The sequence below is a fragment of the Panthera leo genome, chromosome D1 (genome assembly GCF_018350215.1).
Source record: "Panthera leo isolate Ple1 chromosome D1, P.leo_Ple1_pat1.1, whole genome shotgun sequence".
NCBI classification, from domain to species: domain Eukaryota; kingdom Metazoa; phylum Chordata; class Mammalia; order Carnivora; family Felidae; genus Panthera; species Panthera leo.
Genome location: NC_056688.1, coordinates 79,217,475 through 79,361,653, shown reverse-complemented (window position 1 = coordinate 79,361,653; position 144,179 = coordinate 79,217,475).

Genomic DNA, 144,179 nt, shown 5'->3' with positions numbered 1-144,179 from the left:
CCAATACTTGATATTCAGTTTTTAATTTAAACAAAAATGTCCTCTTGTTTGCTTTCTGTATATAGGAATATAGTTAATTTTTTAAAATGTTTACTTATTTATTTTGAGAGAGTGAGCGGGTTGGAGGAGCAGAAAGAAAAAGGGAAAGAGAATCCTAAGCAGGCTCTGTGCTGTCAGTGCAGGGCCTGATGTGGGGCCCAAACTCACAAACTGTGAGATCATGACCTGAGCTGCAATCAAGTCAGAAGCTTAAACAACTGAGCCACCAGGTGCCCCAGGAATACAGTTAAATTTTGTGTGTTAACCCTAAATCTTGTGACCTTACTGAAGGGATTTTTTTGTTGTTGTTGTTTGAGGAGATTGTTTTGTTTTTTATTGCAGATTTTGTGGTTGTTCTATGTAGTCAGTTATGCTGTCTACAAATAAAAGCAGTTTTATTTGTTCCTTTTCAATCTGTATGGCATTCATTTTCTTTTCTTGCCTTGCTACAGTGGCTAGACCATCTGATAATATTATGAATAAGAGTGGTAAAAGACAACATTCTTGCCTTGAATCTGATATTGGAGGGAAAGACTTTTAGTCTTTGACTATTAAGTATGAAGCTAGATATAGGATTTTGTAGTTGATCTTTATGAAGTTAAGGAAGTTTTCCACTATTTCTACTGACAGTTTTTATCCTGAATGGGTGTTGAGCTTTATCGAATGCTTTCTTTCTGTATTAATAAATCATATGATTTTTTTTTAACCATTTGATAAGGTTGACTACATTGATTGATTTTGAATATTGAACTAACCTTGCATCACTGGTGAATTTTTTAGTCATGGTGAATTTTTTAAAAATACAATGCTGAAATGTTTGCTAATATATCGTGAAAGGTTTTTGCATCTAAGTTTGTTAGATATATTGGTCTGTAATTTTGACTTGTTGATTTTTCTACTGTCTGTCTAGTTTTGGTATCAACTTAATACTGGATTCATTGGAAATGTCCCCTTTTCTTCTATTTCCTGTGAGAGATTCTGTAAAATTGTTATTAAACCTTTTTCATATGTTTGATGAAATTTTCCAGTGACTATCTAGACCTCCAGATTTATTTTTCAGAAGCTATTTAACTACAAAATTAATTTATTTATTAGATATAGGATTATTGAGGCTATTTTTTTCATCTTGGATGAGTTTTGGCAGTTTATGAGTTTTGAGGAATTGATCCATTTTTCTTTTTGGATTTATCTGTGTAAAATTATTTATGGTATACCCTTGTTATCCCTGTAATGGCTACAAGAGCTGTTGTGATATCCCTATTTTCTTACTGATATTGATGTTTTATGTTGTATATATTTTATATTAGTCACACATGCTAGAGGTTTATCAATCATTAATTTTTAAAATGAAAGTACTAAAATTTTTTTCATTACTTTTCTCTATTGTATTTCTATTTAATTTCATTTATTGCTGTTATTATATTTATCATTTCCTTCCACACATTTGTTTTGAGTTTGTTTTTCTCTTCCTATTTCTAGCTTCTTAAGATAAAAACATAGGTTATTGATCTGAGACAGTATGTCTTTCTGATGTGAGAATTTTTATTTATCAGTTTCCCTCTCAGCACTGCTTTATCTAATTCAACAAATTTTGATATGTTAGCTTCCATTTTCATTTAGTTTTATATATTAAAAACATTCTTGTAAATTTCATCTTCAACCCATGCATTACTTAGCTGTGAATTGTTTAATTTCCTAGTGTTTGGTGATTTTATTGTTGTTCTTCTGTTACTGATTTCAAGTTTAACACTGTATTGAGGGTTGTTCCCATGACTACTTCTCAATTTGGTGATTCACTAGAGGAGCTCATAGGACTCAGAAGTCCTTATACTCATGGTTACAATTTATCTGCAGAGGAATACAAAGACAAATCAGCAAAGAGAAAATAGCTATGGAGCAAAATCTGGAGGAATTGAGGCACATGTTTCCTGGAGTTTTCTCCCAGGCCACACTAAACCTGCTTACCTCATCCAGCAATAAATGTGGTAACATTTGACAGGTGTTTTCTACTAGGGAAGTTCATCTGAGCCTAGGAGTCTAGGATTTTATTGGATTTCAGTCATGTAGGTGCATAATACTGAAATAGTTACTGAACCTTAAGAAGTTACTGAACTCCCAGAAGAAGAAAAGTCATTCACCACAAATCAAAATGTACAAACTGTTTAGTGTGATACAGTATGGTTCAAGGCCCTGGGCATGCAAAACACTACCATGAGAATACTTCAATTGTTCCATTCCCAAGAGCTAGATAAAGGCCAGTCATAAAAAGCCAGTGCTCTGTGAAAATGTGCAAGATTTGAGCAACTCAGTACTACCGTGTTAACTGTTTCCTATACAGATACTATTATCAGAAAACATGCCCTTTGTTATTTTAATTCTTTTCAATTTATTAAGGCTTTTTGGAATTAGTTTTGATGAATTTCTCATATGTGCTTCAAATGAATGTGTGTTCTGCAGCAGTTAGTTGGAGTCTTCTATAAATATCGGTTGGATCCTGTTGTTTGATGGTGCTATATAGTTTTTTTTTTTAATATTTTCATTCTTCCATCTGGTTGTCCTACCAGTTACTGAAAGAGGATCCAAATGAATCCAATAAATGTGGATTTGTCTACTTCTTTCATATCTATAAATATCTGCTTCATTATTTTGGAACTGTTTTTGGTGTATATTCATTTATAGTTGCTATATATTCTTATGTACTGTTTCTTTTATCATTATGTAGTGTCCCTTTTTATCCCTACCAATTTTCCTTTATTTTTTTTTTAAAGTTTATTTATTTATTTTGAAAGAGAGAGAGAGAGAGAGCTGAAGGGGCAGAGAGAGAGAGAGGGAGAGAGAGAATCCCAAGGATGCTCCACACCATCAACTCAGAGCCTGATGTGGGGCTTGAACTCACAAACCACGAGATCATGACCTGAGTTGAAAGCAAGTGTTGGAAGCTTAACCAACTGAGCCACCCAGGGGCCCCGTCCCTACCAATTTTCCATGTCTGAAGTCTATAAACTGTAATATTAATTTAGCTACCCTTTTTTGATTGTTTGAATGATGTATCTTTTTTTCAATCTTTCTACTTTAAACAAGCCTATGTGTTTAAATTCAAAGTTAGTTCCTATAGATGGCAGAGAGCTGGGTCATGTTTCTTATCCTTGCTATTAGTCTCTGCCTTGTACTACTCTTTTTATACCATTTATATATAGTTATTGATATGTTGAAGATTAAATCTGACATTTTATTACGTTTTATGTTTGGCCCTTTGTTTTTCATTGCATTGTTTGTTTGTTTGTTTGTTTGTTTTTCCTGGCCTCTCTGTAGATTCCTTGAACATTTTTTAGAATTCTATTTTGATTAATGAATATATTGCTTTGTATTGATTTTTTTAGCAGGTGACCTAGATATGTACATTAACAGAATCTACAAATGTCACCATTTACCACTTTGAGTAAAGTATAGCAACCCTACTTTCCTTTTAGGTCCCTTTACATTCCCTAAATTTACAATATGATTGTGTAAAGTATAATTGCCTATTTTCTCATTTTCCTTTTGTGTCAGTGAAACAAACAAACAAACAAAACTAAAGAAATAGCCCAAAATATTTAGTATGTTTCTGTGATTGGATTATATTTATGCAATTGAGAAGAACTTTATACAATGTAGGTTTACCATTTAGAGAGGATTTCAAAATGCATACAATGGTATATCACTTAAAAACTTGGGTGTTAGATGCTCTTATCTTTGATTATACGGAAAACAGACTGACACTTTTTAGTTGTTTTTTTTTTTTTTTTCCTTGCAGCATTATTTGTTCCCAGAATACCATATATAGCTGAGGGTATATTTTATCTATATTGATCTATCTAAGCATGCATATGGTATAATGGCTGAGTATGAAGAAATAAACTTGGAGGTTTTCTAAAGAAATTATATAACTTTTGAGAATAATGTAAACAATGCTCCTATATGTAAGGTTTTGAACATTATCCTTAGTAGCTATGGAATATATATTACTGTATTGCATTTGGATTGTATATTCCCAGCTCAACCCCCATTTTGTGTTTTTGCTTTGTGGTTTATCTCTTGCATTATTAAAAACATTATAGAAGAACATGGTTACATAAAACCATGTAGTGTTTAATCTACATCAATATCAATTGAAATAAGTATAGCAAGAAATTATTAGGCATTGGGCTCAGTTCACAGACTCTAACAGCAAACCTTCCATTGAGTCCTTTCTATCTTTTTTCGTGACTGTGTATTGGTATTTTAATACTGTGTCCTAACAATTACTGATATATATGAATTGTGTTTAATACATAAAGTAGCAATATTCATCAAGCTGGGAATGCAGAACAAGAACTATTCTGAGATGTTATACAGAAATCTTAGGAAAAGGTTACCATCTTTAATAAGTAGCAGTAGGAATAGGCCTTTATAGGGGAAGAGATGTATTGTGAGTGGGTAGGGAGAAGTGGGAGAAGAATCACCTGGGATAGGGAGAACTGGGAGAGTAGGAGAACTGGGACATTAGCCAAGGACTCACCAGAAAGATGATGTTTGATCTATCTTTTGAAATAATCTGCTTATCAGACAAAGTAGGGTGGAGTTTGGAGCACAGAGTCAATGAAGAAAATCACACACAAAAGAAAATGTCCAAGTACCAAGATATAAAACAGAAAGGTATGAATAGTACATAATGTTTCCAAATCCCATTGCAATGGAGGTAGCAGGGTTTAAAAAAGATGGGGCTAGAGAGAAAGTCAAAGTTTAGATCAGTTAGTAGACCTACGTTCAAATCATATCCAGGTAAAGAATACATATGGATGCCCGTATACCATGTGTCTAAATTTCAGAAGTTATAAATTAAGCTGTTAAGTACATGTCATATATACCTTTGTAATGGTCTCACAAGACAGGCTGTAATTCAGAAATCTCAAAATTACTGAACTTCTTCACCAAATGGTCCAGTAAAAGGTGAGCTGTCCCTTGGTAGGCCTGCCTTCCCCCCCCCCCCCCCTTTTTGCTACACCTGGCCCCACTCTATACTATAAAAGGCCTGTCACTCATGCTTGTGAACACTTTGGCCAGTAAATTCTACCACATATCCCACAAAGAGACACCCCACACAATTCATCAGGCACATTCCCTTGACCACACAGACTCTTTATCCTTTGGTTGATGATGTGGTTAAAAGAAAGCTAAAAGGATATTTTCCAAACCATGGGTCCTGGGGCCTTATATGCTAATTGTATTAACTTGGATATTTTCTTGTAAAGTGAGATACTAAAGGCTTTTGAGAAGTGATTGGTTTATATGCATTGTCACTTTTTCACATAGCTATAAATTAGGTTTGACATAAATAGAAATAGTTTCCCTTGCAAGGAAAAGCGTCACTTGATATTGTCAATCTTTTTCAAAAGGTTTCATTTCTTCATGTATGTCAGGATAGATATAATTAAAATCAACAAATTACTAAATGAAGTGCACACAACCATTTGTCATGTGAAATGTTCCATATACTTCAAGTACTCCAAATAACTCTGCTAAATTGGAACTTTAATCCTGCTAATGAGACACTCTGAACAATGGGAGTAATAGACTTGCCTCAAAAGAGATTTGCATATCTTTAGGCTAAGCTGCTCTCCACCACTACTCCTGAAATCCTAGTCCACTTTAACATTTAAAACAAACAAGCAAACAACAACAACAACAACAACAACAAAAAGCAAGAGGAAGGAAATGAGAGGAGAGCTGAAAGGACATGGACCTAGAAGTTGAATCTAGGCAGACTAGTTTTCATACAGAGTTGCCCAGTTGCTTCTCAATGAAACACCTGCATCTTGTCTTTTCTTTCTTTCTTTCTTTCTTTCTTTCTTTCTTTCTTTCTCTCTTTTGAGGGATTTATTCACCTAATACTCTAACTCATACACCACTTAAACATGAGAATGATGGTGAATGGTGGGATAATTGGTATCTGAAAAAGAAAAACTCAAAAATATTAACTTTGTTGTGTTTTAAAATTGCTGCTTCTATGACTAAAGATGGGGTGGGGAGCAGAAAAATTCATTTAACAAGATAAAAGAGCAGCTATCAAAACTCCTGTTTTTCATCAACATTAAACATCTAGTAGATTTGGCCATGAAAAAAATGTTTATTGAAAGGTGAGGAGGATCACTGTCCTCAGTGCTAACTCTGTAGTTTTCCTGTTATTACATCATTCCTTCCAATGTAGTTGCCAAGCTAATTAGATCTTCAGGATAGAAAGAGTTAGGGAGGTAGTCATAACCAATCTCTAGAATCCTAATTTATACAACCTGATCTTGGGGAACACAATACAGGGACTCTGGGAACACAGTAGAGTTTGAATCTAATATCCCATGTGAACTGCAGGTGTTAATGAATTCTTCAGGTGCTGTGTAGGCAGAGGACTCTTCTTACTTACGCTAAGAGTCCTAATTGGCTAAGTCCAAAAGTGAACTTATTTTTGGACAGTGGGGATTAATTTTGGATTGTCACTGATCCTTTGAAAATTCATTGAAAACCATGAAACTTCAGCTTAAACAACAAACATATGTATCTACTCAAAAATTTATATGAAATTCCAAGAAGGTCCTGCCACTCTTGAAGCATTTTGATAGGGTCTCTTACATGACCCTGGGCCTCTATCCTCCAGCAATCAAAAGATCAAGATCCCTAATACAGGATAATCTTCATATAGTTAGCATTTTGTAAGAATTAATTGGATAAATACTAGTTTTCCTTAGAGAAGCAGATAGAGCGTCTTGTTAACTGTTTTTTTAAGCTCATAAAAATCATTTTCCTATAAAGAACTGAGTCTCCTGTATAAATGTCTAACATACTTAAATATTTGATTTAATTAACACTTGCTGTGCTTTTAGCAAACATGCTCTTATATACTATTATAGAGGCAATAAATTAGTGTTCAAGAACATAGACTCTGGTGTCAGATGGATTGGGTTTGAACTGATAAAACTCTGTGCTTCAGTTTAATAAATTGCAGAATATGGGGTGCCTGGGTAGTTCAGTTGATTGAGCATCTGATTCTTGATTTAGGCTCAGGTCATGAACCCAGGGTCATGGAATTGAGCCTTGTATTGGGTTCTGCCCTGAGCATGGTACCTGCTTAAGATTCTCTCTCTCTCCCTCTGCTTCTCTCCCCACTTGTGCTCTCTTTTGCTATATAAATAAATAAATAAATAAATAAATAAATAAATAAATAGCAGAATACAATAATATACAATACACAATAATATATGGCTTATGTTGTTATGCCAATTAAATAACTTAAGACATATAAAACAATAGCAAAATCTGGCATATAGTATGTGCAACTAATACTTAGCTATAATTTTTATAAGAAGAAAGCTTAATTTATGAAAAATACTCTTTTAAGATGTATATTTAATAAAGGATATAATGACTTATATCAAGAAAGTTAACGTAATACTAGGTACTGAAATTTATATTTTTGGTTGAAAAGTAAATACTTTAAATGGGTTATTTTATGAAAATGTAGAATGTTCTCTTTTCTAGTTCTCCTTTCTCTAAGACTGGGCAGTCAGAGTAAGACAAGTGGAGGAGAGGGTTAAACCATAGTTTGATTCACACAGATTAATTTGAGCCAGGGAGTAGTTCTATATTTAAAATTTAGCCCCGAGGGAGATGATGTTGGATTCTTAATAGGAGCCATGCAGGTTCTCTTCCTTTGAGATAGATCACATTTCCTATTTAAGCATTCATAGACTTAAAATGAATGGGGAAGAAAATAAGGCTTGCCAGGAAAGCTGTGGATGATGTAATGGAATTTGAGTGTTTGTAGAATAAAGCGTATGTTGGCACTTACTCTGCTATTTCTTGTCCAAAAAAGCTGTTCTTAATTTTTTTTGTTTTGTTATGTTTTCTAGTGGAAAATTGTGTTTTAGGAGAGCATAGTCACTACATATTCAGATAGCTAGCTGTATTCCTATTTCAATACAATTGCACTGAGTGCAAATCTATATCATTCAGCCCCTATTTGTGAACAGCTTGAAAATGCAGATAACAGAGCTAATGCAGCTCTGGGTTTTTATTTGCAATCTAGCTAGGCATCCACGAGGCAAAACTTACTATTTTTTTCTACTTCATTATCATTGCAAGTCCCTCAAGGGAGGTGCTGAATTGTCTCTATTTTGCAGGATGTCCTAGAGGATTGAGGCTATAAATCCCATGTACTACAAAAATAAATAAATTAATTAATTTAAAAAAAAGTGATAACTTTCACAGCCAACATAGTCCAGGTGGATTTATTACAAGGAAGCTTTGCTTTGTATTTATTTCTTCTGCTTCTGTAAATATAGTGTCTGTGGAATAGATCATCAGGGAAAGAGAATCATTCTCTTTGTATTTCTACTTGGCCTGCAGATAAAAGTTTAATAGACTCTATTTCATGTATAACTGTAGTTTAGAAGACTGTTTCCTCATAAATAGTGGCTACATCCAATAGCTAATTTTTATGGTTCCCCGGAGTAATGGTATTTGGTACCCTAGATTCCAGCCTTCATATCTTTACTCACATCTTTTTCATACTTGAAATGCTTTTCTGCTTTCCACATTTACTAAATTCTATTTGTGATTTAAGAGATTTTTAAAGCCCAATTTCCATGGAGTCTTCCCTGAGCACCTAATATGAAATGATATCTTGTCTTTTTCTATAGCATTTGTTGTCTACGGAATTCTTTCAAAATACATGACTTCTGTCCTCTGTAAATTTGCATTTGGCTATTGCATGTGTAACTGATTCAGTTGGATTCTGTTAATAAGCTTGTCAACTCTTTTAAAAAGAATCATATCATACATGAGAAGTAGTCCTCTGTATTTTTAGCTCCAAAACATATTGGAGGACTTTTTTTTTTTTTTTTTTTTTTTGGCTGTGGCCCCTGCCAAGTCTTCAAATTCTAATGATAGGCTAAAGCAGGGGGTCAGCAAATTGTGGCCCATAGGCCAAATCCCATCAACTGCTTATTTTTGAAAATTAAGTTGTATTGGACCACAGCCACGTCCATTCATTTATGTATTGTCTATGGCTGCTTGCTTGCTGGCAGAGTTGAGTAGTTGCAACAGGGACCATAGGTACACGAAGCCAAATATATTTACTGTCTGGCCCTTTACAGAAAAAAAGTTAGCCAACTCCTATGTTAGGGACATAGAATATTATCTCAGCTTGGAGTCCTCCTCACTTTCTCTCCATATTCTGTTGCTTTGGTGACGTTAGTGGGCTGCCAGTATTATCATCATTACAACCCTTTCTACCCAGGCTCCTTCTTCCTTAAATAAAGACCTGTCTTGCTGGATCTCATGAATTTTCTAGACCCTGTATTTGTACTATAATATGACAAAAATGCGCTCACACTAGGCATTGCTCTACTACTCCCCGTTTGGAAGCTACTAAGGCCAGGACTTTATAGTATTTTTTTTCGTCCTCTCACCTCAGCTCCACCCTTCCAGTGCTCTAGAAGCTCCTGAAGGATGAGGAAAGCAGCAGAGCCTTGGCTTAGCTGAATGGGGATCATGCCAAGTGAGATGAAAAGACTAGAATTTCTAAAAGGCTTTCCCCTGGGCCACAAAAAAAACCTGAGTAAGAACTACAGAGAAAATTAGAGAGGAAAGCTTTCAATAAAGGGTTGTGAAGCAACTTTTCTAAACCATTATAAAAAAATTACCTTTCAGGGCACCTGGGTGGCTCAGTTGGTTAAGTGTCTGACTCTTGATTTCAGCTCTGGTCATGATCTCACAATTGGAGAAAGAGATCAAACTCTGTATCTTTCTCTGTGCTGACAGGGTGGAACCTGCTTGGGATTCTCTCTCTCCCTCTCTCTCTGTCTCTTATGTGCTTGCATGCTCTCAATAAATAAATAAGTAAATAAATAAGCAAACTTAAATTTACATTTCAATGGACTACCTTGGATGAAAGCCTGAATTGTCTCCCTTTTCTTTCTATAGAAAACCTTACTACAGGATTGTTGCCATGGATGAGGTAGCCTTAGAGTATATAACAAAATGTAAGCAAAACAATATTATAGAAGTAAGATATTCACCTAATTATATACTCCAATTACCTTATTTTGGGGCATTTTATAATTTGATTTTTGCCAGATCTTTATAAATAGTAATATGTTTTTATTTGTTTTGTAATTCTAAATGAATATTCATTTTTGTGCCAAATTTTTAATCATAACTTATGTGTTTTTTTCCCTTTAAAAGTTCTTCTAGAAAGAAAGGTACACTCATGGAGGAAACTGATGATGTGTGTTGTTGAGCATTTTTTCATGTGTCAGTTGGCCATCTGGATGTCTTCTTCGGAGAAGTGTCTATTCATGTCTTTTGCCCATTTCTTCACTGAATTATTTGTTTTTGGGGTGTTGAGTTTGATAAGTTCTTTAGAGATTTTGGATACTAACCCTTTACCTCATATGTCATTTGCAAATATCTTCTCCCATTCTGTCACTTGCCTTTTAGTTTTGCTGATTGTTTCCTTCCCTGTGCAGAAGCTTTTTATTTTGATGAAGTCCCAGTAGTTCATTTTTGCTTTTGTTTCCCTTGCCTCTGCCGACGTGCTGAGTAAGAAGTTGCTGTGGCCAAGATCAAAGATGTTTTTGCCTGCTTTCTCCTCAAGGATTTTGATGGCTTCTTGTCTTACACTGAGATCTTTCATCCATTTTGAGTTTATTTTCGTGTATGGTGTAAGAAAGTGGTCCAGGTTCATTCTTCTGCATGTCACTGTCCAGTTTTCCCAGCACCACTTGCTGAAGACACTGTCTTTATTCCATTGGATATTCTTTCCTGCTTTGTCAAAGATTAGTTGACCATACATTTGTGGGTCCATTTCTGGGTTCTCTATACTGTTCCATTGATCTGAGTGTCTGTTCTTGTGCCAGTGCCATACTGTCTTGATGATTACAGCTTTGTAGTATAGCTTGAAGTCCGGGATTGTGATGCCTCCTGCTTTGGTTTTCTTTTTCAAGATTGCTTTGGCAATTCAGGGTTTTTGTGGTTCCATAAAAATTTTAGGATTATTTGTTCTAGCTCTGTGAAGAATGCTGGTGTTACTTTGATAGGGATTGCATTGAATATGTAGTTGCTTTGGGTGGTATCGACATTTTAACAATATTTGTTCTTTCTGTCCAGGAGCATGGAATCTTCTCCCATTTTTTGGTGTCTTCTTCAATTTCTTTCATAAGCTTTCTATAATTTTCAGCGTATAGATTTTTCACCTCTTTGGTTAGATTTATTCCTAGGTATTTTATGGTTTTTGGTGCATGAAATTACATTGTTTTGCCCTAGAGGTCAAACTACGAAGCATTAAAAAAATTTTTTTTTAACGTTTATTTATTTTCAAGGAGAGAAAGAATGCGTGAGCAGGGTAACAGCAGAGAGAGGGAGACAGAGAATCCAAAGTGGGCTCCAGACTCTGAGCTGTCAGCACAGAACCCAATGCGGGGTTATGGTCCATAAACTAAGCATGCGGAGAGACTTATTTTTTTTTTTAATATATTTAAAAATTTTTTTTTACATTTATTTGTTTTTGAGAGACAGAGAGAGACAGAGCACAAGTGGGGGAGGGGCAGAGAGAGAATGAGACACAGAATCCTAAGCAGGCTCTAGGCTCTGAACTGTCAGCACAGAGCCCAAAGCAGGGATTGAACTCACAAACTGCGAGATCATCTGATACCGAAGTTGGATGCTTAACTGACTGAGCCACCCAGTGCCCCAGTGAGACTTAGGATGTCCTGAAGAGCAAGGTTGGCCCAGTTGGGCTGGGCTTAGTTTAATGGATTTGTTCTCCACTAGATGGCGGTGCTTAGCTTACTGGGGTGGATTGTTGTGGTGCTTGTTGTGTGTATGCACTTTCACGGTGGGGGGGGGGGGTCGTGAAAATGGTATCTCCCAGCTACCCAGTCTCTAGTATTAGAACTTTGTTCTCCATGATCATCAATCGTGCATCTGTCCTTTGTCTCCAGTTTCCATCCATTTCCCACTTTTACACTGTCTTTGACCAAGCTGTCAGGTTTCCAGGTGGCACCTCCCTGCTGAGTTTTATCTCAGATTCAGCTGTGTTTCCCAACCCCTCACTTCTGAGGCACTACACCTTTGACCCATTTTGACTGTCTGTGGGAGGGTCTCACCGAGCAATGATCGGGTGCTGGCCACACCAGGAACATTCCAGGGACCGTGCTGCTGCTGATGCCCAGAGACTGCAGCTGGGTGCCAGCCCGCCCCAGAAAAAATTCATGTGATCATGTAGCAGCATCGTTTCAGGGAGTATGGTAAGTCACAACACACATCTGGCACCAGGCTTCCCTTTTAATGATCTTGCTCCAGCACCAGCTAATGTGGTTGTTCTCTGTGGTCTGTTGGGACCTTTGCCTGTGGGGTAGCCACAAAGCCTCTACCAAATATCTTCCCAGCAGTGGAACTGCCTCTCACTGTGTGGACTGAGGACCCCCCAGACTTCACTCTGCTCCTGTGGATTCTCCCTTCTCACCAGAGCACCACCCGGTATCGAGGTGTGGAGTTTCAGTCTCTGAATTCCCCTTGTTTATAGAGTCTTAGTGGAATTTAAACCCTCTCCTTTCTCCTGTCTCCCTTCTTAGTTCAGTCCCTGTGGCTGTTTCCACTTTCCACTTTCTTTCCAGCTACTTTTGGGGGGGGTGCTTTTCCTGTACTCTCCCCCCATCTCTGTCCTCTCTCTGTAAGCAAAAACAGCTCCCTGCCCTCCACAGCTTCTTTCTCCCAGTTCACCTCTCTGTGCTGCGTACCTGCTGAGTTCTGTGGTTCAGTTTGTGCAGATTGTTGTGTTTAATCCTCATATCAGTTTTCTAGGTGTGCAGGATGGTTTCCCCTCTATGTTAAGGGAGAATGTGGGTCTTTTGCTCACAGGGCTCAAAGGGGCATCCTTTGGAGCAGTCCTGTAGCCAAAGTCCACAAAAGATTTTTCTGACTCCTGACCACGCCTGCTTGCTCTTCTATTGTGCTGGTCAGTGTTTTTGTGTTTGCTATTTCTGAATGGCAAGACCATTTCTCCACTGACTCTAAACACTAAAGCAGAATCTCTTTCTCTGGGAAACTTTCTCTAACCCTCCCTTTCCTGAGCTGGGCTAGTTTGTTGTTTTGACCTCTCACAACTGCTTGTGCCTTCCTGTAACAAATAATTCATTACTGTGCACTTTTATTTTGTATTTGTCCCCTTTCCCAGCAGACTCAAGTCCTTCAGGATAGGGACTAATAGATCATTATAGAGGCATTGTTTAGTGTAAAGACTGAATATACATAATGTTAAATGCATTTATAAAATGGGGTCTTTAGTCCATAGTTAGTCAACAAATAAATATTGGATCATAGATTAGGCATGAGACACTGTCCTAGAGAGGGGCAATGGATCAGATACAGTACCTGCTTCAATTTCAGAAGAAATCAATTTCTAGTCTCTTCTTCATAGTAATTAACTTGTCCTGAGCACTTACTCTGCTCTAAACACTTTTATCTAAATATTTCACATGTATTAACTTATTCAGTCCTCATAGCACAGGTAAATATTGTTAACTTTTAACACCGTTTATAGATGAGGAAACCAGTGCATTCAATACAAAAGAAACCTTTCCAGAGTTATCTAGCTGTAAGTGGCAAAATGGACTTTAAAACCAGGCAATTTGTCCCCCAAATCCCCACTCTTCACCAAATTATCGATTAGACTGTTTGTCAGTGACTTCTGTGTGCCAGTAATTCGGCTACCAGGAATACATAAATTCAATAGACAGTAGAGCCAGACAAAATGACACTCAAAGAACTAAAAATGGAGCTAGACTCCTATCCAAAATAAACATCATTTTATATATAATTTATGTTAAGAATTTCATCATGTTACTGTGAACTTAAATTATAAATTATAAAAGCAACAGGGTTATGCAAGTTAAAATAATAAAAAGTAAGTGCAAAATCTCATTATATAAATAATATTTTTATTTTCCCACCTATTGTCTTTTAAACCAATATTGTCCAATAGAATTTTTTTTTGCCATAGATTTAAATTTAAACGGCCATATATGACTGGTGACTACCATATTGGATAGTATACCTTATAGGCAAATATAAAATTTTTCCTTCAGTTTTTGTATTGCCTAAATTTTACTCAAGGAATACAATATATTTAGCTAGACTCTCAATTATTGGCATTTAGATTATTCCTAATATTCTGTTCTTGGAAAAAATCCTGCAATTAATTTTCATCGTATATATTTTTCTGCTTTTGTATACAAAAATGTATATTTTTTCAATCCCAAGAAATTAGTGTTTGCATAACCATTTACCTGATATCAGTACCAATCCTTCTAGGAACTGAAGGCTTTGTATGAATGAGTTCTAGTAGTATAAAATTGAGTCATGACTTTTATCTTAAAATTCACAGATGCCATAACATAATGAATTATAACTTGGAGTCTACCCTTCCAAAGACATCATGCAAAGTATTTTTTTCTGTCCTTTCAGTCCTTGCTTGAACATATTGATCACTGTGTTCCCTCTTTGCTGTTACTTTTTTAAAAAGATTTTATTTACAAGTAATCTCTACAAGCAATGTGGGGCTTGAATTTACAACCCCAAGATCAAGAGTTGCATACTCCACTGACTGAGCTAGCCAGGTGCCCCTTTGCTGTTATTTTTGTAAAATTTTATTTATAGCTGTCAGATTGCACCATGTTACCTAACTTTTTTTTTTTTTTTTTATTTCTTATTAAAACTACCTATACTATACCATCAGCCTATTAATGAACACTTTCCCATTTAAAAGATGCTTAAACTCAAGAAAGGATGACTGGGTTATAAATAGATCTTCAGATGTGTCCCACAATCAGATCAGGATTTATAAACCTTTTACTTGACTATTTTTGATTCCATAATGAATGCATCTTGGCAGTGAACTTCAAGGTTACTTTTCAAACATCTTGATGAAATAATCATACTTCCTAATTTTTTTTTTTAATTAAAAAAATTTTTTTAACGTTTATTTTTGAAGGAGAGAGAGACAGAGCATGAGTGGGGGAAGGGCAGAGAGATTGGGAGACAGAATCCAAAGCAGGTTCCAGGTTCTGAGTCATCAGCACAGAGCCTGATGTGGGGCTTGAACTCACGAACTGGGCCGAAGTCAGACGCTTAACTGACTGAGGCATCCAGGCGCCCCAATACTTTCTACTTTTTAAAAAATGTTTTATTTATTTTTGAGAGAGTATAAGCAGAGGAAGGACAGAGAGAGGGAGACAGAGGATCCAAAGTGGGCTTTGAGCTGACAGCAGTGAGCCCAATGTGAGGCTCAAACCCATGAACTGCAAGATTATAACCTGAGTTTAACTCGGATGCTCAACCAACTGAGCCACCCAGGTGCCCCCATACTTTCTACTTTTTACTTTTGCATTTCCATTTAATTTGCTGGAGGGTTGTTCTCAACTAATGAAGTAAGAAACAACAAATCTTAGTTTTCTGTTACTACAGTTACCTATATATGTTATCACAGCATGGTCAGAAACTGGCTTCTTTTTGCAATACTTTTCCTAACCTCGGCTGACAGCACTATACATTTTTTTTCTAATACCTTGGAGTGTGCCTCTACCCTTCTCCTTTCACGGGTTATTCATATATATGTAGTTAATACATACATGTATATATGTATTTAAAAATTTTTTTAAATGTTTATTTATTTTTTACAGAGAGAGAGAGACAGAGCATGAACGGGGGAGGGGCAGAGAGAGAGGGAGACACAGAATCCGAAGCAGGCTCCAGGCTCTGAGTTGTCAGCACAGAGCCCAATGTGGGGCTCAAAGTCACAGACTGTGAGATCATAACCTGAGCCAAAGTCGGACGCTCAACTGACTGAGCCACCCAGGCACACCCCCTTTTTTTAAATGTTTTATTCTTTTTAAAAAATTTTTAATGTTTGTTTTTATTTACTTTTGAGAGAGAGAGAGAGAGAGAGAAAACGAGCAGCACAGGGCCAGAGAGAGAGGGATCCAAAGCAGGCTCCAGGCTCTGAGCTGTCAGCACAGAGCTGGACTCAGGGCTCAAACTCATGAACTGTGAGATCACGACCTGAGGTGAAGTTGGACGCTTAACTATGCATATATGTATTTTAATTTTGCTTAGGCAAAATATGTTCCCCCAAAATATACTTTACACTGCAGTTTAATGCATGGCAGACGTTATCCCTTTCTTTTCTTTTTTCTCATTCTACCCTGGCCTACATCCTTCTAGATCACTACATTATTTCTTTACTACTTTAATGACATTTGGTTTGTTCTTTCTTTAATTAACTGATGAACATTGTTGCCAAACTAAAATTTATAATATTTCTATCATATTATTCCATGCCTAAATGTCTTACAAAGTCTCCCTTTGCCTTTAGGTTGAAATTAAAATACCCTATGTTGCATGAGATGGTAGAAAGAGTCATAGAGATCTGGGTTGAAATTTCAGCTTTGCCACTTACTGATATTGTGATTTTGGATGAATTTGAAGAACTTCTTTGAAGAACGGTTTCAATGTCTGCATGATTATCCCTCCTTATAAAAGTGTCAGAAAAGGTAAATGAGGTAATGCCTGAGATACAATAAACTCAAAGTTAACATTCATTCCCCAACATTCCCATGGTCTTATTTTTAGTCCTCTCAATATTCTTAAATTTTACTAAACCTTTCCCAGATACATGTCATTCATTACGTATTGTCTCAACTTCTATGGTGAGTATGAAGAAAAAAAATGACAATTTTTCTGAACTTAAAAATAGCCTGTTGTGATTATAATCACTACAAAGACAAGGATGTTGAAGCTTAGGGAAGAAAAGGAAGATTTGCAAAGGATAAAGCAGATCAGGAGGCAGGGGCTATAAGGCAAAAGTCATTTCTTGAGGGAAATTTTTCCTAATATAAATAAATGGCTAGCAAGGATTTTTATCATAACTGGATAGATTGGGCTGTTTAAGAAACATGACTTTCACAGGAAGTGTTATAGACCTGATGAGGGAATTCTTAATAAAGTTACTGTACATGGTAGGGAAATGGATAACAGCAGTTGAAATACAGACAGTTGAATGGATCAGAGAGTAATCTGGCAGGTAAAGTTGATTGAATGATTGGTTAGATGGGAATGTAGGATGATAAAAATGACTGTTTACAGGTTTAGGGATTGAGCCACTTATTGGATGAATCTTGCTTTACTTTTCCATTGTATTTTCTTATCTCTTTGTGGATATTCTATTCTTAATCATATAGAATATGACATGGCCTGATTTACATTTCTCCATATTCTCCTTTTATAACAAGATTGCTAGTAAATGTTTGATTAACAAGTAAATGCCTAAAAAGAAGAAAGCTGTTTAGAAGCAAGTGAGATCTTACAGGTATCATGTACTCTCTATGATATTATATAATCATCCAAATCACTGAATAATACCAAAACTTAACACACCTGTGATTAATAGAGTTTCTCATTGTACTTCCAAGTATTTTCATGTCTCTATTTTCATCTATTTGATTTCTTTACTCAGAAGGTTAAACTCAACTGGACACTACAGTCATTGGGAGGGGTATTTCAGTCAACCCACACACAGAAACTTGAGCTTACTTGGTGAAAGAACAGAAATGTGACTATCATTTGGTGTCTCAAGTCTTTGTGTTACTGCCCTCAAACTAGTAAAGAACAACTATTCAGCAAAAAGTTATTGGGCCAGGCACTATGTAAGTAATTGGTGATATAAAGATGAACACAATATATAATTGCTGATCAGCAAAAAAGCTTATATTGGCAGAGCAATAAGATGGAAGAAGATAATTATAATACAGTGGGGTAGTGCAAGGTTGGTTGGCATGAATACATTCCAAGTGGTCCCCATTCCCATTCATTGATACAAAACATGCATATACCAAATCCAAGGTTATATTTTCTGTTGAAAATGGGTCACTTTATGTAGCTGCTACCAATTATTTTACATTGACATGTGAGTTGAAGCCTATTTACTATCAGTGTGGGATTCTTACTGCAGAAGTGAAAAAAAATGTTGGCAAAAACAAAGACCCTCTCTTCAATATTATTGACTCAACCAAGTTCAGATAAGTAATTTTGATGTTTGTATTTTGTAAGTTGTTAGTAGTGTAAATAACAACTGGAATCTTGGTATAGCTACATTATCATAAATGCAAGCCCCATTAGGTGAGTTCTTAGTAAAATTTATATATATAAATATATATGGTGCATATATATATATATGATGCAGGTTGTATAAGAAATATGTTGGGACAGAGATAGTTAGATGAAAAGTTATTTCCCATATTTTACAAAGGAGCATCTTATATTCATGTCCTATTACCCACATCCTCAGATTTCCCCCCTACCTCTGGAAGCTGTACCAAGCCATCAGCAGTGCTGTCTACTCCATTTGGCAACTCTGGGTTTGGCAGGCTCATAAATATCCTTAACTGCAAAGAATCTGGAAATGATTTTCACAGATTCATTAAAGTGGGGTAGATATAATACTGAATCAAAGCTGAGAACAACTACGACTGTCTTTGTGTGGTGGTCTGCTGCTCAGTGATTAAGTCGTAGGTCACATGTCCTTAGAGTCAGGGCACTTGCTTGTGTATAGGTTGTACTCCTCCCCACGTATGTTACATCATTGAAAATAGAATTTTGAGGGCAGATGGATTATTTGAAGTATCAACCCTTTTATAGGCTTAGTGCCAAGGAAAGATATACATGCAGGAGATCTGAGGAGTAGGGTTCAGAATTTAAAAAATAATGACCCTAGAATGTCAAGGGTTTAAGAGAATAATGCCTGGTCTCTAGAAGGTACTTAATAAACATCTACTGAATGTAGGAATAAAAATCTAATTTCAAGAGTAAACATATAGAGCTTGTTTTCCCTTAGGTCTGTAAGTCAACTCACTTGCCAGGTAAATAAATTGGAATGGAGAAACTAAATTTTGTGTTAATCTTATCAATTCAGCATTCTGTAACTAAGTGATAGATGCATCTCAAATATGATTCATTCTCTATAGCTTATTTACCTGAATAAATGTTTTTGTTATGTACGTGTCTTTAAGGAACTTCAGTTTTGTGGTTCTCCAATATTGATTGATATACCAGGTAGATCAAAATCACTAATGGAGTATGTTAACAGTACATATGCCTGGAACCTGTTCCCTATACATTAAGGCTTATTAGATCTGAGTTGAGGCTTTATATTTATTTTTAAACGCTCACTGGATAACTCCAGTGCACTGCCAGGATTGGGATTTATCTCAGCAACTCAAATTGCCATTCCATTTATCTCTGTGCCTCAGAGAGATCATTTGCTACTATTTGCGTGAATTTTTGTGATGGAGACTCACTGTTTTCCAAACACATATTTTCACAAAACACTTTATTGGTTCTGGAAAGTTGTTTGGAATGCCAACTTGCATAGAGTTAGAGTATCTGTGTGCTAAGCAATGCCTTACATGCTATAAAATACAAAACAAATTTAAAAAGTTTTTTGGGGGAGATTCTTAAATGTAAATAAGAATAATCATTCAGAAAAGAGCCACGGATTTGTCAGATAATCTGTACTTGCTTAAAGAAAAAAAGTTAAAGAATTTAAAATTATGATTATTTAAAATTTTAAATTAAAAATAAAGGATATTTTAAAAGATATATTAATAAAGTCAAGTTCCTGCTCTTTTTTAAAATTTGTTTTTAAGGTTTATTCAGTTTTCAGAGACAGAGACAAAGCATGAGTGGGGGAGGGGCACAGAGAGAGAGAGAGAGACAGATTCTGAAGCAGGCTCTAGGCTCTGAGCACAGAATCAGCACAGAATCTGATGTGGGGCCTGAACCTATGACTTGACCTGAAGTTGGATGCTTGACTGACTGAGCCACCCAGGTGCCCCAAGTTCTTGCTCTTTATTTTGTTGATATATGTTATTGTTTGGGGAGATCAGACCTAATCAACTTCATATTAAATGTGGAATTGTGCATAGACAGGTTTTCCTTTGGGAAATTTTCACATACATTAGAGAAAAATACCCTATTGGCAAAATAATAATAATAATCTACAAAACATATTACATCATTCCCGAAATTACTGCGTATTATTAGCATGTCCTTTATTTATTTTTGTTTTTCTAGAATATCGTATGAGTTCTTCTATGTCTTTAACAAAATTCCATTTCTCAATATTCCTTAAATTATAGTTTCCAAAATAATCTCACAACATATATTTCTTAGAATTATCAACATCCCTGTTCTGATAACTGAAAACCACAATTTTTATGGGCATGAAGAAATGAAGGGAAAAGAAAGATATTTTGGTTCAATTTATACCCTCTTGATGGGTTGTGATCTTAAAAATGTGGCTCTGTCCTCAGTATAAACTTATTATTTAGTATTGTTTGTCATTTTACAACCCTATTAAAAAGGTATTTTAAGAAATGATGGGGTCAATGAATAAAGTCTCAAATCAGACATATCTGCTGATTTCCTTACACTTAGAGTGTTATTCATTATTATTATTTTTTTTAATTTTGGACTAATATAACTTAATGAGCCCAAGATGCCTAGGTACTTGAATATATAATGGGGGGTTCTAGTAGATTATGCTCTTGTCCCATCACCATATGTCCTATGCTGGGAATTGAACATGATTTTTCAAACTTTAAGGAAATGATATTTTTTAAATTGCTTTTTCTAATATGAAAATAGAGCAATTTTAGATGTTCACCTCCATGACACCAATATTTCTAACTTCCTACATCCCTGAAGTAATTCATTTCCCTCATCATTTCACTGGTAAATTAGTTCCATTAACTGTCAGAGCTTATTTGGTTCCCGAGTACAATTTTCATCAGTTCCTTTAGTAGCAAAGTGACTTATTCTTTTGAGGTATATACAAGTTCTTAGATGTCCACCTTTATTTTTTCTAGTTCTAGACTTGTTTTTTTCTCCCACTCAAAGTGAGGAAAAAAGAGAACAAATCTCTCCAATATTTAATCAGAATTAAATTCATTAACTTAAAGAAAGTGAGCTATTGAATTGGATGATAACATTTGCATATTATTTTATAAAAAAGATCTTTAAAGCTTGAAAATGATGACAGTAACCCTTGTAAATAATCATTTAATAACACTGACCCCCCTGGAATAATGATTCTAGTAGTAACTATAATAACAACTAAATAAATGATAAAATCTTTAAGTTTTGATATCTGAGAATTATTTATTAGGGCAATCAAAGATTTGGTTCCATTTAAGAAATAAATAGCAAAAAATTATTCACCTCAATCAACTTAATACGTCACATTTTATTATTGGAAAAGGACCTGCTTGGAAATTTGAAAAAAAAAAAAATGGTTCACTTCTTCACTTTATGAATCTTAGTACAAATGTGTCCCATTGACACTTTGAGAAATCATCTGATAAAGACTTAGATAATTGTGCTCTTAATTACATGTTTTATCATATTAGCTGGTCAAACATTGATAATTAATTGAAAATAGGGAATCAAGGTTTGAGAAGAAAATGGCAGTAGATAGAGGTATTAAAAGGTATGTGTGTGGTTTTTTGTTTTGCTTTCTTTTGTTTTTGTTTCCAATACAGCATTTAGAAAGGTAACATAGTTGAAAGCAAAGTACATTTCACACCTTGAAGGCAAGATCATTTAGGAATTGAGGGAGATTCTTAGAGTGTACCATTTATACTTTGTGTTGTTGATACAATGACATTGTGGGTGGTTTAAAGTTTATAATTCTACCTAGCAAGTAGAGAGAGTCACATCTACTTCAGGATGCAGAAAGGGAATATTTCTCAGTTGGTAATGCCCATTAATAAATAAAAATGGTCTTAGGTGTATCTTAGCTCTAGACTTGAAGTTTCTTCCTATATTTGGAAGCACGGTGATATCTCTAAGTGGAAACTAATCAGGAAAAATTGGTACTTTGCCACTTTTCTTGTCTCCTCTATCAGCCAGAGTTCAGTCATGAAAACAGAAGCCACCCTAGAATGTTTAGGCAATGAATGTTTGCACACAGGAAACAAGCTGCTTACAAGACAACTGGCAGGGCTGGGGAAGCGATCAAGGCATCTTACCACTAGCTCACAGACTTGGTAATAGAATCTATAAGTTGTTTCTACTATATGTCAGGAAACTGCTCAAAAAAGGTTCACAGTGACCCGAAACACTGAAGAAGGTGAGATCCATTGGTAGAATCCATGAGCAGGTGTAAATTCACATGTCTGAGAAAGCCCACGGCTACCTGGCATTGCTACAGGAAACATAGCACTTCTGCTTTCTAAGCTTTCTCATGAATCTGCCTGTAATTGGTGCACGATAACTTGGAAGGGTGCCTGAAAGATTCTAGGGAATATAGTTAACTAGGCTTTTAGACCCTGCAGTGGAGGGAGAGAATTCTCAGGTGATAATACTGAAGGGGATAGATTTGACTTGGATTGCAGAAAATGAAACAAAGTTTCTTTTCCTTTCTTGGCAAGAATTCCCACCCCCCCCCTTTTTTTTTTTTTAAAGAATCTCTTAAACACCTTTGCAACAATTGTCTCTTCTCTACAATATGTACTTGTTGGGTGCCTATGGGGCTCAGTTGGTTGAGTCCAGCTCTTGACTTTGGCTCAGGTCCTGATCTCACAGTTTGCGAGTTCGAACCCCATGGACCCTGCTTGGGATTCTCTCTCTCTCTCTCTCTCTCTCTGCCCTATCCCCTGCTCATGAACTCTGTTTCTCTCTCTCTCTCTCTGTTTCTTCTCTCTCTCTCTTATATTTAAAAATATAAAAATATGCATTTGTTGTAGACAAACATGCTGTACAATATGTGGTAGAATTAGATATGATTAAATCCGAGCCACTGCCTTCTTTTTGAGTATGCAAATTATCGGCACCAGTATGAAGAAAATTTTAATAGTGCAGCATTTGATTAGCAAATAGTTATAAGTGATCATTTTCAACTGTGGCACAATCCTATGTCAGAATTCATGACTTTCGAAGTACAAATTTTAATTACAGCTACTTTAGTTACTATGTTGTGTAAAATCCACCATATTTTTGAGCTACAGTTTTCTTCCACATGTAAAAATGAGAATTTACCACCCAGACTAAAGATTGCAATAAATATCAAATAAAAATATAAATCAGGACATATTTTCACAGCACCTGTCATACAGTAGGATAGACTAATTAGTGTTTTTTTCTTTTTCTTCATGGCAAATGGCAATATTATTGTGTAAATAGGAAACAAAATCTGTAAGTTCAAAATATGTACTTAAAATTTGAGGAACATTATGATGCTTTCGGTGATGAAAGCTTAAAGTATCTTCTTTCAGGAGTACTCAGTGTTAAATACAAATGACCTTTGGAAAAAGTACAAAAATGTTATTCAAGAAAAAACAAACAAAATTGTGGTCTCTCTTAGGTATTCGACCACTGTCAGGCACCTTGCTCAAAAATTTCCAGATGTCTTATATTTTATGTAATTCACACAGAATCCCAAGAGGTAGATCTTCCTACCCTTACTTGTACATAAGAAACCTGTCGTTCAAAATGGTGAAAAGATATGTTCAATGTCCTATATCTTATGAATTACAGAACTCTGCTTTAATTCTTCCTGGCCCCAAGTCTTGTCCTGTTCACACTTTCACTCAGAGCTGGCTCAGAGTGTACATGGCAATGAGAGGCATTGCAAGAAGTATCAGGAAGACTTACAGTGTCCATGCTGCTTAGAAAGTCTTGAAGTTATTTTCTATCTAAGCAACAGTAGGGCAGACATCAGGTAAAGAGGGAAGATAATTACAATTACAATAAGAGACAATAAATGTTTTCCCCAACTTTCCCTCTAGTTCTGTATGCTATTAGGGATTAAGGGATGAATGAGGATGTGGACAAATAACTAAAAAGATCCAGTAATTATTAAGTCAGTCACACAACCCTGAAGGATGGAACACAGAACATCTAGTTGTGGTCTTCACTGTGGCTGGAATATTTATAATAAAGAGGGACTATTGCAAAGATTATGAAGCAAATATTGAAAGACTCCCCTCGTTCTTAAATTTTATGAGGTAACTTTTATAACTTAGTGTGAAATACTATTATTTTTCCATAAGGAGAAGCGTTATTTTTCTAGCTGCTGCTACCAACCACTGAATTAAGGTACCCAAATATGGTTTTACATTAATTGAAACACTTAATTTAACTCTATGCCAAGAGTACTCCAAAATATTATGAATGAGTGAAAAATATTATATGGATCATTGTTATTGATATTCATGAGTTGAGAAGTAAATTTAAATTACCCAAGAATAATCTTTGAAGACTGGCTTCCCAGAAAAAAAGTTGTCTTCTTAGAAAGGTCCTTGAAATCAGGGTGCCTGGGTGGCTCAGTCCATTAAGCATCTGACTTTGGCTCAGGTCATCGTCTCACGTATTGTGAGTTCCAGCCCCACATCGGGCTCTGTGCTGACAGCTCAGAGCCTGGAGCCTGTGTCAGATTGATTATGTGTCTCCTTCTCTCTCTCTGCCCTTCCCCTGCTCACGCTCTGTCTCTCTTTCTCTCTCAAAAATGAATACACATTTTTAAAAAATTAAAACAAAAAAAGAAAAGTCCATGAAGACAGGCTAAGGCAACCATTCTTGGTCAAATACAGGCTTGGTTTGCTGTCTCCTGATTATTTTAAGAGGTGCTGACTCTATTTTTAATTGTGAATGCCAAGCTGATAGAATGGGGGTGGAGTCAGTTTTGCCATGATAAGTTGGCTCCTGTTCTATCTTGGGTATAATCACACAATGGCAGGGGATAGTGCTTCCATAATCATGTCCCACAAAACAAGGGTTGATTTCTCTATGGATACTATCTGCACTAGATTACTATGCACTCCTCTCAAATGAAGAGAAAAAGGTGGAACATAACTTAAGTTATCCCCTAAATAAAAGGACTCCAATAGACCAGTGTGTGCCTCCTGATTATTTGAGTTTTCTGCATAACATAGGTATTTGAATAATCATAAAATTTCATATCAATCCTCACTGGCAGGCATTAGTCAAAATTATGGAGATGTTTATGCTCCTGAATAATGGGCAGAAATTCAGAATTTCAAGTTTCAGATACTATATTAAATTTCTCAATACCTAGATGAAAACCTTTAACAAACTTTTTTCTCAAGTTTTCAGTCAGGAATACTATTTTAACAAGTTAATTATTGAATCTACCATGATTTTGACTCACAAATACCAAACTAAACATACTTATTTATTAAATTTAATTGATATCTTCAAAATAATTATGTTTTATTTTAGTATTAGATAATAACTAAGCCAAGAATAATAATAAAAAAGAAAGAGTTGGAAAGAGATTGAAAGGTGGATAATTATTGATGATTTATATTCTGGATAGATCTAGTATGTTTTATACATATTTGCATAATATTCTGAACCATCTGTTTAATGGTTCATATTAAATTATATTAATTTAATTTATTAAATTAATAAAAACCAGGGAGAAGTATATTAATAAAAACCAGGGGTGGTGAGGTGGCTCAGTCAGTTCAACTCAGGTCATGAAGTGAGTTCGAGCCTTGCATCGGACTCTCTTGTCAGCGTGGAGCCTGCTTCAGATCCTTTGTCCCTCTCTCTCTGCTCCTTCCCTGCTTGTGCTCTCTTTCTCTCTCTCTCTCTCTCTCTCTCTCTGTCAAAAGTAAATAAACATTTTTTTAACCTTTAAGTTGCAATGTCAAACTCACTTGTTTGTAGTTGCAATTCAGAAGTCTTGATTATATTTATATGTGTGTATATATTTGTATGTACGTGTGTGTACATATGCGTATGTATTTGTATGTATGTGCATGTGTATATATACACATATACACACACACATATATATGTGTGTATATATATATATATATATATATAAAACCATGGCTTCTCAGTTCTAAGAATCTTTCCTACCAACAATTATCACCAAATAGATTTATTTTAAAGATTTTTTTCCTGTAAATCTCAACCTTGATTTTTCTGTCTCATTTTCTCTCTCTCTCTCTTTCTCATACATATTCAGATATTATTATGTATCATGTACATAATCAGTTATTATTATTACATAATTAGAAAATGATTCTCCTTACATACTATATTCCCTAGGCTGACAAGTTTTATGTTTTAGGAAAATCTGTTGCTGGTCATAGTGTTTTGTCAAGCACAGGTTTCTAGCAAATAATTAACCCATGTGCCTTCTCAGAATATTAGTCTTCTCCATGTTGTCATGATAGAGCCTGTATCTTCCTCTTCCTTTGTGCCTTTCATTTTGGAATATTAAATGTCTAGACTGTAGGCCACAGTATGGCTTCTTTTTGAGAGTGCATGTGTGGAGGATCTCTGAGTGTTTCTTTTTATATTGATGACCTACAGATACTGTGGTCTCTGAGGCAAACGTTAATGTAAATATTTACATTCCAGTATGAAAGATTTATAGGTATCCCTGCCTCCAACTCTAAACCAATAATTACAAGTCCACAAACATATTGTTTAACAATGAGCAGGCATTAAATAAATATTCACAGTTCACTGTTATTTCCGGTTCAACCTTTGGAATGTACAGGTCATATGTCTCTGGATCATTTCCTCCTACTGATGTTAATGGGCTGTCCGAGGCATGCAATAATTGCATGCATGTTTCTAGGTGAAGTAACATGTCTTTATGAAGAGACAAGCATTTGTATCATGCAAACTTTTTTGTCAATATCTTTACACATTTGTGTCTTGGTGGATGTGATCTGCCTTATCCTCATCCGTTTCCTGCCGTGTCCTTTTTCCTTTTGAATATGTGGATTTTAAATGTATACTTTAAAAGTTCATGGTTACATTTTTATGCAGATCTTTTCTCCATGGATTACTTTGGGCAAGTTTGTTTTCACTTTTGTATGTACAGAATTTTTCAAAATTTATAGTTGCTTTAATTTAATGAATTGTTAAAATTCTTTCCTCCCATGACAAAAAATACAAGGTGTGTTATAAACTTGGGCTTTTAATCAGTAGTTATTATGCATACAATTTTGTCTTTTCATTTTACCTTTCATATCAGAATCTTAAGGGATTTCGAAGATTTTGTTGTAGAAACACGGCATTTGTGCAGAGAGACCCAGGCATTATTGTAAGGCAGGTTCTACCACACCTAGGAATTAACATAATGTTTTGCTTTGTAAATTAGTTAATTCCAAGTTACAACTAAACAAAATTACTTTAACAGCATCAATATGGGTGGACTAACAATTACATTTGAAATGTTGGAATAAATCATACAAAAGCAACATAATAAAGCAAAGAATTTTTGTATGGTTTATTTATTTATTTATCTTATTTTATTTTATTTTTTTATTTCTTAGGAAGTCTTCATGGCCAGCACAGGGTCCAGCACGGGGTCTTGAACTCATTACCCCTGGGATCAAGACCTGAACTGAAATCAAAAGTTGGATGCTTAATTGACTGAGTTACCCAGGCAACCCCTATATGGTTTATTTTTAAAATATTTAATGATTGAGCTCCACACACAAGCATACACTGAAGGGACTTTTAAAACTTCATGAGCAACTAAGCTTTCAATCTCTACGCTTGATGATAAAAATGTAGAAAACCCCATGACCTCATTTAAAGAGCATATCTGGTTGGGAAGATGCAGGGCAAAAATTTATTAAAATGTAAATACTAAGGTACAAAGCAAAGCAATAACATAGGAGATAGCATATTTAACAGTTAACTGAATTGCATAAGCAATAGGAAACATGGCTTTAGAGAAGACAAAAGTCCGATGCGGACAGAGAAATTGCTTCCTATGGCAACAGACCTTGCTGCCCCTCAGGACCATTATGACATTATCTAGGGTCTCCCATATAGATGCCCATTTGTCCCACGATATGGCCAACCCAGAGAAACCTCTCAGTCTTTGATAATAAATCTTTTCTTCTTTTAAACTCTCCCAAACTGCTTGCTCTCCCCCTTGAAGCCAACCATCAGCTTCCACTATACCTGAAGACCAAGTAAAAGTCTCTTCACTTCCAATAATCCCACCTTCATAGAACTGCTTGTCAATCAGACTCACCCTTTCTGTTTTTACTCCAAATTACCAACACTGAAACCCTGCTAAAACAAAAGTGATGACAATAAAGTCCCTTGTCACAGTCTATGAATAAACATTGTTTGTTAATTTTGTCTTGGACTTAGCTTTTCCTCAACAGAAATATTGACCAACTTAATTACTTACGTTGACTTCTTATTGCTGTCAATGATTCATCAGAGTTGCATTATGTTAATTTCAGAATAAAATTTCTTCTGAATGGTTATCTGACCTGAGAGTAAAAATCAGATCATTTTTGAAAATCATTCTTTAATGATATAATTTTTTAAATTATCAAGCCTAACTTAAGAACCTAAAATTTTGTTTCCTGAAATGTTTAGACAACAAAAGAATAAAAAATTTGAAAACTCTTTTATTAATAATGCTAACTTATGGGGTGCCTAGGTGGCTCAGTCAGTTAAGCATCCAACTTTGGCTCAGGTCATGACCTCGTGGTTCAAGGGTTCGAGCCCTGCATCAGGCTCTGTGCTGACATCTCAGAGCCTGGAACCTGCTTCGGATTCTGTGTCTCCCTTTCTCTCTGTTCCTTCCCTGTTCATTCTCTCTCTCTCTCTCTCTCTCTCTCTCTCTCTCTCTCTCTCTCTCAAAAATAAATAAACATTAAAAAAAATCATGCTAACTTAAAAAAATCATATCATTAAAAACAATTTTTGAGGGGCGCCTGGGTGGCTTGGTCGGTTAAGCGTCCGACTTCGGCTCAGGTCATGATCTCACGGTCCGTGAGTTCGAGCCCCGTGTCGGGCTCTGTGCTGACAGCTCAGAGCCTGGAGCCTGTTTCAGATTCTGTGTCTCCCTCTCTCTCTGCCCCTCCCCTGTTCATGCTCTGTCTCTCTCTGTCTCAAAAATAAATAAACGTTAAAAAAAAAAATTAAAAAAAACCAAAAAACAAAAAAACAATTTTTGAAAAGAAGACTTATACAGATATATAATAAACCTGTATTAAAGTTTTTATTTAACTCATTAATTCAGTGCAACAACTAGTAAAATGTAAGGAATGATTCTTAGTAAAATCTAAATAACAGGTATATTTGTAGATCAAGAATATTGACGGGCACCTTGGAGTTCAGTTGATTGAGTGTCTGACCCTTGGTTTCTGCTCAGGTCATGATCTCATGGTTTGTGAGTTTTTAGCCCCGCATCAGGCTCCACACTGACAGTGTGGACAGAGCCTGTCTTGGGATTCTCTCTCTACCTCTCTCTCTGCCCCACCCGTGCTCACTCTCTCTGTCTCTCTCTCTCAAAATAAATAAATAAAACTTAAAAACAAAGAAAAAAAAGTATTGAAATGAATTTGCAAATGACACAAAACTGGCTTTTCTTTGGCTAAGGAGTATCTATTAAATCTCCATCAAATTTATATATATGATTCTAAAAAAGAGTAGTTTGCTTGTTTTCAGTTGTATATGTGTTATAATTTTTACAGATTTAGAAGATAGCTTAGTAAACGATAATTCATATGCATGTTCCTATTTAGATAATACCAGGAAGCTCCAGCATTTCAATGAAAGAATATTCAGTAATATTTTTGCTTATTCCAAAGCTTCACTATTATTTTTTTTAAGGGTTAGCTTGGTGCTATGACCAGATATCTCAAATTAGTCTCTCTCCTTCTGTTTTTAAATTTTAATTCTATGATTAGCATAACATACAGTGTTATATTAGTTTCAGGTGTACTATATAGTGATTCAGCAATTCTATGCATTACTTAGCGATCATCATGACAAATGTATTCTTAATCCCATTCATTTATTTCACCGATTCCCCCCCGCCCCCCCACCCTCTGGTAACCATCAGTTTTTTTTTTTTCTTTATAGTTAACAGTCTTGTTTGGTTTGTCTCTTTTTTTGTTCTTTGTTTTGTTTCTTAAATTCCACACATCGGTGAAATCATATGGTATTTGTCTTTCTCTGACTGACTTATTTCACTTGACATTATACCTTCTGTATCCATCCATCCATCCATACTGTTGCAATTGGAATTATTTCATTCCTTTTTATGGTTGGGTAATATTCCATTATAAATATATACCGCCACTTCTTTATCCATTCTTCTACTCATAGACACTTGGGTTGCTTCCGTAATTTGACTATAAATGGTGTAATACACATATGGTACATATGCCTTTTCAATTTAGTGTTTTTGTATTCTCTGGATAAATATCCAGTAGTGTGATTGTGATTAGTGGATCATAGCGTACTTCTATTTTCATCTTTTTGAGGTAACTCCATACTCCACAGTGGCTGCACTGGTTTGCATTCCCACCAACAGTGCAAGAGAGTTCCTTTTTCTCCACATTCTTGCCAAAACTTGCTGTTTCATGAGTTTTTTATTTTAGTCATGCTGACAGATATGAGATGATATCTTACTGTGGTGTTAATTTGCATTTCCCTGATGATGAGTGATATTGAGCATCTTTTCATGTGTCTGTTGGCCATTTCTATGTCTTCTTTGGAGCAATGTCTCTTCATGTCGTCTGCCCATTTTTTAATTGTATTATTTGTTTTTTGGCATTGAGTTGTGTAAGTTCTTCATATATATGGAGTAGTAATGCTTTGCTGGATATGTTATTTGCAAATATCTTCTCCTATTCTGTACGTTGTTTTTCATTTTTATATTTTAAGACTTTTTTTATTTTTTTGGGGAGGCAGAGAGAGAGAAGGGGGAGAGGGAGAGGGAGAGGGAGAGGGAGAGGGAGAGAGAGAGAGAGAGAGAGAGAGAGAGAGAGAGAGGAGAGAGATATTCTTAAGCAGGTTTCACACTTAGTGCAGAGACCAGTGCAGGGCTCAATCCCAGGACCCTGGGATCATGACCTGAGCTGAAATCAAGAGTCTTATGCTCAACTACTGAGCCACCCAGGTGCCCCCTCCCCTCCGCCCCCCCCCCCCAGGTTGTCTTTTAGTTTGTTGATTGTTTCCTTTGTTGTGTAGAAGCTTTTTGTTTCTATATTGTCCCAATAGTTTATTTTTCCTTTTGTTTCCCTTGTCTCAGGAGACATCTGGAAAGATGTTGCTATGGTTGATGTCAGAGGAATTATTGCCTGTGCTCTCTTCAAGGATTTTTATGGTTTCAAGTTTTACATTTAGGTCTTTAATGCACGTTGAATATATTTTGTGTATAGTGTAAGAAAGTGGTCTAGTTTTATTCTTTTGCATGTAGCTGAGAAGTTTTCCCAATACCACTTGTTCAAGAGAGTCTTTTTCCCATTGCATATTCTTCCTTTGTCAAAGATTACTTAATTATATAATTTTGAGTTAATTTGTAGGCTCTCTATTCTGTTCGATTAATATATGTGTCTCTTTTTGTGCCAATACCATACTGTTTTGATTACTACAGTTTGGTATCTTTGAAATCTGGAATTGTGATACCTCTAGTTTTGTTCTTCTTTTCAAGACTCCTTTGGCTATTTGAGATATCTTTTGTGGTTCCATACAAATTTTAGTATTATTTCTTCCAGTTCTGAGAAAAAATGCTGTTGGTGTTATGATAGGGATTGCATTAAATCTTAAAAATATATATAATATTGAAAAAGAGTGAAAATAACCAAGAAGAAATGATATACTTGAAAAACGCCCTTAGATTATACTTAATTAATCTCTGTGCATAATGTCTGTGCTTATTTGTTAATGCTGATGAAATAAAAATGATGAGTGGGCAAGACTACAAGAAGATACCAAAGAAATTATAGGAGAAATATTTGAATCAGAAATTTAGTAAAAAGTAAAAACAATTTAAAACTATCCTGTGGGTATGACTTAGTATTAACATAATTTGAGTTCTAGTTCTTCTTTCTTATTATTAAAAAAAATAATGTTTATTTATTTTTGAAAGAGAGAGACAGAGCACAAGTAGGGGAGGGGGAGAGAGAGAGGGAGACACAGAATATGAAGCAGGCTCCAGGTTCTGAGCTGTCAGCACAGAGCCTGACACAGGGCCTGAACCCACAAACCGTGAGATCATGACCTGAGCTGAAGTCAGACGCTTAACCAACTGAGCCACCCAGGCACCCCTTGAGTTCTAGTTCTTGACACTTCCAAACATCATAATTAAGCCAAAGTCAATAGTAAAGGACCTGCTAAAGATCACAAAGTAAACAGATAGTATCATGAAAAGGCATATAGTAGATGATACTTACATATCACTTGCATTAATATGAGACCTTTCTAAAGTACTCGCATATATTTATTCATTTCATCTCAACAGTCCTATGAGACACCTCCATTACAGATGAGAAAACATGTGTGAAATGAAATTTATAAAATTTAAGTTACTTGCCATTTGGAAATTTTAAAATTCTGAGGTAGTCAGAATCAGTTCTGTCTTTCTATATTGGAAAGAACTCTTACAATTCATGTAAATGTGTGTCCAAGGATACTCTTTTTTTTTTTTATATATATATTATCTCTCCATCTCTTACTATATATATATATAGAGAGAGTATATATATATATATATATATATATAGAGAGAGAGAGAGAGAGAGAGAGAGAGAGAGTATATATATATACATATATATATATACTCTCTCTCTCTCTCTCTCTCTATAAATATATATATATTCTCCCATCTCTTAATGTATATATATATATGTGTGTGTGTGTGTGTGTGTGTGTGTGTGTGTGTATCTCTTTATATAATCCCTCTATATTTAAAACACAGAGAAACAGGAAGGAGAGAGAGAGAATATAAGAATATGTATAAAATATTCTCTACATATAATACATATATGTAGATACTTAAGTAAAGAGATAGAGATAGAGAGATAAGGATAGTTATAGAGAGATAAAGATATATTGATTTATGGCACCTCAAACAAACCACAAGTAAATGACACACATCATAGTTACTTGGAAATCATTTGGCACTTTATTGACAAATAAACTATGAAAACACCCTTACTGTCTTTGAGGACTGTCAGCATTGAATTCTCTATATACTAGCAGCAAGACTTATTAATAAGACAATGCTGAGTATATTATTCACAGCAATAACTAGGAACACTACTTCACAAAACTTTGTGATATTTCCCATGGGGAGAGGGAAGAAAGCCTGAGGTCAGAAGTTATTAGAACTGGAAGTTTGACTTAAAGTAGGTCTTCCAAAGTGAAGACTTTATTGGGATCGAGAATGGATTGTGAGTCAATAGTCCAGAACTGATGAAAACAGCAAAGTGAAAATTTTGAGGAAATTCAAAGAATTGCAGGAACCAAGCTGTGTATTGATGCTTACCATTGAAGAGGCGGTGGGTCTTCTGGGAAGTTCCCACAATGAATGTTCAAACTGTTTGCATCCAGGAAGAATAAAGAAATAATAATGAAGATAGTGGAAGAGAAATATCATGTTAATATAGACAAGTAAACATTATTCTGATTCTCAGTGTCTAGGGAGAGTGTGAGGGTAGAAAGGTTTAGGTTTCACAGTTTAGAATTATATAGAAGAGACAGAGGAATAAATAATTTTAATTCATCTATGTGTATAGTGTAGTGTAGTTCTGGATAAAACTTCCCTAAAGACTAGGAAGATAGATTATAAATCAGCCTGGTAAAGTCTCTTAAAGAATGCAATATTTTTAATTTCTAATTGAAGATCCAACTGTTTGTATTGTCACCTCATTGAAGTATTTGAGAATGTTTTTATAGCTGAGGGTCTGACCAGTATATATGATTATGAGTTGTCTCCTTCTTGAGTATTTTTGGCAATTTATTTTCCTGCCCTGACTTTACATCTAACTTTTAAAATTTACCAGTAGGGGATTCTGTGTCATGTCACCTTAACGTATATTGGAGAAATGTAACAATCCTGCCTACAAAAAGATTCCTTAGTATCAATGCAGAAGAGAGGCGAGAACAAAAACTATTGTAAGTAAACATTAACAGTTATGTGTATGTAAGGAAGCATGAAAGTGATTATGAAGTTAGAACAAAATCCCACATGTTGTATATAACAAAACAACAGAAAGAACAGTAATTTCTTTTATCTTCCTAATAGACAAATGACTGTACCTTTTGACTGTCTCCCATTTATCTCATAAGTGACTCCTAAGCTAATTCCAGAGGTTATGTCCTTATGTATGTAGAGGTGATTTGGCCTGAATTTGGAGGTATCTCTACATAGTAAAAACTGGTGATGGGGTTAATCCCTAGAGAGATTAATCTCTATTCCAAGATTAGATTATGAGCTTGGATTCAGTATGCCTCCAAGGCAACTTTAAAGAAAAGAAAGAAGGAGAAATGGTATGCTTATCTTTGCCTTTTAAAGATGGAGAGTCATTTTCATTGATCCTTATACATATATTTATTTCTATGTTACTCTCAGATGTCATCTGAATGTGTACATAAAACAATCAAAATAAATTTAACTCACTCTGTGGCCCTTCCCTGTGTCCTTGCTTGCTTTGTTAAGGATTTCCTGTATATGTATTCTAAGATATTATTATTGATAGGGGAAAATAAAAAGAAAGTAATGATAGAATCAGCATGGGGCTATTCAGTGCAAATCTATGCAAGGAAGAAATGTGATAATTTGATGACTTAATAATTTTGACCAATTCTTTGCAAGGCAAATTTAATTTGCAGTTTTTCACCAAGATATGGTTGTACGGTACTTTGATTATGCTGTGCTCCTTTAACTCCAAGCTGTAATTTCTCAGCAGTTGATAAGTCATTTCAGGTATTTAAAAATGCTTTTGATCCTCCCATGCTTAGATGAAGCCATGCAACATTGAAATGATCAATTTATGTTATTTTTCCAGGCAATGACCAATAGTGTTCTTTTTTCCTTTTTGCTTCATTTTCGCTCATTGTGGTGGGTGGCAAGTTGCTAGGCATTCCAGATGCATCTATTTATCAGCATCTGCAGTGAACACCTGTGAAATCTAAAGATGCTCCTTACTGAGTATGTGATTTCCTAACCCAGAATATAATAATGAAGCTTTAGTGTAGTGTCTTTATGATGTTAAAAATTCAATGTCTGTATTCTATTAATAGTAATGCTTTAATAGACTGGTTATCATTAAATTTTAAGAAATGATAACTAGAAATATGAGTTGTATATTTCAAAACTCAAAATTTAACATGTCAAAAGCAAGTGGGCTACATATAAAATGCAATTTCTTCAAAAATCAAATAGGCCAAATATAATCAGCTCTTCAACTTGGGAATTCAGGGTGGGATGTATAACAGCCTTGGGCTGTAGAGACCTGGGAAAACTTGCAGCCTTTTTAATGCATAATTACACAAAAGCATATTTGCAAAAAATAATCATTTGAGGATTGGTAGAAGGTTAATGTATCTAGTGAAAATAATTGGTGCTGAATATGTAGGACTTTAGAAATGAGACTACCTTAAAGTTTTTGAGCCAAATATCAGCTCCTTATGAGTATATAAGCATGGATTTCAAATATTAATCATAATTTTCTGTCTTCTGGAAAAGATTGAAGTGCTTTATAATACATGTGTTGCTTAATCAGTGGATTAGACTATACTCAACAAAGTTGCTATTATAAGAAAGGGATGTTGGTGTGTAAACTTTAATCCTAACACATGTTTTGAGTATTGAATTTTAGTTTCTTAGATAATTGTAATTGTCTATGCTTTGTGGCCAAGTTTTGTCAGAAGGATATCAGAATCAGCCCGGCATTCTTACCCTGAAAACAGCAGTAGGAGGTAATTTTGGTGGGAGGATTTAAAAAAAAAAATGTTTATTTATTTTTGAGAGAGAGAGAGACAGGACGTGAACAGGGGAGGGACAGAGAGAGAAGGAAACACAGAATCTGAAGCAGGGTCCAGGCTTTGAGGCTGTCAGCACAGAGCCTGAGTAAGAGCTCAAACTCACAAACAGCGAGATCATGACCTAAGCTGAGGTCAGATGCTTAAGTGACTGAGCCACCCAGGCACCCAGGTAGGAAGATTTTTACCTGCAACAGTACATGAAATAGTAAAACATATTTAAATGCTATATGCATATATACATATGTGCACGTATATACAAACACATGTAACGTATATTTTAAACAAAATAATTTAAATACTAAATTATCTTTTTCTACCTTTTTACATGCAAACTTCAGTAGGAGGCCCTGAAGCTAGACATTTTAAATGATTTTTTTCTTTTTAATTTTCTTTTGTGGCCAACTTGATAACTCTAATATAATTATGTTCCTATTTTTTGATTTGCCAAAATCAGTATCTATACATTCGTTTTGATGAAAGATAAATAGTAAGGTCACTTATCGTAGCCACTCTTTTGTCAATTTTTAGTTGACATTATTTTTTTTCTTATTGGTTATGCTTATAACTTTAGGAGAGTCATTCAAAATTGTTTCTCTAATCAAACTTAAATAACATCTCACTTCATACCCACTACGTGTGTGTACACACATATATATAATATTTTTATGTAGATCATTTTTTTTTTATTTTAGAGAGAGTGAGGGAGGGACAGAGAGAGAGAGAGAGAGAGAGAGAGAGAGAGAATCCCAAACAGGCTCCATACTCAGAGTGGAGTCCCATGCAAGGCTTGGTCCCACAACCTGGGATCATGACCTGAGCCTAAATCAAGAGTTGGACACTCAACCGACTAAGCCACCCAGGTGTCCCTATATATACCTTATTTTATATTAAATGAGGATATTAGCATCCCTACAATTTCCTCTACCTCCCCTCTTCCTTCTATTTCATAATTGCTATCAGTTATAACTTTGCTTTTGCATTCTTAAAAAAAATTTTTTTAAGTTTATTTGAGAGAGAAAATAAAAGCATGAATAGGGGAGGGGCAGAGAGAGAGGGAGAGAACCTCTCACTCTTTTGTCAATTTTTAATTGACATTTTTTTCTTATTGTTTATGTTTATAACTTTAGGAGAGTTATTCAAAATTGCTTCTTTAATAAAACTTAAAACCCTTAAACCCCTGACACAGGGCTCAAACTCACAAACCAGGAGATTGGACCTGGGCTGAAGCTGGGTGCTCAACCAACTGAGCCACCCAAGTGCCCCTGCTTTTGCATTCTTAAGCTTTACAACATGTATATTGCCTTATAACCATAACTAAATCACTGCTTATTTATATATATGTTAAATCTACAGGTTGAAAAAAGTCAACGGATAATATTTACATTGTTGTAATTATATTATTCAGGCTCACTGTAGATCTAAGTACTGCTACTGGATCTTTCAGAGGGAATGAGAAATATTAATCTACGTTACCAAACTAAACCGCTCCAAGGGGATTTCAATGGTGAAGCATTAATTAGTTACCTTTCTTTAAGCTTCATCAGTGGTTAAGAATCACAATAAATTTTAGTGTTCTTAATAATTGAATCCAGATATTCTTAATGTTTGTCACTTGTTTGGATTTATTTTATTCTTCCTGAAGTTTATTTTTATTTTTTCCCCCTTCTTTTATAATAGCAAGTATCTTTGTCATCTATCTAAGATTATTTATTCTCTTAATCAGACTATATGTTACATGGTACCTACTCTCTTTTTTAAGTCACTCGTCCTGCGGCACTCTCACCTTCAGCTTCAGTATGGTCTATTCAAGTTCCACAGCTGTTATTATGATGACTTTTCCAAACATACTCCTTTGTTAAGAACATTATTTTTTGTAGCTAACATTTTCCTCTTTCTTGGATTATTTTTCATTTCATGATATTACTTCCTCATCTACTTTTTCTTTCCCTCAGAAAATATGTGTAAGATGGAAAAAATTTGAGCCCTTGAATTATTAACCTGTTCTTATTTTACAATCCCACTCAAAGTGGATACCACAGAGTAGAATAGAAAAGTGATTAGCATTAAGAAATATGAAGCCAGAGGGGCGCGCGGGTGGCTCAGTTGGTTAAGCATGCAACTTTAGCTCAGGTCATGATCTCATGGTTTGTGGTTCGAGCCTCGTGTTGGGCTCTGTGCTGACAGCTCAGAGCCTGGAGCCTGTTTCGGATTCTGTGTCTCCCTCTCTCTCTCTGCCCCTTCCCCACTCATGCTGTCTCTCTCTCTCTCTCTCTCTCTCTCTCTCTCTCTCTCTCTCTCTCTCTCCCTCCCTCCCTCATAAATAAATATATTTTTAAAAAAGTTAAAGAAAAAGAAATTTGAAGCCAGAGGCTGCTACTTACATTCGAGCACTGCTTCTCCTGACCTCAGAAAAGTTACTTATCCCCTCGGTGCTTCTAAGTCCTCATCCAAAATGTAGGATTATTAATGCTATCCTACTCCCAAGATTAAACCAGGCAGTACATGCAGTTTTCAAAAAAAGCCTTGCATGTTGTGAGATCATATAGTTATTAGCACATATAGGTATGAAGTTCTAAGTGCAAGTGATTATCTCTCAAAATGGAAAAGCCAGAGTATTTTGTTGTCTGATATGTGGTGCTGTTAATGAAAAATCTGATCGTTCTGGCTCTTATTCTTTTGAGTTAACCTATTTTCTTTTGTTTGTTTTCTCATCTTAAAACTTTTAGGGTGGGGGCGCCTGGGTGGCTCAGTCGGTTGAGTGTCCGACTTTAGCTCAGGTCACGATCTCACGGTTTGTGGGTTCCAGCCCCACATCGGGCTCTGTGCTGACAGCATAGAGCGTGGAGCCTGCTTTGAATTCTGTGTCTCCCTCTCTCTGCTTCTCCCCCGATCATGCTCTGTCTCTCTCTCTCCTTCAAAAATACATACATACATACATACATACATAAATATGAAAAAAATACTTTTAGGGGGTGTGTGTGTGTGTGTGTGTGTGTGTGTGAATGTGGCTGGGTGTGGAGATTTAGTTCATCATGCTTTGCATTCGATGAACCTGTGATAGATTTGTGTCTTTCCTTTGGAAAACGTTCTTCCATTATTCTGAGACTTTATTCTTGGGTTTTTTCCTCCCATTTTCTCTTTGTTTCTTCTGTCCAAATACAGAGAAGTAGTTTAAAAAAATTTTTTTTAAATGTTTTTATTTAGTTTTTGACTGAGAGAGAGAGACAGAGCATGAGCGGGGGAGGGGCAGAGAGAGAGGGAGACACAGAATCCAAAGCAGGCTCCAGGCTCTGAGCTGTCAACACAGAGCCTGATGCGGGGCTAGAACTCAGACCGCAAGATCATGACCTGAGTCGAAGTCGGACACTCAACCGACTGAGCCACCCATGCGTCCCGAGAAGTAGTTTTTTTTTTTTTTTTTCAACATTTTTTATTTATTTTTGGGACAGAGAGAGACAGAGCATGAACGGGGGAGGGGCAGAGAGAGAGGGAGACACAGAATCGGAAACAGGCTCCAGGCTCCGAGCCATCAGCCCAGAGCCTGACGCGGGGCTCGAACTCACAGACCGTGAGATCGTGACCTGGCTGAAGTCGGACGCTTAACCGACTGCGCCACCCAGGCGCCCCGAGAAGTAGTTTTTTTAAATAAAGATGTACTTAATAGTAAATAAAGAGGGTGAGACGAAACTCTTGGAGGTGATGGATGTTTATGGCATAGATTGTGGTAATAGTTCTACAGATGGATACTTATTTCCAAACTCATCAAGTTGTATATATTAAATATATACTGCTTTTTGTATGACAACTATACCTCAATAAAGTGATACATGTTTATATATCATCCCCATAGATCTGTCCTAATACCTACTTCATTTCTTTCTAATTAAAATTTTAACTAAAATTAAGAAATTATATATATTGATTTAAGAACTTGAAGATCTATTGAACACATGCTATGTTTCAGGTACTTTCCTATGTTCTGGGGATACAGCTATTGCCCAAGATAAATGAAAACCCACCCAGCTCCTGTGAGTCTAACATTCTACTTACAAATGATCATTGATCAATGATAAATGCTATAATGAAAATAAAGTCAAAATTATGTTTGGGAGTTACTGAGTATTTCCTACTCTTTGTGTTTGGTGTATTGAATATTTTCTCACATTAGAAAATTTTCTTGGGGCACCCGGATGGCTCAGTTGGTTAAGTGTTAGACTCTTGATTTCGGCTCAGGTCATGATCTCATGGCTCATGAGGTAGAGCCCCGTGTCTGGCTCTGTGCTGATAGTACAGATCCTGCTTGGGATTCTCTTGCTCCCTCTCTCTCTGCCCTTCCCATGTGTGCATGCTCTCTCTCTCTCTCTCTCTCTCTCCCTCTCAAAATAAGTAAATATTGAAAAAATAAAAAAACAATAAAACAGAAAATTTTCCTAACTGTTGCTGTGATGCCCTTATAATATTTCATCCTATATACCTGTGGTTTTCCACCAGTATCTCTTTTGCCCTCAGGGGGTATTTCTCAATATCTTGAGACATTTGTGGTTGTTATGAGTGAGGGGAGCTACTGTCATTGAATAGGTGGAGGTCAGCGATGCTGCCTAACTTTCTGTCATACCCAGTATGGCTGCAGCAACAAATAGCTATCTGGCTCAAAGTATTAGCAATGTTGAAGCTGAGAAACCATACTATAGACAGAGTGTAAATTAAAAAAAAAAATTGTTTTGCTTCTTCTTTCCTTGAATTTGCTAGGTAGGAATTTTTCTTTCTGTATTCTGCCATGGATCTGGGCATCAATTAACATAACACTCTTGGCTTTTCTCTTCGTTTCCTTCATACTTTTCCTCTCTATTAGAAGTGACTTTCTTGCCTAGTGAGTTTGCTGGTGAAGATGGACATGCAGAACTCTATTTCTAACTTCATTACACACTTGACGGGGTACTTTCAATTGTGGGGGGAGGTGGTAAAGGCCCCGGCAATTTTGGTGTTACAATCACAAACAACTTGACAGTTGGTGCATAGGCAAGATACTTTAAAGAAGTAAACAATGAAATTTTTACAAAGAACAGATGGAAATTAAAGTTTCTGATACAGTTAGCACAGGGGAGTTTAACCTTTGCTTTACTAACCACATGAGTGTTTCCTTGGCAGTGTGCACCATGCGTGGTCTAAGGTAGTTTTACTTACTTATTTATTGCGTTTTATTTTTCATGTGTAATTAGTTGCTTTTGATTTCTGAATCATGGACAAGCAGCGTTAAGCCTTAGCCCATTAATACCTGTTTTCTGGTCAGAGGCTGTTTGTATAGAGACAGCGCTGCAGCATGAAGCATCCGGAAAGGTAGAGATTTCCCTCCTTCCCTTCTGTCCTGGGTTCTCAGAAAAGGTTCAGGTGTCTGAGGGCTGTAGCTAGACACTGGGCATTTTAGCTTGTGCTAGGAAACACCACACATATTCCCCTCAACAAAGTTATGTGATTTGTTCATGGGGACATTAGGTCCATGACCTTACTTGAAGTATCCCTAATCAGAAAAGGGTGAAACCATATTTAAGACAGTTCCAGAAATACATGCCATGATGAACAAAATTGGCACATGTTGCTATTCGTTGACCTTAACATATTTGAATCAAACTAATATTCAGTCTTTAACCTGTCATTTGCTTCTGGATCCTGACCAGTGACTTAGAACACAGGGACTTTTTAAAGTTTATTTATCTGTTCTGAGAGAGAGAGTGCAAGCAGGGGAAGGACAGAGAGAGAGGAAAAGAGCATCCCAAGCAGGGTCCATACTGTCAGCATAGAGACTGACAGGGGGCTCAAACCCACGAACTTTGAGATCATGACCTGAGCCGAAATCAAGAGTCAGACGCTCAACTTACTGAGCTACCCAGGAACCAGCTGTAGACTTTAAAAGAAAAACAGATCTATTTTAATAATTTTTTAAAAATCCATACGTAAATTTCTTGAGCTGACTCACCAAACTGTGCCAAGAATTGTGTGTGTGTGTGTGTGTGTGTGTGTGTGTGTGTGTGTGTGTGTGTGTTTGCATAGTGAAACAGCTAAACAGCAATGGAAAGTAAAAGAAAATTCATAAAAGGCATCAATCTAAAAAATCTGAGTGTGAACAGCACTTATCTTTTGTTCCTGGAATTTTAGTTGATTTTTATGTTCCAGTCATTTGGTTATTTGTTCATAGACTTGTTCCACACCTTTTAGCCTCATCAGCCCCAATTTATAACAGACATCGAACCCGGAGCTACATCTCTGTATACTGTACTTCTCAGGTGTTCTTGCCACCTGATTTCCTGTTAGGTTCGGTCACTTGAGAGGCTTGGTGGAAGATTTAGAGGGAGGGCAGAAGAAAAGCATGGATGTCTTTCCTTCTCTTGTCATTACTGGTAGTGTGTCTGGCAGTAGTTGTATGTCCCTTATGTTCTGGTCCTTTCTGGGCAGCTGCTGTTAGAGCTCATGCTTGTCAGCCCATTATAGTTGTTGCCCCCACAGTAGGTCCCCAGAAGCTGTCTTTCTTAAGCACTGTTGGTTTCACATCCCTCTTTCAAAAATTCCAAAAACTCTTCCAATAACTCTAAACCTGTACCTGTATTCAATTCCCTCATTTACCTGGAGTAGATACTATTTTCAGGAAAAGGGAAAATTATTTATAACTGCAATAATTTAATAATTATATGTAAAATAATAGGCTAATAAAATAAATCAATAAAATAGAACTGTAAAATGAATTAAACTATTTTTATTTTTTTCAGTAAAACTGTCAAACTCAAATTAGAGCTAATGATCACTACATATAATTAAAAGAGGTAAAAAATAGATGGTAGTCCTATTGCCAAAATAAAGGAACGTTTTGGTATCTACTGGTTTAAATTCAGAAAACAATGGATTAAAAAGTAAGGCTCAGAATTATATCTATTTTTCTATAAAAAAACTTACCATAATGGAAATTATAGAAACTGTGCAATTAAAGGAAGGAAGTTTATATTTTCTTAAATCTAAATTATCTAATATAAAGAACCTGAGTCTTCTCACTGGGGAGCAAAACTCTATACATACCACCTCCATAATGAAGTGAAACATGTCAAAGAAATCCATATTTTCCTGTCCACTAATATAAGTAGTCTTCTATTAAATGTAGAAATACTTCTGAACATGCTAATAGCTGTCATTAAAAATAGAATTCAGAGAAGAGTTGAATGCAGTTCTTTAGTTTTAATGACTCTAATGTGTCACTCTCATTACTAAGCAAGTAAAATAACATTAGTAACTCTTTCTTCTGGTAATATTTCTTCCTTGCAGATTTTTTAATAATAAAATATGGTCTCCCTTACTCTGTTGCCTGTGTGTGTCTACAACACTCTTCTTTAATCTCTCTTCCTCATTCCTTATGCTTTAACTACACTCTCCTTCTGTTCCTTGAGCAAACCAAGCTCATTCCTACCTGAGGGTCGACATACTTGTTTTTGGCTGTTCCTGCAACCCCTTGCCCTGACTCTTCACTCGGCTGGCGTCTTCTCATTATTTAGGAATCAGTTCAAATGTTGCTTCATCAAAGGCTTTTCCTTGCAAATTGATAGTAATAAAAGTTTTACTCCCAAGGATCACCCATTAGATATATCTGGTTTATTTCCTTCATGGGGCTTATTTATCCTGTTGTGAGATGTTCTTATTTATGTATATTCTTATTTCTTTCTTTTCTTCTCCAATAAAAATATTAATTCATAGAAGGCAGAGACTTGGGTTTTAGTTTGATTTTATATCTCTACCACTAAGAATCTTGGTGAATATGTGAATGGTGACACGTTTGATGCCTTCTGGGAAATGAACTTAGAAGAAATATTGAAGGATGTATACAGTAATGGAAACAACTTGTCCCTCTGGTCCTGCTATTAACTACAGTATGCAAAGTTCCATAAGATTATAACTTTTATGTATCTCATTTAAAAATGAAGATAATAATAATACCTACTTCAAAAGGTTGTTATGAGGGTTCTAGGAGCTAATCTTTATAAAGTGTTGAGAAGAGTATCTGGTGCATAGTATGTGATAAATAAGTAGTTGTTAAATAATAGCTCGATTTATATTTCAAAATCTTCAAGGTACTTCCTCCTTTTCTGTTGTTCCTTATTCACTGATCATAACTTCAATCAAAAAGTATAAAATTGGGTCAAATAATTTAATCAAGCCTTCTTCTTTCATTTCCTCTGGTTTTGATGCTATGTGTATTGCTGCCATTATTCAGGCATGGATAGACTGTGTGTATGGAGAATAGAATCATACTGATGCATCCTGAGTTCATGTAGTAGAAATCAGGCTCCAAATAATTTATGTGAATTAATGATACTAAAACATTTATTAGGTGGAGTTTTCAAATATATTATTTTAATTGGAAGATCCTTTTTTTTTGTCTTCATCATTCTCTTTCACTTTGTAATTCTAAGAAGGATCTTTTAAATTCTTTTTCTGAGAATGACACTTGTCTAAAACATTACACACTGGAATACTTTGTTTGACACTATCAAGATCATACTTGTACAAAGCATTTGTCATCATATCTCAAGACCAGGAAAATATGTGTTCAAAAACAGATCAACACTTGACAAGATTTGGACATCTCTGAGTGGGTCAAAATAACTTCTCAATTCTCTCTTACTAATGTTGTCTCTACTGACTTTAAAAGAGTAAGCCCTGGGCTGGCTCTGGGCAAAAATGTCAAGTTTAGATACTCAGCCTGTCATTTAAAGTTGTCCACATTCTGTCCCTTCCTTTCCTTTATATTCTGGCACTGAATACCGTCATTAAGTGCCTTGTATTGTTTTGTTTCTTTTTCAGACTTATTGACTTATCAACAGTTCTCCAAAAACACATCCCTCTTGTTTGGCCCTGGTCCATTCTTCAAGCATCTTGATCTTCCTCACCCTTGTATAGCCTAAAGAAAAATTAGTTTTTTTCAGAGCTTGTTCAAATTCTAAAATAAAATACTAATGTTTGGGTTATATAGCCTTTCTTATACAGTAAAACCTTGGATTGTGAGTAACTTGTTCTGTGAGTGTTCCACAAGATGAGCACACATTTCTAATAAATTTTAACTTGATAAATGAGCACTGTCTTGCAATTCTACTAGTATGTGATGTTGAACATCACATGATCACAACTAGCCAATGGTTCTTCTCTCTCTTTCTCTCTCTCTCTGCGGGATTGTGAGTGACCGTCAATGCAATGTCACATTTCTGCAAAATCCTCAAAAGGAGGCAAAAGCAAGTGTTGTTGGATAGGTTCCTTGTTAAAGTTGCATGAAAAGAAAAAGACTCCACTGAGCCAATAGATAGCAATATTCCATTAGTGATAGTGAAAATCCTCCTGCACAATAACCCTCCTCTCTCTTGTCTCCCTCACACCAGCCATGAAGGCTTTCAAAGGTAAGTACGGGTTAATCTGTTTATTTTTCTTTATATTTTGTATTTTCTTTATTATTCTGTATTATATTACAGTATTATAATCATTTTTATATGAATATTTTGAGGTTGTGGAATGAATTGTCTGAGTTTCCATTATTTCTTATGGGGAAATCTGCTTTGATATGCAAGTGCTTTGGATTACAAGCATGTTTCCGAACGAATTATGCTCACAAACTAAGGTTTTACTGTACTTCTATTCTTTCCTCTTACATTCTTTTTCACATTCTCTTATTTGCAGCACTGCCACAAAATGGCAGGAAAATGAATATTTGAAAAAGAAAAGAATAATAAAACATTGATGTGAGTCTGTGCTAGAGTTTTTAAAAATGGTCACCAATAATTCTTTCCCTCCCTACAAGTAGGCATGTGTCCTCTTATCAAGTGGTAGTCTCTTCTGTCTTTCCTTGAATCTTGGCTGGCCTTGTGACATGTTTTGTCTAATAGAGTTTGTAAAAGAGACCACTGGCCCCATCCCACTCCTTAATAGTATTGGCAACTTTCACTTTCTCCCTTTGGAAATCAGCTGTCCTGGAAGTTCAACTACCCTGAATGTATGCTGTGAGGAGGCTGAGTTCAGTGTAGTAGATGTATCAGCTGAATGAATCTGAATTAATAACTCCGTATGATGTCACATGCAACAGGGGAACCACTCAGCTAATCATAGTCATTCCACAGAATTATGAGAAATAAATAACACTACTTACGCCTTGAAGTTTTTTGTGGGTCTATTACTAAGCAATAGACAATTAAAAGTGTCTTGAACTACTTAGAGGGAAAATAAACGTGCAAAGAGATTAAAAGTAAAATTCAAAACATACAAGGATCATCTCGGAATATTTTTATGTTATCTGTTTATTATTATTGATTTTTTATTTAAATATCATTAACTGCAAGATGAAACATCCTGCCTTCCTTAGCTCTAGGAAGTTGGCCAGAATTCTCAATCTCTATGTGCCTTAATATCATCCTCATTAAAATGGTAATAATAATATACTTGTCAGCTAAAGTATGTAAAGAGCTTATGATGTAATATATATAAAATGCTTAGAGAAGGGGCGCCTGGGTAGCTCAGTTAAGCTTCTGACTTAAGCTCAGGTCATGATCTTATGGTTCGTGGGTTTGCCTTCATTGGGCTCTATGCTAACAGCTTGGAGCCTGGAGCCTGCTTTGGATTCTGGGTCTCCTCTCTCTGTCCCTCTCCCACTCACACACACTCTCTCTCTCTTAAAAGTAAATAAACATACAAAAATCATATAATGTTAAGTATCAAGTATGAAGCAAGGCTGCATAAATGTTCACAATATAATTATTCTCAGTATTCCCAAGAATATTAATTACAAACGGAGGAAAAGAAAAACAAGTGTACTAGAAAATTATTACTTTATATTAATCCCTAGATGAAAATATTCTTTTTTGGATTTAAGTACTGTGTAAGAAATTTCAAGTTATTTAATCTAAAGAATTTTCATGTTTTATTCTGTCTTTCCTTTTATTTTCTATTAAGATACTTCAAAATTCAATTTATATTTAATAATTGCAAATGTTTAAAATATTGAAAACTACTTATATTTATTCTATTTCTTTTTCAAATATCAATTTATACTTTCAATATCATATTTTAATTCTCATTTATAGTTTTGCTTTTATTTTATGTACTTACTATATATATTTACTATACATTTTTTCATTCATTCATGAAGTATATTAAGAGCTATTATACTCAGTACTTTATATGAAACACTAGAGATTTAAGGACATGACAAAAAATATAAAATCAAAAATCAAAAAAATCCCTGTATTTATGGAAATTATTTTTAAACAAAGAGGTTGAAAGCTACCCAAGTCACTAATATAATATTACAACAATAAGTGTGACAGACTAATGCATGGTGCTCTGGGCACTTAACTAGGTTAAAAACCTACCCAGAAATATCAAAGAAAAGATTCCTAAAGAAGTAATTATTGAGCTAAATTCTGAAGAAGGTGATAACAAATGAAGGGTGTGTGTGTGGGTGTGTGTGTGTGTGTGTGTGTGTGTGTGTGCATGCATGCATGTGTGTAGTCTGTAGGGGTCTGTGTGGGTCTGTATGTGTATTTGTAATTCAAAGTGTGAAAGGATATGTGGGAGTCTATGAGGCAGAGAGGAAAGTAGAGGCAAAACATATGGAGCTCTGTGTTCTTTAAAAGTTTTTTTTGGATTGGGGTGGGACACAGTTAAATATAATGACATTTGGGTTTGAAAAAATCACAATATGGAAAAAACAGTTAAAAGTATAGATGCAACAGTAGAAAAATAACTGAATAACACTCATTCAGTTCATGCAATATTCTTTCATCATTGAGAATAGTGAATTAAAGACGTATGGGTTAATTTATAGTAATATCTATAAGTTGTTAAGGGAGATACGAAAATGCAGCAAATAATTATAAATACATAAATGTATATATATATATATAAAATATATATATATATATATATATGTATTTTATTTATATTGTATGTTTATTTTTCTAATTTAACTGTGTGGTCATACCAAAATTATTGCACTTCATATGACTTAAATGTAATTTATTTATTATCACTCATTGAATGAGACATTCATAATACGATTGATGCTAATTTCAACTTTTATGTAGGTGGGCAAATAAAAGGTACATTTTGGGGACAAAGTTAAACAATTAAAAGGTTGTTTTTAAATTAACTGGTTATGCCCACACATACTTAGTCAATTAATTTTCAATAAAGGTTTTAAAAATACAATGGGGAAAGAATAGGCTCTTCAATAAATGGTGCTGGAAAAATTGGATAGCAACATACAATGAAATTAGACCCCTATCTTACAGAAACATCAATCAAAATGGATTAGAGACTTGAACACCAGACCTAAAACTGAAAAATTAGTGGCAGAAAACTTAGAAGGTGAGATCCTTGACATCAGTCTTGGCAATGACTTTTTGAATTTGACAGAAAAAGCAAAGGCAACAAAAGCACAAATTAATAAGTGGGGCCACATCAACCTAAGAACTTTTGCACAGCAAAGGAAATCATCAACAAAATTAAAGGGCAACCTATAGAATGGAGGAAAATATTTGCAAACCACATTTCTGATAAAGGGTTAATATTTTAAATATATGAAGCCCTCATACAGCTCTTTAGCCATTGAAACAAATAATCAAATTGAAAATGGGCAAGGGAAATCAATAGACATTTCCCCAAGAAGACATACAAATCACCATCAGGTTTATGAGAAGATGCTCAACATCATTAATCATCATGGAAAGGCAAATAAAAACTGCAATGAGATATCACCTCATACTTTTTAGGATGGCTAACTTCAAAAAGGCAAGAAGTAAAATACTGGACATGGTAACATGGGAATCCTTGTACACCGTTGGTGAGAGTGAGAATTAGTATAGCCACTATGGATCATCGCACAGAAGTTCCTCAAATTAAAAATAGAACTACTATATGATACAGCAATCTCACTTTTGGGTATGTATGCAAAAGAAACAAAATCACTATCTCGAAGAGACTATCTGTATTCCCATGTTCATTTCAGCATGTTCACAATAGTCAACATATGGAAACAACTTAAGTGTCCATCAGTGGAAGAGTGGATAAAGAAAATGTGCTGTATATATGTATAATGGAGTATTCAATCTTTAAAAAGAAGGAAATCCCTCTGTTTATGACAACATGGATGAACTTAGAAAGCATTATGCTAAGTGAAATAAACCAGAGACAGAAAGATGAAAAGATGAATATGCATGGAATATTGCATGGAATACTGCATGATATAACATTTATGTGGAATCGTGAATTCTTAACAAAGAAAAAAAAAAAGTTGAACTCATACAGAGTAGAATTGTGGTTGTGGGTGTGTGTGTGTGCATGCATGTGTATATGGAAGTAAGAGGGGGAGATTGGTCAAAAGGTACAGGTTTAAGCTATAAGATGAATGACTTTTGAGGTTCTAAGGTACAGCACGGTCACTATGATTGATAATACTGTATTACACGATTAAAATTTGATAAAAGATTAGATCTTTAGTATTCTTACCAAACAAACAAACAAACAAACAAACAAAGAGAAAGACAGCTAACTATATGAGGAGGTGGATGCATTAGTTAACTTGATTGTGTTTATATAATGTGCACATATATGAAATCACATTATGCACGTTAAATATAATTTCATCTGTCAATTAAACCTCAATAAAACTGGAAAAATAATTTACTTGGCTAGTTATGAATTTGTTCAATTTATGTCTTGAAAACCATATGCAAACATGAGGTAATATTTAGGTATGTTTGCATACCATATAGAAATGAAGGAATGTAATTTCCTTGATATTGTAAATTTGTATAGATGTTCTACACCATTTTTTTCTTTTTTTCTTTTTTATTGTATTTAAATCCAAGTTTGTTAACATACAGTACAATAATGATTTTAAGAACAGAATTTAATAATTAATCAATAACATATAACACCCAGTTCTCATCCCAACAAGTGCCCTCCTTAATGCCCATTGCCCATTTAGCCCAACCCACCCAACACCCCACCAGCAACCCTCAGTTTGTCATCTGTTCTTAAGAGTCTCTTATGGTTTGTCTCCCTCTGTTTTTATATTATTTTTTCTTCCCTTCCCCTATGTTCATCTGTTTTGTTTCTTAAATCCCACATATGAGTGAAATCGTATATTTGTCTTTTTCTGACTTATTCCACTTAGCATAACACCCTCTAGTTCCATCCATGTTGTTGCCAATGGCAAGATTTTAGTCTCTTTGATTGCTAAGTAATATTCCAGTGTGTGTGTGTGTGTGTGTGTGTGTGTGTGTGTGTGTGTGTGTGTGTGTATACACACCACATCTTATCCACTCATCAGTTGAAGGACATTTGGGCTCTTTCCATACTTTGGCTATTGTTGATAGTGCTACTATAAACATTGTCATGCAAGTGCCTCTTCAAATCAACATTTTTGTATCCTTTGGATAAATACCTACTAGAACAATTGCTGGGTCAGAGGCTAGTTCTATTTTTAATTTTTTGAAGAGCCTACATACTGTTTTCCAGAGTGGTTGCATCAGTTTGCATTCACATCAGCAGTGCAAAAGAGTTCCTGTTTCTCTGCATCCTCGCCGAAATCTGTTGTTGCCTGAGTTGTTTATTTTAGCCATTCTGACAGGTGTGAGGTGGCATCTCATTGTGATTTTGATTTGTATTTCCCTGATGATGAGTGATATTAAGCATCTTTTAATGTGTCTGTAAGCCATCTGCATGTCTTCTATGGAATAGTGTCTATTCATGTCTTCTGCCCATATCTTCACTGGATGATTTGGTTTTTGGCTGTTGAGTTTGATAAGTTCTTTATAGATTTTGAATACTAACCCCTTATCTGTTATATCTTCTACCATTCCATCACTTACCTTTTAGTTTTGCTGATTATTTCCTTTGCTGTGCAGAAGCTTTTTATCTTGGGTGCCTGTGTTGCTCAGTCAGTTAAGTGTCTGACTTTGGCTTGGGTCATGATTTCACAGTTTGTGAGTTCAAGCCCCACATTAGGCTCTGTGCTGACAGATCAGAGCCTGGCCCTGCTTCAGATTCTATATCGTCCTCTCTCTCTGCCCCGCCCCACCAATGCTGTGTCTTTCTCTTCTTCAAATATAAATAAATATTAAATAAATTAATTAAATAAGTATTTATTAAAAATAGATATTAAATATTTTATTTATTAAATATTTATTAAATAATAAATATTAAATATTATTTATTAAATAAATAAATTAAATAAATATGTTGAATAACAGTGGTGAGAGTGACATCCCTGTCATGTTCCTGACCTTAGGGATCTCTCAGTTTTTCCCCCTTGAGGATGATATTAGTGGTGGGTCTTTCATATATGGCCTTAATGATCTTGAGGTATTTTCCTTCTATGCCTACTTTCTTGAGGGTTTTTATCAAGAAAGTCTGGATGTATTTTGTCAAATGCTTTTTTAGCATCTATTGAGAAGATCATGTAGTTCTTATCTTTTATTTTATTAAAGTATCACATTGATTGCTTTGTGGATATTGAATCAGCCCTGCATCCCAGGTATAAATCCCACTTGATTGTGGTGAATAATTCTTTTAATATACTGTTGGATCCAGTTTGCTAGTATCTTGTTGAGAATTTTTGCATCCATCTTCATCAGGGAAATTGGTCTGTGGTTCTCCTTTTTTGTGGGGTCTTTGCCTGGTTTTGGAATCAAGGTAATGCTGGCCTCATAACCATTTTTCTTTATTAAAACACTGTTGTCAATTATGTTCCCAAATATTTTCATCAAAATTTTTTTCACTATGTAAAATACAGGTCTCTGAATATACAGGATGCATCTTTGAAGTAAAATAATATATGAGGGCCCTGGTGTGATTGCTAACCAAATATTGATATTAATATCTTAAATAGCCATATTCAAATCAATTCAGTCTGACATTTCATAATAGGTAATCTTGTATTATGTTCATTTTACTAAATATATGTGAGATGGTATTTCCAAAATGGCATCAGTGTCCAACCCATGGTTATTCTTTCACTGATTACATCATATTCCTTCAGTGGATCCTTACTGATAATTGTTTGCTCATAGGATTCTAATGACTTCAAAAATGCATAAAGTTCTAGAGGAGGTCTAGATCCTCAATGTTAAAACAGAAAAATGTGATCTTGGATATTTTCATCTACCAGAAAGAGTTAGATAGTTTGTTTGTAGTGCTTAGTGAATGTTCATTACAATTTCTTATGAAGCCTGTGTTGAAGCACACACAATATGACTTCCTCCAAAGCACTGCTATTTCCAGTGTAATATTTCCTGAGCAATCTTTGTATAAGTCGAAAATGCTCTAAAAAAGAAAATCTTTTACAGCATTGAAAGTGCTTCCTACCCTCTGCCCTACATTGTAGTCTCAGTGTACTTGTTTCATTCTGTTTGAGCTGTTATAACAAAAGTACCATAGACCGGGTGGTGTATAAACAACAGAAATGTGTTTCTCATATATCTTGAGGCTAGGAAGATCAAGAACAAGACACCAGCAGATTTGACGAGGGCCACTTCCTGGGTCCTCAGTGGCCATTGCCTCACTGTAAACTCACATGACAGAAGGTCTCTTTTATGAGCACTGATCACATACATGAAGGTTTCTTTCTCATGATCTAAACACATCTCACAGGTCTCACCTCCAAATACCATCACATTGGAGATCAGCTTTCTCTCTCTCTCTCAAAAATAAATAAAAGTTTAAAAATTAAAAAAGAGAAAGTAATGGGAGACTCATTCTTCAGGTGCTGTAACTAATATTTTTACCAATTCCTGCAGAGAAAGAACTAAAAAATAATGTAGAAATTGTATAGGACTGTACAGTTTAACTAGGCTTAAGGAAACTCTATGTAACTATACAATTACACTACATCACTCTCAGAACTAATTTCATTAACATTAAATTTTGCAAGCAACACATACATTTCTTTATTTATACAAACATACATACACACATACATACATACATCTCAGGCATTAGAAAATGTATGGTAGGAGTTAGGTTGAATTTATCTTGTATATATCTCTGGATATAAAATATTCCTTTTTTTTAAGTGAATGATCTTGGATATAAACTTACAGAAGTAAAACCATAATGCAGAAGTTTCTTCACTTAGAAGTTATGAAACAAAGAAACAAAGAAACAAAGCACACACTGGTTGTATCTACGATTCATAGTGAAAAGTCTTATTTTCTATCCGTACTTATATATTATGGCTAGCAAGAGATATGCAATTTGTTTTGAACACATTTTTTTTATTTTTTTTAACGTTTATTTATTTTTGAGACAGAGAGAGACAGAGCATGAACGGGGGAGGGGCAGAGAGAGAGGGAGACACAGAATCGGAAGCAGGCTCCAGGCTCTGAGCCATCAGCCCAGAGCCCGACGCGGGGCTCGAACTGACGGACCGCGAGATCATGACCTGAGCCGAAGTCGGCCGCTCAACCGACTGAGCCACCCAGGCGCCCCTGAACACATTTTTGAAATTTCATTCACTCAAAGCAAACAAGTTGGTGAGATTTCTTAAACTGTGTGAATAGAGAATGAATTTCTGATGAATGCTTCATTTCTTCTTTCAATATGACTTGCACTTGCTTTGTTCTTTTCTATGATATTCTCTTCCAGTTTTAGGACTGTGTTATTAATTGTAGGATGTTCTCAGTGTTTGCTTATATACTTACTTGCTTCCAGTGAAATCAACTTTTAAGTCAATGTCTATAGGTGAGTTTCTGTTCCTGCTATTAGCTATGCTAATTGTTGACTGTCTCATTTGATTATAAGTAAGGTTGAATATATGTTGCTGGGGCATTGATCCCTTCTCCTTTATGCTAATTCTCAGATCAAGGAATCTTAGTATTTGTCTCTCCACTGGACCTGGTAATTGGTTGCCCTGCTGCTACAGGGGATGGAGGCCATTCTCAACCTGAATATTTTCTTTATTTTCAGCAATAAAAGATACCTGATTATCTGTTGAGGACCACTGAGTACCTATATTGCCTCATAAACCATAGGTTTCACTGATTTTCAGCTTCATTTCCTTCTCATCCTTGTCCCATTTGTTAGATCTCATTTTTTCTGTCCCCCAAGTTGCTGAGAAAAATAATTTTCCTTATTGCCAAAGTCCTAGATATATCTGAGTATCCAAATTACTCCCTATGATTTTTTGTCTAATCTTTGATTTTACATAAGGAAATACTGAGGAGAAATTTACATGTTCCTGGTGCAAGAGAAATCTTTGAGTCTTTTTTTTTTTCACCTGTTCATTATACAATGCATTGGGATTTGTGTCTGCATCTTTAGTAGATTTGGGGAATTAAATGAATCTCTTTTCCCCAACCGCACTCTCACCCTATAACCTTGGTCCCTGTATGCATTATGAATTTTCAATGTATTGTTTCAATATATAGGCTATTAACTATTAAAATGTAACAAAGAAAAGTTAAGTTTTCTTTGCTGAGGTAATAAGACAAAGCAATAAAAGAGTCCCAGGGGTTTTCTTTCATACCAGCAAAGTGCTTTTAAAGCAGTTTCACCAGCAGCATGTATGCATTTTTCCAAACACTCACCAAACTATTCAATATATTACTAAATAAAACTGCAGAAACTTTTTGTGTCAAAAGAGTTAATTTCAACACATAAATTATCTCTCCACTCCACCATATTCAAAGAGGAAAGAAAACTTACAGATGCTGCTATATATAGTTGAGCATTTCAATAATGTGGTTGTGAGGTCAGTAGCATACACAACTTGTTAGAAATGTAAATTCTTAGACCCACCCCCAAACTTACTAAATCAGAAATTCTTCAGGGTGGAGTCCAGAAATCTGTGTTTTGACAAGTTGTGTTGGCCGTGAAAATGTGGCACTCAGATTTCCTCAGATCTGCTGCTGAAGGGAGCAAGATTAACTGATGGCCATCAGCAGCCCTTTTGGAACTGCCCCCATCTTTGCACAAAGGCTGCTCCCAGCCAATGACTGAATGGAGTAGATGTACTGAAGGAGGTATGCTTGCAAGATGCTGAACTCCTTTACCAGGTCACTTTGGCTCATTGTGCTATGCTTGACACAGCATTCTTAGAATTGTGCTGCAGTCTGAGACTTGTTCCATCTAATACTCTTTCCTTTCCCCTGTCCCTCACTGGGGTCACACTCACCTCCTGGTGTGAATGCTTTCTCCACCTTTTCTGATTCTCTCTCCTTCCTCCCTGTCATGCATTTTCTCCAATTCCTCTCTTGTACGTCTAATTTCATTTTAACATTAGCTTTTTAGAGGACCCTCACTTACCCAAGCTGTGCCAGAGATGATTCAAGAAAACAGGGAATACAGATGGGGTTTTGGAAGAACCTAAATCAACACTCACTCTCTTTAGGCTTTCTGATGTACACTGAAGTTTGAGAACAGAGCTGTAGACGTTTTCTATTTCCATTACAGTTATCAAAAATAAGTGCATCACAGCCCTCATCCTGAGGGGATTACCCAGTAATTTGTACTTGAGGGTAGGTCCTTAGAGGATAACTGAATTCAAGGGGAAATTGACAAAAGTAATATTAACTTCAGCTAGTAAAGCAAACTGAAAAGGAAAGAGAATCAAATATACTATCTAGCAGCACAGTCCATGCTGCCACAGAGTCCTGTAAAGAGAATAAATCAAAATAGAAAAGCGTTTGAGAATACACAGTTTCTGTGGAATAATGAAAACAAAAATGAATTCTTGTTTCAGAATTTTAACTGGATAATATCAAACTATACTTCTGCATGATCCTTTAAAACCCTATTATCCTGAATTCGTGTTTATTACATGACTCAGGATATTGCATTCACAGTAAACAAAGTGCCAGCCATGACTATGTGACATTGTAAATGGGAAAGATTCTTTACAAAGCTCTCAAATAGTCCTTGACACCATGTGAACATTTGGAGTTTACTTTTTTCACTTTATAAATCTTGCAAGAAGTAATGTGTAGAGATCCTATGGAATATATTGAGAGAGAGAGAGAGAGAGAGAGAGCAATCTCTGACTTGTAAAATAAGTAAGCTGAGAGAGTGTAAAGGAAGACTCATACAACGTTTTCTCATTTTTATGAATGCTGTCTGCCGATATCACTTGTTACAGACAGGCATATATAATGTTAGACACAATTTCATATTGATTTTCTTCAATTACTTAAAACTTTGCTTTCATTCCTGTGGTCAAGGGTGGCATGCTACGCTGTGTGCTGGCAACTTGCATACTCTGTAGTCGTGAGAACCTGAAGAACGTACTCTGGTATCCAGGCATTTTCTCAACTAGAATTGATTTCATCATCTTGGTATACTCTTACGTTTTTTTGTTTGTTTTGCATATTTGCATTTGCTTTTTTTTTTTTTAAGTTAAAGTGGATTCTTTGCACAAAGGTATCATTTTATAACTCATTTAACAAATAGTGCTTTTTTAAAGCTAGGTTTACCACATTAATCATATTTGATGAAATGGTTTATATTCCATTCTCTTTGATATTTAAGTTGAATTGACATAGAAATTCTACTCTGTATCTCAACCCCGATTTTCCTAGATAGAACCTGCAACACCTTTTGTCTGAACTATTTACTTAGCAATTCAGTTTCCAAAAGCAATAAAGCATAGAATTAAGAGTTTAGGTTCTGTTGAACCTAAACTGGGCATTTGTATATGTCCAAACCTATTATTAAACACATTAAATATGTGCAGTTCTTTATATATCAATTTTACCTCAATGAAGTTGTTAAAGAAAAGAGTTTAAGACTCTAATGTTATATTTACTTCCTGTCACTTAATCATAAGTGATACTAGACTTTTGAGATTAATTTTCCTCATCCATATAGTAGATGAAAAATATAATGCTAGTATATACACTGAAGGCCCTTTTATTTTAATACTAATGCTGCCAAAAGTATGTGGGTTAATGAAAATTCAGATAAGTAGGAAATAAAACTTTAAAGGCACATATGTGTTTAGATTAAAATATATTAACTTAAAATATAAATGTATATGTAATGCCAATAAACAGTGTCTGTTTTTAACTTGGTTTTATTTGATGTCTGGTTGATGTTATATTAAAATGAACCATCACATGAAAGAGACATTTTTCTAGATTATTGACTTTCTCCCAGTCTTTTGTATTTGCCTCTTCTATTCTTAACAAATGTTTAAGTGTCTCTTATTTATTGAGTCTATGTAAAGCATTCAAGAATTTTCATATGGAAAAATAAAAATACTCTTTTGTACTTTAAAAATTTTTGACTTAATTATAAATTTATAATTATAAATTTCATAGACTATGCAGATCTTAAATGTACAGGTTGATATAATTTTAAATATGTATATGCCTTTGTAACTCTTAACCAACTCAAAATACAGAAAATTTCCTTCCTGAAGTTTCCTTTACACCTCTTACCCCTTCCATTTAATATCTACCCCCCTCAAAGTTGTCACTATCCCGACTTCTATCAGCATAGATAAATGTGACCAGTTCTGAACTTCATGTAAATGGAATCATATAATAAATACTCATTTGTGTTCATCCTTTTTTTATACAAACATGTGGATAAATCACCAAAAATCTATTTTCTTGCAGTTAAGTAGTAGTAGTTTTCTTAGTTTTTGTGTGATTACAGTGATAGTGGTAATCAGAAAATTAGGTTTCTCACCAAATCAAAATGAAATTTGATAAGCATACCTGATTTAGATGACTTGGATAATGAGCCTTGGTACTTTTTGAGTTGATGGTATTTAAATGAGATTTTGAAATTTTGAGTTAATGCTGGAATGAGGTAAGACTTTTGGGGATTGTGGGTTGGGAGGAATATATTTTGCATGTGGGATGGATTTGACCTTTGAGGGGTAACAGAGGGTAGACTGTGGTGAGTTAAATAGTGCCTGCCAAAATGTTCCTCTACGTGGAACCTTACAGTGTGACCTTATTTGGAAATAGGGTCTCCGCATATGTAATCAAGTTAAGATGAAGTCACACTAGATTAGGGTGGGTCCTAAATTCAATATGACTAGTGACCTCATAAGAAGAGAAAAGACACTGATCTAGACACAGAGAAGGCCATGTGAAGACCTAGGCAGAGATTAGAGTGATGCCAAAGAATACCAAAGATTGCTCTGTAAGGATTTGTTCCTTGATCCTTTATAGGGAACATGACCCTATGGACACCTGGATTTCAGACATCTGGCTCCAACATTGTGAAAAGTAATTTCTTTTTTAAGCCATCAAGTTTGTGGTAATTTTCCATGGCAAGCCTAGAAACTAAAGCAAAATTTTTGTTTTTGTTCTTAAATTTTGTTGATTTTACTACTCGTGATGCTTTATGGCCCAATGCAATTTCAACACTCTCAAAAAGGTTAGTGTCATTATAAAACACCTGTTTACCCGGTAACTTTTTCTAGCTTAAAAGCATCCCATTTATTACAGGTTTCAAGGCCAAGGTTTTATTCCAGAACAAAGTATTTTAAAATCAGGAATCAACCTATCACATAATTCTTATTCCCAGTCACTTGCTTCCTTCTCTTTTCATAAAACACTAACCTTTCTCTCATACTTTCCCACCTGTCTCTCCTCTGCCTATGCACATGCTGTCTTATCTGCCTGAATGCCTATCCCACTTTTCTCTACCAAGGCCGTACCTTACCATCTACACCTCGAAAGTTCTGGGTGCATTTTATAAAGCTTCCCTTAGGCAAGCTCACTGTGAAGGCTTCTTCCCTTTTGTGAGTTCTGCATCTGAAAGATTGCTTCCCTCTCTGTGTTATTCCCACCCAAGAGCAGAATATGATCCTCACCCTTAGCCCCCTTGCTTTCCATGGATGTATTATTTAGCCTCTCCAAACTCCTCCTTGGCAATGGAAACATCATAGAAATACTTTCACAGCAACAGTTATTCTACTAACATCATTACAAGAAGACTTCTCTCCCAGAGTCTTCTGGCATAAATTCTGCCTGGGTGTGTGGCTCATGATATTACCTGCAGAGCTAATAAGCTTGGATTTTCCTTCCTTCATGTTCCTGGGACTGACTGGCTTGCTTGCTTTCTTTCTTTCTTTCTTTCTTTCTTTCTTTCTTATATTTATTTTTTTCAGAGAGAGAGACAGAGAAACAGAGAGTGAGCAGGGGAGGAACAGAGAGGGAGAGACAGAATTCAAAGTAGCCTCCAGGCTCTGAGCCGTCAGCACAGACCCTGAAGCAGGGCTTGAACCCATGGACTGTGAGATCATGACCTGAGCTGAAGTCGGATGCTTAACCGACTAAATCACCTGGGTGAGCCATTCCTCGGACTTTCCTTTTGGTTTTCCCTAGTTTGGATTCCCTGTTTCCTGTACCTTTGTATTTAGATTCTTTGGTCATCATCTTCCCAGGAGCTTATGAGGTTCTAGGAAATGGGCTAAAGCATTTTCTCATTTAATAAACACAGTGCAACCTTATATGGTAAATTGCACTATTATCAATATTTACTTTAGCCAAGGCCACAGAAGTAGAAAAGTTGGACTTATCCCCAGATCGATTGAATGCAATTAATGCTCTTAATCAGTGTACTATAATGGTGTCAACAGCAACAGAAACTCTCTAGAGAGGTTCCTGTTTGTTTTATTATTATTTTTAAAATTCACGTAGTAATGGCAACTTAATGTTCTACGTCAGAAAGTAGTTCAAGTACAAAGAACTGGCTTTGATTTAAAGACACCAATGAATCCAGTTTCTGTTCTCTAAGAACTATTACAAGATACCTATAAGAATATATAAATGAGTGAGAAGGATGTAATATTTTATAGCAGTTTTTTTAAAGTTTATTTATTTTGTTTTGAGGGAGATTGAATCCCAAGTAGGCTCTACACTGTCAGCTCAGAGCCCAACATGGGGCTCCCTCTCACGAATGGTGAGATCATGACCTGAGTCAAAATCAATAGTTGGATGCTTAACCGAATGAGCTACCCAGGTACCCCGACAGCAGTTTTGATAGTAAAAATAAATAGGAGACATTTTGTAGGATTTGCTAAAAAAGATTCTGAATTTATATTTTCATATAAAAAAGAATATTAATATTTAAATTATTACATCAAAAATCCCATTTCTATAGCATTAGATTCTTCCAAATTTGAGTAATGAGTAAAATGTATTTGAGTGTATTTATTCCCTGTTACTATTAAATCTTAAACATTGTGCTTACAAGAAAGTGTTAAATATTTTCACCAATACAAAAAATACTTTTGTTTTAAATTGGAGAACTCAAATTTATTCAGAATGAGAGGTAGATATAAAAAAATAAAATACAAAATATATGGTTTTCTAAATAATGCTAGATGTAGTATAGTAGACCAAATAAGTTACATATTTATTGGATAATTCAGGAAAATGAAAATGTTAACCTATATAAAGGTACTACATAGAGTAGAAACCATACTTTTCTTTATTCTTCGCATTTCCATTTTTATTCCTATAGAATGGGGAAATATAGAGAACCACATATACTTGTTATCTCAGTAATTCAGCTGCATTTCAATTTTAGCAGCATATCTATCAGCTGAGGATACTTTACAAGTCTGTTATCATGGGCTTCCTCATTTGCCAAATAAGTGATAATGTGGCTAACTTTGTCAAGTAAGATTGATTTAGACTGCAAAAACCAAAGAGCCAAATTAATAGAGTTTAAGCAATACAGAAATTTATCTCTTTTGGGGTGCCTGGGTGGCTCAGTCAGTTAAGCATCCGACTCTTGATTTTGGCTCAGGTCATGATCTCATCGTTTCTGAAATAGAGCCCTGCGTCAGGCTCTGCCCTGATAGCATAGAGCCTGCTTGGGATTCTGTTTCTCCCTCTCTCTGCCCCTCCCCTTCTCTCTCTCTGTCTCTGTCTCTCTCTCTCTCTCTCTCTTTCTCTCTCTCAAAATAAATAAACAAACAAACTTACAAAAAAGGAAATTGATCTCTTGTATAAATATCTTGTGTATGAAGTCCAAGTCAGTATAGAGGTTCTGCTCTATCATTCCTGGGGTGTTCTTCTCATTCTCATAATCCAGGTTGATGGCTACCACATTCTAGGCAGCAACGTAGAAGAAGAAAGATAAAATTAAAAAGTTGACATATATTGACCAGAACTCAGTCTTGTGGCCACAAGAAAGATGCAAGGGAAGATTGGAAATATAATCCTTATCAGGGTGACTGTACACTCAACTCATTTAAGTGGCTGTGCAATGAGGCAATAGAGTATGTTGAGTAAGAGTGCCAACTCAGGAGGTGGATTATCTGAATTTATGACCTGGTTTTGTCATTTACTTGCTGTTTAATCTTGAGGGAAAATGCAAAACTTCTCACACCTTTATTTCCTCATGTGTAAGATACATGAAGTTAGAACCTATCTTAGAAGTAGTTCTGAAGATTTCATGAACTATAACATGTAAATTACATACTACATTTAAATAATACTATTAAGCGTTAGATCTTAATATTTCATCTTAAAACTTCTCTTTGTATTTACCAACTTGTAATGATCTGCTAATTAATGTAATTAAACACAGTACAGATTTATTTTTTCTTCCAAAAACCAACCAAATAAGTATAACACTGTACCCTCATATTATAATTTGCTAAAGATGGATGAAAACATCTTGGATTACCCATTAAACCATGGACTAAATTTTGGAAGTCACAAAAATAGACCAGTAGATCCCTGACATGATCCACAAATGAATTTTGTTTCTAATTCCTATTTAATTATAAAAATATATTTTTAATTCTGGAATTTCATGTTCACAATAACTCACTAAGTAATAAAAAGATAATCTAGATATTTCTAACATGGCTTATATAGGAGAATTGGACGTTATGTTTCATTTATGATCACTTTCATACGAAGATATATCATAATTGGTAGTGATTTTATAGCAGCTAAAATAGCACACTAGTATATGCATACCCACTTTCAAAATAAAAAGAAATCGGGGCGCCTGGGTGGCTCAGTCGGTTAAGCGTCCGACTTCAGCTTAGGTCATGATCTCGCGGTCCGTGAGTTCGAGCCCCGCGTCGGGCTCTGGGCTGATGGCTCAGAGCCTGGAGCCTGCTTCCAATTCTGTGTCTCCCTCTCTCTCTGCCCCTCCCCCGTTCATGTTCTGTCTCTCTCTGTCTCAAAAATAAATAAACGTTAAAAAAAAAAAAAAAACTACATGAAATTAAAAAAAAAATAAAATAAAAAGAAATCATCTTGCTCTATATCACTCAAACCAATTATAGGCTTTGCAATGTTGAGCAAGTGTTATATGACTTCTATATACCTTAGTTTCCTCCAAAACAAAGATAATAATACCATCTACCACATGAATTTATAAAGCAAATGAAATGATTTAATAAAGGCAAAGTATATAAAAGATGCAGATATTATAGTTGTGTTTACCACTTGCCTTATTCCATCAAATGTAACATTGGTTGTAATAATATAGACATTTTTTTATTACTCATTCACATTGGAGAGTTTCTTATGTCTCAAGGCTAACCTCATCTTCATAAGAAAGGTTAGCTTTAGAATGTTAGCAAGCTTCTCATTGAAACTAATATTTAAGGATGGTTCTCTTGGAAATTTTTAAGTATGAGATAGCACTTCCTAAAACATAATTATTAGAAATAGCATTCTTTATTTTGTGTTGAAGTTCTAATAGAAAGATATTATCTGTACAACAGGATGAGAGACTGTGTTTTTTAAAATATATATATTAAAGTAAGACAAGGTTATTCAGCACACCAAATTATCAACATGAAGTTTATTTATTGCCTCATAGTTATGTTTGTATTAAGACTTAGGAAATTATACTTGAGAAGGTTGGGTTGTCTACTCCCAAAAAGATATGTCCACGTCCTAACTCCTGATATCTATGAATATGATATTTGAAAAATGAGGTCTTTGCAGAGGTATTTAAGGATCTTGAGAAGGGATCATCCTGGATTTAGGGTGGGCTTTAACTCCAATGACTGAAATTCTAATAGGGGAAAGAAGAGCGATGTTTGAAACAGACACAAAGTGGGAAGCCATGCGAAGATGGAGGTAGAGATTGAAGAGATGCCTCTACAAGCCAAGGAACCACCAGCAGTTAGGAAAGAGGTGTGGAATGTACTATCTTTCAGAGATTTCAAAGGGAACCAACACTGCTAACTCTTTGATTTTAGACCTTTGGTCTTTGGCACCATGATAGAATAGATTTCTTTTTGAATTTTAAGCCAGCAAGTTTGTGGTAATTGCAGCCCTAGGAAACCAATGCGTGTATCTAATATATTTTTGATATTCATGTAGCACTGTGATTATAACAATTTAAATCAGCACTGAATGTTTAAAAAGAATTGTGGGGGCTTTAAATGGAGACCATCTTTTAGTGTGAACATTAGTGGTATAATTAGCATGTACTACTAGAGAATGTGAAATGAGGCACTATAGTGTCTGAAAGAGTGGAAAATGGCTGGGAAGAAACTGGAAAACACTTCTTCTAAACTCTCATTTTATAGATGAAGTCTGCATTTGGACTTGGGCTGTGGTTAGTTTTTACTTTAGTTACATTTCCTTAATCTGTCATGCCTCCTGGTTAGTAGCTCCAATGAGAAATGTAAAACTTTTAAGAGTCAAAGGATCAAGTGGTATGTAGTTTACAAACTAAATGGTGTCTCCCTAGAGATATAAGTATCACTTAAAACCACACCCTAATGATTACAGAAATCATTTCCTCCAAGCTCTGGTAATGAACAAAAGCCGCATTTTAAAAGAAACAAACCAAAACAGTTTTTGTTTGGTCCCTTCGGAGGTCGCCAAGATACAGTATAAAAAGATCTCAGGGTCTTGCTTTTAGCCCAATGAAACTTAGGAGTTTTGTAATGATAAAGTTTTCTCTTTCAAGGTCTTTGTGCACGCGTGTTTCTGCAACAAAAAGATATAAGGAGAGGTATTTTACAAGAGTTGTGCCTTTCAGTATCTGATTACTCTTTTACTCCATGGGGCACTTTGCTAACGTTTTCATTTTTGTCTTTATTTTCTGTCTTAGTAATTGATCCGCAGAGTAGCTGCTTTTGGAACTGATGCATTTAGACAGCTTCCGCCTGGTGGATAGGAGTTGCTAGGCAACCTCACCTTTAAGAGCAAGGTTGCTGGGTCTTCTCCCTCAGAGTCTTGTTTGGGGCGAATCTGAGGCAAAGATTACTTCCAACTCTTGTGTCTTTAGGCCTCCAAAAACAGATTTAGAAAGAATACTTGAGTACTTAAAAAACATATCAATGTTTTATCTTCAGGCATTAGGTGGTATTTTTACAAGACTTTTTTGAAAAATTCTAAATATCAGATCAAAGTTTTATTAAGATCTTAAAGTATGAGTTGAAAGCATGGCACATTTATTTCTTATGTCTGTAGGTTATTTGGCTGATCATTCTATTTCTTGAAACCGCAATTTCATAATTATTCATGTGAGTGTTATTACATTTAAATAACATTGTGGTTATGATTACTTCTTTGCCACAAGTCATTTTTTTTTTTTTTAAATCTTCAACCCTGGAGAAATGGCACAAAATAAATATTGAGAAATATACAGAGCTGTTGTAGTATTAGATGATTCAGTTTTATGGCTATGTCTATTAGGTAAGTATTGATTGTGATCCAATTACAGAGAATAGAGGAAGACTGAAATATTGCCATTACGTTCAGGTCATAGAGGTAGTAAATTTTTATCCCTGACCTATTGCCAATTCTCTACCTGAAGAGTTTGGAATAAGACATGATTTCTCAGGGGGAAGACAAGGGTGTAATTTTCTGCCATTGTGCATTTCCTACTACTTTAATGCCCATCATCTCAGGACAAGAGGAGAGAGTTGGCTGGCTCAGAAATAAAAAGCACGTTGTTAAATGTGTTTTGCTCTGTTGGAGCAACTTTGCTCATTCGTTTGTTTTCAACCTAGAACCCAATGAACTGATGAATTCATGATAGTAGTGAAAGACCAGAAATGGTACAAACATGATTCTTGCAGGGCTTTCCCCAAAAGAATTTGGGCAGAAATTACAACAATTTTGTCCATTTATATAATGTGTGCATTATTTATTGTCCTCACACTCATTTTTATTCTTAGTGAAAAAAAATCCACTTCTGTATATTTTTATTGAGTAGGTATTTGTGAGGAGCTCTCAAACCAGGCCATTTGTTTATAATGGAGAGGGGATATGGTGACTTCGGAGAAAAATTTCCATGGCAAAAATATAACACTAACTAGATAATTAGGAAAAAAAATACCTAAATTGCCCTTTTTTAACCTAAAATTTTCAGCATTTGGTAGAAGAGATCCAATTGGTGAAGTTACATAACCAAGGTAGATGGGATGAGTCTGGAAGTATGGAAATTACTCAGATGACACCAGACTTTCTTTCCAACCTTACTGTCCATCATCTGTTTAACCCCTGAAAAGTATCAATGATAAATGTGATAATAATGATTTTTTAAAAAAATGAAATAAATTAGACCGTATTTAATACTGCTATGGAACTTGTTTTGCTGCATAGGAAGTATTCTATTTTCTTCACACTAACCAGCAACTTAATTAGTTCAATTTGTTATATCAAAGAATTCTTTGAATGTAAGACGTGAATTCAAATTAGTAGATCAGGAATTTCTATTGAAACTATTGTGAAGCATACATATAAATATAGTCATATACATATGAATTAAATAAAAATATATTACTAACAAAAGTACATAACAAACCTCATAATACAAGTCTTGGATTTCATACTGTAGAGGAATAAAGCTAGACTGTATCAAAGAGTTAGTTACATGTGAGATTTAGGACTGCTATGGTTGGTAGTACCTGTTACCAGGGAAAAAAATTGTCTTAAAAGTTAGAAATCTTTCTCCTAAAAACTGAGATATGTATAAAACACTCAGTGGGAAAAAGGAGTATTAAGTAACAAAGTACACAAGAAATTATGTTAGAAAACTATGGTTCTACACTCTTGCTTTTACCTCTTGCTTATCTTTCCTATGTGTAATAATTGAATTCCCCAGAAAAGCCCTCATTTGTGTGCAAAGGCCAACCATTGACAGGACTTTCTTTGATCACAAGATTGTTCTTTAAATTTGTTAAAGTCCATATCTTTTAAATTGAAAGCAAGATGAAGCGGCCTTCTATAATTCAGAAGTCCAAATTTAGTTTCATATTAAGTATATTATAGACTTTCTGTGATAAAACTTGAAAAGAATTAGAGGGTCATTTCTGCATGGAAACCTGTGCTCATAAATGTCTGATCCTCTTTGATAGAAACCAGTTAGGAAGGCTTTTCAGCAGTGTGGGCAATACTGTAGAGTTGTAGGAATAGGTATTCAGAGAAATACATGTGTGTGTTAAGTATTTAGGTGAAGAAAATATTCAGAGATTGATGATACATTGGATTGCAGTGGCTGAAAAGGGTGTTATTAAGGATGCCTCTAAGGTCTCTGGGTTATGTATCTTTGATTTGTTTAGCAAGGAATTTCTTGTGAACACACATGTATCTGATATTTGTCTTGTGTTCATAATTTGTATTTCCTACTTATGCTTTTCTCTCCCTTTTTGTTTTGCTCTCTACCATTTCTTTTCTTTATTATTTTTTTGAGAGAGAGAGAGAGAGTGAGAGAGAGCACACAGGGGAGGGGGAGAGAAAGAGGGAGAGGGAAAGAACATCCCAAGCAGACTCCACCCCCAGAGCAGAGTTGGACACAGGGCTCAGTCTCAGCACTCTGAGATCCTGATCTGAGTTGAAATCAAGAGTCAGGCGCTTAAGAATCAGAAGCCATGCAGGCATGCCTGTTCTCTACCATTTCTAATTTAATTATAGTCATTCCTTTGTTTTCACATTTATAATTCTGTTCCTATTTTCATTTTATGAGTGATTAACTTTTATTTTTAACAAACATTTTTTTTTAAGTTTTTATTTGTTGTTTCTATTCCTGGAAAAGGCAAACCTTTTAACATTTTACCTATTCATCTCCTGTACTGACATTCCAAAATCTTATAATCTGGAGATCTTTTTGTCTTCTGCCCCACTGATTTAAATATTAAAAGGATGCTTCTTTTCAAAATATTTTCTTAAAAATTAAATCGTTATAAAAATGATGTCATACATAGTTTACCCCAGAGGCCTGAGTGGTTTAGTTGGTTAAGCATCTGACTCTTGGTTTTGGCTAAGGTCATGATCGCATGGTTTCTTGGGTTCGAGCCCTGCATCAGGCTCCATACTGACAGAGTGGATCCTTCTTGGAATTCTCTCTTTCCCTCTCTCTGCCCTGCCCCCGTTCATTCTCTCTGTCTCTCTAAATAAATAAATAAAATATTTTACCCTAATTTTATGTTTTATCTATGTTATCCACAATTATTTTATGCATATCAAGTTGTTCATCCCTGTTCTTGAGTTTTGGAGGGTTGGGGAAAGGGGTCTTTATTCTGATTTATTTAATTAGAATCATTATTTGAGTATTCCTCCCCCCACCCCACTAGAAATGGCCAGATTCTCTAGGGCAGAATTTTGACATGTTCATGATAGTGTTAAATGTGACAAGCCTAACAACTAGTAAATATTAGACACTAAAAACTCCATTGAAAAAAGGAATGAAAAAGAGGGCTATTTTATTTCTTATATGTTAAAAGAAAAATCAGATGTTCACAATATTTTGTGTTCATATATAAGTATGTGTTTCTTTATTCCTTTTTCCCCCAATTTTAATACAATAAATAAGATACCTGATAGGAGATAGATTCACGAATCATTGGAAATACATGATTTTAAGATATTGATACTTGCTAGGGTGCTTGGGTGGCTCAGTCAGCTGGGTTTCCGACTCTTGATTTCTGCTCAGGTCCCAATCTCATGGTCGTGGGATCTAGCCCTGGGTCATTAGCACAAAGCCTGCTTGGGATTCTGTCTCTCAGCCCCTACCCTGCTCATATACATGTGCACACTCTGTGTTAAAATAAACATTTAATAAAAAAGATGTTGATACTTGCCAAATTATCTTTTAGATTTTTTAAAAAATATTTTTTTACTTAGAATATATCTGAATATGCCCAGAAATATTTCATTTTAAAATAAGTATAAGCATAAATTGGTAAACTGTTTCATTAAAAAAATTATCTTCCTTTATATCAGAAAAATTATCTTCCTTTTTTAAAAAAAAATTTAGTGTTTATTTTTGAAAGAGAGAGAGAGCAAGACACAGAATTCAAAGCAGGCTCCAGGCTCTGAGCTGTCAACACAGAGCCCAACATGAGGCTCCACCATGAGATCATAACCTGAGCCGAAGTTGCATGCTCAATCAAATGAGCCACCCAGCACCCCAGATAAATTATCTTGTAATATTTCTTTGGGTACCTGTTTCAGACACATTTAGGACTTCCTTCTGCAATCATAGAATCAAAATATCTGAGCTGTAGCCAAGGAAACTTTTTTCCCCCTACTGACCACAGTTGATTCTGCTATTCTATGATTTATGATGTTTATTGACATTATAATTGTAGGTCATATTGAAATATATAAAGCATTACATCTACATGCTTTACAGCATAAAAACAAACTACCAGGATTTAGGGATTCATAGGGTGGGATGAATTATGAGCATAACAATAATTGGGAGTAAACCAATTAGAGAAGAGAGGTAAGGCATCTCAAAATCAAGAGATGTTGCTAAATATTGAACTATTTCAATTTTAGCTTCCAAATTTGTACAGTGCTTTCCATTTTGAAATTCCATTCTAATAACTTCCTTTGAAATCTCAGAAAGCGGGTTGAACAGGGGAATCTCATATACATATATTTGTATGTATACAAATAGTATACATTTAGTTATATGTATAAATATGCTCCAGAAAGAGAGACAGATATGTATATAAAAAAGAAGCTATTTACTTTATCTCTCTCCCTCTCTGTCTGTATTTATCTATTATCTATCTACCTATATATCTGATTACTCATGTTAAGAAAAAAATTTAACATGCTGTTTGCAAAAATATTTACTCTTCATATTATATAATAAGCCTGCCATTCACAGAGACTGGCTTCTGATCTCCCTATGAGTCTACTCAGGACACCAAAGGAGATAATGTTCATTATTAGTTACATGCTTGCTCTATAGTTCCTCTTAAAAAAAAAAAAAAGTGGATTGGGATTAAATTAATTGTAAGTGACCTATTTCTCGTAAGTTTAGGTATAGAAAAACAAATTTATAGTGTGTTCTTATATTTTTCTTTTCTTTTAAGTCAGAACAATACAAATGAAAAAAAATTAAATAAAAGAGCCAAAGGTTTCATCTTGAAAATAGATATATAATTTTATCGCATTCCCCTAGATAAAAATTTTAAAAATTTAATTTTGGAAAGCAATTAGATTTTCACAAAAAGGTTTACTCAATCTTGATAAAATCCTCACAGGGAAATGGATGGATTTTTAAAATGTGACATCTGAAATTTTTCTCATTTTAGTTTTTTGGATTTGTTAATAAAATTGTAATATAACATTTTCTTCTGTGAATTCTCTGCTAAAATACAGGACTTTATAGAATTTTGATTTTTTTATACATTTGATTTTTGTAAATGTTTCTACTGAGATGTGTAATCCTTAAAACTCTCATTTCTTTTATAATGTTTTTTAAAAAATATATGCCAGATGTTATTCTCCTAGCATCAGTAAGGCAATAAACTTTGAGTTTGTGTTTTACATGAAAAGAACTATTTTGTATTATAGGATATTCGTGCTGAGAATGATCCCAATGATCATCTAACTTCTTCACTTCATTGTATTATTTGTCAATGAAAAAAATACATGTAAATTATTCACAAGATGACAGGCATTATAAATACAAAGAATAAACCCCCGAAATCCTACAGAGTTGAGCAGGAAAGCCATGAAGAATATGAAACCAAATGCTGTGAAGTGAACCTTTAGACCATAGATGCAGCTCTAGTATTTATACTTTCCACTGCCTCTCAAATGTCATGCACATTTACGTATAAGTGATTGAACAAAAAATGCAATATGGCTGTAGAAGACAAACCAAAGCCATCTGAAATCATGAAATTATCCTGACACTTAGAATTATTCATCTATAAAAATAAAATTAATTCATTAACATTATCTTATGTCAGTCTTCTTTAGACTTCCAAGTTGGAATAATGAGGATACTAAATAGTTAAATATAAGAATCTGCTAATGCCTGAAGAATTACTATTTCCTTTGTGTAATTTAATGGATTTCAGTTTAAACTAAAGGTATACATGACGATATATAAGGAAGCATAATGAAAATATTCAAATTTTATTTGTTTTTATCTGAAGTATAAGATATCAAACATTTCTACTAATTAATATTTAGTTTGACACTGGCGACCTCATTCCTCATGTCTTTTGCAGGTGGCTTTATTGTTGTCAGTCATCTTTCCACAACCCATAGTATACCTATTTTTGTCCCTCCTTCAGCTGAGTTAAGAAAAAGAAAGTATTTAATGAACTTGTTTGTAGGAACAGGCTTTACCTTAAACAACATATATTATTGTTGCAGCAGGAGTGCTTCTGACTCTCCTCTCTCTGTCAGAAAAACACTGATAAAAATATGTTTCTTCTCTTTTCCCTACTTTCCCAAACATATTCTATTAGACCTCGGATGCAGTTTTGATCCTTGTCACAATACAGGCCATGGGGAGTTTGAGTAAAATGATTAATCTGAAAGTAGGGTCCCATCTGTTAGCTTCTCACATGGGATGTTAATCTTCAAAGCTGGAAATTCATAGGGATGGATGTGTAACTATCCTGAGATACAATAGAGTGTTCAAAAATTGAATGATTTATCTAAAAGAAGCAGCTTGGGTATACAGGGATATTTATGAACGTTTGGTGTAGTAAATGTTCAATACCTACAGTAAAATTCACGGAAATATATGTCAAGGTACCTAACTTGAAAATATAACTTGGAAAAAGTTCACCTAAAATTATTCATTCTATGCTTTCAAAACACTAATTAGGGTTATTTAGAATATCATTTATATTCATTAAACCCTGGTATAAAATACTATTAATGATAATAATGTTCCTCTTGAAATATAATTATCTGGAGAGAGCTGTAAGATCTGACAATGATGTTTATCCTTGTGGGACCAGAACTTCTAGGATTTTGATTTTATTTTTTTAACATTTTATTTCTAGATCCAATCAGTTATCAAATTTTATTTCTTAAAATTGAGTGTTTCTCTAATTTTATACCAATATTCAGGAGGAAGTCTATCATATTTAAATATCTACCTATGTATTTTTTTCTCAAGATACTAAGATCCATATGTTATTTGGCATATTTAGTACACATAAGGAATATTAGAAAAACTTACCTTAGTATGACATAATGACTGTAAATTTTTTAAAATCCACAAAATCTTCGCAAACAAAATAGAGACTTAAAGAAAACACTGATAGCATGTAAATTGGATCCTATTGCTCCATTTCCCTTGGAGAGAAAGCTAATATTTGAATTTTTTTGGCTCTTTGGGTAGAATGTGCTTTCAGCATTCTTTCTCCTATTTTTGTGTCTGACTTTTCCCCATTCTTGCAACGGCAATTTCACTATTCGAAAGTGGCAATGTATTTTGAAGAAAGAAATACAATTCCCCATAATAGCACAAGTTCTGCTAAATTTCATGTCCAGCATATTCTTAGGGGTTTCCTGAAAAGATTGTGTACTTGTGGTGTAAGGTGCACAGCACTGCCCTCCAACAGAACTTTATGGACAGGTTGGGAGGCTCCTTTGGCTTTGTTGAGGAAACATTAACCATCTTTATACCACTCATCTTGGTTGCCACAACACAGTGCTACCAAATAAAAAGAAAATTGACTTCAGAAATGGTGCCTGCTAGTTCAAGCATCAATCCAGTGATAATTATTTTGGCATTCATATTTGGAATCACTGCTGTTTTATTTACTCATGACATATCAATACTATGTCAGATCATTTGTAGTAAGCAATATCATGAACCTGTCTCATTTGTTATCTTCTCCAGGGTTGCTTAGATTGAAATGGCATATGCCTTTGACATGTTTCTAAGGCCTGTGCCCTTCCCCATACATTCCTTCGTGTGGCTGCCAATACCTCTAAGTCCTTGGATGCTTCTCCAGGGACCCGAATTGGTTTTCTGTTACTCTATCTAATCTGTATCCTAAGCCAGACCATTCTAAATATACTCTAAGTTAGGGAAAACATACCTAGTCATTTTGGCATGATGTGATAATGGACAAATAAAAACACTAACTTGTTCATTATTTGATTTGATTTATATATGAAAGGGTTTATTTACAGACAGAAACAAGAATGTATTTATTTTAATTGATCACAGAAAGTCTCTAAATTATCAAAGTTCCTTACTCAAAGGAGGTATGTCTAGTGGATAAAATTTTAGTTTCCTTATAATCTTGAAGTCTTAATAATATGAAGATGGTTTGGAAAGTGAACATATCAGAAGAATATCCCAGATTATTACCACTCTTAAAGTTCACAACTTTGGCATCAATTTTGCATTACTGATATTCTAATTTAGAGTAATTAGGAGCTATATAAAGATGAAATGAAACATCATAATGCTATTTATTATTATTATTATTTATTACATTCACTTCTCTTTTTCAGTTCTTACTCTTATTTCATGTATTTGCTCTTTTCTGCAGAAGACCCTCTTGTCTCTCCAGTTCATCTTTTTTTCCTCTCTCTTTCTACTCTTAAACCGTGCAGTAATTTTCATATTTATATCTGAGGATGAAAAGAAGTATAATAAATAAATTATGTGGAATATGGATTTAAAATTTTATGGGCTCAGGAATAATAAACAATCTCTACTTCATATGGTTAGAGATTTAAATCAAGATTGATTTAACATCCTTCCTTCAGGTAAGTATTTTATTGGGAGAACATTTAGATCATGAGGAGAATTCAAAGTATTGTCTACCCAATTGACTGTGTCAGGAAGGGAAAAGATGTGAATATTTTCCCATGATTATTCCTTTTCATCTTCATGGGGCCTGGAAATATAAAGCATGAATGATAAACGGAAGAATACAATTTTAAGAAAATATATACGGTATGATTTCTTCATTTCTCTTCGCATTTCCAAGTAAAATTTTCATAGGTGAAGCTCTAACTCACAAATTATGTCAAGCTAAACTTTGTGAAATGTTCCCAATTCACTTATGTGTATTTTGTATGCATATTTTCTACTCATGCAGTGGAAATTATTTAAAACAACCCAACTCTTGGAAGGCATTATACATCCCAAATTTTTATACCTTCAGGTCATTGTGCCTATTGCTAAAGAAAATACACTGAAGAAAAATATTAATAGGAAGCAAATATAGTTTAGCTATTGAGTGTCACACTGTCTAGGTTCACATCAGAGTTCCACCACTAATCACCTGTCTGCCTCTAGCGGGTTATTCAGTCTCTCCATCTTTATTTCCTCATCCCTACTATTGTTTTAAAAGCAAAATAACTAATATAACCTAAAGTCATCAGAAGTGTGCCTGGCTTAGATTGAGGATGGGGTTCACCACTTTGCACAAGTCCATGGGGCACCATTCAAGTTGAAATATTTGTCATAGGTGCCTGCTGGAACACAACATGGTTTGTGACTGGTGCCTCTCAGAATTGTACTACGCAACAGTCTTGCATGGCATGATGTAAATTAGCTGTTTTTATCATTGTGATTTATGCCAGGGTGACCTTATTTCTTGGTTTGCTTATGACAGTCTCAGTTTGTTTCTGTCTTTCTGGAAAAATTATTAGTAACAACCTTTTTCAGTATCAGAATCTATTTTTTCAAGCCTGGTAAGAAGATATTTGCAGGCTTATGTGTTTTGAACTTTAATGAAAAGGATTTTACTTTTATTTAAATTTCAGTATGTATGAATTCAGACTCCACTAAGTCTACAGGGCCTATGATACATCAGATTTCTATAAATAAAGCTATTCACTTTGCTCAGGGCAAACCCAAAATTTGTTTTGTCTTGTTTTCATTAGTACTCTTTGTTTCTCCAAATGATTTTTTTTCATATGATTTTTTAAAAATTTCATGACACCCTCCATACATATTTTGACGTATAATCTCATCAGAATTAATAAAATTAGGATGCCATATTTAATTCTCATTCCAAGGCAATTCAAAAACACTCTACACTATTTTGGCATTTCCCAAAGTTTTTGGCTCATTACCCCCATGGAAAGGATTATTTGCAGGGGGAATTTAACTGAAATGGAAGGAATTTGGGGACATTTATAAGAAACCTGGTCATAAAATTTATCATGTTTTTTTAAATTACATAATTATGATAAAAATAGAGATTACAGAGGATATTAAACATTATTTTATAGAAAGCTCCCAAATAAAATCTTTTATTTTTTTATTTTAGAGAGATAGAGAACATGAGCAAGGGAGAGGAGGAGGAGGAGGAGGAGGAGGAGGAGGAGGAGGAGGAAGAGAGAGAGAGAGAGAGAGAGAGAGAATCCTAAGCTAGCTCCACGCTCAGTACAGATCCCCACACAGGGCTCATCCTACAACCCTGGGATCATGACCTGAGCCAAAATCAAGAGTCAGACACTCAACTGACTGAGCCACCTAGGCACCCCAAATCCATTTTTTAAAAGACACACTAGAGCCACCTAGGCACCCCAAATCCATTTTTTAAAAGACACACTAGAGCCACCTAGGTGCCCCAAATTCATTTTTAAAAAGACACACTAGAGCTTGCTTCCATGTCAGAGTATAGTTTTTCTTAAAATGTAATCTTTCATTAAAAAAATTAGTATGTTGAAATTTCTTGTGAAAATAAATTTCAAAATCATTTAGACTTTTTGATATCAACAATTTAAATGTAATGATGATTGTTTCTTAAAGAATACACACTGGTTGATCTACTAATCTGGATTTTTAAAAATTTAAGTCTAGGGGCGCCTGGGTGGCTCAATTGGTTAGGCAACCAACTTCGGCTCAGGTCATGATCTGGCAGTTTGTGAGTTTGAGCCCTGCGTCGGGCTTTGTGCTGACAGCTCAGAGCCTGAAGCCTGCTTCAGATTCTGTGTCTCCCCCTCTCTCTGCCCCTCCCCTGCTCTGTGTCTCTCTGTCTCTCAATAATAAAGAAATGTTAAAAAAGGTTAAAAAAAATAAGTCTAAATTCTCCAAAGTTAGATTCCCCTGCCTCTGATTCCATGTATTTCATCAACACACATTAGTCTCTATTCATGGTCTTGTCAATTTACAATTAAGTTAATTCATGTATTAAAAAATGTCACTCTGGAGGGGTGCCTGGGTGGCTCAGTCGGTTGGGCGTCAGACTTCAGCTCAGGTCATGATCTCACGGTCCGTGAGTTTGAGCCCCATGTTGGGCTCTGTGCTGACAGCTCAGAGACTGGAGCCTGCTTCTGATTCTGTGTCTCCCTCTCTCTGGCCCTCCCCTACTCATACTCTGTCTCACTCTCTCTCTCAAAAATAAGTAAACATTAAAAAATATTTTTTTTTTAAAAATGTCACCCTGGTAATCTATTTTTAAGGGCAATGACTATCCTTTAACAAATCTTAAAAAATGGAAGTCACTCTCAGATTTTGAGTACCTAATCTTTTAAAAATTGTTTTAATGTAGATTTACTGAGATATAAATGGTTCATAAAAATCGACACATTTAATATATATTAAACACATATATATTATTTGAAGAGTTTGGATGGATGGATGTACCTGTGAAACCATAGCCACAATCAAGGTAACAAACATATTCATCACCTTTGAAAGTTTACTCTGGTTCCTTTGTTGTTTTCTTGTAGTAACTACACTTAACACAGCATCTACCCTCTTAATTATTTTAACTGCACATTTGTGGTTGTACCACAGACCTCTAGAACTTATTCATCTTGCATAACTGAAACTTTATGTCTATTTGAACAGCAACTTCCAACTTCTCCCTCTTCTAGCCATGAAAAACACCATTCTACTCTCTGCTTCTGTGAGTTTGATTATTTTAGAAACCTCATATAAGTGGAATCATGCAGGATTTTTCTTTTCATGACTGACTTCTTTCACTCATTATAATGTCCTCCAGATTCATCCATGCTTTCCCATATAGCAATATTTCCCCCTGTTTAAAGGCTAAATAACATTCCATTGTATGCATATGCTGCTTTGAATATAACCAAAAGAACTGAAATTAGGATTTTGGAGGGGTTATGTATACTTCCATGTTCATTGCAGCATTATTCACAGTAGTCAAGATATGGAAAACAAATAGTAGATAAATAGATATAGCATGTAAACTTTGATAATACCCTTCCTCTATATAATCAATACTTGTATATGAAACAGAAAATTGCTTATACTGAGCCCATCTTGTTACATCAAAGATAAAAAGAGGTGAGTCTAGCAACTTTGATGTTACTAGATTGAGTAATTTGAGATATTTACTGATTTAATTATTCAAATCTACCAGATAAGTTACATATGAGATCTTCTCTATGACTAAAACTATACTTTTTAAAAAAAAATATTTTTTAAATTCACATCCAAGTTAGCATATAGTGCAACAATAATTTCAGGAGTAGATTCATAATGCTCCTTACCCATTTAGCCCATCCCCCCTCCCACAACCTCTCCAGTAACCCTCTGCTTGTTCTCCATATTTAAGAGTCTCTTACGTTTTATCCCCGTTTTTATATTATTTTTGCTTCCCGTCCCTTATGTTCATCTGTTTTGTATCTTAAAGCCTTCATATGAGTGAAGTCATATTTGTCTTTCTCTGACTAATTTCGCTTGGCATAATACCTTCTAGTTCCATCCATGTAGTTGCAAATGGCAAGATTTCATTCTTTTTGATTGCTGAGTAATACTCCATTGTATATATATACCAATTTTTTTAATCCATTCATCCATCAATGGACATTTAGGCTCTTTCCATTCTTTGGCTATTGTTGATAATGCTGCTATAAACATTGGGGTGCATGTGTCCCTTCGAAACAGCATACCTGTATCCCTTGGATAAATACCTAGTAGTGTAATTGCTGGGTCATAGAATAGTTCTATTTTTAATTTTTTGAGGAACCTCCATACTGTTTTCCAGAGTGGCTGCACCAGCTTGCATTGCCACCAACAATGCAAAAGAGATCCTCTTTCTCCACATCCTTGCTAACATCTGTCCTTGTCTGAGTTGTTTATTTTAGCCATTCTGACAGGTGTGAGATGACTTCTCATTGTGGTTTTGATGTGTATTTCCCTGATGATGACTGATGTTGAGCACTCTTTCATGTGTCAGTTGGCCATCTGGATGTCTTTTTTGGAGAAGTGTCTATTCATGTCTTTTGCCCATTTCTTCACTGGATTATTTGTTTTTTGGGTGTTGAGTTTGATAAGTTCTTTAGAGATTTTGGATACTAACCCTTTACGTGATATGTTGTTTGTAAATATCTTCTCCTATTCCATTGATTGCCTTTTAGATTTGCTGATTGTTTCCCTTGCTCTGCAGAAGCTTTTATTTTCATGAGGTGTCAATAGTTCATTTTTGCTTTTGTTTCCCTTGCCTCCGGAGATGTGTTGAGTAAGAAGTTGCTGCGGCCAAAGTCAAAGAGGTTTTCGCCTGCTTTCTCCTCAAGGATTTTGATGGCTTCCTGTCTTACATTTAGGTCTTTCATCCATTTTGAGTTTATTTTTGTGTATGGTGTAACAAAGTGGCCCAGGTGCATTTTTCTGCATGTTCCAACCAGTTTTCCCAGCACCACTTGCTGAAGAGACTGTCTTTATTCCATGGATATTCTTTCCTGCTTTGTCAAAGATTAGTTGGCCATACGTTTGTGGGTCCATTTCTGGGTTCTCTATTCTGTTCCACTGATCTGAGTGTCTGTTCTTGTGCCAGAACCATACTGTCTTGATTACAGCTTTGTAAAACAGCTTGAAGTCTGACTAAAACAATACCTAACTGCATCTCATTGTTTTCTAAATTAAGATGTAAATTGGGACACCTGGGTGGCTCAGTTGGTTAAGCGTCAGACTTCAGCCCAGGTCATGATTTCACAGTCTGTGAGTTCGAGCCCCGCGTTGGGCTCTGAGCTGACAGCTCAGAACCTGGAGCCGGCTTTGGATTCTGTGTTTCCCTCTCTCTCTGTCCCTCCCCTGCTCATGCTTTGTCTCTCTCTGTCTCAAAAATAAATAAAAACATTAAAAAAAATTTAAATGTGCATCCTCTTGTCTCATTACAGCTTCCCCTTCATGGTACTCACTAAGCAAATTTCCATAGTATCTCATTGTTTACAGTTTTCGTTCATTGCTTTGAAGAATGTTTTGGCATGTTTTTGCCAAATAAATACATTTAATTCAAAATTTTCTCTTCAAGAATTCCATTTAGTACTATTAACCATGCATATGGACTGACTGTAAATTCAATGTGCAATACAGACTTTTTGAAGTCTAACAATCATCTGACTTTGTGTTGTTTTTATGCCACTTGACATGTTGTCACTTCATGTTATGAGTTTGTTTCAATAGCAAACATTTATTTCTTTGTGCTAGTGGTGTAAAATGTAGCTTTAAAAATTGCAAGTCAGCTGGGAAAATAAGTAATTTTGTAGTTATGTGAAACATTTTGGATTTAGCTTTTGATTGCAGTATTTTCTAAACAGCTTCTTCAGCTTGATATGAAAATGTTGTAATAATCTCATGGAAACATATTGTTTCTTAATTTGTACTTATAAAAAAAAAGCTGAAATGAGCTCAACCTTTTTTTTTTTTTTTTTTTTTTGGTTTTGATGCAAGCAGGCTGGGTCTGAGTGCCCAGAAGAGGGTCCCCATAGGAGCATGGGTGAGGGTTGTTGGCTTCGTGCAGGATAGAAATCAAATCACATGCCAGAGGAAGTGAAACAGAGTTGACTGAGTAGTGTGAGTGATAGAGTATAACAGACAGAGTGGAACAGACCAGCAGGTTCTGGGAGGATACGAAAGAAAAGGAGAATGAGTCTTGTCATCATTTGGGGCTTATATTTAGGGGTATATATTGGGAAAGAGGTCCAGGATTCATGTTCCTTCAGGAAGCCAGGGGTAGGGTCCAATCAATGCTAGTGACAGGTGAATACTAGGTATATTTTATAAATCGTTGAAGATATGGATACTGATGCCAGCATGAGCTGAGGCTTGTTTGAAGCTAATGTCCTGAACAGGTGTGGGATTCAGCTTTTCTTAGGTGTTATCAGATGCTCAGGGCCTCTGACAAAAATCAAAGAATCGTTAACTTTTTTTCCCCCTTGAAGTGGGAAAAGAACTTCTTTGGTTCTCACTCAGATGTAAGGTAAAATCTAGAACAGGAGTAAACATGCCTGGCAGAAATGGAAACTTTCTAAACTGGAGTCCCCTCAGCTTCCCTACCTTAGTGTTTTGTTTTTTGTTTTTTGTTTGTTTTTTGGTCAGGTACACGGTCTGGTTAGTATCATTCCTCTATTTCATAAGTTTTCCATGTACATAAGATCCTTAGGCTAAGGAAGAGAAATATTATAAGGAGTATGAATTAAATTTGAGAAAATCCTTATATTAGCCATCATTAAGCTGGTGTGCAGTATATGAAATAGTTTATATTAATTTTAACTTAATTCAATGGCTAAAATTATTTTAAAGTAATATATATTTTATGCTGATGTATATCTAAAATTCAAAAAAGTAATAATTTCCTGGAGGTATAATAGCCCCTTTTATGAATTATTAAATTAAATAATTTTTATTTATTTATTTTTTAAAAATAAAAACTAGTATTTTGGAAAAGCAAGCAGTAATTCATGACAACATTTCCATCATGAGCAATAATTTGAGCAGTTGTTAATACTGAAAGCCAAAAATCAGCCACTAACACTGTAGTCAATTATATTCTATATGGAATCAAGCAATACCAAATACTACTACTAATGCTATTAATAAAGATGTAAATTAGAATACACTTTTTACAAAGATACTGTGAAACCAGAATTATTAATTAAACACTAGGCCTTTACATACACAGTAAAAATAAAGAACTTTGCTATCTAACTTATATCTAAAGTAATAACTGCACTTTCTTGGTGTTTCAAGGCAAAGGTCAGGCTGAGGTGCTGAGCTGTATTAATATTGCCCAAATATTTTTTACAATTGTTGCAAAATTCCTAGTTGGTTGTTAAAATGATTTTGAATGTTGGGGAGCCTGAGTGGCTCAATTGGTTAAGTGTCCAACTCTTGATTTTGGCTCAGATCATGATCTCATGGTTCGTGAGTAGATCCCCATGGCTCCACACTGAGAACACTGAACCTGCTTGGCATTCTCTCTCTCTCCCTCGCTTTCTGCCCCTACCCCACTCGTGCACACTGTCTCTCTCGAGGTGAATAAACATTAAAAAATAGTTTTGAATGTTGTATTACTATAAAACATTTTTTTAAACATTGATATTTCATGGCACACTAAACTCATCTGTGGCTTACCTAAATGCCATATCATACCCAGTTTGGAAGCTTTGTATTATTTATCACTTACATAGATAAGAATTTACTTAAAACAAACAAAAAAAGATGAATCATTGCAAGTAAGTTAGTTATTTTAAATGTTATATGGAGATTTTGAGTATACACAAATATCCTTAGTGAACTATTTACCATCACTTTTTGACTAGAGTTTTTAAGAGAAGTTATGTGTTTTTAGTAGGAATTTATCATATTGAATAGGAAGGTGACATAAAAATATAGAATATCTCTGAAATATAGTAAATGTAACATTACTGAAAATATGTTTATCCAGTTTTAATATTAATAAGATAGAAATTAACATATTTGAGCCCAATCAAATTTTGTGAAGGAGGTGATTGTTATATAGAAGAGGAAACTGAACCTCACAGTAATTAAGTGAATTTCACTTAAATAACATAGGGTGTAAATTAGAAAATACTCCAAAATTTAAAATTTGCCTGAATTACACATAAATTCATGTTTGTTAACTCTAGCCTGATGGATGAAATCAATTCCCAGTAAGTAAATTTAAATAGCACCAACTATTAATTATGGAGTATTCTAAATGTGTTACTTGATAATCTTCAACTCACAGTAACAAAGGCATTTGAGTTTAGTTTGGACAATGTATTTTCTAGTGGAGAATAATAAATGATAAAAAAATTAGATGTCATCTATATTTAGTAGGTTTCACAATTTAGGCATGTTGTATTGTTGAATTTCCCTTCTTCCAAAAATAGATGTAGGTAATACCAGACCATTTTGCGAGTACTCTTTGGTTGACAATACTAAGGAAGTACTAAATTAGTATTGTGCATATGTATGTATGGATATGTATACATATATGTGACATAATTTTAAATCTATATTCGATACTATAAATAATGTTAAAATGTTCAGAATGAGCTTTTCATTCTCATTGGATTTAGGCAATCTATTAAACACACTCAGGCATTGGACAGGAGAGAAAAAGAAAGCTTAAAAGTCAGTCTGTCAGATTCCTGTTACTTTTCTGCTTTACCCTGATTATATGGCTCTAACTTCATTTTGACTTCTTCTTTTATATTAATTGATTATCAAATGTTGCCTTTCTCTCTAAATCACTGCATCTTCCATCAGGAAATTTGTTCTGTTTCCTTCTGAGACCCTCTACATTCCCTGCTCTGTCATTCTGAAATTTTCCCTCATTATGGCTTTCCTTCATTTCCTTCTTCACCCAAGAGGGAAAGAAACCATCCTCTCTTAAATGCACATCTTTTTGGTAACTTCCGTAACTGCACTTAATAAATACTAATAGTCACACAAAATGCACTCTGCTCTCTCATTCCTACTTATATATATGTGTCATGAACTTTGGAAGTGTCGCAATTCAACTGCACATAAAGAACAGGTTCGCAAAAGATATTTAATTCATGGTGGTTGTTTATTATTTGTGGTTTTTTTTACTTATTTAATTTTGAGAGGGGGGGAATGGGGGAGAGGCAGAGAGAGAAAGAGAAAGAGAGAGAGAGAGAATCCCAAGCAGTTTCCACACTCAGTGTGAAGCTGGAGGCAGTGCTCAATCCCACAACCATGAGATTATGACCCTAGCCCAAGCCAAAATAAAGAGCTGGACACTCACCCAACTGAGCTACCCAGGCGCTCCTAATTCATGGTGTTTAAACATAAGAGCTCATGAAACTTTTTAGTAAAAAACAAAACATTCTAACATTAAAAATATTTTGCATTATAGTTCTTCAAGAAATTGATTTTTTCTGCAGCTAAAACTAGAATTATAATTTTTATTATTTTTTAACTTACCAAGAGTTCTATATTCTATATTCCTCCATTTCTTTTTATATTTATTATTATTTTTTAATGTTTATTTTTTGAGACAGAGAGAGACAAAAAACAGACCATGAACAGGGGAGGGGCAGAGAGAGGGAGACACAGAATCCGAAGTAGGATCCAGGATATGAGCTGTTAGCACAGAGCCTGGGGCTAGAACTCATAGACCACAAGATCATGACCAGAGCTGAAGTCTGATGATTAACCAACTTAGCAACCCAGGCACCCATCTTTTTATATTTATTATTATCATTACCTTGCTGCTTGCTAATTATAGATTGAATATAATACTTCAGTGAAAACTAGAACACAGGCTTTTAATAAAGGTTCTGTTATCTTTTTAATTTGGAATCAAATGGGATAATGTTTATGAGAATGGCCAATACCTTTTATTTTATTGAAAAAGGGTCATTATTGTATCATTTTAACAATTAGAATTGCTTTAGCATTCAAAAAGAAATTTTTTAATAACGGATAGTTTTCTAATAACTTTTCAAAAAGTGAGTTTGTAAATACGGACAAAGATTTTCAGTTTTGTTGATGATAATTGTGTTCAGAAGTATCGTATTATTATTTTGTGCTATGCACAGATGGCCAGTTATTTAGAGGACTAGGTAAAGCAATAGATTGATGTGAAAATATAGATAAAAGGAGGTATCTATGTGTCCAGGTCAGTATTTCCTATATACTATTAACAGACAGCAAGAATCAGAGGATAATACAGGAAAATGTAGGAACAAGTGTCATACTGGATAGAAGAGTAAATAAAGAAAATAAAATGTAAAAGTGCTAATGAACATAAATGTCAACACTGTGAGCCTCATGGGAGTAAGGATTTCTGTTTTCTTCATTAACATATATCAAGTACCCGCAGAATAGAAGACACAATAATTTTTGAATAAATGAGTGAGGAACAGCTGCCAGAGCCTACATGATGTCTACCAGGGGATAAAACTCAAAAGCACTGTGAGAAATAAGCCCACTGACCCAATCAGAGGAGATTGGGAGATCAGAGAGCACAGTGAAGGGAGGCTTTAATCAGTGTTCTTGCAGGAGCAGGTGTGTGATGGACAGGCACACTCTGGGCGGTTACAGCAGGCAATTTATCTCCTAGCGTGAAGTCCCTCCCCTGATTCCTCATTGGCTGAATACTACAGAGGTTACAACCTTACTCAAAAGCTGCCTATGCCCATGTAAGGCAAAAAGTAGTCTGATTGGAACAAATATAGATTCCTTGAAGTCAGGAAGAGACTTCTGTTCTTTGGCTCCTGCTCATTGCAAAGCCCATGAAAAATAAGCTTGTAAATGGAGAGGGCAATAAGAATCAGCAAGGTGAAGTATCTAAGGGTTTGGGACTCCATTGTGGATGGTGGGGAGGGGGTTCGTACATATTTCCGATAGGTTGTAAACCTACTGTTAACTAGACAGCTTTTATTTGGTATTTCTGAAAATGAATCATCTCACCTCTCACAAGAACAAAGAAATTATTAAAACAGAATCTGAATTTGAACCCAGATAGCATAGAATCAGATATTCTTAAAATGACCTAGATAAAACTGGCTATGAAAGAGTAGAGGTGGGATGCTGATTCCTGAATTCATTATCAGGTGATTTTAGTTATTTAATACGGTTACTATATATATAGTATATATATATATATATATATATATATATATAGTGTGTGTGTGTGTGTATATATACATATACATATATAGTTTTTTCTTCCATGCCATATTCACATTTAAGTTCACTGAGTTGTACCTAACTGAAGGTCAGTTTCCCTGTATTTGTAATTCTTAAAATAGTTTCGAGAACCTAGCTTGAATGGAGGGAAGAGTAGGCATACTATAAAAACATTTGCTTTAATACACTAAATATAATGATCCAGATTGACTGTTTCCACTTATGGACTCAGGGAAAGGAAAATCATGCACTGTTTTTACTTTATTAAAATGTTAAGTCTGAGGCATCTCACATGCAGTGAGAAAGTTCAGATTTGTTTAAGGACTCACACACTGGCTATGGCATTTCTGGAGGTGAATAGGTTAAGCGAGTGCAACACTAACAACATTCCACCTTAACCTTTCTGAGATACAATTCTCTTCTGTTATGTGAGATTACAAAAGCCTGCATGTGAGTCATAGTTCTCTCAAGGGGCAGAAAAACTATTCTATAGCCACTGTAATTACTCTCAGGTCACAAGAACATCCACAAATGGCAATCTTGAATCCCAGAGTTCAACCAATGTGACATCAGGTGGATGGCAGTTGAAGTCTTTCACTGAAGAGGAAGCAACTCAGTGAGTGACCTCTTTCTCCTTCCATTCTGTATTCTGCTTTCCTCTAAGTCAGTGTTATACTATCTCTCAAGAAGGAAGCAGTTGCCAAATCATGGTACTCAGAAACCATTAGGAGCAGTCATTCCCTTCTTTGAGATTTATGTATTCTTAGTCCTCTGCAGTGGGTGTTGGCTAGGCCCCATGCAAGACCAATCACACAATAACTAATAGAATGTGAATCTTACAACTTTGGCACATCTTGGAAACTATGATGCAAACTTTTTGTTGATGACATATATAATCCTGTCTGTTCCCCAGTGTATCCCTTGTTCCTAGAACATAATATGTATCAAAGAGAATGTGTCAGAAGAAGGATCACGGGTGGGCCCTTGTGTTCTTATATGACCTTACCTCCCAGTGATGAGACAATGAACCTGTTCTTACTTCATTTTTATCCTCCAGCCTCTTACTCTGTGAGTAAGAGTACTCACAGTCAAGACTCACTTCTTGACTACTAAATTCAGACCTGCCTCCAAGAGAACTGGAAAGGGCCACAGAACTGAGCCCATTCACTTGACTCTTATCTCTATGTTGCTGGTCATGTATTAGCACTCCCACCACCACTGAACACTGGCCAACCATGTCTGTTACTGTTCCTCTCTCCCTCTATTTTTCTGGTTTTAGACAGGCAAGCACATTTACAATTTCTTTCACTGGTCACTTACAATGGGAGTGTTGATCATTGACTTGCTCACAGCAGACACTATCATTGCATTCCCACTGCTCAACATATTGCCGAACACAGAGATGGTACTCACAAATATTTGTTAAGAAAATAATCAAAGGCATATTGTGTATGCCTGACTTGTTACTTGTAATAGTTCACACATTTGGCCAGTTTATTCGTTGGAAACCCACTGTTTGCAAAGAACTGCATGTGCCAGATGTCAAAGGCAATATATTAAAATGTGATACATGATGAAACCCTCTGGGACAGCAGGAGTGGGAAGCCAGATGTAGTTAAGACAATTGGGTAAGTGAAAGTATGAGCCTTTCTGAGTGAACCTTTCAGAATGAGGAAATCACAGAAAAATCAGATTCAAAGAAGGGCATGTTGGGCCAGAGAGGACAAGGGCACCTGATTGGAAAGAAAATAATTTGAACTCTATTTCAGAGTATATGAATTTGCCTATGGGGAAGAGAAAAGGCATTGCATTAGAAACAGTTACATAGATGTCAATGCTTTCTCTTATTTACTATGCCCCAGACACACTTCCCTTTTCTCAGTTACTCAAATGAGCCAAATTCTTTTTTTTTTTTTTAACCTGAGGGCCTTTGGTATGCAATTTTCTTTGTCTGCGGTAAGGGGGGAGAGAAGAAAGAGAGGGATTTCTTTTCATAAATAAAATTTCTGCTAAGAACGGAAAGGAAACTGGTGTGAATCAAGAAATAAAAAAGGGAGCAAAAGGTGATTTTATCAAAGCACAGGGACAGGAGCCTTGGGCAGAAAGAGCTGCATTAGGGTTGTAACTGGGAACTAATTATATATATCTTCAGGTTGCGAGGGGGTTAGGGATAGAGTAAGTCTCTAAGGAGTTTTGGAAGCAAGGTTTCCAGAACCTTGAGAAGCTATGTGCTGTTAGGAAAATGTCATTTATTACCATTTACTAAAACCTCAGTCATGAGACCCTTCAAAAGTGTATCAGGGGGCCATAAGCTTGGAGTATGATTGCCAGCATATATCTTTGGGGAGTTGATATAAAGAAAGTTTCCAAAGGAATTTTTATATGTTAAAGTAGACTTATAGGTTCCTGGAGGGTTAGGCCAAGATTCCCCTTTGCCCCTAGCAAAGTGTCATCATTGAGGCAGCTGAACTCTGAGAAGGAGGTCACTGTGACTGTTTCAAGGACTTGTCAATGGGCTATAGGCAGTAAGGGAATTTAATTTTTCATTTGCTTTGGTTTCCCACATCACCATGGCAAGCACTTAAACCCCTCTACTTTGTTTTTGGGTAGCCAGGAGTGTCCGAGGAATATCACACATATCCCACCTGGAGGAGGGGGGTAGTGTTAGCTTGTACTTTGCCCTCAGCTTTCCCAATGCTCCCTCATCAGTAAACAATGAAATATGGATGGAATTGGTATATTTCCCTTCCAGGAAGAAACTTCATGAGCTAGATTATGATTCACCAAGTTCTTTTTCCACAATGAGGTGTTTTTGGAAGTACAAAGACAGGCTTCCATTAGCCTTAATCCTCAAGTGACTATGATAAGCAGAACCCCTCCACTAAATCTTGATACACTAGTAGCATAAACAGGACACAAACATGTACCTTAAGTGTCTGAGGCTGCAGTTATGATTGTTTCTGCATAAACAGAAATCTCCTAACAAAAACAATAAACCTTGACTACCTTTATGAAAATGCATTACTTATTTCATAATAATAAAAAAATATCACCCCAACTAAAGGGAGTACAGCAGGGGAATAGCAAAGCCATGAGTCAGAATTTCCACCCTTATAAAATGTTTTACAATAATTGCTGTTCTTTAAACTCACTATAGAAAAGAAACAATGAATTAACATAAGAACTACATGAGATAGATCCTGTAATGTTTCTATAGCAATATCTGGACCATAGTGAACATTTAATAAATGCTAGTTAATGGGCTCTCTTTTCTATTGCTAATGACATTCAAGAATCACAGTTCTGTTTTGTTAATCTGGAGACAATCTAAAATGCAAAACTGCTTCACACAGCAAATGAAATATGGAAAACCAGGAAGCAAACTTCTAGGGACAAAATCCATTAAAAATTCTTTAACAATAATTTAAGTTCATATGCAAGAGTAGTCAATGATGAGAAAAAAAAGGGGTAAACAAGCATAGATGAAGCCACAATAAATAGGTTTCCAATTATTTTATTAGCTTCATGAGCTCCCTAATATAGAAAGGATATGCTTTGGGGATGTAATCCCATGTACAGATAAAATTCATGATTTAATATAATTGATAAAAGATCTCAACCATAAAAACTAGAGAGTTTAATTAAAAGCAATTTGTATAAAAGGAAGTTCATGTCAATAGGCAAGAAATTAGAGATATCATTGAAGCAGCAGGGAGAAACAAATTGTAGTAAGGGGGTGGAAGTCTTTCAGGTGATACAGGAAAGATAAATGCACTCCTGATTCTTGAATAAGATTTGAATGTATTACAATATTCTCAGTATATGAGCAAACTCTGAGAGGAGATAATTTCTAGTGGATTAGAATGGAAATTTATGTCTTTTGAAAGGACTCAAAGATTTGAATTGTTGACTTGATAAAAAAGGCAGATCATGTGACTTCCTCAGGGCTTACAAGGAGACCAGCAAGAATAGGATTTTTATTCAGTTACTGTTACAAATAAGAGACATACATGTTCTTGAAACCCATCCTCACAAATAAGAGGACAATTAACATGATGGGATATCATTTTGCATCTACCAATTATTTATTTCATTTATATTATTATTTTTCATGTAAACATTATTTATTGTCTATTTTACTCTCACCCCAATTTCCCTTGCTGATTTCTCAAACACACTCACAAATATTTACAATAATGTAAGTATTGTGAGCACAAAGAATTGGCTTTGTTTGATAATTGTGCTCCCAGAGCCTACAATTATGATTGATGAATTAATATAGGTTGAATAAATGAATTTGGTAAAGAATAAAAATTTTTAAAAAAGTTCACCAGTGTATAGAAATGTGAGAAAGCATTTACTGTTAGAATTATTGGCAGCAGTTACTGTTTGGATTGGATTTATATTCTTAAAGTCATCTGGTTCCTCATTCTTGGAAGTGCTGAATTTGCAACCCAGCCCTTGTACATTTTGCCTTTTACTCAGTGTTCCCTAAGCAACTCAGTGTCCTCAAATTTGTATATCACTGTAGATTTTCCTGAGGTTTTAGGACAATGTATGTGTTTTACCTTACATAAATCTCAAACAACTTAGAACTGAGTGGTAACATAAACTTTTAAAGCTGTGTGGCAACTATACCAACAAACAGGAATTGCACAGAAGACATATTTCTCTCCAGCATCTAGCCTCCTATAAAGTTGAGAAAGAGATAGAGATAGAGATGATAGAAACAGAGATATAGATAGGGATAGAGATAGAGGTGATAGAGATAGAGACAGAAATAAAAATAAAGAAGTATCTAAGAATATATGAAATAATGTTGGCATGTAATAGAAATTTTATATTATTTTCCTTTAATTCTATTTATATTGTAATAATTTTCCAATGAAGATACATTCTTTTTTTATAATGATTTGCAAAAAAAAACCTATGCTGTTTTCCAAACAATTATAATCTTCTATTGTGTGTTCATTTATGTTTTAGTGCTAATTTCTGATCTTCTCAGTTCCTAATGTTGCCTATATATGCCTCTCTTATTCTCTTAAACATTTCATGACCAAAGTCAAGACTGAGTGGCCACCATGTAAGAGATTCTGTGCCCAATTTTTGATATTTTCATATCCTTAATATGTGTTTATTTTAAACTTCATTTTGATTTCTGAAATTTTATTTTAATTTTTATATGCTTTTGCTGTAAGTATAATATTCATTTGCTTTTTAAATCATAATTTTGTTTTGGTATCTGTAAAAATCTACTTATTCTATTTTTATTGAGGGAAGTACAAGAGCATTACCAACCGCATGGCTTACCACTCCCTTCCTTTCCCGTATCACTTCAGCACCAAACATTTTCTTACTGTTCTACTATACAAGGCATGTTTCAACATCAGTGCCTGGCACACACTCTTCCTCTGTCTGGATTGTGCTGGTCCCAAATATTCATATGATATCTCTCTTATCAGCTTCAGGTCTTTATGTGGGTGGAACGATCTTACTGATGCCTTCCTGGACCAGTCTATTCAAAATTGCAGCACCATCTGGTATATTTGACATCCCATCTGATATACTCTATTCCCTTCCCTGTTTTTTTTTTTCTTTGTAACAGTTTTAATCATCTAAAATACACTATAATTAACGTTTTTCTTTCTTATTGACTGCCTTCCCCTATTGGAAAATAAGTTCCATGAATGCAGGGATTTTATTCAATTTATTCATTGTTATATCTCTGGTGTTTATAGAAGTAGCTATAAGTGCTTAGTAAAACATATTTTATTTACTTATTTTTTTTAAAAAATAAATTTTTATTTATTTTTGAGAGACATAGAAAAATAAAGTGTGAACAGGGGAGGGTAAAGAGAGAGGGAGACAGAATCTGAAGGAGGCTCTAGGCTCTGAGCTGAGCTGTCCGCACAGAGCCCAACATGGGGCTCAAACCCATGGACCATGAGATCATGACCTGAATTGAAGTCAGATGCTTAACCTACTGAGCCAGATAGGTGCCCCAGTAAAATGTATTTTAAATGAATGGATAAACCTTACTGTGAAATACAATCACAGTAAGAATCAGCTGTTATTTAATATGACAGTCAACTAAAATCAAGAGATGGAGACTAAGAACTTCCATATGCTATTTACTATTTTAATAACTTCTGGAAAATTACCTGTAGTTTTCTATTTCTTTAAAAAACATTTTTTTTAACGTTTATTTATTTTTGAGACAGAGAGAGACAGAGCATGAACGGGGGAGGGTCAGAGAGAGAGGGAGACACAGAATCCGAAACAGGCTCCGGGCTCTGAGCTGTCAGCACAGAGCCCGATGCAGGGCTCAAACTCACAGACTGTGAGATCATGACCTGAGCCGAAGTCGGACGCTCAACCGACTGAGCCACCCAGGCACCCCCAGTAGTTTTCTATTTCTTTAGCTATGAAATTGTTACTTTCCTCTAAGAAATGTGAATAAATTTAACTTAATGCTTGGAAAAATACTTACTGGTTCAGATGTTGGTTTCTAAATAAAGTCTAAAGAGACCAGAGATTCTTTGGAATATGGTTGATTCCATAACTGAGACAGGGAAAGTAAAAATGAGTCCAGAATATCTTGTCCTAGAAATTAAGGAAGTGTTCAAAAAAATGACAAGCATGGACATAGACACAGATTTCCCACTGGCTAAATCTGGGACAATTTTATCATCATTTTTAATAAAGATAGTAACCCATGTAATAAAATATGAACACATAGGTTTACAATAATAAAGAAAGAACTAAAAGAAAGGAAAGAAAGAAAGAAAAGAAAGGAAGGATGAGAAGGGGGGGGGGAAAGAGGAATGAGGTCTTAGTTAATAACCCTAGAAAATATATATTTGACAACAATCATAGTAATAATCTGTTTTCTTAAATGGATGTTAAACTTAGTGATTGAAAGTTCAGTGATGAATATGAAATTTATTTATCCAGACTCTATAATGTACTCATTAATTACAAAGAGAAAAAAAATAATAACTTTAGAGTGAAGAAATCTTGTGGACATCACTTAACCAAATGACTAAAGTTGACATCACCAATAATGGGACTAAACAACATCACGTGCTTCCTAATATGTACTGAGAAGGACTCTGTGTCATTTCTTTGGTATTCTTCCTAAAAATGCATCAAAATGTTCTGATCATGAAGAGACATCAGACAAGCTTAAATTGAGGAACATTCTATCAAATAACTGTTACTTTCAAATATATCAAGTTCATGAAAAACAACAATAAAAAAATACTGCAGAAATGTTATATATGAAAGGAGAATAAGAAACCATAACTAACCTCAATGCATGATCCTAAGTTGGATCCTAGATTGGGGGACAGGAAAGGATCCATAGAGGATATTATTGGGACAATTGATAACATTTGAATATTGTATTAGGGTTTCACAGAGAAACAGAACCAATGGTACCAGACACAGAACTGGAGAACCAGAAGAACCAATAATGTGCATTCCAGTCTTAGGTCCAGAGAAGATGAGATGACATGGCCCAACTTAACAGTGGTGAAGGAAAAAAGGAGTGAATTCCTCCTTTCTTTACATTTGTTTTATTCAGACCCTCAACAATTTGGATGATGCTCATCCACATTGAGGAGGGCAATCTATTTTACTGAGTCCACTACTTAAATGCTAATCTCATCTGGAAGAAATGTTTCATTGTTAATATTTTACTTTGGTAACTGTAAATTTTAGAAGTAAACAGTAAAATTGTTATGTATAAAAGTTACATTATCTCCAATTTACTGTCAATTGGTCCAGAGAAAAGAGTCTAGAAATAATAAAACAATGAATCAATTAATGCATCTGGGTAAAGAGTATAGGCAGATTCTTTGTATTACTCTTAAATTTTAAAATGAATTCAAATATAAGTTCTAACAATGCTTCTTGAAAAAAGTAGCATCTATTGTGACTCAATGTGTTGCTTTGATCTGATTCTTTAAAAAGATGAATTAAGATATCACTGATTATTCAGACAGAATCCTCTCTCATATGAATATACTTCAAAATCCAACAATAATTAGAAAATATTATATAAATTTAGAATTTAAATTCAAGACACTTTCTAAGATGAGAAAACTTTAGAATATGAAAGGGAACAAAATAAATGGACCCATTGTTTGTTTTCATAGAGAGTACTAAGCTAGATTTAAGGAATTTGGGTTTTAGGTCATGAACATTGCCTCCATGGTACTAAATGAAAGGGGAAATGCAGTTTCTCAGAGAATATGTCAATATTTGATGAGCCGTGGAAAATATGAAACATATCAGAGCTACAGGATGCCCAACTGCTACTTAATTTTCTAAAAGAGTTTAAAGTGAATGCCAGAATCTACGGACACAGAAGTTTAAAGGCAAAACCTTTTTAACATTCTGGAAAACATTTCCATGGATACTTTTAAAATATCTCTGGATAAAGAAATTAAAGAAACATCACAGTTAATCTATCTCTTTTTATGGGAGTTAGATCAAGGTAATAACTTAGACCTGGGGTATATTGATTCAACAATGCATTCAAATAACTCATTTTTCAGTTGTGGATAAATAAGGTTAGAAAAACATAGATATATGTATAACCAACTTACAAAATCATTCTGAGAGGGCATTAATAAATGAAGCAACATCAACTCAGAATGTGTTCTTAAATTGTAGGACAGAGAGATCAATTCTTCACTTTTTCCTTGACCTTTTCTTCTAAGCGATTGTCTGAAGACTTGGCTTACCTTTTCCAGACTACTATATAAATATAATGATACAGTACCTAACCTTTTGAGGTTTTGTTTTCTTTTTCTCTTGGTATAGTGCATTAGTGATTTAGTCAAAATACTCTTTTTTTTAAGTTCAATATTTACTTTTCTCTCTAGAGGTACTGATTACTGCTGATGTTCACAGATTTGGGGGGATTATGATGTGCATCCTGAACTGTTTCTTGGCTGTCTCCACTGACTGCTTGGAATTTAGGTTTCTTTTGTCTCCAGTTTGGTACTAATCATCTGCCTTCCAGTTGCTAAAATGTTGCTACTTTTATCTCCCTTTTGTATGGTTTTATAGGTTCTGTTATAAACATTTTATTATTTTTCTGGTTACCATTTTAGGAAGCAGTAGAGGTAAATACATCTGTAACCTTTAAATCTTTGCCTGAAAATTAAATGCTTTTTCACATTCAAAATATTGGAAAAGGGACCTGATTTAGGGCTATGATGAAGTAACCAGGAAAGAAATTGCCCTCCCATCTTAAAGAACATATGTGTGTATGTGTGTGTGTGTGTGTGTGTGTGTGTGTGTGTGTGTGTGTGTGTGTGTGTGTCTTATATTGGACAGCAGGTAAAATTGCTTAGAAAGGGTATGGAGTGTTTCACATGCCTCCCAATCAGACTTTGGACACTGGGTGGGGTCCTTAGGAGGGTATCAGGAGGGGATCTTCTTAGGAATAGGACCAAATTTGTCTGACTAAAGGCTGTTTGAGCACCACCAAACAAAGTTAAGAAATGAACTTCCAAAGCATCAAACTGTTTTCATTTAACTTTAGTGCATCCAAGAACAATATATATATATATGTGTATATATATATATATATATGTGTATATATATATATATATATACACATATATATATATATATATTTTTTTTTTTTAATAAGAATCAGTGTAAAGTTAAAATAGTGAAAAATAATAAATAGAAATATTTTAAAAATTATGCACATGATAGAAATAGTAGATTAAGAGATGAAAACTGCATGTGTGAAAGAAAGAGGGAAAGAGAGGATTGGAGAAAGTATGAACATGATTTGGAAAGAAATGGAAGGTACAAAAGAGATCCTCATGAAAATTCTAGAAATGAAAATATAAAGTATGAGGTTAATAGCAGATTAGGCACTACAGGAGAAAAGATAATTCTCATTATCTAACGTATTCAAAATCCAAACTATGCAACCTAGAGAACAACATTATTGAAAAAAATCCACAATATGAGTGAACTATGGGACAAAATATTTGGAAGAACTTGTATATGAAATAACAAAGGATCAAGATAAAGATGAAGAGTAAAATGAGAAAGTTTCTTTATCACCATTCTAATTCACGTCCTAAATTATACGTGAATATGGTTTACCTCGCCTATGCAACTGTTTTTTCCAATGTAATTTTTGTTATCCTTTTATACCTTATTCCATCTCCAATCAGTAATTGATCTTACTACAGGCCATGAACTTTGGCAAAGTTGTGACCTTTACCTTCAAAGAGATCAATGTCAACTTGTCAGTGACAATAATTCCCATACAAGGTGATCATATTAAAGTAAATATATAAGAACTAAAGGAAGAGAGTTTAATGACTCTGTATACATCGACTTCAAAATACCCAAATAACATTGGCTTTTCTAATATTTTCTGTTGCATAAGCAATTCCATAACCACTGTAACATCTCTTTAATTGTTCATTCCATTCAAAAATCTTCATTATTACAAGCAATATTTTGAAATAATAGCCAAGAAAATTTAGATGTCAAAATTTTTAATATTAAAGTGACTCATTATAAAAAATATTATGTCAAGTATTTCACTATCTGCTGTAAACAACAATATAACTAAAATATCTTGATTTGTTTGAAATACACTTCTAGAAAGCAAAGCTTTTAATAATTTATTCATTATTCACTGCTATATATACTTAATTAACATTGACAATTAGTTCTAAATGAATTTAATTTTCTAAAGCTTTTTAACAAGCAATTATTTTAAATGTCTTGCAGGTTTCTTCAAAAAAATTATTATTTTTTAAATGTCTTTTATGTATTTTGAGAGACAGAGAGGGTGCAAATGGGAAAGGGGTAAAGAGAAAGGGAGAGAGAGAATCCCAAGTAAGCTCCATGCTGTCAGTGCAGAGCCTGACTCAAGGCTCGATCTCAGGAACCAGGAGATCATGATCTGAGCAGAAATCAAGATTCAGATGCTTAACCAACTGGGTCACTCAGGCCCCCCTGTTCAAAAACATTAAGTATAGATGGGACATCAAAAAAGTAATACTATAGTATTTAACTTAACTATATCATCATTAATTGATGAAATTGTTTCATGAATACTTTTATGAAAGACTTAGCTTTTAATACTGAATAATTTTTTATAGTTAAATCTTAGCTTTTAATACTGAATAATTTCTATTATAGTTAAATTTTATGTTCTCATTACATATAGAGGTTTTAGGCAGGCAATGTATCAGCTAGTTTCATAGAGCTTAGGGGAAACATGGAACAGTGGAGAAACCACTGATCTGGGAATTAAGAGACAAAAAATCTACCTTGGCATCCACTAGCATTACTAGTACATGACACTGGAGAATCAATTTCTGTTAAAGTCTTAAAGACTAAATTAAAATTTTCAACAGCTATGTAGGTGTCCAACCGTTCAGTTTCCCACACATAGTTTTACTATCCATAATACAGTTTTTCTATGATCGAAGCCAGTATCAGTCTTAAAAGTGGTCTTAAGATAGTACTTCATATAACCTCTAGCAATGAAGTAGATTTATCACTTAAAAAAAAAAAAAGTAATAGGGACTCCTGGGTGGCTCAGTCAGTTGAGCATCCGACTTTGGTTCAGGTCATGATCTCATGGTTCGTGTGTTGGGCCCCTGCGTTGCCCTCTGTGCTGACAGCTCAGAGGCTGCAGTCTGCTTTGGATTGTGTCTCCCTCTCTCCCTGCCCCTCCGCTGCTTATGCTCTGCCTCTCTCTCTTAAAAATAAAATTAAAATTAAAAAAAAAAGAAAAAATGTAACTTGACCTCAAATAGAATATTTCCAAGATCTCTTTTTCTTTTTTAATTTAATTTTAGAGAGAGAGAGTGCAAGTGGGGGAGAGGGATAGAAGGAGAGAGAGAGTCTCAAGCAGGCTCCATGCTCAGTGTGGAGCCCAAATGGGGCTCCATCCCATGACCTGGGATCATGACCTGAACCCCAAATCAAGAATCGGATGCTCAACCAACTGAGCCACCCAGTGCCCCTTCCAAGATCTCTTTTAATTCTAAAATTCCATATTCTCTAGTCTTCAAATGTTTAGTTTTGAAAAAAAAAAAACATGTAAAACACCAATTTTCTTTATTGTATTTATTGGACAGGATTTTGAGCCCTCTGATGCACAAAAGTGATTTTGTAACCTCAAATGCTTTGCACTCTTTTAATAATACTTTAGGAAATTGTACTTCACAGTATGTTAATTATTTTTCCTCTTAATGGACTAGCCACAAAAAGCCAAGAGCTTCTTAAAGTCCTCAACTTAAATGATATTGTTGTAATGGTAGATTTGAAGGCTTCCTAAATAGTAATAATCAGATTAAATTTCATACAAAGGCAGAGATGATCCGGTGCTTTCCAGTTAGTATAAAAGTTGTTGTAACTGAGTTCCTTTGAGTTGAAAATAATCTTGAAAACAGAAACATTTAGTGAAGTGTATTATGTGCAATAGAATAAAATAGCTAAATATTTCTAAAAACTGTGTGTATTTACTGAGTGTCTGCTTTGTCTTTGCACTTGGAACTTTATGGATACCATCATAAGGCTATTCTAGGAGGAACCCTGGACAGATGAGTAGTGAGAACATTAAAAATCCAGGAGAGTCCTTTAAATTATGTTATTCAAACCTTTCAAAAAGCAATAATGATTTTATAAGATTAATGAAATTTTAAAAATCAAGGAATAGAAAAAGTTGCTGTGATTTGGGTATCGTATTTGTTTTCAAGCTTTCATAACAAATATGAATAAAGAAAATATAAAATCTTACCTCTTTTTATAAGAAAGGAGAAACCATACTGGTTATTTAGGGCAAAGCAGCAATGGACATTAGATTACATCCAGAACATTTGAAACAGTCTTGCACCTGTCTCTTACACTATATTTTTAAAATATTGTGAAAACTATTCTTGGGCCAATAAAATACTAGTAAATAGAAATTAAAATGTTTTAAATAATAAATAGAATAATAATAAATAATGACAAATAATAATAGAAGAAACTGTATCAAAATATTAACTAAGATTATTTTTCAGTAGTGATATTATAGTGATTTAATTTATGTATTATGTTTATAATTAGAAAAAGAATAATACATTTTAATTCAAATGTGAAGGGGTAGCTAGGTCATGATTTTAAAAACATTAGCACAATACAAATTTTTTTAAATTAGTATAGTAATGGGAGAAAGTGAATTAAAATTAAAATAAGTCATTGGTTCTTGAGATTATAATTAGAAAAATAAATAATTATGAAAATGTATTTAAAATATTTTCCACTTAGGTAACTTTGATTCACTATTGAATTATAAGAAGAAAAAAAAAATGTAAATAGTACCACCAACAACAAAAAGGACAAATTTGTGAGTCAGTCATCCTGTGCTATTTATCTCAGTTAATATATAATCAGTTGTTAACTCAGCACATATTCATTGAACATTATTGTTAAGCATTGCCTCAGGTGCAAGAACTTAATAATAATCAGATTCCTTATCTTAAGTTCACAGTAGTTAAAAAAATGACCAACCTCACAAATTAACATGATTGGGTTCTCTGGGAAGTGATTTCAGAGTCCAGAATGGAGCAAAAATGACAAATCCTACTCACAACTTCCCTTCCATTCATATTCTCTGTAACTCCACACAGTTCAAATCCTATTGCCGACTCTTTCCCAAAGAAGCTAATGTTTTGCTTTGTTTCTTCTGACTAGAATGCCCTTTCACTCTGTTCTTTAAAATCCAAACCTATCTCTCTTTTATATTCTTTAAATCACATTTCCAATGCCACTTACTTCATGACTAATTCTGTAGACCTTATCTCCTTCAGACCAATGCTCCCCACCATTTCCCTACCATCAAATAATGCCTACTTTTCTAAACTGCCAGTTCACGTCATTTGTTTCCCACTTCGGGTTCTTATTGCTTCACAAGGTGTATTTGAGTTTTTATTTACATAAATTACTTCCTCTCCACGTGGAGATCTCCACGTGGAGATCATGAAAACATGCCACTCAGTTCTCTTTATGAGGAACATACCTAACTGACAACTCCGACTGCTGTCCTCCTAGATTTATCATCACATTCATACCAGGAGATGCTTCCCACAGTCTGCTCCCAAATATTGACTGAGTGTGGCATGAGTAATAATAGAGGTCCATTCTTGCAAGGGGAAGAATAATTCTGATGGGAAACTTTAGCTTGGGAATGACACCTTGCCCTCACCAAAACTGTCTCAGAACTGTTCTTCAGACTGAGATTCTTCCTACCAATCCTCTTCCATCTCCCCTTTCTCACAGCTGTCAGCACCACAGTGTGGTATGAAAGCTTTTCCCTCCTTCGACCCTTTATTCATCATGGGCCTTTCTCCCAATACATTTCTTGCATGTGTAATCCTATCTTGTCATCTGTTTTTCAGAGGGCACCAAGTAAAACAAGGGAAGCCAGGGATAGCGCAAGAAAATGGGCCATAAGAATGGTTTTGGAGACTAGCTTTCTTAGCTAGGAATATGTTTGCATGTTGTAACAGAACCAGAAAAATATTCCAGAAGTGGATTCTGAAGTTGTTTGGCCACATGGATCAGAAGAAGCCAGAATCCATTGACTTTTGTGCATTTCTCAAGGTACAGAATTTAAACGTGCTGGCAAACATACACATAAAAACCAAAAAAAAGAAAGCCAAAACCAACCAAACAAACAAACCCCAAACCAAACAACAACTTAAAAACAAAGACATTATGGAGCAAAATTATTCATTTTTTTAAAAAATGGGCTTTGGAGAAAGACAGGTGTAGATTTTACTTCTGACTATAAATTGACTGCATGATCTTGGGCCAGTTACTCTTCTTTTAGAGACTAGGTTTTCACAACTGCAGACAGGATTTGGATATCGATATTCCTAACTAACCAGGTTATACTAAGATCTAAAGACTATTGCTCCTGAAAGTGACTCTTAATTGCCTGAAGAACTAGAAATAGCAAGTGAAGTAATGTCTAAATTGTCCTGGCAGACACTGGAAGAAGCAATAAAGACAGTGGTGTTGTCATGCTGGAATGTGTATGCTATATAACAGAAGACCCACCAATGTAGGATGTAATATAGAAGGGCCCAGAGAACACACTGTTCACTAAGGCCACTGGGAATGCTCTGCTGAGGGGGATCAGTATCACAAATATTCAGAGATGACCCTCCAGTGTCCTTCAGTGCTAAAGCAGGAGAGGTGGCTCATTAATATGGAATAGGATTGTGAGACCCCATGTGATAGAGGTCAAATGAGAGTGCTTAACAGTCAGAAGTCAAAAGACCTGAATTATCAGAAATGTTAGAGAGGAAGCAAAGGGGGCTTGATTTGCAGGGAATTGTGGAAATGATTAATAGACAATATTCTTCCTACAGACAAAATGTATAAGAAACCAACAAGGGTCTTACTTTACATCTATGTGATAGCTTATTTCATACATGAATTTGCTGAGCTCAGGGCTACCCAGATAACTGGTAAAGTAGTGTTTTTACATGTGTCTCTGAGAGTGTTTCCTGAATAGATAAGCATTTGAATTGGTGATCAGAGTAAAGCTGATGACCCTCTTGGATGTGGGAGGGTATCATGCATTCTGTTGAGGGTAGAATAGAACAAAAAGGTGGAAGAAGAGTGAATTTGCTCTCCCTTTCTCTCTCTCTCTCTCTCTCTCTCTCTCTCTCTCTCTCTCTCTCTCTTTCTCTCTCTCTCTCTCTCTCTCTCTCTCTTTCTCTCTCTCTCTCTCTCTCTGCTTGGGCTGAGACTTCCATTTTCTCCTGCCCTCAGATACTGGTGCTCAAAATTCCTAGAGTTTTGGACTCAGATCAGAACTAACATGATCAGTCCTCTGATTCACAGGCCTTTGGACTGGAACTGAATTATGCTACCTGCATCCCTGGTTCTCTAGATGGTAGATGGTAAATTATGGAACTTTTCATCTTCTATAACCACATGAGGCAATTAGTATAACAAATTCCCTCTTAGCCACATCTATCTATCTATCTATCTATCTATCTATCTATCTATCATCTATCAATCATCCATCTCCTTTCTATCTATCCATCCTATTGTTCTATTTCTCTACATAACTCTAATACAATCTGCAACCAGAAAAAGGGAAAAAAAGATAAATCAGGAGGCTTTGAGGCTGTTAACCCCATACAAAGTTATGATCTTCTGACAGTTTTTAATCTCAGATCCATTGACTGGAGAGGATATGTATTAGATGTCACTCAAGATTAACTGTAGTGATGGAAACTACATGTGTCCCATTACACTTTGCCCTCTCTTTTCTAAGTTTTCTACTCAGAAAAAGATGCTAGTAGAAACTACTAGGAGCTGCTGCTTCTACTACTACTACTATTCCTGGCTCTAATCTAGGAGCTACTTGCTGGACTGCATGGAGAGAATGATCTGTTTGGTGGTTATGACAATATTTGGTTCAGGTCCACTGTGAGATGCCCTGTTGGCTGGTAGCTCTTGCAGATTTCCATGTAAATTCAGAATGGCATTGGTGTCAAAACCATTCTTGTTTCAGTGACTTAACTTGGTGGAGATACTAATTCTGGACCATCTCTACAAGATGTGGGATTCTTCTGACATGCAACTTTGACTCATGGACTCTTCCTTTGCCTGATCAAGCTTTCTTAAAACTGGGCTGAGACTCTTGCCACTCAATCTTCTGTACTCCCTTCCCTATCTTCTCCAAAAATGTCAGACCTATATACTGGTCTGAGAGCTCCCCTGCCTTTTCATGCATTTTCCTTTTTATCCCTCAAAATGTTTTCCCCAATAAATCTCTTACACTCATATTTCTGTTTTGATTTCTCTTTACCAGAGAATCTGAACTATTTAGCATAACTTAATAGATGATAAGGCCATCTTGGAGCAGAAACTATGTCTTAACTTTCTTTAAATTGAACTTCATACCATATACAAAGTAAACGTTTAATAATTGCATATAAATTTTTGGAAAAAGCATGGACACATAAAGTATTTAACAATCTATAATTTTGTGTAATTATTTCTGTTCTTTACTATCATATGTAGTTGTGATGTGGCACAACAGAGCACCAAATGCAATGGTAAAAAATGAAGCGATGAATTAAACATCTATAGTTCTGTAATTTAAACTCTTTCAGGAAGCTAAGAAAACATTCAGAAATGGTTGCTTTAAGTGTGATGAATGGATTAGAAGGTAATCAGTACTATTTAAGCAGAATATAAAAGTCAATAATTGTTTTTCTTATACTGAGAAAAAATTACTAGTTTATTTAGAGACATATGACATTGTACACAGTTATTAAGATGGAACCCAGTAGGATGTCTGTATCACAATTGAACATCTGAAAAGATCTCTACCTGCTGTGCTGAGAATTGATTAGTTAGTGTTTCTTCTATCTGAAGGGTTTTGAAAATTAAGGGAAGAAAATCAATTATTAGTGAAATGGCATGCTCAGCAGCTCCTTGTAGTAAGCTTTTCTTTTGCAAAAATTGTCCTGGCACAGATACAGGTTACTGTCAGGCAGAATGTGAAAAATTGCCTTTGGCAATTAACAAGTATTTATTAACTTTTGGTGACCGTAGTATGCATAATTATAATGACATAGGTAACAATTAACAGTGCAGCAAATTTAATTGTGTTATTTTGGTGCAACTGCTGTATATTCATATAAAACCCTTTGTTGTTGTCGTCATAATCAGGCTATTATTTAGGCAGGTGTTAGAGAGACTTTTGTTTGTTTTCCTTTTTTTTAAAAAAAAAGATAACAGTAATTACACCTGGGTATTAATCTTTTTACTATCAACAAGAGGTTTAATTTTTTTTTTTAAACTGACATTTAAGAGATTGACTGGTTTTTGTGGTATGAACATTTAACATGAGTTCTTTCCTCTTATAAAAACTTAAGTGCACAATACAGTATTGGTAACTGCAGGCACAATGGTGTACAACAGATCACTAAAACTTACTTATTTTGCATAACTAAATTTTGATGCTCATTAAACAACTCCCCATTTCTCTCTCTACTTTATGCTTTCTGCTTCTATAAGTTTTACAACTTTAAATATCTCATATAAGTAGAATCACGCAGTATTGTTCTTTCTGTGCCTGGTTTCTTTCACTTAGCGTAATGTTTTCTAGGTTCATCCCTGTTGTCACAGTTGGCAAGAGTTTCTTCTTTTTTTTTAAACTAAATTATGTTCCATTGTATGTATGTGCCACATTTTCTTTATCCATTCATCCATTGATGGACATTTCGGTAGTTTCCACATCTTAGCTATTGTTAATAATACTGCAATGAACATGAGAGTGATAATCCAGATCCTAGATTCATTTTATTTATTTATATATTTTTAAAATTTATTTTTAAATTTTTAAAATATTTTAAAAATGTTTATTTATTTTTGAGAGAGAGAGAGAGAGAGAGAGAAAGAGAGGGAGGAAGACAGATCATGAACTGGGGAGAGGCAGAGAGTGTGGGAGATGTAGAATCCTAAGCAGGCTCCAGGCTCTGAGCTGTTAGCACAGAGCTTGAAGTGGGGCTCCAACCAATGAACCGTGAAATTGTGACCTGAGCTGAAGTCAGATGGTTAACTGACTGAGCCACTCAGACACCCCAGCATTTTAAAAGAGGTACTCCCAAAATACCTTTGCTATTGGAAGAGTAATTGTGTGGGTTGAAAACAAAAGTAGCATTGACTGAGAATTGAGCAGGTTTTCTTTTTTTAATAACCTGATGTTAATATAAATTATGTATAATAAATTGCATCCATTTAAATTGTATAATATGATAACTTTTGACAGTTGGATGAACTATGAAACTATCACCACAACCAAGAACAATTGCATAACCCACAGGAGATTCCTTATTTCACTTTGCAGTGCAACTCGTCCTCTATCTCCTGTTCCAAGCAACCACTGATCCTTGTTTTGTCACCATATTTTGCTTTTCATTTTTAAAGATTTTATGTAAGTGGAATCACCCAATATGTATTCTTTTGGGTTTCTGGTTCCTTTAACACTGCATCTTGCCTTTGCAGTTCATCTCTGTGTTGCTATTTGTATCAGTACTCTGTCCTTTCTATTGCTGAGTAGTATTCAATTACATATACCAAGTTGAATGTATCTATTCACCTCTCGATGGACAGTTGAGTTATTTTCAGTTTGGGGCCATTGTGAGTAAAGTTGCAAAAAAAAAAAAAACAAAAAAACAAAAACCAAACATTAATACATGTATTTGTTTATACACATATTCTCTTTTCTCTTAGCAAATAGCTACCAGAGAAAAGGCTGGACTTAGGGTAGATGATCTTAAATATTTAAGACATGACATCCCTTCACAATTCCACCAAGAGTGTCTAATTTTGGTTCCTTCACATTTTGAAAAAGAGTTATTTTTAGTCATGTGTTTTGGTTTTCATTTCCCTGAGAACCACTACTTTGTAAGAACTTTTTATGTGCTAAGTGTTCATTAATATATCTTCATTTGCAGTGTCTATTCACATATTTTGCCATTATTAATTTGGTTGCTTATTGTTTAGTGGTAAAATTTATAGATAGATATAGATATTCTGTGTAAAACACCCTTGTCAGATTAATGGTTTGTGAATATATGCTCCTAGACTGTATTATCTTTTTTGTTTCCCCAAAGTATTTTCAGAAGGGCAATTTTTAATTAAAAAAATCCAATGTATACAATTTTTCTTTTTAGTTCATGCTCTCTGTGTCTGTATCCCATCTAAGGTATCTTTGTTTTTTCCAGTGTCACAAAGATTTTACCTTTTTTTCTTCTAGAAATTTTATACTTTTAGTTTTTATACTTATAACTATAATCAATTTCAACTATATTTTCCATATAGTGTGAAATAAGGACGGATGGTCATTTTTTCCATATAGAAAGACAATAGTTTCAAGACAAGATGTGAGAAAGACTCTTTTGTCTATTAAGTTTCCTTGGTTCCTTTGTTAGGGGACCATGTATATGTGGGATATTTTTTGGAGTCTATTCCTCCATAGATTCATAGGTCTGTCTATCCCTGTGCCGTAACCATGATATCTTCATTTCTATACTTCTTTACTAAATCTTGAAATGAGGTGCAAGTTCCCAGTTTTCTTTTTCTTTTTCTTTTTCTTTTTCTTTTTCTTTTTCTTTTTGGCTCCTCCAGAACTTTTGCATTCCCATAGACATTTTGAATCACTTTGTCAATTTCTACAAGCAAGCCCAGGGAGAGTTTAAATGGAAATAAGCTGAATCTATAGATCAACTTGTGAAGAAATGTCATGTTGATAATATTATACCTTTATTTAGATCTTTCCTTTCTCTCAACAGAATTCTGTAGTTTTCAGTGCAGAAGGCTTATACTTCTTTCACTAAGTGTTTCTTAAGTAATTTATATTTTCAACACTTTAAAAAACATAATTCATTTAATTTTATCTTGAAATAATTTGTTGCCAGTATAAGATGCAATTTTTTAAAATATTAACCAGGCATTTGGCACATTTGCCAAATTTTCTTATAAGACCTAATAATTATCTCTGTATATATTTATGCTCTACAAAGTAATCATAGTATCTTCAAATAGATTTAGTTTTACATGTATTTTTCTTTTTTTTTACTTTGTGTTTTTGCACTGACTGGAACCTCCGGCCCATGATTAAATAGAAAGCATGATTTTAGGCATCATTTCCTTGATCCCAATATTAGGAGAAAATCATTCAACATTTTATTATTAAGTGTGTTGTAATTTGTAGAGGGAAGTGTTTTACAGGGAAAGGGTTCAGAGACAAAAGAGAGTGTAGTAGGCTGATGAATCTTCAAGCTGTTTCATAAAGTAGGGCCAGAGACTGTCAGGCAGAACTGGTGAGAAGCAAGGTGAGAGGTGGGTCCAGATACCAGGGGGTTACTTTAGCATCACTTCCCCATACATCTCTATACCCATTTACTTGGACCATCTCTATTTTTAGCTCCTATATTAATTGATGAATATATCTTGTTTCAGTTGCTGAACTAACTTAGGTTTCAACAGTTCCTGCAAATTCTCTCTATATTGTTAAACCTTTTCTTCACCTATGATCCCTGGCTTTTATATATCTCAGAGCTACACGGTAAGTGTGGCTGAACAACACAAGTGTTTCTGACTTTAAGTCTACATCTTTCATCTTATAATTTGTTCCCAAACTGCAGTTGGAGCCTATGGTTAAAAAAAAAAAAAATAGAAAAGACAGAAGTTATGTTTTTTTTTTTCAAACAAATTTCATGTTCTGCACTTTATATATGAGTTTTCTAGGTCTTTTACTCGGATCTTGTTAGGCAAAATCTTCAGTTGAGGCCCATGTTATAATGAGATTCCATAATGTATGTAGGATCAGAGAAATTAACCAACCCCGAATAGTCCGTGATACATGCTAGAGGGAAAACCATTCTCTGCCACAACTGGGTAGACCCATGACTACTGCCAAAGATAATTGAAGAAACTGAACTTAAAAGCACAGACTTTGAAATAATTTGTACTTGGGTTTAAATCCTATCTCTTCGGGGAAACAGCGTGGCTCAGTTGGTTGTGTAGGACTCTTTTTTTTTTTTAATATGAAATTTATTGTCAAATTGGTTTCCATACAACACCCAGTGCTCATCCCAACAGGTGCCCTCCTCAATGCCCATCACCCACCCTCCCCTGCCTCCCATCCCCCCATCAACCCTCAGTTTATTCTCAGTTTTTAAAAGTCTCTTATGGTTTGGCTCCCTCCCTCTCTTTTTTTTTTTCCCTCCCCTCCCCCATGGTCTTCTGTTAAGTTTCTCAGGATCCATATAAGAGTGAAAACATATGGTATCTGTCTTTCTCTGTATGACTTATTTCACTTAGCATAACACTCTCCAGTTCCATCCACGTTGTTACAAAAGGCCATATTTCATTCTTTCTCATTGGTTGTGCCAGACTCTTGATCCTGGCTCAAGTCATGATCTCATGGTTCTTGAGTTCATGTCCCATGTCAGGCTCTGTGCCATAGGCATATTGAGATTTTGTCCCTTCCTCTCTCTGCCCCTCCCCAATCGTGTGTGCTCATGTGCACACACGTACTCTTTCTTTCTCCCAAAAGAACTAAACTTAAAAAAAAAATCCTAACTCTTCCACTTATTGCCTTGTGACTTTGAAAACTTTGCCAAGCTGTTTAGAACTCTTTTTTTTTTAACTGCATAAGGCAAACGTAAATGATACTGAATACTTTGTAGAGTTTCTATGAAGATAAAAGAGCTAATTCTTACAAACTTCTCATAAATAATTGTCACTGACCCACACATCATGTTGGCCCCCATAGTTTCTGTTCAGGTCAGCCAACTTTTATCTGGGACTTCCACTGTATCTCTTTCCTGAAGGGCTTTATCTGGCCACTTGAATCTGATTTGCTCATAGATGTGCCAGATTATAAGAATTATTCCTTGAGAGCAGGTGTTAATCAATTATTGACAGAAGGAGGTAGATGAACATTTCAGCTTCTTCTCTGCTAGAGTGGAATAACTCTAAGGCTTGTGTTCTGTATTGGTTCCTGGAGTCTCCAGTGGGATTGAGCTCTCGTCAAATACAGTAGCAACTTGTTTGATAACTCCCTCTTGACTGGTTTTCTACTCTTCCCTGTTTTATGAATTAGGGTTTGGCTAAGAAGGTAGGACCATCATGAGTGATATGGGATTTATTTTACAGATTAGATTTTATAAAATTGTGAGAGGTAGTTAGAAAGTCTGTGGAGGTTGAAAGCCTCTGCACTGTGTGGGGGACCAGGTCAGCAGATTGAAAGTCAGGAAAAAAAGCTTGATGTGAAATGAGGGAAAGAAAGACAGATTGGAGTCCATGAAGACAGACAGGAACCCACCTTTGTTTCGCACTGTCTCTGGCCCCAATGGCACAGATGATCTGTGGAAAAGGCTGGAGTTAATGCAACTGAACTGTACGTGTGCTGTCCCAGACTTTCTAAACCTGGAGAGGTGATATTGCAGGATTGGAAGGAGCTGCAGAACTGGCTGCTGCCACACAGTAACAGGATGACCCAATAGATCAATGAAAGGCTCTGGAGCAACAGAAATCCCTGGCACTCTCCCCTGATCTCCTAAGTGTGATAGCTGCTCCTTTATGTCTGCCTTCCCAGTCTTGTGCACATTTACCTTGTGGCCAATTTTATGCTGAAGCCATATTGGGAATACAACTGTGGGAAGCATAGTTACAAAATCACCACACTTTGTTTTCCCCAACTGATGTTTCCTTCATTGTTGAAATAAACTATTTGTACTTGAATTCTTGTCTTGAGTCTAGTGTTTGCTTCTGGATGAAACCCAATTTAAGATATTGCTTAACACAGCATATAGTAAAAATTTAAAAGTTCTTGTTATTTATACCGTTAAAGCAATCTTTCCTGACTGCTGTTAAGATAAATATGTGGTCTCTCCATCTTCCAAATCCTACTCACTTTGAAACTATAATTATCATTGCATTTTAGTATATATACACTAAATGTCTGTCTATCATCTATCTATATATCTATCTATCTATCTATCTATCTGTCATCTATGTATATATGTATCTATCATCTATCATCTGCTGTATTTAGACTTTTAGGACCCCACACATTGAGAACATGATTCAGGAAGTGCTGTGAGGTGTAGACACATCTATATGCTGAATGAATGCCCTAGATATTTCTGATGAAGAAGGTGGCCCATGGACTACCTTTTGAGAACATCTGATCTAGTATATAAATGATATGTTCTGTATTGGTCTTAATTTTCATTATATGCAATGCTATAAATGATTTAAGTTTCCAGTTTTGGATGAGATACAATATTATTTATTTCTCACTGATTCAAATCAATGAGAAAGATACAGAATTAATGACAATAGGAAACAAACTGTTTCACATTGTTCCCTCCAAGAAACACTAGATTGAATTATCTCATAGGACAGGAAAACACCTGAACATTTATTATTTTTAAGTATTTCATAGTATTTTTAAAAACACATGAGATTATGTTTACAAAGAGGCTCAGTGTTTAACAGGAGAATATTTGAAAATTTTTAGCCAAAGATTTCAACATATACACAAAAAAATAAATCTAGCAACTATATTTTAACTTTCTACTGTTGAGGATTTTTTAAATCATCTTAACAATTAAAAAATTTAATTTGAAGAGCACCTGGGTGGCTCAGTCGGTTAAGCCTCCAACTTCGGCTCAGGTCATGATCTCACGGTTTGTGAGTTCGAGCCCTTTTTTGGGCTCTGTGTTGACAGCTCAGAGCCTGGAACCTACTTTGGATTCTGTCTGTCTGTCTGTCTGTCTCTCTCTTTCTGCCCCTCCCCCACCTAGTGCTCTGGCTCTCAAAAATAAATAAATGTAAAATTTTTTTTTTTAATTTAATTTGACTATAGTTAACATACAGCGTTACATTAGTTTCAGGTGTATGATTTAGTGATTCAAGATATCTATACATCTTTCTAGGCTCACCACAAATGTAGCTACCATCTGTCACCATTCAGTGCTATTACAGTATCATTGAATACACTCCCTATGCTGTATATTTTATTCTCGTGACTTATTCATTCCATAACTGGAAGCCTGTATCTCCCACTTCCACTCGCCCATTTTGTCCATCCCCCCAACCCCCTTCTCTCTGGCAACCATCAATTTGTGCTCTGTATTCATAGGTCTGATATGTTGAGAAATACTTTAATTGCCTGGCACTGACACTGCTGTTGGCAGATTTAAAAAAGGAACCAATAGAGTTCTGCAAATTTTGGCAGGATTTCCCTTTCTCCCTACCAATATTATGCAAATGGCCATCACAATCTGTCTAAGAGACCAGTTCCAGGAAGGAGGCTATAATTAGAATGGATCATTGACCTCTTCCAAGAGAGTTTCAGGGTGAATTCATTCTTTCTTATATCTGTGCTAACTTCAGTAACCCCAGAAAATTCAATACTCATGGTTTACACTGCATTTATCTCTTTAAATTCTTTTTCTGATCTCATCTCCTGATGCCCCAAACCTTTCCTCTATGACCCCTGAAACACAATATGACTTCAGCAAAGTCACCTCTATTCCAATGTCTTACTTGAATGTCCCCTTAACTTTCTCACTGTGACAGAAATATGGCTGTCCTCTGGGAACATTGCATTACATAATAGTACAAGTTTATAGTCTCTCATTCCAAGGAAAGTGCCATCTAGATCCTTACATAACATATGCCTATTACTATTACTCTCTCCTCCCTAAGACACTATCACCTGATACCCCCACCCACCCTGTTCCTGGATGCCTTGGGTGGCATTCTCCATCAATTTCTAATAATCTCTCTCTCTCTCTCTCTCTGTCTCTCTGTCTCTCTGTCTCTCTCTCTCTCTCTCTCTCTCTCACACACACACACACACACACACACACATTCTCTCATACTTTTAGGCTTTCCATCTCCTGTGACTCTCAGTCCTCTCTCCCAACACTACCATGGCCTTATTTTTCTCTTTCCAGTATTTTCATACCTTCCAAAATCTTAAAGCATCTCATATTCCAAGGACTGTTTACTGTCTTACCATTTTATTTACTCTAATAGCTCAAGTTAAAACATGCACTTAAATTGCCCAACTGGCACGTCCTATCTATTGACCTTTCCACTGCCTATCATGTACTTCATATTCTTATTTTATTCCTTTTCCTGATTTAGATTCAATGACTTATTTGCTTATTGTCTTAAGTCCATTGCCTCTATCTCTGAGAACTCATCTAAATGCACCCCCAAGCTGAGTTCAATACTCATCTCTCTACTCTTTTCCCATTGGGCATAGAGACATATACAAGTGTACTAACTGGTCTCAATTTAAATTTATGACCATATGAGCCCTCAGTGGACCTCATCAATTCTACTATGTTTAACACATTCTACTATGGTAAGTAATTCTACTATGGTGAATTCACTCTTTCCATCTCTAGGAATTTATTTCACACATCTTTCCTCTTCAAACTCCTAACACATCCCCTCCCCAGTTATCATTCTTTCAAAGAGAAAAAAAGAAATCAGCAAAGAACTTCCACACACATCCAACACCAAGTCTACTAATATCCTTTAACTGGTGCCCTTCTATTCTACTTTATTCTTGAATTTCAATGGATACACTTCCCATGAGTATAAGAACGTCCTTTCACTGAGTGTATTTGTTCCTATTCTTCTTGCCTATTTGAGGATTTTGTATTAAGAGTTATTCTCCTCTTTATCATTAATTTTTACCTCTGTATTTATTCATTACCATCACTATACACAAACAATATAAATTTACAAAATCCTTCCCTGAATCTTTGTTGCTGCCTGGCTACCCCCTTCTGTGTCTGCTCCTCTTTCTAACAAAACTCTTTGAATAGTTGTCCATGTTCATGATGTCAACTTAATGTGCTCCTATTCATTCCTGAACCCACTCCACTCCATTAAAACTGGTAGATCATTTATAAGAGTTCTTATCAAATAATAATAATAATAACAATAATAGAAGATAGAAAGAAACTTGGTGCTGATGCATATGTTTATTGCATAGACTGTGGTGATGGTTTCATGGATGTATACTTCAAACTCATGAAGTTATATACATTAATATGTACAGCATATGAATGTTAATCATATCTCAGTGAAGTGGGTTAAAAATCAATTAATTGATATAAATGCTGTTATCAAGACTAGCAGTGTTTACCCCCAAAACATAGGAGGTTATTTATTTCTTTTTTTGCCTGCATTTTCCACATTTTATTCATCAACAAATGATGTTGGAAAATCTCACTGCCTTTTCTTCCTTCCTTCCTCCTTCCTTCCTTCCTTCCTTGCTTCTTTCCTTTCTCTCTCTCTCTTTCTCTCTCTCTCTCTCTGTCTCTCTCTCTGTCTCTCTCTCTCTCTCTCTCTCTCATTCATTCATTTAAATAGGTTTTATGCCCAGCATGGAGCCCAATGCAGGGCTTGAACTCATGACCCTAAGATCAAGAACTGAGCTGAGATCAAGAATCAGATGTCCAACCAACTTAGCCATGCACCCCTCTCACTGCTTTCTCTAGACCCATCCTCATCCTGACTACATCTTGTTACCTGGATTACTGTTGTACCTTCCTAAGGGTCTCTGCACTTTCAATTGTCCTACCCTTCTAAGACACAACAAACATTGAGATTGTTTTCAGATGATGTTAACTTGTGTTACTCCTCCTCTCGAAGTCCTCTAATAGTTTCGTGTCTCACTCAGAATAAAGCTTAACTCCCATCAAATTACAGTGGCCTATAGCCATACATTACTTGGTCCACCTGCTAGTTTTCTTCCTATCATTTACCACTTTCCACTTGATTCCTCCATGTCCACTACCCTAGCTTCCAAGATCCTCCTTGACCAAAGTAAGGAAACTCTAGTCACAATATCTTTGTACTTGGCATTTACTTTACCCTGGAGGTCTCTTTCTGAAGTATTAACAGGACTCTCTTTAGGTAGAAGTTTGAAAGGTAGAAACTGAGTTGTTTGTATTCTCACAGAAAAAGTGGAAATTTACTGACAAAGTGAACATTGCTAGGTGAGGACAAAGAAGTAGGAGAATGATGGGCAACTTTGAGGAGAAACAACTAAATAAGAAAGGGTTCACTTCTCTGAAGGTGTGATGATTTCATCCTCTCTGAACTGTTTGCTTTTTCTTTAAGGCCTTCCAAACTTAGATCTATGGATAGGACAAAGATTTATGTCTGCAATATGTACACTATGTCCATGAACATAGTTGAGAAGTAGAAATCTGTCATAGCAAAGATTCAACAAATGCTAAACAGACATAGACAGTGTTTTGTTGAATTCAAATTTCTTCACCCAAATTCAGAGTAGGTTATTTTGGGCCATACTAGTAAGAAATTAAAAAAAAAATCTTTAAGATGTCTGTTTTTAAATAATGAATTAAAAACACCTCTCTATTAAAATATTTATCGTTTACTCTTTTATACTTCTTTTATTCATCCTTTTATTCACACTCAAAACCTTGAAAATCATAGGTCTGTCTTGTGCTCAGTAATAAATGGATCTTTCTCTTTTACCTAAATGAATTTCTTATATTTGAAATTCTTTTTTTAATGTTTATTTTTTTATTTTCGAGAGAGAGCACAAGCGGGGCAGGGTCAGAGAGACAGGGAGACACAGAATCTGAAGCAGGCTCCAGGCTTTGAGCTGTAAGTACCGGGCCCGGCTCAGGGCTCCAAATCACGAATCAGGAGGTCATGACCTGAGCTGTAGTCAGAAGCTTAACTGACTAAGCCACCCAGGCACCCTTGAAATTCTTTGATAAACATATTGGTAAATCAGTTCAGGGCATTAAGTATTTACGAAGTATTTCTTTGTAAGGCATTGGGCAAAGGGGCATTTTAAAAGAAGTACAATAAGTCCAAGGAACTCTACCTAAAAGCCTAAAATAAACAACAAAGAAACACACATATTCAAAAAAGCGAATAAACAACTTTCTCCTGTCCATAGATGCTCTGTTGTTTTCCACAGTAGGCCAGCCCCAAGTGGTCTTTTGGATCATCTGGCTTTCCCCGCGGCTGTAGTTCATTCTGCATGTATTCTAGACCAGTGTGCATTATCAGTCAACACTTCATTAATTTTTCAGCTTCAGGGTTTTATTGAATCATCACTCTATCTATAGCCTCATTCCTGTTTTTTTCATTATTAATATTATTAATATTTTATACTTTAAGAGTATCTTAGAAGAGAGAAGCATATCCTCATTTTCAATCCATCATCTTGGATGAGAACTCTAGGTCTTCTTCTGGTTAATTATATCTGTGTTTCTCATAACACTCCAATCCCTTCTTGTGACTTGCACTGACATCTATGTGCTGATCAGTTTCACGTTATTTTCTGGAAATTTTCTAACACTGTGTTAGGAAAATTGGAGCAATTATGGAGTTTGTTTCACAGGCAGCAACTCTCTGTCAATTTGAAGAAATAGACCTAACAGTTAACCACATATCCACACTTGATTCACCCCAAAATCCCTGATTTTTTTCCACAACTAGCTAATTGATAAGTAACTTAATATGGCACAGGTGGTAGAAATAGAAAAGATGGGATTGATTCACAAGACATACTAAGAAGTATTCACAGAATTTTGTGACTGTTAATATATGAATGTTGATGTAGAGTTCAAAGGTAATCTTAAGGTTTTGTTTTTGTTTTTTTGTTTTCTCCTTGATTTATGACATAGTAGATAGTGACATCATTAACTGAGTTTGGAGGTCATGAGACTGGAGTTGGAAAAGGTGAGCAAGTCAGTTTTTGGACATTCTAATTTTTAAGTACCTGTGGAAACCTCCAGATAAAGATGCTAGACTTAATTTACCATGATAAAAGCTTTATGTAGAAGATGATCAACTGTTCTGATATGCCTGGGACTGTCCTGTTTTAAGCACTGAAAGTCTGCCATCACAGACTCAGTCCTGAGCAGACTGGAGGAGATGTTACCCTAGTCTTTTAATAAATATCAATCTCTAGGAGAGGTCATATTGCTTGAGCGTTTTCCCAGAAATGTTATGTTGGGGCACCTGTGTCTAACTTCGACTCATGTCATGATCTCACAGTAGTTTCTGCTCCACATCAGGTTCGTACTGACAGGGTGAAGACTGCTTGGGATTCTCCCTCCCCCTCTCTCATTCTCTCTGCTCCTCCTGAACTTGTGCTCTCTCTCTCAAAATAAATAAACTTTAAAAAGAAAGAGTGTTCTGTTGAGCAAGAACTTCTAGAACAGTGCTGTCCAAGTGATTCATACAATAAGTCACAAATACAAGCTACACATGCAAACTTCAATGATCTCATAACCTCATTCAAAAAGTTAAAGAATGAGGTGAGATTAATTTTGATGATATATTTAATGTAGCCCAGCACATTCGAATCATAATCATTTCAACATATAATTCATTATTAATGAAACATTTTACATTATATATATTATTACAAAGATTTTGTCATGTTAACTCTTTAATGGTGGCCAACATTAAATCCATAATTTTATGGGGATAGCACAATAGTAGAGCCTTTATTTCTAAGCCTATTTATTATGATTATATGAATTAATTAGGCACTAATGAAAAAATTAAACATAGTGTACTCTGATAGTAGAAATTTAGTAAGAAAACTTGGATTATAATAGAATCCATTTTGAACTGTTTTTAAAAGTCTCTCCCTTTCTCTGTCCTTCCTTTCTCTTGCTCATGATCCCTCTATCAAGAAAATGGAGGTTGAAATTTCTTAGTACTTTCAAGTATTCATTTCCCAGCTTATGTAGCTGTGTAGCAGCAGCCACCATTATCACACATGCTAATTAACCTTTTGTTTGTATTATTTTAAAATTTAGACTATAAAGCAATTAATAAATAATTTTAGTGAATGTATATTTATATATACTATAAATGTTTATGCTAAATGCATAATATAAATTATATATTTTATATGTATACTACAAATAAATAACATCAATCCTGTATCTATAGAATTTCAAAGACCTATAAGTGAATTATTTATGTTCTTTATTCACTTTTACTTTACTGCATTTTTGAGGTTATAACCTATGCTGGAGAGCTGTTTGCAATGTGGAATTCAAAAACATCTTGCAGTATCTTGCTCCTGAATGGAGTTTGAAGTACATGTATATAATCAAATTTAGAGCACTTTGTAGAGTGCATTCTTATTGAATTGAAATAAATGTAGTTCAAAAAAATCTTTTAAATGCTTCTTACTTTTCATATATTTTGTTATATTATGGAGATACAAAGACAAATTGGACGTTGGTCTTGATAAAGGATGTCAGAGACAAGTATAGAAGAGAGGCACCCATAACACACACACACACACACACACACACACACACACACACACACACACCCCAAACCCTAAAATCTGAGGTAGTATATGCTTATTTTAAAAAGTGATATGAGGCACCGTGGACAGAGATTAACTTTTGCAGGAATATCTGAGAAATCTACAGAGGGGATAATATTTGAGCTGTAATTAGATTGTCAGCATTATGCATGATACACACAAAAAGCATGGAGGTGAGAGGAGACTTTCATGACCAAGGAGTAGTCTAAACGGAGCACTGAGGCTAGAGTCTGTATAATTTATTCCTGAGCAGTGAGTTGTCTTGTGTAGTTAAATACAGAAATTGCATCTCTTGTGACAACTGGAACTGAAGCTGGAATGTTAAGCTTGGTTAATTTAGTAGAGTATTTGAATCTAGAGTCTTCCCTATCATTTCACTCTCAGAGATATATGTTGTTATTTCTCAACCAGTTCATACCCCTTTTGAATCTCTTTTGATAGAGTACCAAACTCATGATTTGTTTAATTATAATTTTTACTGAAGTAATATTAGTTATAATGGCATATATATTATAGAGCATGCAATTTACATATTAAAACATTATGTGCTATACAGACGTATGTAAATTAAACATCCAACTACATAGACCTATGTAAGTAATGTTTTCCGTCTACACAGTCCCAAGTCTTCAGAAGTACTCACTCTTACAGTTTTCTCCATATTCCCGTGCATTTCCCTTGTATGTATATATCCATATAAATGCAAATAGATCTACTTCAGTGATTTTAACAGATGCATAACACTCTCAAATGTAAATGTTGAATGGTTTACTTACAAATTTCTTTATTAATAATCACTTGTTATGTCTAGTTTTACTTTATCGCACACAATGTAGGGAAAAAGCTAGCTAACGTGTGCCTGCATGCCTGTACATGCACCCTGACACACCTAGCCTCCATAATATATTCAAAATATTTACCAGCAGTAGGGTATGGACACTGACTATAAGAATGTACACCCTATTAATAGAAGAAATGCCAAACCAAAAAAATTGGCCTCACCTATAAACAACCAATACAATCATGCTTATGTATAAGAAATTAATGTCAGCCCTACTTCTGTTGAATAATTTTTGTTCAAAAGTGGAATTGCTTTCTCAAGGGTTTTGCTTATTACAATTTTTGCATGTAAGTCTCTATTACTTTCAAAAATGTAACTTTTTACAGTCTAGCAATAATGTGGTAAGCATAAGGGTATCAAACCTGTTGATCTATCTTCTGAGTTTCTTATGGAAATCTCCATCCATTCAATATCTTTTGTAATTTACATATGTGTACTTCTGAATGGAATTTTAGATATGTAATCTTTGTGGAATTAGCATTTGTGTATGGTATAGAGTAGAAAGTTACAATTTTTTTCCTTCTAAATTTTAGCTTTACCAGCAAGACACATAAAATACTTGATCATTTCCCTACTGATTTGATGTGATAGCTAGATCATCTCCAAGTTTTTGTATTTACAAATGATTCTATAATTTCTAGTTCTGGTGGCCACTTATCCATTATTATTGAATGGGTCACATTTCACTAGACATTTGGTCTAAACACTATTTTAAGTCACACTAAAGTGGATTTTCTGAGGGTGGGTATTTTGCCCATTTACCTTAACAACATGAATTCCTTCAGCTCATCACTGAAGGTACACCTGGTGGGGAGCTTTATATTTCATTCCACGAACTCTTGAGATCACAGAGGTGATGGTGCTGCCCTTGGCATTCCCAGTGGAGTTTCCTAGAGAGATGAGGATTTTAAAAGAGCTTATCGGAGTATAGTGTGAATTGAAACCTAAAGCAAAGTCCTGGATTTCCAATCACTCATTTCATTCTTTATTCACAAGTTATTCTCATTCATACCAAGGTTTCATGGGGTCATGGGGTCATGTCTCAAAAGACATCTCAGCTTAAGTCAAGAGTAAGGGCCTATTCTCTTAATCAGGTAGTATGCTACCAGCCATCATACTTTTGAAGAATTCTTAAGAAAATTTGTGTTCTTTGCTTTCAAGCTTGGCATGTAAGTATAAATATAAACACACACATACATACATATGTATATGTGTGTGTTTTATGTGTGTGTGTGTGTGTATATATATATATATATATATATATATATATATATATATATACATACATTGCATACATAGGTGAATGTGTATATATTCTCATGTTTCCAACTATTTTTTTCTTACACATATTTTAATATGGAAAACTTCCCTTACAAAATTTATCCCATCTTGTGATTCCTGCATTGAGGGTATGATCAACCCTCAATACTCAAAATTTGTTCTTGTGTGAAGACTGATGATATATCACAATATGTCAACAAGGTATGGAGAGGTCTTTTAGTCACATAATGGGGCTTTCTCAGGAAAGCAGACAAGCATCTAAGCCGGTCCCAGATGGCTTTAGTTAAAGTGAGTAAGTGACATCTTTGTTTTATATTATGGTTAGGTGGTGGGGTTGGGGTGAGGATTCCCAGGTGAGAGTGCCAGGGTTTGTGTGGTTTGATTTTTCCACTTGTGCCAAGCAAGGGAGTATTTGATCTATTTGCTCTATTGTCTTGTCCATGGATGGGGCAGTGGGGAACAAAGAGGAGTGTGGCTTGAAACTGTCTGCTATCAAATATCAAAAATATCATTGGACTTTATCACAGATTAACCTCAGAATGGTCTTGCATAAAATTCATATTAATTACCTATAACAGAGTTTCATAATAAATATAATGTTATATATTCTAGACTATAATTTCAGTTGCATGTATCTTCATCATGTTGACATTAGAACAAATAAGTACATTGAAAAAAACTAGCTCCAGCAGAGACTCTTTCCATTTGGAAATATCCTTGTATTATTCATCCATTTTTATTTACTATATTCTGCAGATCACTCCAGAGGAAAGAAAAGAGAAATTTAAAAATGTATATTAAACACTTGTTATGTGCTACACAGTGTATCATGGAGATTTTAAAAAATTGTTTTCATGATAAAACTACAAGTTAGGTATAAATTTCATTTTTATAGGTATTGGAACCAAGACACAGAAAGATGGAGCTATTTGCTTGAGGTCAAACATCTACCAATTTGACAACTTAGTGGCTTGGGTCCAGTTTCTCCTAACCTCAGAGTTCAAGCTCTTTACTTATGTAGTGCTGTTTCCTGCTAATACTGGATACTGTTTTAATCATTGGGCTTCACTCTGGTGACCTGAGCTGGCCATTTCTGAAAACTTTGTAGAAGAGCAATATATACTTGGTTTCTTGTCTCTTTCATTAATTACTAACTTTATTAATACTTTGCATTTCTTTCAAATTTTGCTAATCCTTTGTTTGCTTCTTTGTCTTTTATCATAATATGGTATAGTGGATCAAACCTGCAGCACTAACTTCTTTCACTATAGAGTAGGAGAAGTCAACTGGCTCACAGATTAATTAAGTCTTCTTTGACAGTAGAAGTTATTTCAAAGTTAGCAGATATTTTTGTGGCATGGAAGCAATTACTTGGGAAAAGTACTAACTTTCCCCTGTGATATTTTAAAGAGCATCTATACATTGTCTTGTAAGATCTCCAAACATACATACATACATACTTATTGTCATCTTTGACTTCTACCCTATTCCCATCCCTATACACTTTGGGCTTAAACAAAAGAAGCTCATTTTTCTGAAAAGAAACATGATATATTGGAAAGAGTACTAGACAAACCATAGAGATAGGGTTTGAAGCAAGTTCTGCTATGTATTGTCTGTGGGACTTAAAGCAAATCACTGTGTCTTACTAAGTTGGAGTGACTCCATCCATAAACGAGAAGAAGTAATAACAACTTCATAGGGTTGCTCTCAGAATTGCATGAGAAAACTAACTTTGAAAGTATTTTGTAAATGGAAGAGTGCTACAGCAATACACCATAACATGGGATTTTACTTTATTTTAGAGTAATGGTAGTCCTGCAAGGTTCTGTGCTGGGAGGTTTATGTACACTAACAACAGTCTTTCTAAAAATTGATTATTTGACCTGTATATCAGCTAAGGGGGAAAAATCTCCCCAGTGTAATTAATTCCTAGTGTTAATATTTCTTCAAAAATGCTATGATAAAACATAGCTATCTATCTTTAAAGGGCACCTCGCATTGTAGTTGCAATTCATTAAATTTGGGGTTAAAGTGTGCACATTCTACCCACATCCATATTCCATTTACTTGTTTGAGCTCCTCAGAGCCTTGGTTTTATCAGTTATAAAATGGATTAATACCAACTTGCCGAAATAGTGTGAGAATGCAATTAGGCAATAAAGTGCTTGGAAAGATAGTCCTTGAAGGGCAGCGATTGCTTTTATTATTACCCTATAATTATCATAATTAATTTTAACAATTGTAGTAACTTTATCCATTTTACACTGCACCTTAAATTCACTGAGCTTTACATTCTCATCTGTAGAATAGGAAGAAAATGTATTTTACTGTTTTAATGGGTGAACTATAAATTCACTCTGAAAATTTTTTTTTCTAGTAATGCAAATAAAATTTATCACCTTGTTAAAATTAGATTTGCCTTATGATGGACCTCTTAATCCTGGAGAAAATAATAGTTGCTTCTGGAGCCTCTTTCCTAAACTTGATGGCAAAGGATATTTAATATGGTTTTAATTACTATGTTCTGAATAATTATACACATTTATATTTGATAGTTGATAACTCTAAGGATGAATTAATGACAATCTTTGTACTGCTAGCCTGTTTGTTCTCTTTAATTTGCAGCTCAAAAGTCAAACATCAGGAAGAACTTCTTGGTTAGCCCAGTTAAAGATTCTCTACTCTCTAGTATATGCCTTATTTAATGTCTTCACTTACTTATCAACATCTGTATGTCTTTAGTTTATTTAACTTGCTTATTATAAGACTCTTTCGGCAGCCAGAAGCAAGGGACTTGTCTGTCTTATTCACTATTAAATCCCCAAAGAGGGCACACAGTAGGTATTCCATTAATATTTATCAGATGAGTGAGTAAAGGAAAAATAATCAATTCTCTATAAGCTCATAGTTATGTCTCTTTCAACATAACTGCGGAAGTAAGTCCATTTAATTCAATGAGAAAACATGGAGAAGAATGTGAAAGCATTTGTTTCTTGTTTGAAGGATGACACAAATATTTTTTTCCCACTTCATTTGACTGTTGACATGTATTAATCACAGGCTAAGCAAGATCAGAGGTCACCATACTGGTCAATTCCTGATATATAGGCAACAGTTTTTGTTACAAAAAAGAAAAAGTTTTTCTGATTGTGTTAGTTTTGTGATAACTAGATTAGAAATCTAATGTGGAAGAAGGTAAGATGATGAATGTAAGTGTAACCAGTGTCAGTGTCACAAGCTATACTGATGTTGAGCAGAATGAACTCTGCTTGGAACTGTAAAACATAGTAAGCTTGAACTATTTACAAAATCCTTAGGAAGCATTACTTACTTATTTCTGTAGATCCATGCTATGTTATCCAAACCCTGGTAATCTGTGTCTCAGACTGTATTTCATAATGCAAGCTTTTCAAATATTGCTTTTAAAAATGCATATGATTAAGGGAAATGCTAGAAACGATCTAAACTTAAATTTTAAACATCTTTTTTGTTTGTTCCCTATGCCTTTCCATATTGCAGTCCCTAATACATGTTAGCAACTTTTAAACTAGTATAAATTTACACAGTAATACATACATATGAATAGAGTCAAATTGCTTCGTTTAAAATTCTAGTTCTGCCACAAAGATACAAACTAATAATGCTTTAGTAAACATGGTTATGAAGATATCTTTTTAGTATAATGATTCCATTTATTTTGAATATATACCCACAAATGGAATTGCTGAAACACATGGTAGTTCTGTTTTTAATTTTTGAGGAATGTCCCCAGTGTTTTCCATAGCAGCTCTAGTAGTTTACAATCCTACCAGTAGTGCTCAAATATTTTCTTTTCTTCATATCCTCACTAGATTTTGTTATTTCTTGTCTTTTTGAGAGCCATTCTAATGGGCATGGGGGGATATCTCATTGTGGTTTTGATTTCCTTTCCCTAATGATCAGAGATGTTGAAAACCTTTTTGTGCACTTGTTGGCCTCATAAATATCTTCTTTAAAGAAATATCTATTCAGGTCTTTTGCCTGGGATGATTATTATTATTATTATTAATTATTGTTGTTATTATTATTTGCTCTTGAGTTGTTTGATTTATTTATGTCTTTGATATTAACCCCTTATAAGATATATGGTTTGCAAATATTTTTTCTCATCTTATAGGGTTGTCTTTGCACTTTGTTGATAGTTTCACTTGCTGTGCAGAAGGTTTTTAGTCTGACAGAGTCCCACTTGTTTGTTCCTTATATTGTTGATTTGTGCTTTAGGTGTCATGTCCCAAAAAAGAGACGCATATCAAGGAAACTCTTTCCTGTTTTTTTTTTTTTTTTCTAGAAGTTTTATTTCAGGTCTTACATTTAATTCTTTAATCCATTGGGAGTTAATTTTTGTGAGTAGTGTAAGATAAGGGTTTAGTTTCATTCTTTTACATGTGAACATCCAATTTTCACTGTGTCATTTATTGAAAAGTTTGTCTTTTCTCCATTGAGTATTCTTGGTTCCTTTGTTGAATATTGGTTGGCTGAGTATGCATTGGTTTATTTCTGGGCTCTTAATTCTGTTCCATTGGTCTATGTGCCTGTTCTTATGCTAAAACCATACTGCTGTAATTATTATAGCTTTATAATATAGCTTGAAATTAGGAAGGGTGATGTCTCTCACTTTGTTCTTCTTTCTCAGGATTGCTATTCAGGGTCTTTTGTGGTTGTACATAAATGTTAGGATCATTTTTTCTACTTCTATAAAAAATACCATTGTAATTCTGATGGGGATTGTGTTGAATCTATAGATGGCTGTGGGTAGCATGGACATTTTAACAATATTAATTCTTCCAATATGTGGATGCAGGATACCTTTTCATTTATTTGCATCATCTTCAATGTCTTTCATTAAAGTCTTATAGTTTTTAGTGTAGCGATCTTTCACATCCTTTGTTAAATATATTCCTAAATATTTGATTGCTTTTGATACTATAGTAAATGGGAATGTTTATTTTTTTTGAAATAATTTTTTTTGTTAAAGTGTAGAAATACAAACATAGTGGTGTGTAGGCTTTATATGTTAACTTTGTATTGTGCAAATTTACTGAATTTTTTTTATTAAAGCTAACCATTCTTTTTGGGAGTCTTTAGGATTTTCTATATATAAAATCATATAATCTGTAATTAGAGACAATTTTACTTCATCCTTTCCAATTCTGATGGCTTTGTACTATGTTAAGTAGAAGTCGTGAGATGGGGAATCCTTATCTTGTTCCTGGCCTTAGAGGAAAAGCTTTCAACCTTTCACTATTAAGTGTGATGTTAGCTTGGCATATATAGTCTTTATTATGTTCAGGTAGACTAGATGAAATTTTGAATAACTTGAGATCTGGCACAATGCATTTGGTATTTATAGGTCACCTTGCTTGATGGTAACAAACAAAATTCTAGAGTTGGAGGGGACTTTGTTGTACTCATTTTCAGCCCATTTTTTGAACAAATTTTTTTCCGTTTCTATGATCTACCTTTTCTCCAAATGAAACATGCTTATGTATCATTAAATTCTCTATTTGAAGGGATTTATTAATTGTAGGAGAAAAATCCAGAATTTTATATTATATATTATATGAACTTTAAGTAGTCTCCACACCCAACATGAGGCTCAAATTTGCAACCCTAAGATCAAGAGCTGCATGCTTTACTGGCTGAGCCAGCCAGGCACCCCTTTATGTAAACATGACGAACACAGTTTTACAGACCCTTACCTATGGAGAACAAACTGATGATTACCAGAGGTGATGGGAATTTTTTTTTTAATTTTTAAGTTTATTTATTTATTTTGAGGGAGATAGCACACAAGGAGGGGTGGGGGAGAGAGAAAGAGAGAGAGAAAGACAGAGAGAGACAGAGAGGGAGAGAGAGAATCCCAACAGGCTCCACACTGTCAGTGCAAAGCCCGATGTGGGGCTTGAACTCACAAACCACGAGATCATGACCTGAGCTGAAATCAAGAGTCAGACACTTACCTGACTGAGCCACTCAGGCACCCCTGAATAGGTGATGGGAATTAAGGAGTGCACTTATTGTGATGAGTGCTCAGTGTTATATGTAAGTGTTGAATCACTAAATTATATGTCTGAAACTAATATTACACTGTTAACTAACTGGAATTTAAAGAAAAACTAAAACCTGCTTTTTTTTTATTTACTGTAATGCTTATTTAGTACTTTATTGTTTATATTTTAATGTAATCTTTGACTTTAATTTATTTTTAAATTTAATATTGAATTTCATGTATTAAATTATTTTCTGTCTAGATATTTAAGATCAGGCAGTGGTACACAGCCCAACATTTAAATATTTCAAGTTAAGATACATTTCATGAAGAATAAAAAATTATATAAAATCTGTGATTATGGCTATGCAGAATTGGAGATGCACATAATATAAGACTGAAATGGAATAAAGACATAAAAAGTTGATTTGCAAGAAAATAGAATATTTACTGATTTTTTTCCTTTGGATTTTTGTGTTATTATGATGTTTCTTGAATATATTAAATAAAACACTATAAATGTAAATGCCTACAATATGCTACACTGTTTTTCTACTCTCCAGAGCTTGTCTAACATGAGATTGTACTAGGCCTGGAGAGATGGAGAATTAAATGCTAAGATCAGCAGGGGATTCATAGGCAATCAGCAAATGATTATTGAAAAGCTGCTCACTGAGCTAGGCATAATGGAAGATACATAATAATAAAGACACTGTCTCCTTAACTTAAGTTTAATCATAGAATAAATAATAGACTTTACTCTTTCATGTTTCTTTGCAAATGTCTAGTCTCCATCTATTTCCACCTATGCCACTAAAATTTAAGCAAGAATAACCATCTCAGCATTTTAAAGCTAGAAGACATGGCAGAAACTGTTGTTTTCAACTATATCTTAGGTATAGCTCCCCAAACAGAAATAATCCAATCTTCTTGTCTTACTATACTTGTTTCAAAAATAAGTTCATAAAAGTTTTGATCTTTTAATCATCCATAATTAACAGAATAACAAGTTGTTCATTTCTGGATGTTGAACAGGATGCCTTCTACCACAGAATACTGCTTGAGGCAAAATTTAGTGTTCTTTTATAATTTGTAGCCTTGGGATTTGGCTATATAACACTTCCTACTCACTGTCACTCTGTATTTTTGTCTGGATTAATTAAAGTATAGTACATTAAAAGTCAAATAGAGCTTGGTAGCAGTAATGGTGATGAGATTTGAGTTTGTGAGTTCCAGGAAGAGAAGGCTTTATTTTACTCCCGTCATGATCTCATAAATACTACACGATATTCCCATAACAAAGTGTCTATAGGGAAAGAAATTGTATGTTGTTCATTTTAAACTTTTTAGCTTAGGTAGTAGTTAACCACACAGCTGAAAAGCTGCCTGGCTCCACAGAGATTCTCTTTCCTTATCTGAGATTATCTTTTCATAGCCAAACAGAAATCTAGCTCATTTGTTTTAATGATTTCATAATACTCCATTGTATGGATCTACTGTAATTTATTTCACTGGTTCCTCATTGATAAATGGTTAGCTGTTTCCAGATATCTGTTATTATAAGCAATCCTGCATAACTGTCTCTATTATTGTATTGTTATTATGAGCAATACTGCATAACTTTCTATTGTTGTATCCACTTTTATGATTTTATCTATAAAATAAATTCCTACGAGCGCACTTGATGGGTCAAAGTGGAAGTACATTTTCAGTTTTGAAAGATGTTGCCAATTGCATTCTAAAAAGTTTTTTTTTAATTTTTAATGCTTAATTTTTTATTTTTTTTCAGTTTAAATTTTAACGTTGTAGAATTTTGCATGTTTTGCCATGTCTCAGATTAACATTAGGCAATACCAAGCATTGTACGGTTTTCTGCAACTTTGGTAGCTGAAAAAGTAGTAAGTCTTAATATATATTTTATCAATTATTTGTGATCTTTATGTGAAGATTTTGAGAGCTCTGAGTCCAGATTTACATTTATTGCAGCTTCTCAGGTTGAGTATTAGCAGAGAATTGTCAACATCAGGTGCGTGAGGAGGGTTGATGGTACTGTGGAGATCTCATGAATGCTGCCCATTATTCCTTTAATGAAAATTCTATGAGAAAATGAACTGTACTGTGTTTTTAGCTTATGAAAAAAATGTCCAACATAAAATAAGATGATGCAAGAGAACTACTTGTAAAATTTTTAAAATAGGTAAAAGAGTGTAGGTTCTTGAACAAGAAGAGATAACATGAAAGTAATTTTGGCCGGTCAGGACATTTCACTTTAATGCCCACCCATTGGAGATTTCTTTGCCAAGAACTAACAAGGCTGTATTTCTATCCAGCCTACCTCGCCCCCTGAAAGCATCATAGTATGAGTTGAGTAGGGGATAAATATGTATCTAGTTCTGGATAAACAGGCATTCTGTTTTGGTATAAATTTATCAGGGCCCATCTCCTTGAGAGATGGATATGGGATCAGCTCCTCAGACTGGGACTCTGCCTTGGCTGATCCCACTGAAACAGCTGAAGCCTAAGGAAGCTTCTCCTTGACAGAAAAATCCTGCCCTGTTTGAAATTTCAAACTTTTAAATAATAGTTTTGCTAAAGCAGTAGCTCCTTCTCTAATAGCTTCTCTCTTTATCCAATACAAACTGTGGTGTATTCAAATTGAATACATATGGAGACATGGTGTTAATATGCATAATAATTTAAAATATAATTAACATAGCCAAATATTTATAGGAGATGAAAATAAAAAATGAAATGGCAAAACAGTCAACAATAGTTAATGACAGTTTAGTAATTTTAAATCGTACTAATTGTATATATACCACAGAAAAGTCTGAGAACATAGAAGAAGTATTAAATATCTGTAAAATCATGTATACATATGACTGCCATTCCTAAGCAATGTTATAAATTCATTAAAGTGACAGAATGGAAAATACCCTAGAAAAATTCTCCCCCATTATTCCACATCTGAGAAAAAAAAATCTATTTTGTGCCCATGACTAAAAAAAGACCCTGGAACACCCGAACATAGGAATTCCTGGTGCCTGGTAGTTAACACCTTTCAAAATACAAAAGTAATGAAAAAATTGTGAGGTAAAAAAAATATAACCCATATAATTGATTTATATAGACACAAATGAATCCAAATAAAATCCCATCAGTGTTTTTTTTTTTTTTAAACTGGCAAATGACTCTAAAATTTAATGGAAATGCCAACGTCTACAGACGTTGTGTCCAGGAAGGACACAGATGGAGTTTATACTTCTGATAGCAGAGCCTGTTGTGAAGGGACAGTAATTAAGATAGTGTGAAATTGGCACGAGGACAGACAAGTCCACAAAGGAACAGAACAGTAAGGGCAGACTCAAGCCCACACATATATATCTATTGCTTTATGTCACTGGTGACACTGCAGCGCATAAATGAAAAGATGGTTTTTAGCACAAATGCTGCTAGGTCATTTGGAATCCATATAAAAATATAAACAAATCTCGATCTCTATTTTACACCATACATAAAAATCAATTTCAGAAGGGCTGTGGATCTAAATGTGAAAGTTAAACAATAAGGCTTTTGGAAGATAACACAGGACAATACATTTATGAGCTACGAGTAGGCAAAGATTTCTTGGGACAAAAAAAGTGCTAACCATACCAGAAGCATTAATAATGTTACATTATATTAAAATTACGAATTATTTATTATTATTAAGAATTATTTATCAATAATTACCAATAAATAGTGAGACGGTAAGGCACAGAGTGAGCAAAGATATTCGACATGATGAAAGATGAAACCAATACCTAAATAGATGCTACGCATCTGCAAGAAAAAAAGGTAATGCGATTTTTAAAATAGGCAAAGAGTTAAAAAAGCACTTCTCAAAAGAGATTATCCAAGTGTACAGTAAACATATAAGAAGTTTGACCATTTCATTAATTATGGGAAACATGCAAATAAAACTGTGACACTAAATCATCCAAGAATATTAAAATGAAAAAGACTAACACCACCAGAAGTTGGCAAGGATGTAGGAGAGGTAGAACTCCCAAACCCTTCTGATAGCAGCATAAGTTACTTTCAAACACTTTGGACTTTGGAAAACTATTCTGCAATGTTTACTGAAGTTCATGTATACTAAAAAACCAATATTCTTCACTCTTTACTAAATGTATGTGTACTCCGCGACCCAGCAATTCCATACACCCATCAGAACTGTGTCATGTGTAAGTTCTCAGTAAAAGGTGTATTCCTGAATATTTGTAGAAATACTATAATAACCTCAACTGGACCCACCTCCAATATCTATCAACAATATGCCCTATATATGAATTATTTATAGAATGCAATATAATAAAGCAAGAGGAATAAACACAATATTCATAAATACTATAGCATAGACAAATCTCTGAGAAAAGGCAGAGCAAAAAAATCCAGAAACAAAAAGTACAGACAGGCAAATTTAGCTAAGAATTGAAGAAAGACAAAGTCTGGAAACTATCCATTTGATATGGTAATTAGGAAGAGGTTAGTGATATAAAACACCTGAAGAAAAAGCAAAATTACTTTGGGTTGATTACTGACAAAATGAGAGTGGGCACACCATCTTTAAGCAGTATAAAATGGAAGGAGAAAAGTGATTAAATCATAGCCAGGAGGAGTCCAGAAAGATGGGACGGCACAGAGATTGTTGAAAACATTCAAAGAAGCAAGATAGAATACATAATGGAGACTGATAAAACTTGGGGAGTATCATTAGAGAGTGGGGCAGTGCAAAGAGAACTCAAAATGAGAGAAAACAACACAAAAACAGACACAAGTGAAGGGGTTAAGAAGCAGTATGAAAAGCAGAAAGTAAAAAGTTAATGAGCAAATAAAAATTTGCTTTAAGGAGATTAAGACTGGATAGGAATAATAATGCCCTAGGCTTGATATTACTAGCGGTGAAAATAGCAGTCATAATCTTTCTGATAAAAGTACTCTAGGAGAATAAAATTAATCAAGTTGTACAATCTATAAATTTATTGTGGACATCTTTAGAAGAGGAATGTGAATCTAGAGAAATAAAGAAAGTAACTCAGTCAGATATACCTATATCAGCTAAAGTATCAATTCTTGATAGAGTTGGTAATAAAAATTTAACTAATGTTTCCATTGTTTGAGATAGTAGTTACTTGTAAACACAACTTTACTCATAATTGTAAGTGTATGGAAGCCCCCAAATTGCAAATCCCATGCCATAACTCTGGGGCCAAGTGTTTTAATGAGCATAATATTGTTTTATTAGGTGAATGACTATGGCCAGGTGACATAGACTCTTGTGCATTAGTTTCTCCTCTACGAAATGGTGAAAATACTTTTCCTTACCTGCATGAAAGGCTTCTGTGAGGATCAACTGAAATAAACATATGTGAAAGTTTTCTGTAGATTATATTTTCAATACTATTATTACTGTGGTTATAATAATAATTATGATTATATAACTAGCTATAATAACCAGATAAAAATCCATACCATTATTAGTAGAAGAACACGTAAGATAGAATACTAGAATAGGTATAGAATAATAATATCATTATTATAAATTTGGTAACTTGGGTAAGAAATCATTTTGAATTTGCTATCTTTCATAAAAACGCTGCAGTAAAATAATTTATTTTGAAATTTTCTCACCTATGTGTTGGGTTTTCCTAGCGAAAATTAGCTATAAATGATTACAATATACCAGTGCTGAAACTTGCAGGAAAATCTGACATCATATTCCCTGGTTTATTAAAATTTACTTTCCTATACCAGTAATGAACACTGAATGATAATTTACTCATTTGGCCTTGTTCTTTCTTTAGAGGCGAAGTGTTGCAATTCCTACATGTACCAGTAAAGTAATAGAATAATTGAAATAAACGTATGGAAAAAAAAACTATACCATGTAAATTTTCTTTAGTAAATGGATAATGCAATTTGCAGTTGACCAAACAGAAGGTAACAGATTTAGATTTTCCTACTGAACAGTTTTAAAATAACATGAAATAAATGCAATGCTATTAAATAACCTGAAATAGATTTTGAATCTTAAAGTACATTGCATTAAGATATATCTTCATTGAGAGTGTTCATAATTCAGGCTGCTTGAACATACTAACGTACCAAATATTTTCATCTCATTACTTATGTGTTTTGTGTCCCATTGATCATCAAACAGAAATCCTTCCCCAATACATTGCCATGAAAAACAATGGCTATTTTCACTCTCTGTCTTGAGGCAACTCTGATTTACTACGTTCACTTAAATGTTTACTGTCCTATTACAGCAACATCCATGTGCTTCAGAGAAATCTATTAATTTGATTATACCATTCTTATATTCATAGAGATGTGTTCATATTTATATTATACTTTTGTATTGATATATATGATCTGCTTTTTATATTTTTTGATCAATCAGCAGTCTATGAAATAATTTTATTTAGCTTTTGCCTTCTTCATATTTTCCTCTGAGAATTAGAAATGTATATTACAATTCTTTGGTTTCTAATAACAGGGAATTAAAAAAAAAAACTTTGCCTAATGACTCAACTATTTTTTTTAAAGCTCAAGAAATTACAAAGACAGACTCCTATTTATGTGATTAAGCTAACTTTAAGACAGTGATTTAACATGAAATTTGAAGGTTGCATGTTTATAACTGAATAGGTATACTGCTTATATTGGAGAAATATGGGGCTTTTTTTTCCATGACAAAATTATTCCTATAGTCTATTTCTTTCATTATGTGGAAATGCCTACAATAAGCCTTTTCAACATAAAAGTATTGGTATTCTTGAAAAATGCTATTTGCATAAAGATATGAAATATTGAACTTGTACTATAACTATTAGTCCCCCCCAATCTGTAAATGCAATAATTTAAGTATTAGTATATGTTATTTTGTAACTTTATGAGAATATTGAACACTTGGTAGTCTATAAGCTAATGTTACTTTTAAGTATTACGAAAGTCAATAATATAGCCTATTTGGGAGAGCATTCTCTTCCTAGTTCTCATTTAAAGATCAATGAAAACATTTTTAAATGTCAGTGGAGTAAGCTCAGTAATGGCTATCACTAAAGTCCTTATATTTATTCTTTAATAAATTGCATAGGAAGATAAGTTGTATTTTAGAATAGATTGAGTAAGAGCTTGGGTAAATTGAATGTAGGCTATTTCAATATTCCCTAATCCATTTCATGTTTGTTTGTTTGTTCATTTGTTTGTTTGTGTTAAAGTTTGTCTATTTATTTTGAGAGAAAGCATGAGAAGGGGAGGGGCAGAGAGAGAGGGAGAGAGAGAATCCCAAGCACGCTCCACACTGTCAGTGGGGAACCCGATGTGGGGCTCAAACTCATAAACTGTAAGATCTGAGCAGAAACCAAGAGTTAGACGCTTAACCAACTGAGCCACCCAGGTGACCCTGTCTCATGTTTTCATGGGAAACATTTTGTCAGTTATCTAAAAGAAAAAAAAAAGATGCAATATATTTGGGAACGTTAAAAAAAAAAAAAAGGAAAGTAGCATTGACTTAACAAATCTCCATTTTTCCACCTCTGGGTTTAACGATAATTTTCAGGGAACAAATTTTTTTTCCTGGGATATTTGCAAGTCAGAATGTACTCCGTGGCAATGGCTCCTCATGAATAATGGTTCACCTGCACTGATATCTGCAAATCATCTACTCAGAGATAATCTGAGGTTTAGGCCTGGATGGCATCTTGTTAGAACCAACTCTACTCTCACCTCTCACCTGTCTCGTCAAGTACTGGCAGCTCTTTGTCCTCATTCTGTTATAACCAACAGTGTGTTGGTTGAATGACTGAGATAAGAAGAGCAATTTTTCATATTGCCTTCGATTCTTCAACTCAGTCATAAAACTGTGTCCCTCATTCTTTGAGAGAGAAACAAGTTTTTGTTTGAGAAACTAATTTAATAATTCAAAACATATTTATAAGTTGTTGACCACTGAAAAGTATCTTGGATTATTGAAAACTTTTAAATCAAATTGTTGAGTCTCTGAACACTAAGTACCCATGCTGTCTTATTTTCCATACTTATGAAGGGAAGATTAAAATGATATTCTTTTAATATTTTATTAGGTTTCAAAAAGGAATTTTGGATTTGGGAACAATAGTTTTGATTACAAGTTGGGCAGCTTTGAATTTTCAATTATGGGCAGAAAAGTTACTGAATAATATCATCTCTGTCCCTATTGACCATCTCAATAAGTCTGTTTCAATTTCTTCCATAGATATTGAATTAATCTATAAAGTATTTCTTTATTGTACAATGTTAGACTTCAGAGTTGAAAGAAACTTTGAAGATTATATAGTTCAAATGTCTAATCAGTGTTTGATTTTCCCATGTTTTTTTTTCTCCAAGTGGCTGTTCAAAGTTCCATTTTTATAATGCAAAACATTAACTTGATAGATAACATAATTGTTAAAACAGTCTTCTTGGCAATTTCCCTGGGGCTCCCACCAAAAGATCTTAAGTTTTACCATTTAGATTGCACAAAACAAGTGTCATGCTCTTTCATCAAACAAATTTTCCAATATCTGAAGGCAAACATAATTTATCCTGTATATATTTTCTACAGGCTAAATATTCCCAGTTACTTCAGGTTCTCTTTGTATGACAGTTTGTCAAATTCAAATGTGTTCAAACTCAAAACACTTTTTAAAAAGAGAGGTGCCAGAATTAGACATAGCACAATTTGGCTGAGAGAATCTAAAAGTGTGGATACCATGGTTCTATCCGGCTCTGACATTATCTTGTTGATTTTCCTCATTACTTAAATAAAGGTGAAATCCAAAAGTTAGGACTTTACAGTTCCTCATATTGAAATTTTTGTAGATTAAAGAGTAGACTAAAATCCTAGTTAGTTAATAATATATAGTATGTTTTTCCCAAACTTGGTTTAAAACAGCTTCATATGTTGTCCCATTTGTGCTGCACTAAGGAAATATGGTTGTCTTTGCTGCACAGAATCATTTGTCTCTACTATACCCTTTAAATATTCCTCTCTCTAGTGCTGGAAATTCTCACATTGTACCTGTTATGGACTAAATTGTGCCTCCCCCACCAAACTCATATGTTGAAATCCCAACCCTGAATATACATTTATTTTTTTAAATGTTTATTTATTTTTGAGACAGAGAGAGAAACAGACAGACAGACAGACAGACAATCTGAAGCAGGTTCCAGGTTCTGAGCTGTCAGCACAGAGCTTGTTGCGAGGCTCGGACTCACAGACCGTGAGATGACTTGAGCTATTGTCAATGAATACTTCTATTCAGTAAAGGTCCAAGCAAAAGAACATATTATAGTTTACCCTTATGTTAATATTTGCATAATTTCCAAATGGTTTTTTTGCTTAACATTCCGAAAGTAAACTATTTGGGGAAACCAAAAAATATATAAATAAATATACACATTTGAAATCACACACATATAACAGTGTGATTTGCCTTTATGAGTGAAAAGGGAAAAGAAGTTAAGAAAGATTATTTTCCATTTTCATTTTGTACTCACTGTTGCTAGTGGGACATGCTGTTAAACATTCAAAATAAATTTCGATCAGCCATAGAGTTTCAATGATAGGTCTTACATACTGTTATAATTAAAACTATTTAAGTCTTCAGTTATATTTTAGAAACCAAAATATTCAGCCATGTTTGAATTTTACAAAAGGAAAATGGGTTTGTTAAATGATGTTGAAAATTAGTTCATTTCAGTGATAATAAAATGGATGGCCTATAAAATTTAAAATATAAATATAAAAACAAAATTCTTTGTGTGTACTCAAATGCTTTACTTATTGAACTGAGCAAATGAAAATGTAAGTGTAAAACATTTAAAATATAAAATATATTATTTATCAGATGATTACTTTTATTACTTTAAGGATTCAGTATTGCTGGCTACATTCTTTGGATTTGTTATTATTATTTAACAATTTTATTTCACTCAAAGCACTCCTAATTCCTGAGAATGCATCTGAGAATAATAGTGTCTTAGGGTTTGTTTGTTTTCTCTAAAAGTTAAAAGGATATCAGTCTTGATCTAGTAGTTTGGTGTGAATCCAGGGAACCCAAATGTGTGGTTATAGGACATAGGGAAACAAAATGATTGAGGAGAATAAGGTGACACAGAAACCACATAAACTCTGAATGCTTACCCCAAATAGTTTATTGAACGTTAATGCTCTGATAAGGGTTTGAAGGCTTTGAAAGAAGGTGATTATTAATGGTTTTATTTCTTAGTTTCAGAACCTCTTTTAATAGCTTTTTATAGCTTGTGGCTATAGTGCTAGAAATCTTTTATCTAAATAAAATAGCACCATGGTTAATTAAAGCCTTATAAAATTATACTGCTGTATTAAACTTGGAAATTTTTCTATTACATAAATATTATTATTTTCTCTAAAGATCTGAGTTAGTTTTTGTACCTAAAATGATCAAGTCATTTTTCTTCAATTTTGTGAGTATCAAATGAGATTTGAATAAAGGGAAGTTTTATCTCACACAAATACATAACTCAACTTATTTATATAATGGAAAACAAATAGGTGAAATTATTTCAGTAATTACCTCCAACTCTATGTTTTCATGTGATAGAAAAAAAAGCAAGGACTCTAAGATTTTTCCATATTACTAACTTTCTGAATTTTTTTATCCTTTAAGAGAGTATGTGTTGCTGCTATATTTGCCATTTTTCTTATTTTACAATGTTTATGATCAGAATTTATCACTTGAAATTAAACATTTATTTGATTTTTATTAAATTAAAATAATTATACAAAACACCATAAATTATTAACTGAATTTTCCCTTAGATGTGCTGTTAAGTTTAATGCACATAAGAGAAATCTCAAATATGAGCAGTCATATAGATTCTTTTGAAACTTGCTTTATCTATTTAATTAAAGGAAAGTTGAATTATATGCAGGCAGAAGTACCATATGCCTCAGCTTCTCCTGCGATGCGAAGGTACTTATCTTTAGAATAATAAATGCGGAGGTTAGAATTCTGTTAAAAATAAATTTCTACTAAATGTTCAGATGTGCCAGGTATGAGAAATGTGAGAGATGAGTGAACAGAAAAATATTCAACTATGTAGACAAGCTCCAAAGCTTAATTGCCCTTGCACCATTATATTTAAAACAAGTAGCAGATTCCTCATGCAAACAAACCTCCATACAATGAAAGCACATTTGTGACTCTTGGCTCCATAACCTACCGTTTTACACCACTTTGTTCTGATTTAAGTTGTTTCAGTGCATATACATTTATTGAGAAAAGTTGACGATCCTTTTCAGCAGAATAGAGAAATTCTGATTAATAAATATTGTGAAATAAAGAGAATGGGAAATATAACAGCAACACTGAACTCTGTTAAAGGATGGCAAAAATTCATAAACTTAGTATGAGAAAAGCCCCTTACTCTTCCTTTTTTGGGGTGGGGGATCACAGATAAAAACAATTGAAAGTGCCTACTGACATAAATTTACCTATATACTTTCTCTAATCAGTGAGTTTACTGAAGCTCTTATACAAATGCATCCAGCAGGCTGGTGGGTTTATAGGGATAAACTCAGAGTTCTTTCCCATTAAATATTCTATGATGCCATGTAGCCCACTTTCTGAAAACATTCATTACATTTTCAAGTACATTTAAAATCTGTGATGTTCTGTTTTAATGAAATTTTATGATACCTCCTTTTAGAGTCTTTGGATTTGTTCTAAATTCAAAGACAAATTCAGTTAAACATGAATATAATTCTCATAAAAGACAATGCAAAATATTGTCAGTATGCCATTCTTTCCTGGAACTTAAAAGCTCTGTAAGAGATCAGTATGATAAATAATAATAGATATAAAAATAATTATTTTAAAGACATGATAAACTTTATTGTAATGGATGGCAAAAATTCTAAACTATACAGTTATGGGGTGCCTGGGTGGCTCAGTCGGTTGAGCATCCGACTTTGGCTCAGGTCATGATCTTTTTTTGGTCTGTGAGGTTGAGCCCCTCATTCGACTCTGTGCTGACAGCTCAGAGTCTGGAGCCTGCTTCAGATTCTGTCTCCCTCTCTATGTCCCTCCCCTGCTCATGCTCTGTCTCTCTGTCTCTCAAAAATAAATAAAAACATTAAAAAAAAAACCAATATAGTGATGATTTGTACAATCTTTTGTTTGCTTTAATTTTTTATATATTTTTTAAATGGATTAAAGTTTTGAGTGTTTACAATCAGGATGTGTATAGTGATTTCATTAGCAGAGAAATATAGTAAAATGAATAGTTTGAAGATCAGTAGGGGATAGATTTTTATTCAGTTGACTCTTGTTGAACAAACTACACTAGTAGTTTAGGCATGGTAAGGATAGCCACAAGTCTTTAGTGGGTTGTGGTCATTAATAAGTAGTATGTGTTTCAGAGGATATGGAGAACACTGGTTTAAGAAAGTCAGTGAGGGATTTCATTCAGTACAGTACTAGAAGTAGTAATTTTCAACTGGAGTTTCAACTTATTGAAAAACTGCACAGATTATTGATTTACCTGGTAATTTATCCACTTATAACCTTAAACTGGGTCATATCATGGACCTAGGTTCCAGTTGAAAATGATTGATTTTAAATGACATTGGATTTAAATAACTGGATTAAAAAATTTTTAAGCATTTATTCACTTTTGAGAGAGAGAGAGAGAGAGAGAGAGAGAGAAAGAGAGAGAGACAGAGAGACAGAGCATGAGTGGGGGAGGGGCAGAGAGAGAGGGAGACACAGAATCCAAAGCCTGCTCCTGGCTCTGAGCTGTCAGCACAGACCCCGACACAGGGCTCGAACTCATGGACTGTGAGATAATGACCTGAGCTGAAGTTGGACGCTTAACTGACCGAGCCACCCAGGCACCCCTAAATAACTGGATGTTTTAGTTGTTGATTCGAATGGAACATCAAACTGTTTCAGCTTCCTGCTGTGTTCAGAAAGTGTGTTTGCTTATTTTTTATATATACATATAAAGACCTCCACACATGAAACATTTTTAAAATGGGTAATGCCATCCATTTTCTTGGCAAATATTTTTTAAAATATACAGAGAAAAATGGCCTGGTATGGTCAAGAGATGCTTCATGGTGAAGGTAGGAAATGATTAGATGAATAAAGTACATTTAGGCAGTTATAGAGCAGAGTGAGCAAGAGATAAAGATCTTTCTTTCTTTGTTTCTGTCCTTCCTTCCTTCCTTCCCTCCCTCCTTTCTTTCTTCCCTCCTGCCTTTCCTCCTGCCTTTCCTCCTTCCTTTCCTCCTTCCTCCCTTCCTTCTTTCCTTCCTTCCTTCCTTCCTTCTTCCTTCGTTCCTTTGTTCCTTCCTTCCTTTTTAGATAAAATAAAAACCTATCCTCTAATAATCTTCAAACTATCCCTTTTACTATCTTTTTTCACCCCCTACCTTTTTTTAATGTTTTACTTATTTTTGAGAGAGAGAGTGCATGAGCGGTGGAGGGACAGAGAGAGAGAAGAGGACAGAGGATCTGAAGCAGGCTCTGTGCTGACTACAGCAAGCCTGATGCGGGCTCAAAATCAGGAACCGAACCTTGAGATCATGACCTTAGCTGAAGTCAGACATTCAATGGACTGAGCCACCGAAGCACCCCTCCCCTCTTTGTTGTATATATGTATGCATGTATGTATGTGTCCATGTATGTATGTATGTGTGTGACCATAGGCTATTTAGCTTATTTATTCTTCAGACGTCTTAGTCACAATATAGGAATAAAAATAATACCTACCCCATAATAAATGTTGAGAGGAATTAAATGAGATAAACATATCAAAATAGTTTACATAAGACCTAGAATTAATGACCTTCAAGAAGATTTATCTATGTAAGTCATTTTATTATCATTCATAAGGTATATTCATAAGCATATATATCTGAAGGATGGTAAGTAAACAAATTTGGCTGTAGGAAGAGCTTATAATGATGAGATTTATCAGATTAAAAAAAGCAACCTATTCTCCTGATTTAAGTAAATAAATATTTGGAGGGGAAAGGGTGGCATTTAAGTGAAAAGAATAAAATTCAATCAGATTTCCAAAACTAAAAATTTTATAGTTAGTATATTTTTCAAGGTTCCGATCCCCCCTAGATCATACCCAACTCTTTAAATCAGTAATACATGATATTTAAGTGAGATTACAGTATTAAATGTTCCAGTATAGATTTAAATAAAGTAAGGTGGCCACAATTGTATATAGTTTTGTTTAGCATGATACAATGCCATAGTTATTTGAAATATGTACTTTATTCCTGTGGATACTTATTAGAAAGTAGAAGCACTTTTAGGAGAAGCAGGAAATGAGTTTTTTCACTAAACTTTGGTATTTTTAAAGGAAATTTCATGGAAAAATTGAATAATGGTGTTTGTAAAGAAAAAACGTATTTACTGATCTTTATTCTCATTGTTAATTTTTCTATGGTAAAAAGTTGCTGAAGATTACATTATTAATATTTATGATTTTGAAAGTAAAACATACAAAAAGAAAACAGAAAATGAAATATCCCTACTACCAACCAAATTACTTTTTTTCTCATTTTCCTGTTGTCTCAATCTCATAAGAAATGTATTTGTTTGCATTTGCTCTGATAATGTCTTTAAAATAAAAGAAGCAAACCTCATTTACACCAAATTTTCTTATCTTTTATCTCCTAACGTATTATTACTTGACAACTTCAAAAAAAAAAAAAACCATCAAAAGCTTTGCTATGGATAATGGCTAAACTCAAAGTTACAGAGCATTGGCTTTGATGTTGAATTCATAAGATCTGACTATTTCAAACGCATCCTACACATTGCCTTATATTATAGCAACATGCAATCATCCTATTCCTTAGAACACTATTTTTCCTTTAATCAGTTATCTTTAAAGGATTAAATTACACATACACACACACACACACACACACACACACGTTCTCAAATTTGAAAATTTCAAAAAGGTAGAAGAAACAAGGCAAAATCCATCAGGATGCTGATATTCCCTTGGGTGGTACTTATCATCCTACATTTGGGAACTGCATGACTTTTGCTTTGCAATATAGGGGTTTCTTGTATTGGGTGCATATTTAGGATGGGGCCAGATTACAAAGGGTTTTGAATGTAAAGCCGAAATGTTTATGTAGCTGCCTTTTGGTAATGGCAAATTTGAAATACCCTAATGAAGAAAATGCAGAATAAAAAAAATGTTTATGTTTTCAAACAACATCTTTGAAAAACCCACTACTTACTAGACTGTGTGCTTGATCCTACGATGATAAAAATAAGACCAAATCTGTTATTTTGAGAACTCCCTCTCATCTGGAAGAAATTCATATAATTGGATAAATTGGGAGATGATGTGATAAATGCTACAATATATGTATGAATCAAGAATATGATACTATAGGGGTGCCTGGGTGGCTCAATCAGTTAAACCTCCCTACTTCAGCTTAGGTCATGATCTCTCAGTCCATAAATTCAAGCCCCATGTTAGGCTTTGTGCTGACAGTTCAGAGCCTGGAGCCTGCTTTAGATTCTGTTTCTCCCTCTCTCTGCCCCTTCCCTGCTCACTCTCTGTATCTCTCTCTCAAAAATAAATAAACATTTTTAAAAAATGTAAAAAAATATATACTGTAAGACACAACTAGTTAATTCTAGAAGATTGAGGAAAGAGATCCCATATTCAAGATTAATTTGTAAGTGATACAAAGAGTAGATTTAAAGGGAAAATAAAAATAATTAATTGCAATTATACAGATATGAGTTAACAGCTATCTAGGGTTCTGATAGTACAATTATAATTTGAGGGGAAATTTGATATATTCTATTACTATGTTCCATCTTTATTTAAAGATTAAATTTACAGTTCTTATTCTTCTTTATCCCATAAAATAATATCTCTATTAAGATGTGTTTAGTCTAAGTGTGGTTATTAATTAAAAACCAAGAGTCATCCAAAGGGGATGTTGCCATATGGCTAGGTGAACCACTCCACTCCATTTTCTGTGCTTGATTTGCTTAAGGGTTAGAGTAATGTGTTATTAGGATAAGGCCTGACTCACCTTTAAAATTCCATCTTAGAGGAACAATATTTCATAATTACCCTTGTTGTGTTAGTCATACCTTCTTCCCCAGAGATCCAGTCAACACTTAGCACTCCTCATTTATTATCTGATGTTTGCTGACAGTGTGCTATGTGCCAAACATACTACTTAGGTGCTGGTGATATGAGATATAGTCTCTATCTTCAATTGGTTACAATATATTATGTTAGAGGAGAGAAAAATAAACATTATTCACTTATGAATCATTCTGTAAAAGAGGCATATCTAAGATCATGATTTTGAGGATGAATATCAGATGGGCTGTTCAGAAAAGAAAGCCATAAAGAGGTGATATTTAAAGAATGTGAAAAAAGAGAGAAAAAAAATGCCAGAAAGAGAAAATAACTTGAGACAATTGTTTTCTGTTTTAAGGACTGGAAAATACCACCTGGTTTTAGGATTTAGGTATAGATCAGGTGATGCAGACTTTTGTAGATAGAGTAATCATATGACCCAGATTGTCGTGAAAAGTGCTAATTTATATCTGTTTTTCTGGTATAATTATTAATAGTGTTCTTTATTGGTTATAAATTGCCCTAATTTAGAAAAAGTTTAGTCATTTCACATATAGGCCAAGGTAACCTTGAAATGTTTTTGAAATACAGTGCAAAGACACTGAAGGTTTCAATATAACTTTTAAAAAGATTACTCTAGGTGGGTATCGGGGTGGCTCAGTCAGTTAGGCATCCAACTCTTGATTTTGGCTTAGGTCATGATCTCACAGTTCTTGAGTTCCAGCCCCGCTTTGGGCTCTACATTGATAGAGCAGAGCCTGCTTGGTATTCTCTCTCTCTCTCTCTCTCTCTCTCTCTGCCCCTCCCCTGCTCATGCACTCTCTCTCTCTCAAAATAAATAAAGTTAAAACAAATTTTTTTAAATAAAAAGACTACACTAACAACTATGTAGCGATGTATTAAAAGGATAAATAGCAGAGATGGGTGGAAACATAGTAGGAGTGTGTTGACCAGGCAAGGAACATGATGGCCTAGACTTGGGAAATAACAGCAAATATGGAGGGTGTCTGGATATATTTGAAATACTATTTAGGAGGCAGAATTATTAGGCCTTGTTGTGGGACTGAAGATGAATAACTGACACAAAGATTTTGAAGTATTATTTTGGCTTTTAGGACACCCTTTTAAAAACATTTTTTTAATGTTTTTATTTATTTTTGAGACAGAGAGAGACAGAGCATGAGTAGGGGAGGGGCAGAGAGAGAGGGAGACACAGAATCCGAAGCAGGCTCCAGGCTCTGAGCTGTCAGCACAGAGCCCGATGCGGGGCTCGAACTCACGGAGGGTGAGATCATGACCTGAGCTGAAGTAGGACGCTTAACCACTGAGCCACACAGGCACCCCTTAGGACACCCTTTTGAAATGCATTTTCCATTATCAGGTCATGAGTAGAAGTCCCAGAAGGAAAACATTAGTCTTAAGTACCAAATCCATGTGCACCAGGCAGGAAAGTACAAGTGGAATGAGAATCCTTCTTCATCGAGAGCATGCTTTACTTCTCATTGTCTGAGGAGGAGCGACACATCCATGACCAATTCAGGACACCAGGAATAATTGAAATATGAATAAATGTGATTCAATAAGAAGACTGTGCATTCATCTCATAATAGAGGTGTGGGAAAACATTTTACTCAAGTCACCATTCCCATGTGCACTTTTCTCTTCCACAGGCAGCAAAGACTTAATGCATCATCTGCTCTGCTCATTTGACCTCCTTGCACTCAGGTAAGCAGCTGTATATAGTTTCTTAGTCCCAATTTATTCAGGTGACTGGTTTCACAAGAATGCATTTGCTTCTGCTGTGCCTGAGGCCCGTTGTCCTTACATAGGGTTTGGTAAATCTTGGTTGACAACTATCAGATGCTTGTTTATGTAGCATTTACCTTTATTGATATGGCCTTCTGATTTATGAAATATTATTTATAATGCATATGCAAGAGAAATGATTTGTTGAGCTGAATATTGTAACCCTGAATTTCACAAATCTGAGAACAAGCATTTTTTAGCAAAGGCAGATGACAAAATAGGCATCCAGAAGACATGTGATTTTGAATCCAAAGTAAATTACTTATCACTTTCTGATACTCAAGTTCTTTTTGGATAAAATAGGGAAAAAATACCATTCTCCACCTTAGAGTTCTTTTGGACAACATGTGATAAAAATAATATGAAAATTACTTTAAAAAAGCATTGGATAGTTGCCCCATAGTGTTTAGAGTATTTTCATGGTATACATGTATGAGCTTTAGTGCATTTAGATGTCGAAGCTAAAGTGTCACATTTTACTGACTATTCTATATAGTATTATTGCTCAGGATTAAAAAGTGAGATATAAACTACTGTTATATAAGAACCATTTCATTGTACTGTGCAGGATATACTATAGTGGTATCTAGTTTAATTTTTCAGTCTGAGCAGGTAATGCTCTTTAATGTGGGCTTTTTATTTAACTGGACTTTTTAATTCATTTTTCCATCCCTTTTTTATATCAAGAAGGAAAAGAAATGGATAATTGTGAGTGCAAGTCTTCCCAAAAAGCAGAAAACTGAGTTTTGCCATTAAAGTAATACTTCACAATTAAGAGTGAATGTCAGAATTACCTAGAAAGCTTTTTAAGCTTTACATGCCATGAACTCAACTCTTGGAATATAGTGAAAAGCAGATTGTTTAGTAAATAAGAGCATGTGCTCTCAAATGATGTATTCTTGGTGCTTTGTTGAACATTAATTGACCATATTTGTGTGGGATTACTTCTGAGTGCTCTGTTCCGTTCCACTGATCTATGTGTCTGTTTTATGCTAATACCATAGTGCTGTGAATATTATACTTGATAATATAGATGGAAGTCAGGAACTGCGATGCTTGCAGCTTTGTCATTTTTTGTCATGATTACTTTGGCTATTCAAGGTCTTTTGTATTCCACACGCATTTTAGAATTGTGTTTACTATTTCTGTGGAAAATACTATTGGATTTCTGATATGGATTGCACTGAATCAGTAGATCACTTTGGTAGTATGTACATTTTAACAATAGTATATCTTCTAATCTGTGAATAAGAAATACCTTTCCATTTATTTGTGATATCTTCATATCTTTCATCAGTGTCTTATAGTTTTAAGTGTACAGATCTTTCACCTCCTTGGTTAAATTTATTCCTGAGTACTTTACTGTTTTGATCCTATTGTAAATGTGATTATTTTCTTAAATTCTCTTTCTGATAGTTCAACCTTAGTGAGTGGAAATGAAACTTACATTTGTATATTGATTTTGTAGCCTACAACTTTATTTGAATTTATTAGTTTTAACAACTTTTTGGTGGAGTCTTTGGGTATTTCTATAGATAATATGTCATCTACAAACAGAGTTTTACTTATTCTTTTCCAATTTAGATACCTTTTATTTCTTTTTCTTACTTAATTTTTCTGGCTAGGACTTCTAGTACTATATTGAATAGAAGTGGTGACAATGGGAATCCTTAATACACAATGAGGAAAGGATAGTCACTTCAATAAATGGTTGGGAAAACTGAGTATACACAAGCAGACAATGAAATTAGGCCCGTCTTATACCATACACAAAAATCAACTCAAAATAGATTAAAGACTTGATCTAGACTGAAACCATAAAACCAGAAGGAAACATAGGAAGCAAGCTTCTTGACATCAGTCTTGGCAATGTTTTTTTTTAATTTTATTTTTTTATTTTTTAAAATTTACATCCAAATTAGTTAGCACATAGTGCAAAATAGATTCCTTAGTGCCCATGACCCATTTAGCCCATCTACCTCCTACAAACCCTCCAGTAACCCTCAGTTTGTTCTCCATATTTATGAGTCTCTTCTGTTTTGTCCCCCTCCCTGTTTTTATATTATTTTTGTTTCCCTTCCCTTATGCTCATTTATTTTGCCTCTTAAAGTCCTCATATGAATGAAGTCATATGATATTTGTCTTTCTCTGACTGACTAATTTCACTTAGCATAATACCCTCTATTCCACCCACATAGTTGCAAATGGCAAGATTTCATTCATTTTGATTGGTGAGTAATACTCCATTGTATATATATACTACAGTTTCTTTATCCATTCATTCATCTATGGACATTTGGGCTCTTTCCATACTTTGGCTATTGTTGATAGTGCTGCTATAAACATGGGGGTGCATGTGTCCCTTCGAAACAGCACACCTGTATCCCGTGGATAAGTGCCTAGTAGTGCAATTGCTTGGTCATAGGGTAGTTTTATTTTTAGTTTTTTTGAGGAACCTTCATACTGTTTTCCAGAGTGGCTACACCAGCTTGCATTCCCACCAAGAATGCAAAAGAGATCCTCTTTCTCTGCATCCTTGCCAACATTTGTTGTTGCCTTATTTGTTCATGTTAGCCATTCTGACAAGTGTAAGGGGGTATCTCATTGTGGTTTCGATTTGTATTTCCCAGATGATGAGTGATGTTGAGCATTTTTTCACGTGTCAGTTGGCCATCTGCATGTCTTCCTTGGAGAATTGTCTATTCATGTATTTTGCCCATTTCTTCACTGAATGATTTGTTTTTTGGGTATTGAGTTTGATAAGTTCTTTAGAGATTTTGGATACTAACCCTTTACCTCATATGTCATTTTCAAATATATTCTCCCATTCTGTCAGTTGCCTTTTAGTTTTGCTGATTGTTTCCTTTGCTGTGCAGAGCTTTTTATTTTGATGAGGTCTCAGTAGTTCATTTTTGCTTTTGTTTCCCTTGCCTCCAGAGACGTGTTGAGTAAGAAGTTGCTGCAGCCAAGATTAAAGAGGTTTTTGCCTGCTTTCTCCTCGAGGATTTTGATGGCTTCCTGTCTTACATTTAGGTCTTTCA